Raw genomic sequence first — 144,179 nt, forward strand, 5'->3', positions numbered from 1 at the left:
TCCATCTCCGCAGGTTATTGCATTTTTGTCTTGCGCGTTGTTGCATGCTTGAGTTGTTTGCATGTTTGCTTGCATGCTTGGCACGTTGCATGTTTACACGTTTAGGTTGCATTACATTTGGCATGTTTGCTACCTTAAGCTTTGTGTGCATACTTGAGTCACATTGTGTTTGACATGCATGCATTGTATTGTGTTTGGTTTGGGGTGTCAAACCAAACATGAGGAATGAGGGACGTTCGTACTTGAAGTGACAAAACGTACCTCAATCCGCGGCCGCCGACGCTTTTGATCAAGCATGATAGAGTTTTAGGCATTCATTTGTTTTGTTGCATTCACTCCACATTGATTTGCACACATGGCACCTTTGGCCATCATGCATTGAATTGCGTGATTGGTGGTCCGAGGGTCGAGAGCCATACTCCCTTGAGTTCATAACATGATAGGGAGGGTGGTCGTGCACACATTGTCTTGTAAACGCCTTGCCATGCACTGTCTGTCCTCTGTTGCAGCAAAAACAGCATTCTGCAGGAAAGGATGGCTGGTCGGCCATCTTCAGTGCCGACCGGCTAACTTAATCTGGCCGAGAGCTCCACTTTTGGTCGATGACCATTTTCCCATGGCCGGTGACTTCATGTCTTGGCCGGTGACCTCCCACAGTGCTTAGGGAGTGTTTCAGATGCATCCCAAGGATTTTCACAATTTCAGAGATACAAAACAGTGCAAGCAGAGGCAACATGCGGCATGGCAATGGGTTTCCGAGCGAGGCAATCGAGCATGCATCATTCAATCATTCTGAGGCAAAGCTGCGGCGGCCTCTTAAGTTTCGTACTTAGATTGTTTTGTAATTAATTTGTTAATTAATTAAGAGTTTGTAATAATTAATTAGCTAGGATAGTTGATTTATTATTCAGTTTGTATTATTTATTCGGACCCTCTGTCGAGAGGGCGAATTTATAATAAGTGTGCGTGCGTGTGTGAATGTCTTCCAACCCCACGTCTTTCTTCCTTTTACTTACTTGCTTTTGACAGTTAGTTTTAGGTCATGTTTCAATTAGCATACTTATGATAGCATGTTTGCATACATTCATTCGTATTGCATGCACCGGGCTCGGCGCATCATACTAATTTCATAGTATTTCAATTCCAATGTGAATATATGTGTCAAATGTAGCACCTCATATGCCATATTAGAATAGCCAAGCCTATTTCTAGTTGCATTTTGCTTGTGTTGCATTAGTCATCTTAACATGAACTAGGATCATGCATTGATTAATAACTAGTTTTTGTTTTGGCTCAGAGTACACTGTAAGTGTTTATGCTTTAGCATCTTGCATGAGTGCGAGTGTTGTCATAACAGCATGCTTGCCACGAGACTATTTGCTTATATGATATAACTGCCTGAATGCCTGTGGGTGAAGGTTGGATTGCTGGAATTGGAACAATTCATTGAAATCCGTATTTTAGCCTACTTGCGAGTAGCAAACTTCAAACCATTTTCCAAACAAAATGGATACGTGATGCTTTGTTCTAAATTAGGCGATCTAGTGTATACTTGTTTTGCCGTGCACATCACATAGTAATTCTAGCTAATAACTGGAATAAGAACGCATTTGTTTTCAAAAACAAGATATCATGTTTAGTAGTGGTCGATCTTTGATTAGGCGAGCGGGGGTGCTCATAGCTGACCTTCCCCAATCGTACCCAAGTTCCCGAGCCGAGGCAACTTTAGTGATGACGGACACGTGGCCTTAGGCAACGAGTTAGGGTTTCCTAAATTTCTCCAAAAATAAAATATTTAGGTGGCGACTCTGTATCTGGCAAAGCAGTCCATGTTTGGCACTTCTTTCTTAAAAATCAGTTTTCTAAAATGATTTGCCGGATTTGGACTCTTTGGTGATTTATCGGTCTCGTATTGCACTTTGCGGGATTAGATTCAAAACCGTGACAATTTGAGTCCGAACTATAAAAGCAAAGCCCTCGGGGCGCGTCTACACACGGTAATCAATGCAGAGTCTCAGTGAGCCGTCTTTCTTTTTCACAAACAAAACTGGTGCACCCCACGGCGAAGTACTGGGCCTGATGAACTTCTTGTCTAACAACTCTTGTAGCTAAACCTTTAGTTCTTTCAATTCAGTAGGTGCCATTCTGTAAGGAGCTTTGGAAGCTAGCTGTGTACCTAGAATCACATCAATGGTGAACTCAATGTCCCTGTCAGTCAAATCCCCTGGCAAATCATCTGGAAATTCTCTGACTATAGGAATACTGTCCACATTAACTTTAGCATCAGCAGGTACAGTCAATATACAACATAGATACCCTTTACATCCCTTCTTTATTAGTTTAAAAGCTTTCATAGACGAAATCAGATATGGGGGAGGTACTACTCCAACTCCATTAAACACAAATTCAGGCAATCCAGGTGGACGGAAAACAACTTGTTTTGTTACACAGTCTATGGTAGCATGATATTTTGTTAACCAGTCCATTCCCAATATCACATCGAAATGATCGATGCTCAAAGGCAGTAAATCAATATACAAATGCACATCTCCAATAATAATCTCACATGCAGGATACATATAAGCACATGTCATGGATCCCCCAACAGGTGAAGATACAGCTAACAAATGATTCATGGGTTCCAGTGGTCTATTCAATTTTCACGAAAAAACATACGAGACATATGTATGTGTAGACCTCGAATCAATCAAAATATAAGCATTTTGAGTACAGATTGAGAGTATACCTGACATAATGGTCTCAGTATTCTGCACATCTCCCGGTACAAATGCGAACACTCAGCCTTGCCACATAGGCTCTTTCCCAGTAGCTTTGGGGTTGGGTTTCGGTGGAGCAGTTGATGCTGTTGCGCTTGCTGCAGCTTTACTATTGCCTTGAGAAGTGGAAGGGCAATCTTTGACCATGTGACCCACCTTGCCAAACCTGTAACAAGCACCAGAGATTTTATAACAAACCCCTTTATGTCTCTTACCACATTTTGAACAGGGCGGTATGGAGCCACTCCCTCAATTGGAACTGGTTGTTGACCCTATATTCTGCTTTTTGTTCGATGAATTATTTCGGCCTTTCTTGAACTTAAAGCCTCGTCTTTTACCATGCCATTTAGTTCCTCGTGTTTCAGCCTGTTTCAGTGCCTCGATATTCGACTCGGCTATTATTGCTTGGTCAAGAACATTTACATATTTCAGTAGTTTCAGAACATTGATTCTGTCAAGTATTTCAACATTAAGGCCGCCTTCAAACTTTCTGGCCTTTTTGTAATCAGTGTCCACCATGTATGGTGCATATCTGGCAAGTTCAGTAAACTTTGATTCATACTTTGCTACTGACATGGTACCCTGCTTTAACTGTTCAAATTCAGTTACTTTATGATCCCTGACACACTGAGGAAAATATTTCTCAAAGAAGGCTCCCTTAAACTGAGCCCAAGTCATAACAGTGTCGGTGTCACGGACAAGCATCCACCACCGTCTGGCCTCTTCTTGTAAAGTAAAGGTAGCCAACAATACCTTGTGTGCCTCAGAACACGGAAACACTTCAAGCAATTTCTCCGTTTCTAGCACCCATGCTTCGGCCTTTAGCGGTTTAAGGCCTCCCTGAAAGGATGGTGGTTTCATTTTGTTGAACTTCTGTGTTAGAGTAATTATATCCTCATTAACATTCTGCTCGGGTTGAACTGGAGGAGGTGGGGGCTATTGGTTCTGTTGTAGCCTCAAGGCCTCAGTAAACAGTTCAACTGTTCTTTCCAATCTTGCCATTCTGGCATCAGATGATTCTGTTTCATCGGCATTCCTTACATTGTCCATTTCACTATATGCAATACAGTAATAATAAACATAGGAATTGCGTACTTAAACATATTAGCACATTAGCACATTAGCACACATATTCATGTCATGGCCACACACACTTTTTCAATGCTCATGCAATGCCCTAATCGTTTTTCTAGGACATCCTATAGCTCATTTGGAGACGTGCGTGCGGTATAACTCGTGGTTTGATATCGCTCTAATACCACTTTGTCACGACCCAAACCCACCCCTATGGGTTTAGCACCGTAACCGGCCAGTAATCCGTGATTACCGAAGGCCTGCTAAATAGTAAACACAGTAATACAGAGTACAGGGGCTGGCGGAAGCCAAAATAGTAATAACAGATGTCGAATGAGCTGTGACAGTCTGTATGCAAAAAGACTTTTCTGTAATATAATCACATTCAAAACCAAAACAGTATATACATAACAGGTGCACATAACATCCAGGTTAGGGACCAAGTCCCTTCCATAACTGTACAGTACAAGTCTCAAACATTAATTACATAACAGAGACACGGGGGAAACTGGAACACCCTAAAATAGCCTTAGCTTGGTCAGACTTGGAACCTCGAGGTGAGGCACAATGGTTGACTTGACAAAACAAGAGCTAACCCGACGCTCCTAGCTCCAGTCCGGTGCCTGGACACCTACATCCATATATATATATATATATAAACAGTGAGCTAAAGCCCAATGAATAACAACTGTATAAAGGGGTTAAGAATGAATGTCCTTTCAGTCATTAAACAGTCCTATCAGTCATTTAGAAACCATAGCAGGTATATATGGTACATCCAATAGCAAAACGGTACAGTAGGTCTTAACAGACCAAACAGTTGGTTGATGGCCATCATAACAGTAAACAGTAATGGTTCCAAACATGAGAACCGACAGAGATCTCTGTGACAGTAGCAGTCACAGTACAGTAATAGTAAATTGCTACGAATACCAGGGATACAGTTTACAAATAGGACAAACATTCATTCATTAAACAATAACGTTTCAGTAAATAGAACAGTTGATCTTTCAGAAAATATTCATAATTGAACATATCTTTACAACATTGTTACTCACAGAGTATTGGGCTACAGAGAGGCTAGTGAGCGTCCTCGGATGCCAACCCTACACAGTTACAGAATGAACACATACTAAGTTACACACTTGGGAATCAATGACTTAGTCCCTATCTTCATTCGGTGTGGTTCTATAGCATTATCCTCATTAAGATGCCTTAAACTAGGCCTAGGAATGCCTAGGATGAAATGAGGATGCAAAGATGCACTTTAAAACACTTTCTAAAATTTTCAGAAAATAGGGGTCTCGCTCGAGTGTAGATTTCTACGCTCGAGCGGACATGCAGACAAAGGAGCTCCGCTCGAGCGAGGCTTCCTTCACTCGAGCGGACTGTAAACTCAGGCAAAAGTACTGGATGCATGCAATTCATGCTCGATGGGCGCTCGACCTCCGCTCGAGTGTGAGACACAAGTCCTCGCTCGAGCGTGCATTCCCTCGCTCGAGCGGACTGTAAACATATGAAAAGTACTGGATACACGCATTTCACGCTCGAGCGTTATTTTTTCTGCTTGAGCAGACTGCATGAACTCAGAGTGTACGCTCGAGCGTGGAGTTCCTCGGTCGAGCGTGGATCCAAAATCTGGAATTTCCAGATTTGTCTCCAAGCACAAAACTCAATCTTTAAAGCTTCAAATTCGATCCTTTTGGGCCAATTTTCTGGAAAACACCTTAAAACCCATAATATGACATGTTTCAAAGATCAATTTACAAAACCAAAGCCCAAAGGTAGTTCCAATAAAACACAATTTCAACAATAACTTCAATAACATGATGAACATATGACATGCATGTTTTCATCTGAATTCAAAGCTTCTAATACAAGATCAATGAGTCTAAACTTCCAAAAACATGATGAATTCATGAGCTACAACTAGAGTGTAGACACGCATGTAAGAATTTCCATGAAAACAACCTCAAAACTCACCAATGTGTACATGCATGCATGATTCAAGCTTCAATTCAACAATTTAAAACCAATTCTAGACTTAGATCACTAATGGCTCATGGACCATGCAAGATACAACTAGAATTCAAGTTCAAGAAGATAATTCTCCTACCTTAGGTCTTCAATTCCAAGTATAGAGGCTCAATTATGCAATTCTTCTACAATTCTTCCAATTTCCAAACAAACTCTTGTTGAAACTAAGTTTTTCCCTATCTCCTACTCTCTCCCACGGTTTGGTCTCTCAAAGATGAGCAAATGACATGAAATCAAGCTCTAAACAAAGTTTAACAAAGTGGCCCACTATAGTGGCAATTTGGTAGTTTACTTGAACTAATGTGATTTACATTATTTAATCTAATTTAATCATTCCAAATCAAATTTAAATTAAACCCACCATAAAATCACATAAATTCTAAATAGCATAAAACACCAATCAATTTCGGATTCGGCCGCTGATAAGGCCTACAATTTGCAGTTTAAAACATAAAACATGAACAGATCATTTAGTAATCAAACAGATAGAAATGCACTAAAACAACATACACTCACAATCAGTTCAGAATTTCAGTCTAACTAGTTACTTATCATGTTCAGTCACAGTTTAGCAGTAATCAGTGGCAAGGGTTGTTACACAACTGCTTATTTGGGAAGCATCATAGAGTCGCTTTGTATTCATCATCTAGAAGACAGTCGGAGTTGTTGAGCAGAGTATACTCTGATGTTTGCGCTCCCATAGAAGTGGAATCTTTGGGTGGCAGAAAATATTTCCTAACATTGATTGATGATGCATCACGGAAGGTATGGGTTTATGTCCTAAAGACCAAAGCTGAGGTGTTCCAACATTTTCAGACATTCCATGTCATGGTGGAAAAGGGAGACCGGAAAGAAGTTGAAGTGTCTTCGAACAGACAATAGAGGTGAGTACACGTCAAAAGAGTTTGAAGCCTACTGTGCTACTCATGGCATTCGGCATGAGAAGACTATTCCTGGAACCCCACAACACAATTGTGTAGCTGAAAGAATGAACCAAACGATTGTGGAGAAGGTCAGATGTATGCTCAAAATGGAAGCTGCCAAAGCTATTTTGGAGAGAAGCTATTCGTGTTGCTTGCTGTTTGATCAACAGATCGTCATCCGTTCCACTAAAATTTCAGATTCCAGAAGAAGTATGGTCTAGAAGGGAGATTTCTTACTCTCACTTGAGAGTGTTTGGGTGTAAAGCATTTGCACATGTATCCAAGGAACACAGACAGAAGTTGGATGACAAAGCCACTCCGTGCATCTTTATTGGCTATGGAGATGAAGAATTTGGATACAGACTGTGGGATCCGAAAAACAAGAAGTCATTCGAAGCCGAGATGTGGTGTTTCAAAAAGCCCAGACCTTGGAAGACTTTGGGTAACCAACCAAACCCAAAGTTGATGATGTTTCAGAAATTATTCACAATCCTGCACCATCACAGTATGCCCTCTGATGAATAAGAGCTACCGTAACATGCAACCAATGATGTAGAGTTGCAGGATGGATTTCCAAAAGAAAAAGATCCAGAAGCAGAGGGTGCTGAGCAGGGGGAGCCACAACCCCCTCCACCAGAGTCTGTTGGTCCACAGTTATGAAGATCAATAAGAGAGTGTAAGCCGTCGTCAAAATACCCTGCTTCTGAGTATATTTTGTTTACTGATAAAGGGGAGCTAGAAAGTTTTCAAGAAGCTCAGAATCATATGGAGAAGAGTAGCTGGCAGCAAGCTATGTAAGAAGAGATGCAGTCCTTGTAGAAGAATCAGACTTATGATTTGGTAAAACTTCCCCAAGGTCGAAAAGCAATGCAAAACAAATGGGTGTTCAAGTTGAAGAAAGATGGCAGTGGAAAGCTAGTCAAGTATAAGGCTCGATTGGTTGTCAAAGGTTTTGGGCAAAAGAAAGGTATTGATTTTGATGAAATCTTCTCGCCAGTTGTGAAAATGACATCCATTCAAGTAGTTTTGGGACTAGTGGCTAGTTTGAATTTGGAACTTGAACAGATGGATGTGAAGATGGCATTTCTCCATGTTGATCTGAAGGAAGAAATTTACATGGAGTAGCTAGAAGGTTTTGAAGTCAAAGGGAAAGAAAACTTAGTCTGCAGATTGAAGAAGAGTCTCTACGGCCTCAAACAAGTGCCGAGACAGTGGTACAAAAAGTTTGACTCATTCGTGGTGGGCCATGAGTATAAGAGAACTGCTGCAGACCAGTGTGTATATGTTAGGAAATTTCCCGGTGGAAACTTTATTATACTCATGCTCTATGTTGATGACATGTTGATCGTTGGACAAGATGCCATAACAATCAGATCACTGAAGAAGGAGTTATCACAGTCCTTTGACATGAAGGACCTAGGCCTTGCATAACAAATTTTGGGCATGAAAATTATGCATGACAAGAAAGCTAAGAAGTTGTGGCTATCACAAGAGAAGTACATTGAACGGGTGATTGAGAAATTCAACATGAAAGATGCCATGCCAGTCAGTACTCCGCTGGCTAATTATTTCAAGCTGAGCAAGAGTTCTTGTCCCTCCTCTACAAAAGAAAGAGAAGAGATAGAGGCTGTTACCTACTCATCCGCCGTAGGAAGTTTGATGTATGCAATGGTGTCCACCAGACTAGATATTGATTATGCTGTTGTAGTAGTAAGCAGATTCCTTTCCAATCCAAGGAAAGAACATTGGGAAGCAGTCAAATGGATTCTGAGGTACCTTAAAGGTACGATAAAAATGTGTTTGTGCTTTAAAGATACTAAACTAGTCTTGGAATCTGATTCAGATATGGCAAGCGATCTTGATGGTAGGAAATCTACATCAGGATTTATATTCACTTTCGCAGGGGAAAACTATGTCTTGGCAGTCCAAGCTGTAAAAGTGTGTTGCTTTATCCACAATTGAGGCAGAGTATATTGCCGCAACGGAAGCTGGGAAAGAAATGTTGTGGTTGAAGCGGTTTCTCTAAGAGTTGGGATTAAAGCAAGAAAAGTTCATGGTACATTGTGATAGCCAGAGTGCCATAGACCTGAGCAAGAATTCTATGTACCATTCTCGCAGAAAGCACGTTGATGTTCGGTATCATTGGATACATGAAGTAATGGAAAAGTAGTTATTGGAATTGATCAAGATCCACACAGATAAGAATCCAGCTGACATGCTTACAAAGGTGGTTTCGAGAGACAAACTCAAAATTTGCATAGACATTGCCGGGATGGATTTCAAGTGAGAAGTTAGACATACATGTGGGTATGAAGGGGGAGAATTGTTAAATGATCCAACCCACATGCATGTAGAGGAGAGAGTCAAGGAAGAATGGCGTAGGAAGACTTCCATCTCAAGAGAAGTGAAAGTCTGAGCTGGGAGTCTGAGCTGGGCATCTGCTCTCCCTTCCCTTCACGTTGCTGACACTCACACTCACTATTAAAGAAGGTAAAAAATTGTGTGGGTTTGTTTCCTCTCCCTCTCTCTCTCATCTTTGTGTATAAATAGAGACAGGAGGGAGATGATGTAATATATCATAAATTTGAGTGTATGTGAGCTGTGAGTTGAGTGAGAAGAGTTATTCTCTTCCTCTGTTTTTGTTTTGCTCTGGTTTAGTGAAACTCTCATTTCTGTCTGTGGACATAGGCATTGGACCGAACCACGTAAATATTTGTGTGCGTGATTGTTTGTTGTTTACTTTCTGGGTGTCTATGATCCTAACAATCAAGAGATGAATAGTGAAGTAGCGGTAGATGGTGACAAATTTGGCAATTACACGCCAGAGGTACGATTGGAGAAGGTTGATAAAATCTGTGTGATGGCAAGATCTTCCCCATTTGATAAACTTCTCATGGTGCAGTGCTTGTAAAAGAAAGGCCATGTTGTGACGGTTATTGGTGAAGGCACAATGATGCACCGACATTGAAAGAAGCAGATATTGGTTTTTCTATGGGAATTCTTGGGACGGAGGTGGCTAGAAAGAGCTCAAACATTTTCATTTTAGATGATAATTTCGGTTTTGTAGTGACGGTCTTGATGTAGGGAAGATATGTTTACAATCAATTCTAAACTGCAGAAACGTAGATCCCAAATTTCAGGTAATTACATCATCATCATCATCATCATCATCATTATTATTATTATTTTTGGTATCTCTTTCTCTCTCTCTCGATTCTACAAAGAACTTCATCGGGTCACATGAGGGCTGATTCAGAGAAAACCACATCACATGAGGTGACTCTCTCTCTCTCTCTCTCTCTCTCTCTCTCTCTCTCTCCTACAAAGAACTTCACTGGGTCTGGCCCTGATTGGGGTCTGTCCCAACTAGTTGCCACTATTAAAAAGGAGCCTAGAGAGACACGCCATCGCCAGAAATGACCAGAGCCGGAAACAAGTAAATACTTCAAAACACCATGGATATTTAAGTAATTTACATTCCCCCCCGCATAATCCACTTACAGAAGCTGCTCCCAGCCGCTTCTGATTTTTCAACAAATTTGCTATAAAAAAGCAGTAGACGCTAAAGTTGATTTTCTTAAGTTCAACCAAACACTCTGTAGTAGCTTTTCAGAAGCCAAAATCTTTTCAGTAGCCAAAAGTTATAATCTGTCCAAATTAAGCCAGACCAAACACCCTAAATAAGTGTCCACAACAAACACTTTTAATAACCAATCAAGACTTTGCAAAGCACCTCCATCACAACAATAATTGTACTTTTTTCCCCTCACAGAAAAAATCACATTATTGAGGGAAAATAAATATTGAAATTCATAATAATATGATATCGCCTCAAACTTTTACTCATCAAAATATTTTTATTACAATAGTTATAATAGTGAGTAAGAAGAAAAGTAAAAAGATGGTGAAATAAAATTTTAAAAAAAAATCTATTTCAACATTCTCTCCAAGCAAAATTAGACAAGTTGAAATAAGAATTGTCCTATCTGTTATGAAGTTCAAGAAAAACAATGCATCTCATGCACATATTTTAGTCAAATTACGAGGGAAAAAAAAAATCAAATGATGTCCAAACATTATCGCAGCAACTTAATGATGTAGAAAGTAAGTACACTAAATAAAAAAATTTGATCAATTTTGTCATATGCTAATTACTTATAGATGACATAATAAGTTATGTAATTTGACATTTTCATGAAAGTAACCCTACAAACACATATAAGCATTAATCTATAAATATCGTGAAAACAATTATGAAATTTGTATATCGATCGAAATATTAAGTTATAATATCATTCTATTTCTTTAAAAAAACTATTATTTTCTATATAAATGAAAATATACAAATAACTAATGTTATATTTTTTTTATCATGCAAGATATTCATGGCATAGGATACGAGACTGTAGACACCCCATTTTTGACCGACCTTAAGACTCAGACGTCGCCAGTTGAGCACATGGTGATATTGCATGATGTGCTCGTTCAGAAGTTTCAGAGTCGCGGCCGTGAGCCCTGCCTCCGGATTTCCGAACCCTCTTCTGTGCCTTGCCTCGGTTTGCGAACCAGACTCGGTTTTCTCTATTTCTTTTCCTGAGGGGAGGGAGAGGTCCCGTAGACCATCTCTCAGTGGCCGTGGGCTACATTTGGTGGTCGTAGGCCATTTTGCCCATTTCGGAGCCCGGTTTTCGGTTTCCGGTTTTTCGGGACCGTTGGCCGTGTGCCTCGGTTCGGGATCGCTTAACCATCTCCGTTTGCTCTAAATTTTGGCATACTTCTTATTTACTCCTTTTTTAGGGACACTGGGGTCTGAGAAACCCACTTCGTGGCCAAATGCCACTTTCGGTGCTTAACAGCCCATTTTCGGGACCCCGAACTGCGCGTTTTGGCCCCCGAACATTCGTTTTGCATCGGTTTTTGTTCATTTTTGGCAGGTACCTCTGTTTTATCACCGGGAGGGTCACTGAAGGGTGGGAGGCCAGTAATTGTTGCAGCAACCAGTTATATATCCTCCGACGCCCTCCGACGCCCGTTTTTCACACTTCCGGGCTAATGTTGAACACCTTGGGGCCACTTTCTTGAACTTTGAACCACATATCTGTGATGTACACACTTGGGAGGATCCTAAAAGTTGGTGGCCGGCCAGTAATGTTGCCTGACCCTTTTGAACCCCTCCTTCCGGGCTAATGTTGAACAACCTGGGCCCTTTTTCTTGAACTTTGAACCACATATCTGTGATGTATACACTTGGGAGGATCCTAAAAGGTGGTGGCCGGCCACTATTTCAACTTGACCCTTTTGACCCCTAGTCGGCCGGCTAGGGGAGGTGGCCGGCCGGCCACCTGGAGCTCCAAAAAGGGGCCGGCCATGTTCCTCTCAATATCCACTTTACAGCTGTATAGCTGTTTCCCCCAGAAAATATCCCAATCCGGGGGATATTTTGTGGGGGAAAACTTGCCTAATTTTCCCCCACCTTTGCCCCTCCTTTACTCCCTCTTTTTTGCCCTTATAACCAGCAGGTGATATCACATTTAGGGGTTAGAAAAAATTGCTTCAAGCCTTGATACACTTATCTCACTCCATCTCTCTCATTTTCCTTGAAAATTCCTAAGCTACACCTCATTTTCTTCATCACCACCAAGCTCTACCACCACCACTCCATTCCAGAAGCAAGGGGAGGAATTCCAGCAGCTAAGAGGCAACAAATTTGGTCCAAGAAGCAACAAAAGTATTGATCTTCAAGGGTGAGTCCATTTTCCCTCTTTTCTAGTTCATTTTTGCACCATTCCTCTAGCCATCATGCTTACTGTTTTGAGCTCTGACCAAAACTGAAAAGGTCATTATTTTGAGCTCATTTTCATGTCTCATTAAGGGCTCAACCCTGTTTGAGCCCTCCATCTTGCACTTGCTTCAATACCCTCTTTGTATGTCAATATTTTGCATGCTTTTTCTAACCTACGTGTGATCTATTTTGGAGTTTCTCATGAACTGTAAGTAGGCTTATTTTGAGCCCCTCTTCAACATTGAAGAAGGGCTCATCTTTGTTTGGGACCTCCATGTACCACTTGTCTTTATATCCATCTTTGGTCCCCTATTCTTGTATGACTTGGCAGCCTATCTTGGTTCCATTTTTGGTCATTTTACAGAACTAGAAAAGTTCTTATTTTGGCCCATTATTCATGTTTCATTAAGGGCCTTTCATGGTTTGAGGCATATTTTATACACTTCATGTTATATCTCTCTTTTAATCCCCATTTTTGCATGATTTGTTAGCCTATCTTGCTTCTATTTTTGGCCTTTTTATAGTACTAAAAATAGTCTCTTTTTGGTCCATTATTCATATTCCATTAAGGGTCTTTGGCTGTTTGATGAATATTTTGTAGACTTTGTGTTATAGCCACTTTTGAGCCTCATTTTGCATTGCATTTCTAGCATGTTTGTATACTATTTTGGGGTTTTTACAGTTCTGTAAATATGCATTTTTTGGTCCCTCTTCAATGTTGTAGAATGGAATTTTTCATTTTGGGCTGTGCATATACCACTTGCCTCTTTGGCCACCTTTTGGCCCATTTTCTTGCATAAGAGCTTAGCCATATCTATATTTGTTTTTAGGGTTTTTACAGTTCTGTAAATATGCCTATTTTTGGTCCCTCTTCAATGTTGTAGAAGGGAATTTTTCAGTTTGGGCTTTGCATATACCACTTGTTTCATTGCCCTCTCTTGGCCCCTATTTTTGCATGCCATTGTTGCCCTATCCTTGTTTGCTGTTAGGCCATGATTTGTACTGGAAAAATGCTTATTTTGAGGATGCCTTGCTTCTGTCTTTTCATTCCGTGTACCAATTATGCATGCTTCATATAGCTATAGTTCATTCTATGTGCCTAATTTTGCATTTCGGGAGAGATTCCATGCATCGGGTGTGTTTTTGCCTCATTTCGGGGCTGTTTTCCCCCACATTTCATTGCTGAAAATCCTTTAACATGTTTGCATGTCATTCCCATGCCATTGCATTGCATATGCCATTGTCTCGGTTTGCGTGCCCGTGTGCACGCATTTCGAGGCACTTCATTTTCATCCACCGGCCTCTTATATGAGTGTGGCTGAGGCTCTCTCATGTTAGTATAAGTCCATGTTGCATTTTCCATGCCATTTTAGCCATATTGCATTGCGTATGCCATTGCCTCGGTTTGCGTGCCCGTGTGCACGCATTTCGAGGCACTTCATTTTCATCCACCGTTCTCTTATATGAGTGTGGCTGAGGCTCTCTCATGTTAGTATAAGTCCATGTTGCATTTTTCATGCCATTTTAGCCATATTGCATTGCGTATGCCATTGCCTCGGTTTACGTGCCCGTGTGCACGCATTTCGAGACACTTCATTTTCATCCACCGGCCTCTTATGTGAGTGTGGCTGAGGGTCTCTCATGTTAGTATAAGTCCATGTTGCATTCTATATGCCATTTTAGCCCTATTGCATTGCGTATGCCATTGCCTCGATTTGCGTGCCTGTGTGCACGCATCTCGAGGCATCTCATTTTCACAGCATAGTACATGCTAGGTTGTATCTTAGATCGCATTCATGCATTTCCTCGGTTTGCATGCCCGTGTGCACGCATTTCGAGGCATGTCATTCCATAGCATTGTGTATGTTAGGATTGTATCTTAGTTGCATTTCATGCATGTCATGCATATTGCATCGTGTTCGGAATAGGAGTTAGCCCGGGCACGGGAAACGAGGTGCGTTTCGTACTCCGAGTGACGAAACGTGTCTCAATTCCCTAGTCACCGACACTCCGGATCATCCATGATGGAGTTAGGTCTTGTTGTGTTTTCATGTGCATTCATTCTATATTGAGTTGTGCAATTCGACTCCTCGGCCATCATGCCTCGGTATGCGTGATTGGTGGCACGAGGATCGAGGCATGCATATATTTGTGAAAATACATTGCTATGCCCCTTTCCTGCTCTCTGTTGCAGCAAAATGAAGAATCAGCAACTTTTCGGGACTTGGCACGCGTTTCAAGAATAACTGCTAAACAGAGGCTAATTGGGGCATCCTGGTGGATTTCCGCGCAAGACAACCCGGACATGCATCATCCATCAGAAGCAAGGCAGTCCCTGGCTTGCATGCCAGTTTTATTTATTTTCTTAGTTGATTTGTTAATTAATTAGGAATTTGTACATTATTTGGACTGTATTATTTGGACTGTAATATTCTTTCATTCGGGACTGTATATTTATTTGGACCCTCTGCGCGAGGGCATAACTATAATAAGTGTGCGTGTGTGTGTTGTATGTCTTCCAACCCCACGTCTTTCTCCCTTTTATTTATCCGCTTATGATGGTTAGATTAGGGCATATTTTAATTAGCATACAGTACGACAGCATATTTACATTCATTCATCTGTTTTGCATGCATCGGGCTCGGCGCATCATACTAACTGCATTGTATTTTCAATTCCAAGTTGAATACATGTTAGCTGTAGCATTTCATATGCCATGTTTAGAATAGCCGAGCCTGCTATAGTTGCATTTTTGCATGTGTTGCATTAGGCATTTCTGTATAATTAGGATCATGCATGGATTTCTAATTAGCTTTTGTTTTGGCGTGGAGTACTCGGTAAGCTTTATGCTTCAGCATCCTTGCATGTGTGTGAGTGACTGCCATGAATAGCATGCCTACCATGAGGCTATATGCTTATATGATATAAACTGCCTGAATGCCTGTGGGTGAAGGTTGGGTTACTTAAATTGGAATAAATCATCAAATGTTTTAAGTCTACCTGCGGGTAGCAAACCATTTTCAAAAAGCGAACATGAAATGTTTTGTTCCAATTCAGGCGACCCAGTCTATACTTATATGATGTGTGCATCACATAGTAACCTAGGCTAAATAACCGGAATAAGGACACACAATGTTTTCAAAGATAGATATCATGGTTAGTAGAGGCCGATCTTTGATCGGGCGAGCGGGGGTGCTCACGAAGTGACCTTCCCCAATCGTACCCAAGTTCCCGAGCCGAGGCAACTTTGGTGATGACGGACACGTGGCCTTTTGGCACCGAGTCAGGGTTTCCTAAATTTCCCAAAATAAAATATTTAGGTGGCGACTCTGTATCTGGCAAAGCAGTCCATGTTTGGCATTTCTTTCAAAATCTGTTTTCTCAAAACGATTTGCCGGATTTGGACTCTTTGGTTCAGATTTAGAACCGTGACACAAATCGAGTCCGAGCTGTAGCGAGGCCCCCCCCCCGCGGGCTTGTTACAGTTTCTGGCGACTCTGCTGGGGAATTAGAGAACTTGACTCGAACTCATGATATCTGTTTTTGACTACACTTATGTGTTTCTTTGCATTACATTTGCATTGGTGCGCCTAGGACACCGTGTTTGCCATCTGCTATTCCTGAACGGTTTGCCGGAGGCTTGTCTTGTCAAGGCATGACCATAAGGCTGACCGGTTGTGGGCTCTGCCAGTATGGGAACACAAACCCCGGTTTTACCGGGGCACCCTCTTTGACCATTCGACCTAGTGTATATTCGGATCCATAGTGACCATTCCAAACTAGGACAGGTTGCTTACCCGTTTATAGGTTGTTTGAAACCGCTGCGTGTGTAGTGAAACCCTAGCTCCTGACAAAATAGGACAGGGAAACCCTACCCCAACATAGGGGTGTTTTGGCTCTCACTTATCTGTTATGTGCTTTAGAGTGCGTCTCTACAGGAATGCATGTATCAGTATATGAGTTTAGGCATCAGGCCTGCGGGCATCAGTTCAGTATTGTCAGTATCAGGCCTGCGGACATCAGTTCAGTATTATGGGTATCAGGCCTGCGGGCATCAGCCAGTATTTGAGAAATAGTTATCTGCGGATATCAGATTCAGTTTTGGAGACAGTGATACAGGGATAATAATCAGTATTTGAGGACAGTGTATATTCTGCTTATCAACTGTGTGTTGTTATGCCCGGCTGTGTGTCATGCATTTACTTTACGCTGTTATGCTGTCCGTTTATCTATTTATTTATTTCCTTATCGCTTTATTTATCTTTTGTCTAGGGCAGTTCTAGCACAATTGCTTCAAACCTAGTAGATACCCCTCAAGCACTTTGGACACGAGGTCGTCGACTCAATCGATCTGAGGATCTAATTGACGGACAGCCAGTGTTCCATTCTCTACCTCCTGTTACCAGAAGAAAGCAGAAAAAGCGTAGTGTATCTGAACAGAGATCACCAGAACAGTGGTTTCCCCCATCAGTGGACAGTCGGATTGAGATCCCCATTGAGACAGATCTGCCAATAGTTCAGATAGATCAAAATAGTATGGCAACGCCAACAGGAGTTGAGGAGATGGTGCGCCAAATGCAAGAAACCATGCGGGCCATGCAGCAGGATGCCGTTCGCCGAGATGAACTCGCCAAGCAACAGGCCGAGATTATGACCCAGCTGGCTGAGCTAATTACCCGACTGCAACAGCAGAATTCTGCATCTGCTTCACATCAAGTCCCTCCTCCGGCAGGGGCTCCATTACCTGAGCAGGCACCTACTGTTCAGAACGCCCCACCAAATGCCCAAAATACCCTGCCGAATATCCAAAACTTACAAGAGGACACGAATCTTCCAACGGGGCCAGCTCCGCCCCCGCTTCCACCACAACTGTCCAAGGTCCATACACCCAATCACCCGGACTCTGCCTTCGAGTTCGAAGTTGATCATACAGCTCTGAAATTGAGCAAACTGGAGAAGCTCTTCAAAAAATCCCAAGGGGTCAAGGCTATCCCGGATATCGAGGATGGATATACTGACGTGGCCGTAACATTGCCCGATAGGTTCAAAATGCCTCAAATTGACCGCTTTGACGGGTCCGGGGACCCCATGGTCCATTTCCGACTATTCTCAGACATCTTGCGGCCAATGGGCCTAACGCGACCGCAGAAGCTTTCATTATTCGGCCGAACCCTGTCGGGTGTGGCCGCCCACTGGTACGCAAAGTTAGAGGATGAAGTGAAGAAGAATTGGGATGAAATGGCTGAGGCCTTTGTCACGCAATATTCGTACAACACTCAGATCGAGATTACAACTCGTGATCTTGAAACGACAAGACAAGAGCCCAAGGAAACTTTCTCGGACTTTGTAATCCGATGGAGGGCAAAGGCGTCAATGATGACTCTAAGGCCCACGGATAAGGACCAAATCTGGATGATTGTGCGCAATCTCCACCCAAAGTTGATGCAAAGAATGATTGTAATCCCCTTTCCTACTTTCTCAGATTTACACGAGATGGGGGTGCAAATCGAAGATGCAATGAAACAAGGTCTGTTTGACCATGACAGGGAACAACCGAGGAGGACTTTCAACCGTAACAACAATGCGGGCCCGAGTGGCGCTGCAAATACAAGAGCCTCGGAAGTCAGTATGGTCACCACCACTCCCTCTCCCCCTCCAAGGCCCATGGCTGCCACACCCTTTTCCGGCGCGTCCGCAAGCAACACACAAACCACCAGATTCCAACCTCGAGGCCAAAGAACCTTCACCCCATTATATATGCCCCTGTCCAAAGCTCTAGGGGTATTGATCAGGAAAAAGCATTTGAAACCCCTGGAGCCGAAGCCACTACCGAATCCACTCCCTCCCTCTCATGACCCAGCAAAGTACTGCGCGTATCACCAACAACACGGTCACGACACCGACCGTTGTTTCAGATTGCGTCATGAGATCCAAGACCTTATCGACAAACAGGTGATCGTGCCTCCCGATAAACCCAATATCACAACCAACCCTCTCCCATCACATAACCAAGCTCCCCCTCCCAACAGAATCAATTTTATCCAAACCGGGGTCGCATCTTACGATCCCAGTATCTATATCACCCCATCCCACCTACCCAAGCCGGAGGTGTTCCTCCCCGATTGCACTGACTTCTTGTGCATGGTGGACATCTCCAAAACCCCACCAGAGCCGACGGTGGTGACCGTCGAAGATGGGGCAGGGCAGATTTCAAGAGAGAATGAGATTGTTGAATCTGGGACTGGACAGAGTTTTGCTGGGGGAGCCTATGATCCAAGCGAGTACATCCTATCAACGAGCCGAATTGGGCTAGGTATAGAATTGCCAGAGGCAGGAGAGCTGTGCATGATCCGGGGGGATGGATCTGGTCTAGGGGCAGATGATCTGACAGCTGTAGAGGAGGACTTTGCCAACCTGCAATTTTTCGATGACTAGGAATCGGGGGATTCGGCAATCAACTGGTTCGACTATGAGGAATCGGCAGAGGCCACTGGATGGCTCGAGGATCAACCAGATGAAGTAGGGGAAGCCCAACCAGAACAGAGCCTGGCAGGGGCAGGAGTATCAGCTGTGGCCGGAATGGCCGGAAGTCAAGTTGTATCGCCGGAGAGCGCCGGTGCTAAGAATTCCGCTCGAGACTTGGGCATTATGGATACAGGAGTTGTTGAACAACCAGCTGTACTGATGCAGCTGGAACGAGAAAAGTTTGAGGATGCCGAGAGAATTAGGAAAGCTAAGGGCCCTGAGGGGACTGAAAGTGCTGTGTGCACGAAGATAGAGAATGCTGCGAGCATGTGGACAGGAAGTACTGCGAGTGCAACTAAACCAGAGCCAGACAGGTGTCTGTTGGCTGCCGACGGATTGTGGTGGGAAGATGATGACTTATGTCTTGCCCACACAGATGATGACTGGGGAAATAATCAATCGGATGACACTTGGTACCTCGATGAGGTTGACCATATGACGAGAAGTGGGCAGTACTTCAAACCCCCACACCTGGACCAACCCGAGGCATCCGGGAAGGATAGAGAAGCGGAGAAACAGAAGGAGAAGCAGATTGAAGAGGAAGCTGTGCTGAAACAGTTAAAAAAGATACAAGCAGACATTTCCATCTGGGGACTGCTAATGGCATCACGAGTACATAGGGAAGCTGTCCTGTCTGCTATGGACAAGTCCAAACTCTCCATAGACACCACGTCTGAACAGCTGGTTGGGCTGGTTTTTCCGGGAGGAGGTTCCCCGGCATTAACCTTTTCGGACAAGGAACTACCGCCTGAGGGCACAAATCATAACAAACCTCTCTATATTTCCGTGGAATGTAGAGATAAGTGGATACCAGTGGTACTTGTTGATACCGGGTCCGCGATTAATGTCTGCCCTACCAGAACGGCATATGCAATCGGGTTGAAGCCCGTGGACTTCGTCCCAACTACTAAAGTGATCAGAGCATACGACAATACCAGCAGAGAAGTGATGGGGACTGTTAAAATTCAAACCAAGGTTGGTCCAGGACAACACAGCATTGAATTTCATATCTTGGACGTTCCCGCAACCTTTAACCTACTTTTGGGGCGACCGTGGTTGCACCAGGTCAAAGCAGTCTCTTCCACTCTACATCAGATGCTAAAGTACCCTCACGGGAAAGGGGTAGCGATCGTTTTTGGGAATTCATCAATCCATCTGCCGCCGGAAGTGTCCACACCTGTCTTGGAGATCGAGCACGGCACGGAGGATGTGTTTTTGTCGGGGTTCACTTTGGCCGAGGCTCGAGTGGTGCAGAATGTCATGGCTGTGAATGAGGGTATGTATGTCAGCGCTCAATCTGTCTACCTCATGAACAAGCTACAACATATCCCCGGAATGGGATTAGGAAGAAGCGGCCGGAAGGGCGTCGCGGTATCGGCCGAAGTGCCACACAACCCTCACACCTTTGGATTGGGTTATCTGCCCACCAAAGAGGACTGGGTGAGGAAGGGGAAAGAAATGGCCGGAAGAGCCAGAGCGAAGAAGGCTGGGAAGCCATTTGAGTTAATGCATAGGCCCATCTGGGGTACCCTAAATGGACGCTTCGTCCGGGAGGGGGAAGACTTTCCATTCTGCGGCTTCCCAGAACCATGGCTGAATGCGGAAAGGAAGCGCGTGCCTGGTTTCGAAATCTTCTTCGACTTACAATTACTTGGGGATGACGTTGCCGAAGCGCAGACAGACCCACCAACTGAGGTTGAGCAGTGTAGAGCAGTGGATCCTGAGAGCACAGAGCTTGAAATGGGGGTAGCACTGGCGTGTCTACTTTCAGATCCTCCGATCGACCAAGAGTGCTTGGGGGATAACTCTTCGGTTTCCATGATTGGAGATGAAATAGCTGCGGGCTTTCCAGCGCTGATCTTGGACGCATCTATCGCACCTTCTCTCATCTGGCAATATGAAGAAGGCTTTTTATCTAGCAGCACCGGGTCAGGTAGTGAGCTGGAATCTGATTCCACCGAATCTTGTGCGTCGGAATCAGGTTCCAGCTCGACTGAGTCTGAGTCCGGTATTCCTGGGGGTGATAACCCGGATGCCACAGTCCTGTCTAGGTCGTCATTTTCATTTTCTTTTGAGTCTGTTGTAACAGAGGAATCTGACGGCTTGGAAATATTTAATGAGAATGATGTGGATGTGGTTTTTGAGTATTTTTCTGTGCCTTTGATTTATTGCTTAAATCAGGATTTTCAAAATTTTGATGAAAACAACGAGGGAGAAATTCCTCCGGTTTTGCAACGGTTAATTGATCAAGAGCAGGAAAGATTTGTTAAACCTTTAATGGATGAAATCACTACTGTGAATGTTGGTACTGAGAAGGACCCGCGGCTGGTCCAGATCGGGTCCACGTTGTCTTCGGAGGAACGCGAGCGCTTAGTCGCTTTATTAAAAGATTTCAAAGATGTTTTCACGTGGTCCTACGAAGACATGCCTGGAATCGATCCTGAGATTGTACAGCACCGGATCCCTCTTGATCCCGAGGCCCGCCCTGTCAAACAGAAACTCAGAAGGATCCGCCCGGACTGGGCTCTCAAAATTAAGGAAGAAGTCACCAAGCAAATTGACGCAGGGTTCCTGCTGGTGTCCGAATACCCAACTTGGTTGGCCAACATTGTTCCGGTGCCAAAGAAGGACGGCAGAATTCGGGTCTGTGTAGACTTCAGAGATTTGAACAGGGCCAGTTCGAAGGACGATTTTCCCTTGCCACACACTGATGAATTGGTGGAGTTCACGGCAGGACACGCCTTGCTTTCGTTTATGGATGGTTTCTCAGGCTATAATCAGATAGTAATGGCACCCGAAGACTGGGAGAAGACTGCATTCACTACCCCGTGGGGTACATATTGTTATAGAGTGATGCCATTCGGGTTGAAAAACGCTGGAGCTACTTATCAACGGGTAGCAACTACAATATTGCATGATATGATCCATAAAGAGGTCGACGTGTATGTGGACGACATGATTGTCAAGTCCAAAGAAAAAGAAGGCCACTACACCGCCTTACAAAAATTCTTTCAAAGGATCAGAGAGTTTCGGCTGCGATTGAATCCCCGGAAGTGCACGTTTGGTGTTACAGCAGGGAAGATGCTAGGGTTTCTGATTACACAAAGGGGCATCGAGGTCGACCCTTCCAAAATCAAGGCCATCCTAGAAATGCCACCACCAAGGACTGAAAAGGAGGTGCGAGGCTTTCTAGGTAAAGTGCAATTCATAAGACGGTTTATCTCTAAATTAACCTTGACTTGTGAACCACTTTATGGTCTCCTGAAGAAAGGAAAGAAATTCCAATGGGACGGCCGATGTCAAGCAGCTTTTGAACAGATCAAAGAATATCTACAGAACCCGCCCGTGTTGTCACCACCAGAGCCGGGGAGACCGTTGATATTGTACCTTTCGGTAACTGAGACTACCATGGGCTGCATGCTCGCGCAGGAGTCAGAAGACAAAGTGGAAAGGGCCATCTACTATCTGAGCAAAAAGATGCTGGATCACGAGACCCGCTATACACCGCTGGAGAAGGCTTGTTTGGCCTTGGTATGGGCTACCAGGAAGCTGCGACACTACCTGTTAGCTCACTCTGTAATGTTGGTTTCACGATTGGATCCCATCAAATATCTTTTCGAGAAACCAGCACTTACGGGTAGGCTAGCTCGTTGGCTGTTGTTGCTCTCCGAATTTGATTTGAAGTATGTAACGCGCAAGTCAGTAAAAGGAAGAGCGGTAGCAGAGTTCCTTGCCGACCACCCGGTTGAGGGGGATGAAGCGGTTGAGTACCTATTCCCAGATGAAGCCATTCTGCACGTCGGAGATGAAACTTGGACGATGTACTTTGACGGAGCGTCAAACCAGTATGGGTATGGGATAGGGGTGTTGCTGATAGCGCCTGACGATTCCCGTATCCTTTTAGCATTCAAGCTCCAGTTCAAAGTCTCGAACAATGAGGCAGAGTATGAGGCATGTATTGCTGGCCTGGAAGCAGCCCTAGAACTAGGGGCAAGACGGTTGGACGTCATTGGGGATTCAAACCTAGTTGTATCTCAAGCAAAAGGAGATTAGAAAGTCAAGGAGGAAAGGATGATAATTTACCACCAAACCTTGGATTTGTTAATTCCTCGGTTTGAGAAGCAAAATTTCACCCACCTCGTAAGAGAGAACAACAGGTTCGCAAATTCACTAGCAAGTCTATCTTCTATGATAGACATCCCGCCCGGAGTCCGGATGCGTCCAGTCATTATTGATCAAAAGTTTGCGCCAGCATATGAGTCGATTTCCGCCATAGATGAGGCTCAAGACGGCAACCCCTGGTATTACGACATCTGGAACTTCTTGGAAAAGGAGACGTATCCACTAGGGGCAAATGCCAAGGATAAGAGGGCCATCAGAAGAATGGCTGCTCAATTCATCATCTGCGGGGGTAAGCTGTACAAAAGGGGTCATCTGGGAATGCATAAGTTCTGTGTAGAAGCTGAAGAGTCGAAGCGCCTGATGGAGGCCATCCATGGAGGGGAGTGCGGTGCACACATGAATGGAGTAATGCTGGCCAGAAAGATCCTCAGACAGGGCTACTACTGGTCAACCATGGAGGAGGATTGTATTAGTTTTGTTCGGCGATGCCACAAGTGTCATGCAAACCGCATGAACATCCCGCCGTCAAAGCTGTACAACATGACTTCGCCATGGCCTTTTTCAGTTTGGGGAATTGATGTGATCGGAGCTGTTACCCCGAAGGGGTCAAACGGGCATGAGTTTATCCTAGTGGCGATAGATTATTTCACAAAGTGGGTCGAGGCCCAATCATACGCGGTGTTGAAAGCGTCGCACGTCGCAAAGTTCATCAGAAACAACATCATCTGTCGCTACGGGGTGCCAAACGAGATAATTTCAGATAATGGTTCCCACTTCAAGAAGGAAGTGATAGACTTGTTGGAAAAATACAATGTGGCTTTTCATAAGTCATCTACATACCGACCGCAAACCAACGGAGCGGTCGAGGCCGCCAACAAGAATATCAAACATATACTGCAAAAGATGGTGGGAACCTACCGGGATTGGCTAGACAAGCTGCCATTTGCTCTGTGGGGCTACAGGACTTCAATCAGAACTTCTACTGGAGCGACTCCGTATTCATTGGTCTATGGAATGGAGGCCGTTCTACCCATCGAGATTGAGGTTCCGTCGTTACGGGTATTGGCTGAGTGCCAAATAGCCGAAGCAGATTGGCAGCAGAGCAGATTTGAAGAACTCATGCTCTTTGATGAAAGAAGACTGAAAGCACTATACCACATCCAAGGCTATCAACGCAGAATTGCCCGAGCTTTCAACAAGAAGGTTAAGTCCAGAAATCTGAAGGAAGGGGATTTGGTGCTCAAGGACAACCGAGCTCCCATCTACGACCCAAGGGGCAAGTTCAGACCCAATTGGACCGGTCCCTACATCATCAAAGCTATTTGGTCAGGTGGAGCTGTGGTTCTGATGGACCTAGATGGCCTGGAATTGTCCCAACTGATCAACATGGACAAGTTGAAGAAATATTACCCTTGAGAGGCTCGCTAGGCCGAAAACCCGAAAGGGCGACCTAGGCAAAAGTTAGAGCACAAAAAATTAGAAAATATAAAAACTGAGCTCGCAAGGCTGAAAACCCGCAAAGGGCTGCTTTGGCAAAAGTTAGAGTGCAAACGGAGAGTGAAAATACTCGAGTGAACCTAAGCCTGAACTACGTAAGGCTTGATTCCCATCTTTGGGATACGTAGGCAGCTTCACATTGAAGTTCAGCCGTAAACTTTTCCCCGATCAACTCTGTCCATTTTGATCATCTTAGTCATCTTTGTCCATCAGCATTTATCGCGATCTCCGGTACAGTGCTATTCAGACTAGGGGCAACTTTCCGTTGCCGCGACGGTGCAAAGCTACTCAGACTAGGGGCAACTTTTCGTTGCCATGTAGTGCCGCAGTGTTCTTCAGACTAGGGACAACTTTCCAGTTGCGGGGATCTGGGGTTGTGCATCTCAGTGACAGATCTTCGGCGTGTCCAGTTCTGATCCACATCGAAAATAGTTTTGAAAAGTTCTAATAAAAGTCGACTTTATTCAAATTAATCTTTTTACGACTAAGACCATTTTTGGACCAAAGCGGAAAATTTTCAGTACCACAACCTTCAATTTCATTGATTTCAAAACAGAGTTCTCCTGCTCTTGCATACAATCGAGGTTGCTTTTTTATTACATTCAAAGAAAACTTGAAAATGCTAAATAAGCAATAAATTTGGGGCATAGTTGAGTCAAGTATCTCTGCGTCCCCTCCCAGAGCTGAACGAAGCATCTGATGCCAAGCTAGGCCCAACCTGTGCCTCCTCGTTGAGCCAATCCAAGCACTCATCGGACAAAGTGCAACTGAAAGCGGAAGCAAGGGCCAGGAGCTCTCTAGTCCTCCATGCTGTGGCATATCGGGCAAGCTGTGCTCCCCGGACCGGGAAAGCGGCTGGGTACTCAATCCCCTCCGGTGGGCAGGTCTGATCATGACCGAATTGACGCAGGAACCGGAACGGAAAATAGAATACGCAGTGGGTTAGACCAATCAATTGGATCCCAATCAGCCGGGACATACTATAGCTCATTGCCGGGAGGTTGAGCCAAGGACAACGCCAAGCAATGCCGTCTGCGGACAAATTGCACATCCAATCAAACCACCACCTTTCGTCAAGAGCATTGACTAGGCGCTGCCGAAAGAAGTAGCTTCGAGCTGAATAGGCCGGGCAAGAGTCCACAACCTGCAACTTGTCCATTAACCATACCTGGGGGAGGGATGGAAAATGAGAGAATAAAGAACAGAGAGATGTACGATGAGAGAAAAGTAAGACAAAGGTTTTGTGAGAAAAAAAAAACCGAGCCTGATGGTCGAGTGATGTGAGCAAATATATATGTAAGGTTGGGTGGGAAACATTACCTGCAGCAGCAGTGGACTCCCAGCAAACCTAGTCGCCTCCCGGCGATAGACAGAATCTAAACCCATCAGCGTCTCGGCCAAGGTCATAGCGATGCAGCTCTTTCCCTCTCTCAAGCCTTGGGTGACTTCAATCAGGCGACTGCTAGCTAAGCCGAAGCCCGAGAAAAGCAGAAAGTGAGACAACAAACACAAGCAGAGGGCGTGTTACCGGAAACCCTGCCAATAATGGTTGCTGCGGTCACCGGCGTCGGAAAAACGATGGATCAAGCCGAGGATGTCTAGTTCCCCACTGTAGATCAGAGATCGAGCATCATGCGCCGTAAGCCCACACATCCGCCCTAAAGCCTGGGCATGGCCAAAACGGAGCTGGGGCAAGATCACTTCAGAGCATTCAGACTCCATCAAAACCTGAAAATCTTCGAAAGTGGGACATACCTCTTGGCCGCCGAAGCTAAAAACGTGCATCACTGGGTTCCAGAACCTTGCCGCGGCATGGAGAAAAGGGAGATGTAACGGAGTACGGCTCAGCGTGAATAGTGCATTCAAACCAAAACCCCGGAAGTTCAGCTTTTCCGAGCCATCCAGAGAAGAGATCCAAGATGTGAGATTTTCTGCGAGAAATGCCTCCATCTTTGTGTAAAACTAAGATGAAATGAATGTTCCCGAAGTTGAGGCTTTTATAGAGGGAAAAACACTATTCACGGGGACACGTGTCAAAAACTAGGTGGCTGCAGGAATAAGTGGCCGGCCGGCCACCTTTTCTGGCTGGCTGGCCATTTGCTTTTTACAAAACTGGCCGGCCGGCTCCCTCTCTCCATAAAATTGGCCGGCCGGCTCCCAAAGGTGGCCGGCAATGTTTCAGTGTATCTCCTTGGCCCTGTTTTACCCTTCGAGGGAAAGTTCCAAGCATTTCCATGCAACGGGAGAGTCAAGGGCCTTCATTTCCCTCTGTTTCGGATGCGTTCCGGTGCCCAGATAGTCCGAAGTACACTCTGTTGTTGCTGAGTTTTGTTTATCGAGTTGTTGTTTTGATTATCGAGTTGTTGTTTTGCTTATCGAGTTGTTTGTCGAGTGGACGTGTTTCGTGTTTTCGAGTCATTGCTCTCTGTCTAAACAATCTTTGTTTAAGTCTTGTTTATTTACGTTGTCAACACTGTTGTATTTTGCTTATTGAGTTGTAAACTTCCTAAGGTTCTGTTATATCTTAGTAAGTTCAGTTGCTTAGTTTGTTGCGTCGGTTCACTACCTGACTTGGTGATTACACAATGCACATTCCCATTCAATTTTTGTGCGAAATAAAATGATGCGATACGATGCTAAAAGTTTAAAATATAAACACCTTTTCGAAAGCTGTTTCATTCCATCATGTTTTACAACGAACAAAGGTACAAGTTTTACAAAAATAAAACTACCTAACAATGTGCAAAGTGCTACAAACTACTAGCAAAAAGAAAAATAAAGCAGGAAACAGCAGCATCAATGTCCTCGGGAGCGGGAACGAGAAACACTCCTCATCCTCTTCTGCGGGACAACCTCTGCACCATCATCATCATCCGGGTCGGAGTTGTCATCCTCAGAATCCCCCTCAGCCTCGCCTCTGTTCCCTGAACCAAGACCGGAGCCCCCCTCCTCAGCAGATGTCTCTGACTGGCGGTCGGTAACCTCCTCCTCCTCCTGCTCCTCCTCCTCGGGCTCCGCTTCTACAACGCGTGCCCTACGTCTGCGGGAGGACCCTCCTTGAGCTCCTCGAAAAGGCCTGGATGGCCCAGCTCCTCGGAAAGGCCTGGATGGCCCAGCTCCCTAAGAAGGCCCAGATGGCCCAGCTCCGTAAAAAGGCCCAGATGGCCCAGCTCCCCAAGGAGGCCCAGATGGCCCGGCCCGCGGCGGAGCATATACAGGAGGCATCTGAAAATGAAAAGTTCAATACATCAGTTCAAATATGAAAATCAGATACGAGTACAGTATGTGAGTGGGGTGTGTGTCGGATGTGCTCTACAATACAAAAGAATGCTCAAAACCAGTGTGTCATCAGAAGTGTGATAAATACAAGAAAAATGAACGGTACCTGCACACCCATAACGGATAGGTGTGTCTCTCTCCGAAGGACCATGCCCTCAAGTGCGGCCATCACCCCGAGAATCTCATCCACATACTCAGCCGGAGGCTGCAGATACAAAGGCAAAACTATCAGTAAAGGAATGAATGTCCAAGTACCCGACTGATAAATCAAAGCTATAAATCATACCGGTGGCGAATCAGGATCCCTGACATATCTATGGTCAGGAAGTGGAGGCTCTAGCGGAATCGGGTAAGGAGTCCCAAAACGCCATCCCGTCAACTCGGACGGCATGTCCGGCCATCCAGGATGAGGATAAGTCGGAGGAGTCGGAGGAACCGATCTACCCCCACCTCTCGATGTACCTGCCCTACTAGTAGAAGGGGCGTCTGCAACCCGAGCCCGGGCCTGGCTCGAAGATGACGTACCAGCAGACCTCGCCATCGGAGTGCGAACCCCCGTCAGTGGAGGCATCAAATATGTATGACGATAAGTGCCGTAATCCCCCTCCTCGAGATATAGTAAAGCATCGCTACCCAGCATAGCGCCGACTACCTCCGAGAAAGAGAGCCTGTCAGCAATCTGCATACTGACTGGGGGTACTGCGGGAGGATCCTGAGAAAGATACCCCCATACCTGACGCAGAAAACGTTCCCCCAGAAACCATGCTCTACCAACAGGTCCTTCGAGCAGGAACCTGTACTGGGAGGTGCCCGATCCTCCGGGATACTGAAATCGAAGACCATCGCCCAAGGGTGCCCAAGGCTGCCATGTAATCTGCGGATAACAAGTGAATAAACCAATCAGAAATCAGGAACGTGTAGGGCAAATCAGAGATAAAAATGGGAAGAACTGAGGGTTCTGAAGTACCTCCGATGGGCGCACAGTGTCAAAATACTGTCGCAGATAAATGAGAGTCTCTCGGGGTCTCGGCCGGTGCGGGCCCTCGAACACCAACGAATATGGGGTCATGGGAGGCCCTGCCACCTCCAACTCTGGGGCTAATGCTGGGAAGTATACATAGACCCATAGCTGAGAAAAACAGTGCAGAATGTAAGTACAAAGTGCTGAGAGCAAAATACAGACTGTAAAGTGCGCTGTGTGTGCAATGTACAAGTAATGAAGAGCAGAAATGTAAATCAAGGGGACAGAAAAGTACCTCCCAGGCTCTCCAATAACCGCCAAGTAAGTCTCCCCGCCCGCGGGAGGTTGCGCTCATATTGTAGTAAAGGGTAGCCAGGCCGGCGCCACCCCAGTCATATCGACTGACCTGTGATAGGTCAACTAGAGCGCTCAACAGATATAGCCCGACTGTGTTCCCTCTATCGGCAAACAGGGTAGTCCCGAAGAGGAACATAAGGAAACCACGGGCGTACTGCTCCGTCTCCTCAGGAGTCTCGGGCACCATCTCCGCCCGCTGGAAGTGGGAAGAGAACCAAGTGTATCAGACTCTCCCAGAAACCCTGTCAACAGGCAGGCGAGCCCCCAGCAGATATGTCCAAGCGGCCTCCCACTCGCCCATGTCCTCGTCATAGGGGATGGACCGACCTCCTATGTCCAGGCCGGTCAACACAGCGAAGTCCAGAGGGGTCATAGTCATGTCCCCGGTGGCAGAGAAATGAAAGGAGTTGGTGGTGTCCCACCATCTCTCTACCAGTGCCACCATCAGTGTCCTCCTGGCAGGACAACGTGACAACCCAATAGAGAAAGCCCCGAATCCTGCCAAGTCTACTAAATCCCGGACAGCCTCCGGGAGCTCAACATACCAGTCCCGCGCGGCGGTGGAGCCATACCCCCGTACACTGCGAGAACCAACCTGCATTCAGAATGAATACATATGTCAGTATAAAATGAATGAGCTGTGTGCCAATGAAATGAATGGACTGCGTGTTCAACTTTCAATCAGTGTGGGCTGCGTGTTCACTATCAATCTGGGCTGCGTGTTCAGGAAATTAAAGTGTGGGCTGCGTGTTCACTGTCAATATGGGCTGCGTGTTCAGGAAATTAAAGTGTGGGCTGCGTGTTCACTATCAATCTGGGCTGCGTGTTCAGGAAATTTAAGTTTGGGCTGCGTGTTCAACTTTCAATCAGTGTGGGCTGCGTGTTCACTATCAATCTGGGCTGCGTGTTCAGAAAATCGGAGTTTGGGCTGCGTGTTCAACTTTCAATCAGTGTGGGTTGCGTGTTCACTATCAATCTGGGCTGCGTGTTCAGGAAATTAAAGTGTGGGCTGCGCGTTCACTATCAATCTGGGCTGCGTGTTCAAGAAATTAAAGTGTGGGCTGCGTGTTCACTATCAATCTGGGCTGCGTGTTCAGGAAATTTAAGTTTGGGCTGCGTGTTCAACTTTCAATCAGTGTGGGCTGGGTGTTCACTATCAATCTGGGCTGCGTGTTCAGAAAATCGGAGTTTGGGCTGCGTGTTCAACTTTCAATCAGTGTGGGCTGCGTGTTCACTATCAATCTGGGCTGCGTGTTCAGGAAATTTAAGTTTGGGCTGCGTGTTCAACTTTCAATCAGTGTGGGCTGCGTGTTCACTATCGATCTGGGCTGCGTGTTCAGGAAATTTAAGTTTGGGCTGCGTGTTCAACTTTCAACAAGTGTGGGCTGCGTGTTCACTATCAATCTGGGCTGCGTGTTCAGGAAATTAAAGTGTGGGCTGCGTGTTCACTATCAATCTGGGCTGCGTGTTCAGGAAATTTAAGTTTGGGCTGCGTGTTCAACTTTCAATCAGTGTGGGCTGCGTGTTCACTATCAATCTGGGCTGCGTGTTCAGAAAATCGGAGTTTGGGCTGCGTGTTCAACTTTCAATCAGTGTGGGCTGCATGTTCACTATCAATCTGGGCTGCGTGTTCAGGAAATTTAAGTTTGGGCTGCGTGTTCAACTTTCAATCAGTGTGGGCTACGTGTTCACTATCGATCTGGGCTGCGTGTTCAGGAAATTTAAGTTTGGGCTGCGTGTTCAACTTTCAACTAGTGTGGGCTGCGTGTTCACTATCAATCTGGGCTGCGTGTTCAGGAAATTTAAGTTTGGGCTGCGTGTTCAACTTTCAACTAGTGTGGGCTGCGTGTTCACTATCAATCTGGGCTGCGTGTTCAGGAAATTTAAGTTTGGGCTGCGTGTTCAACTTTCAACTAGTGTGGGCTGCAGGTTCACTATCAATTTGGGCTACGTGTTCAGGAAATTTAAGTTTGGGCTGCGTGTTCAACTCTCAATTAGTGTGGGCTGCGTGTTCACTATCAATCTGGGCTGCGTGTTCAGAAAATCAGAGTTTGGGCTGTGCGTTCTACTCTAAGTCAGTGAGTGCTATATGTTCACCATTTTAATTCGGGCTGTGTGTTCGAAAAATCAGTGTGTGAGCCGTGTGTTCATTTCTTAACTAATGTGTGCCGTGCGTTCGCAATCAATTAATGAGCCGAGTGTTCAGAAATTCAAGTGTTTAAGCTACATATTCAAGATGCAAATAAAGTACTATGTCATAAGCTAAACTGTGTGTTCAAGCATGGCAAAGGCACGAAATGTACGAAAAATGCAGAAAATGAAGTAAATACCTCTCGGGCCTCATGGGAGAGGTGATGCTCTGGCTCTCGGAGAAGTAGATACCCAGGGGCTCGCTCATCAAAATCAGTGAAATGGCGGAAAACGGCACGAGGAAGGACATGTGCTGGCGGAGCGTACCTCCCGGGAATAAAAGGTCGTACCCTCGGGGGCAAAGTCATGGGATCAAAATCGTCCCCGGCACCCGGAAAGCCTCCACCATGAGGAGAATGACCCGCCATTTTCAGAAAATCTGCAAAAGGAGCAAAAATGAGCGAAAATGAGCCAAAATTGGAAAAAGTCAACAAAAGTCAACTCTCGGGAAATGAAAAAGTCAACAAAAGTCAACTCCCGAGAAAATCTTCCAAATATTGAGCCAAACTCACCTCAAGTGGCGGAAATGAGAAAAGAAGCTCCGAAACCAAAATTTAATCAGTTCAAAGTGCTTGAAACTGAATATTTTTGCGGAAACAACTTGCGTGGGGCGTTAGAAAACGCGTATGGAACTCAGATCTGGAGAAGAAAGGGGTGTAAGAGGCAAGAGAAGAAAAGATCTCGGCTGCATTTATAGGCTCGAACTCTTGGGATGAAGGAGCATGAAGAAAGGAGGTGAAAGGACCAAAATGCCCTCGGATTTGGTCATATGGCCGGCCGGCCACCTTTTCTAGCCGGCCACCCATTTCCTTTTTGGAAAACCGGCCGGCTAGCCATTCTCTTTTTGTAAAACCAGTCGGCCACCTCCCATCCCTCATAAAACTGGCCGGCCATGTCCCTTACAGGCTCACCTAGCTCCCTGCAAATTTTGAGGATGATTGGAGTTCCCGAGACCTGAAAAAGTTCAAGAAAAGTACACTTCCGGTCGCAAAATTGCTCCGCCGGAACTTCGGCTTCAAGTTCTGACATGTGTCTCATCATCATTCATCAAAATCAAAGTGTATCCTTTTTGAATGAGTTGTAGCCTTTCCAGGAAGTGGATCGGAGGCCGTGATCGAGTCGCCTTCGCCGAAACACGCATTTCCGTACTCGTTATTTCATGACAAACGGGCACCCTGATTTATGCTCGTTTTGCACTATCATGCACATAACTTGCATTCTCATGAGCATACTTACATTTTTATGCACATTTCTTGATATTGGCATACCTCTATGCTTGAGCATGCGTTGTCACGCATGTTCCACTCTTGCATTGCGATGCATTCACTTACCGGCACTGCGTGTGTCAAACTTCCAGAATCACATTGAATATATGTTGGTAGCATATTGTACTTGTTGCAATTTCTCTCTTTTGCAGGCACGATATTGTATGTATGGTTCATTTGAGGCTGGTGCGACCAGACGAATCGCGCAGGTATCGTAACTGCATGAAATGTAGTTGTTGCTTCTTAACTGCAAGGTATCGTAACTGCATGAGACGTGGCAAGGATTGAATAATTCTCCGCATTCTTAACTGCATGAAATGTAGTTGTTGCTTTGCATTCTTGCTTAAAACTGTTGCATCTATTTGCGAATACTTGCTTCATTACAGCTTGTTGCATTTGCATGATCATTGAGTTATGTTCGGCTTCTTGCATATCGCTTTGTATTTTGCGCCCCCTGCCTGCGGGCATGCCTGCGGGCACCTCTCTGTTTATCTTGTATGTTTGTCTAAGTCTTCGGCCTTGTCAAAAATGGGTCGTCTCTGGGCTTTGACATTCACTCCCGTCACTTATGACTTCCGAGTTCTGTCAAAGAGGGGCAACTGTAGACACCCCATTTTTGACCGACCTTAAGACTCAGACGTCGCCAGTTGAACACTTGGTGATATTGCATGATGTGCTCGTTCAGAAGTTTCAGAGTCGCGGCCGTGAGCCCTGCCTCCGTATTTCCGAACCCTCTTCTGTGCCTTGCCTCGGTTTGCGAACCAGACTCGATTTTCTCTGTTTCTTTTCCTGAGGGGACGGAGAGGTCCCGTAGACCATCTCTCAGTGGCCGTGGGCTACATTTGGTGGCCGTAGGCCATTTTGCCCATTTCGGAGCCCGATTTCCGATTTTTCGGGACCGTTGGCCGTGTGCCTCGGTTCGGGATCGCTTAACCATCTCCGTTTGCTCTAAATTTTGGCATACATCTTATTTACTCCCTTTTGAGGGACACTGGGGTCTGAGAAACCCATTTCGTGGCCGAATGCCACTTTCGGTGCTTAACAGCCCATTTTCGGGACCCCGAACTGCGCGTTTTGGCCCCCGAACATTCGTTTTGCATCGGTTTTTGTTCATTTTTGGCAGGTACCTCTGTTTTATCACCGGGAGGGTCACTGAAGGGTGGGAGGCCAGTAATTGTTGCAGCAACCAGTTATATATCCTCCGACGCCCTCCAACGCCCGTTTTTCACACTTCCGGGCTAATGTTGAACACCTTGGGGCCACTTTCTTGAACTTTGAACCACATATCTGTGATGTACACACTTGGGAGGATCCCAAAAGTTGGTGGCCGGCCAGTAATGTTGCCTGGCCCTTTTGAACCCCTCCTTCCGGGCTAATGTTGAACAACCTGGGCCCTTTTTCTTGAACTTTGAACCACATATCTGTGATGTACACACTTGGGAGGATCCTAAATGATGGTGGCCGGCCACTATTTCAACTTGACCCTTTTGACCCCTAGCCGGCCGGCTAGGGGAGGTGGCCGGCCGGCCACTTGGAGCTCCAAAAAGGGGCCGGCCATGTTCCTCTCAATATCCACTTTACAGCTGTATAGCTGTTTCCCCCAGAAAATATCCCAATCCGGGGGATATTTTGTGGGGGAAAACTTGCCTAATTTTCCCCCACCTTTGCCCCTCCTTTACTCCCTCTTTTTTGCCCTTATAACCAGCAGGTGATATCACATTTAGGGGTTAGAAAAAATTGCTTCAAGCCTTGATACACTTATCTCACTCCATCTCTCTCATTTTCCTTGAAAATTCCTAAGCTACACCTCATTTTCTTCATCACCACCAAGCTCTACCACCACCACTCCATTCCAGAAGCAAGGGGAGGAATTCCAGCAGCTAAGAGGCAACAAATTTGGTCCAAGAAGCAACAAAAGTATTGATCTTCAAGGGTGAGTCCATTTTCCCTCTTTTCTAGTTCATTTTTGCACCATTCCTCTAGCCATCATGCTTACTGTTTTGAGCTCTGACCAAAACTGAAAAGGTCATTATTTTGAGCTCATTTTCATGTCTCATTAAGGGCTCAACCCTGTTTGAGCCCTCCATCTTGCACTTGCTTCAATACCCTCTTTGTATGTCAATATTTTGCATGCTTTTTCTAACCTACGTGTGATCTATTTTGGAGTTTCTCATGAACTGTAAGTAGGCTTATTTTGAGCCCCTCTTCAACATTGAAGAAGGGCTCATCTTTGTTTGGGACCTCCATGTACCACTTGTCTTTATATCCATCTTTGGTCCCCTATTCTTGTATGACTTGGAAGCCTATCTTGGTTCCATTTTTGGTCATTTTACAGAGCTAGAAAAGTTCTTATTTTGGCCCATTCTTCATGTTTCATTAAGGGCATTTCATGGTTTGAGGCATATTTTATACACTTCATGTTATATCTCTCTTTTAATCCCCATTTTTGCATGATTTGTTAGCCTATCTTGCTTCTGTTTTTGGCCTTTTTACAGTCCTAAAAATAGTCTTGTTTTGGTCCATTCTTCATATTCCATTAAGGGTCTTTGGCTGTTTGATGAATATTTTGTAGACTTTGTGTTATAGCCACTTTTGAGCCTCATTTTGCATTGCATTTCTAGCATGTTTGTATACTGTTTTGGGGTTTTTACAGTTCTGTAAATATGCATTTTTTTGGTCCCTCTTCAATATTGTAGAAGGGAATTTTTCATTTTGGGCTGTGCATATACCACTTGCCTCTTTTGCAACCTTTTGGCCCATTTTCTTGCATAAGAGCTTAGCCATATCTATATTTGTTTTTAGGGTTTTTACAGTTCTGTAAATATGCCTATTTTTGGTCCCTCTTCAATGTTGTAGAAGGGAATTTTTCAGTTTGGGCTTTGCATATACCACTTGTTTCATTGCCCTCTCTTGGCCCCTATTTTTGCATGCCATTGTTGCCCTATCCTTGTTTGCTGTTAGGCCATGATTTGTATTGGAAAAATGCTTATTTTGAGGCTGCCTTGCTTCTGTCTTTTCATTCCATGTATCAATTATGCATGCTTCATATAGCTATAGTTCATTCTATGTGCCTAATTTTGCATTTCGGGAGAGATTCCATGCATCGGGTGTGTTTTCGCCTCATTTCGGGGCTGTTTTCCCCCACATTTCATTGCTGAAAATCCATTAACATGTTTGCATGTCATTCCCATGCCATTGCATTGCATATGCCATTGTCTCGGTTTGCGTGCCCGTGTGCACGCATTTCGAGGCACTTCATTTTCATCCACCGGTCTCTTATATGAGTGTGGCTGAGGCTCTCTCATGTTAGTATAAGTCCATGTTGCATTTTCCATGCCATTTTAGCCATATTGCATTGCGTATGCCATTGCCTCGGTTTGCGTGCCCGTGTGCACACATTTCGAGGAACTTCATTTTCATCCACCGGCCTCTTATATGAGTGTGGCTGAGGCTCTCTCATGTTAGTATAAGTCCATGTTGCATTTTCCATGCCATTTTAGCCATATTGCATTGCGTATGCCATTGCCTCGGTTTGCGTGCCCGTGTGCACGCATTTCGAGGCACTTCATTTTCATCCACCGGCCTCTTATATGAGTGTGGCTGAGGCTCTCTCATGTTAGTATAAGTCCATGTTGCATTTTCCATGCCATTTTAGCCATATTGCATTGCGTATGCCATTGCCTCGGTTTGCGTACCCGTGTGCACGCATTTCGAGACACTTCATTTTCATCCACCGGCCTCTTATATGAGTGTGGCTGAGGCTCTCTCATGTTAGTATAAGTCGTTGCATTTTCCATGCCATTTTAGCCATATTGCATTGCGTATGCCATTGCCTCGGTTTGCGTGCCCGTGTGCACGCATTTCGAGGCACTTCATTTTCATCCACCGGCCTCTTATATGAGTGTGGCTGAGGCTCTCTCATGTTAGTATAAGTCCATGTTGCATTTTCCATGCCATTTTAGCCATATTGCATTGCGTATGCCATTGCCTCGGTTTGCGTGCCCGAGTGCACGCATTTCGAGGCACTTCATTTTCATCCACCGGCCTCTTATATGAGTGTGGCTGAGGCTCTCTCATGTTAGTATAAGTCCATGTTGCATTTTCCATGCCATTTTAGCCATATTGCATTGCGTATGCCATTGCCTCGGTTTGCGTGCCCGTGTGCACGCATTTCGAGGCACTTCATTTTCATCCACCGGCCTCTTATATGAGTGTGGCTGAGGCTCTCTCATGTTAGTATAAGTCCATGTTGCATTTTCCATGCCATTTTAGCCATATTGCATTGCGTATGCCATTGCCTCGGTTTGCGTGCCCGAGTGCACGCATTTCGAGGCACTTCATTTTCATCCACCGGCCTCTTATATGAGTGTGGCTGAGGCTCTCTCATGTTAGTATAAGTCCATGTTGCATTTTCCATGCCATTTTAGCCATATTGCATTGAGTATGCCATTGCCTCGGTTTGCGTGCCCGTGTGCACGCATTTCGAGGCACGTCATTTTCATCCATCGGCCTCTTATGTGAGTGTGGCTGAGGGTCTCTCATGTTAGTATAAGTCCATGTTGCATTTTCCATGCCATTTTAGCCATATTGCATTGCGTATGCCATTGCCTCGGTTTGCGTGCCCGTGTGCACGCATTTCGAGGCACTTCATTTTCATCCACCGGCCTCTTATGTGAGTGTGGCTGAGGGTCTCTCATGTTAGTATAAGTCCATGTTGCATTCTATATGCCATTTTAGCCCTATTGCATTGCGTATGCCATTGCCTCGGTTTGCGTGCCTGTGTGCACGCATCTCGAGGCATCTCATTTTCACAGCATAGCGCATGCTAGGTTGTATCTTAGATCGCATTCATGCATTTTCTCGGTTTGCGTGCCCGTGTGCACGCATTTCGAGGCATGTCGTTCCATAGCATTGTGTATGTTAGGATTGTATCTTAGTTGCATTTCATGCATGTCATGCATATTGCATCGTGTTCGGAATAGGAGTTAGCCCGGGCACGGGAAACGAGGTGCGTTTCGTACTCCGAGTGACGAAACGTGTCTCAATTCCCTAGTCACCGACACTCCGGATCATCCATGATGGAGTTAGGTCTTGTTGTGTTTTCATGTGCATTCATTCTATATTGAGTTGTGCAATTCGACTCCTCGGCCATCATGCCTCGGTATGCGTGATTGGTGGCACGAGGATCGAGGCATGCATATATTTGTGAAAATACATTGCTATGCCCCTTTCCTGCTCTCTGTTGCAGCAAAATGAAGAATCAGCAACTTTTTGGGACTTGGCACGCGTTTCAAGAATAACTGCTAAACAGAGGCTAATTGGGGCATCCCGGTGGATTTCCGCGCAAGACAACCCGGACATGCATCATCCATCAGAAGCAAGGCAGTCCCTGGCTTGCATGCCAGTTTTATTTATTTTCTTAGTTGATTTGTTAATTAATTAGGAATTTGTACATTATTTGGACTGTATTATTTGGACTGTAATATTCTTTCATTCGGGACTGTATATTTATTCGGACCCTCTGTGCGATGGAATAACTGTAATAAGTGTGTGTGTGTGTGTTGTATGTCTTCCAACCCCACGTCTTTCTCCCTTTTATTTATCCGCTTATGATGGTTAGATTAGGGCATATTTTAATTAGCATACAGTATGACAGCATGTTAACATTCATTCATCTGTTTTGCATGCATCGGGCTCGGTGCATCATACCAACTGCATTGTATTTTCAATTCCAAGTTGAATACATGTTAGCTGTAGCATTTCATATGCCATGTTTAGAATAGCCGAGCCTGCTATAGTTGCATTTTTGCATGTGTTGCATTAGGCATTTCTGTATAATTAGGATCATGCATGGATTTCTAATTAGCTTTTGTTTTGGCGTGGAGTACTCGGTAAGCTTTATGCTTCAGCATCCTTGCATGCGTGTGAGTGACTGCCATGAATAGCATGCCTACCATGAGGCTATATGCTTATATGATATAAACTGCCTGAATGCCTGTGGGTGAAGGTTGGGTTACTTAAATTGGAATAAATCATCAAATGTTTTAAGCCTACCAGCGGGTAGCAAACCATTTTCAAAAAGCGAACATGAAATGTTTTGTTCTAATTCAGGCGACCCAGTCTATACTTATATGATGTGTGCATCACATAGTAACCTAGGCTAAATAACCGGAATAAGGACACACAATGTTTTCAAAGATAGATATCATGGTTAGTAGAGGCCGATCTTTGATCGGGCGAGCGGGGGTGCTCACGAAGTGACCTTCCCCAATCGTACCCAAGTTCCCGAGCCGAGGCAACTTTGGTGATGACGGACACGTGGCCTTTTGGCACCGAGTCAGGGTTTCTTAAATTTCCCAAAATAAAATATTTAGGTGGCGACTCTGTATCTGGCAAAGCAGTCCATGTTTGACACTTCTTTCAAAATCTGTTTTCTCAAAACGATTTGCCGGATTTGGACTCTTTGGTTCAGATTTAGAACTGTGACACAAATCGAGTCCGAGCTGTAGCGAGGCCCCCCCGCGGGCTTGTTACAAAGACTTAACAACTATTGATGTAAAAAAATATATTACATATTAATGTTAATGCATACTTTCACCAATAGTGTGCAAATAACATGCAATGATGGGTTCAATGAATTTGTATTATGAGATGAACTATCAAACAAAATTATATAGTTATGCAATTAATTTCATACATTTAATTGTATTATATGTATGACTTGTGAAAAATTAAAGTGAAAAGTTGATAGAAAAAGATTTGTATAATACTATATATTTAAAGGATCTGCTTATTATTTATTGTTTAAGATAAGATTGTGATTTCAACAATTTAGTTATAAATTAATATTATGTTTATAAAATTTCTTATTTATCATTTAAATTCTTTAGTCGAGTATGTATTCATTTCTTACTTAATTGTATTTTGGATATAGATCAACTTATCTATACAAGTCTCCATACTTTGTATACATATCATATATCAATTTAAGAGACGTATAATTACAATACTAACCGTTGATGAAAAATCACGTGTCACGTGCAACGCAATATTAAAAAGAAAAAAAAAATCAAAATATGAAGTGTCTAATAAAATTTTGAATTGCATTTTAGGGCTTCCGTATATTTTACCTGTTGAGACTGGACCCTGTCTTCTGCTACTTTTTTTTTATAATTTTATTTGGACCACACCCTGCCTTTTAATTGGGGGTCTTTTACTGAGTCTTCATGTCCACGTTCCAGCAATTTTGGCTGGGTCTATATTATTGGGGTTCGGCGTCCTTTTACTGGGTCTAAGTACAAGACTTCTACACCCAAACATGGATAACAGGCTACTAGACCGCTTTACCATTTTTTTTTAATTCAAAGCAAAACAAACATTATACCCATAAACTTGGGTTAAGTACATTTTTGGTCTTCAATATGTTAACACTTTTATTATTTTGGTTTAAAACATATAAAAAGTATTTTGATTTGATTTTCTAATCAAATTTTAGTAATAAATGTTGTTAAAATCAATGGTCACAATAGGAAAAATACTTTTGGCGACCACCTATTTTGAGTTGGTCGCAAATAATCCACTTTCTGTGACTAAAAGTTTTTTGGTCGTTGATAGGTACTTTTCGCGACCCACAATTTTTTGGTGGCTAATAGCTAATTTTTGCCGACCAAATACAAATTTGGTCGCAGGAGGTCGTCTTTTGGCGACCAAAAAATAAGTTGGTCACGAATGACTTAACTATTGGCGACCAATTACAAATTTGGTCGCGGAAGATCACTTTTTGGCAACCAAAAAATTTGGTTGCGAATGACTTAACTATTGGTGACCAACTACAAATTTGGTCGCGGAAGATCACCTTTTGGGGACCAAAAAATAAGTTGGTCGTAGAAAGTTATGGTGGGATAAATTTAAAAAAATGGGTACTACTTGTAATTACATTCTATTTTTCTGTCTAGGCATTGAAGGTTTTATGAAATAATATATAACCCAATTTTTATGGGTTATATATTTTCTCTGCCAAATGTGAACAACAAGCATGTTATTGGCAGAGTGGATTGGGCGCATGGAGAGTGACTCCTTGGTCAGGAGTTAAACACCCAGGCAGCGCAGAAAAATATTTTTCTTTGGGTGAATGTGCTAACTTTTGGCGACCAATTATAACTTTGGTCACTAAAAGTTACCTTTTGGCTAATATAGATTGGACTTTCCGCGACCAATTATTTGGTCGCCAATGGTCCCTTTTAGTGACCGACTATAACTTTGATGGCAAAAAACTCTCTGTGACAAGGCTTTAGTGACCAACTCGCGACCAACACATTTTGGTCGCGAAAAGATTTTAGCGACCAAATATGGTACTTTTCGCGACCAAAACGTTAGTCGCGGAAAGTGTAATTTCTTGTAGTGGGTAAATGTGTAATTTTAGAGATGAAATTAACACATCACATATTTTTGAGAATTCAAGTCGAATTCCCACATTAACAACATATATGACATGTTTTTTAGTCTAAAATAAAAGTGTAATTTTTTAAGTAAGTTTTCACATTTATTGTTAATTTTATATGCATATGGAATTTGGTTGAGAAATCAAATTGAAATACTTTATTTATTTATTTTGTTTTGTTTTTATTTTTTATTTTATGACACAAATCTCATACTTTGAGAATCAAAATTAACCCAAAAAACTTATTCCTAAACTATTGCAAAAATATTATTAATACCTCCATTTCATTCTTGTCTCAACATTTAAAATTAACACAAACCATTAAGTGCAAAACGAAATTTAAATGACTAAATAAATAAAATTTACAATTTTTTTATTATAAATTAAGGTAAATCATATTGACATTTTTCTGAAATTTAGAGAAATATAGTAAATTCCACAAGTTTGATATAATTATATTAACATCTTTAAGGTTTTAATTTACATAATATTTAATTCATTAGTCATGTGAATAAAAAATGATGTTGTCCTCTTTTTACATTAAATTCTACATTTTGACTTGTTTGTTCTTGTCTCCTTACAGCATCTGCATTAATTTTAGTCTCTCTAGCCTTATGGAGGAAAGATTAATATAATTATGTCAAACTTGTAAAACTTATTATATATATTTTTTTAAATTTAATAAATGATCAATGTAATTTACCCAATGAATTACAAGCACAACAAAACTTCCAAATTGGAAGAAAATCTCCAAACAAATACACAAAGTGATGCTACTCAGGTCCAAAAACTATACCTACTTTTTAAATCCAATAATGTGACAGCCTATTTAAGTATAAGAGGTAACTTTCTCTTCTATATTTTCTCTAATTATTCACCAATCATCTCACTTACATATCATTAGATTTAGAAATTAAATCCAAAAATAAACTTGTATATCATTTTTCATACACAAATAGGATCTACAAGCAAATGGGAAAATTCAAACCCATGTCTAGTGAGGTGCAATAGTTCTTTCCAATAAATCAGCTCTATTTGTTCTGATTATTTTCATTAACAAAATAAAATAAAATACAAAGGGATTTATAACTACCAAATTTTCACTATTTTATTTTGTTAGTTGCCGAAGGACTTGGCCGCTTAAGCGGGGTTCAAAATGAGACTATAAATAGACTCGTAAGACATCCCATACTGCAGCAAATCCAATACATACTGCCCATTGCCTCCAATTCAACCTCTTTGTGCTCGCAAATTTCTTCAAGAATTCCACCATAACCACTTGAAGAACAATGGTTATCCCAATGATTGCCAAAAACAACTTGCTCCTGTGTATTCCCTTGAAAACATTCTTCTTCTCGAGCTTCCTTGCATTGAATTAATTAAAAACTTGGCAAAGCACGAAAGTATGGAAGATCAGTGTGTCGCTGACATTTGTATTCACCCCAAAGATTGATTTGCCTCTGAATTGCAAGGCCAATAGCACGGGTACCTGGCAGAAAGCTTGAGTTAGCAAGTTCCTCCACATAATGTTGGTGATGAGTGGCTTAGTCCGACCTACAGGTGGTTTTTCCATGAGCTCCTTAGAGGGCTTCTCCGTGGCTAGAGCTAATGCACCCAACGTGTCCATGATCAAGTTTACCCACAATAACTGGACCGCTGTAAGTGGGACTTGACCAGATGAAACTACTGCAACAAAGTTGATGACAAGGGCAGGAACGTTCACAGTGAGCTGGAATTGGATGAATTTTTGGATATTGTTGTAAACACATCTTCCCCACTTCAAGACCGTGACTACAGAACCAAAGTTATCATCCAAAATGACAATGTCTGAGCTCTCTTTAGCCACCTCAGTCCCTTGAACTCCCATAGAAAGACCAATATCAGCTTCCCTCAATGCTGGTGCATCATTTGTGCCATCACCAGTAACTGCCACAACATGGCCTTTCTGTTTCAGGCATTGCACCATAAGAAGTTTATCGAATGGGGAAGATCTTGCCATCACACAGATTTTATCAACTTTCTCCAATCGCTCCTCTGGTGTGTAATTGCGAAATTCCTCACCTTCTACCACTGCTCCACTATTTATGTATTGATTAGGCTCAAGTATCCAGCATTCCGTGGCTATAGCTCTAGCAGTGAAAACATTGTCGCCAGTGATCATTTTGATGTTCACTCCAGCATATTGACAAGCTTCCATAGCTTTCTTCACATCAGGTCGACATGGATCCTTTATACCTACCAATCCCAAAAGGGTCAAGTTGTTGTCCTTCAAAATTTTGTTCACTTTTTCACCTTCATTCTCTTCTTCTTGAACTTGTTTTTGAGCAAAAGCGATGCATCGAAGGCTGCTTGCCGCCATACCTTGAATCATTTGATCAAAATTCATCCTTTCAACATCATCCAAGACCTTAATTTTCCCAGAGAAATCATAGTAATGGGAACACATTGCGAGTACCATCTCTGCAGCCCCTTTCCAATGGACGTTGATCGTATTGTCATCCTTCTTCCTTATTGAAACGCCTCTTCTTTTCTTTGTTGAATTGAAGGCTTCAACATGTAGAATTGTACAACTCTACTTCAGCTTCTCCATATCCATGTTTAGTTCCAAGACAACCCAAGAAAGAATTGCCTTTTCGGTGGGGCTGCTAGAGAACTCAAACTCAGATCCTGAAGTGGACTTGTAAACAGAACATGTAGTATTGAAACTGACACCTTGGTGGAACAATTCAAGAACATTGTCTGAAATTGAAGTTGAACCTCTTTCCTTCATAGATTCTTGGCCGAGCCAGAACTTTGTCAACTTCATCTGGTTGAGTGTGAGGGTCCCGGTTTTGTCAGTACATATGACGGTGGCAAAACCCATTTTTCACAAGCAGAGAGCTTTCGTACCATTGCCTGATCAGCCATCATTCTCTTCATCGAATAAGCCAAAGTAAGTGTGACAGCCAATGGCAAGCCTTCAGGAATCGCAACAACAACAATAGTTACTGCAGCAGCTACAATTCCCACAACAGAATTGATAATATCATCTTCTGTCTTGCTTCCGTTGAGCTCTGTATTTCCATTCGTATCTTTTGTATTCCCTGTGAAGTAACGAACCAACAACACTACAAGAACTAGGAAAGCAACAACCAAACCAACCTTACCTATGGTCGAGGTTAGCTTGTTGAGACGGGCTTGTAAAGGCGTCTGCTCACTGGTGTCGCTGCTGATTGTGCTCATCATATCACCCCATGTTATGTTCATGCCAACTGATGTGACAAGCATTCAGCCAAACCCATCAACCACCTTGGTACCAGAAAACAAGAATGGATTTTGAGTAAAATTTACCTCTATATTTTCACTTTCGCCTGTCATGCTTGATTCATCAACTTGTAGCGAGTGACCATCTATGAACAACCCATCAGCTGGAACCTGGTCTCCAATCTTCAAGCAAACAACATCTCCAACAACAATTTCAAAAATTGAAACTTGTTGCCGCCTGCCATTTCTCACAACGTCAATTAGGATATTGTTGCTAACTTTAGATAATTTGAGAAATTGCCTATTCTGCTTGAAATTACTTCCTGCTGAGACTGCTATGACTAGAAAGATAGCAACAAATATGCTTCTTCCATCATGTCACCCTTCTTCCTTCTTTCAGCCCATTTTCTTTTATGCCAAATCCAAGTGAAAAAGCTGCACATACTAAAAGGATTATAATAGTAGGATCTTTCAAAGCCTCCCACATGAAACGATAGAAACCTTTCATGGGAGGCCTTTGATATGTGTTAGTGCCAAAAGCTTCGTGCCTGTGCGAAATTTCTTCATTGCCTCCATTTATTTGATATGTGTTAGTGCCAAAACCTTCGTGCCTGTGCGAAATTTCTTCATTGCCTCCATTTATTCCATGCGCCAAATTGGTTTTGAGGGCAGAAGCTAAACCTTCAACTCCATCATATTTTTCAACAAGCTGGTGTTGGGTATACCTCCTTATTGGAGTGTGGGACCCAATTGGTTTACTAAAAGAGTTTTAATTTGGTTTGGTTTAGGTATAATATATTTTTATATATTATATCTAATTTTGTGGAGACCCAATTTAGTTTGGAAACAACTAAGGTTTTGATAAAAAAAAAAACCCTAGATTCACAATACACATGATTGGTATTGTTCTTCCCAAGGAAAAAAGAGGCGCGGTTGGTTTTGTGTGTTTCGGTATGGTGCGATAGCAGTGGCTGCATATTGATATTTTTCAGTGGGTTTTGTGGTTAAAGCAAAAGCTTGCTGGTTGATTAATCCCTAGTTGCATATTCAAGTGCACTAGTTTTTTGGGTAATCAAGTTGGTGTTTATTCGGCTGTTTTGGTGGAGTTGATTTTGGTTATTATATTGGGTCTTCTTCAACTCTGGTTCTGAAGATTTTGGTTCATCTATTTGGTGAGGTCTTTCCTCTTGTTTATTTGTGATTATTTGGAATTCACCTAAGGGTGGTTTGTGAGACCATTAGTGTCTCGTTTGTAATCGTTTGGAAACTATTTGGTTGATAGTGGAATCAGATTTCGATCCCGTGGACGTACCTCACATTAAGGGAACCACGTAAAATTCTTGTGTTGTTTTTGATTTAATTTTTCCGCATTAGTTTTTATTCCCATTGATTAATTTACTTGTGGGGAATCATATATTTTCCCTAACAACTGGTATCAGAGCTTACGGTTTATTTGGGTTTATTTATTTGTGTAAATCAATGGAGGGAAATGTGCGTCGTATGTCTAGCTTCAATGGAAGCAATTGGGTAACTTGGAAAACTAAAATGGAGGACCTATTATTTTGTAAAGATTTGTATGGACCCATTGAGGGTGATAGTGGCAAACCTAATGATATGAAAGATGATGAATGGAAGAGACTTAATCGAAAAGCCGTTAGTGTTATCCGTTAATGGATTGATGACAGTGTGTTTCATCATGTTGCCACTGAAACTTCAGTACATGATTTATGGAAAAAATTAGAAGGCCTTTATGATAGGAAATCAGCCACAAATAAAGCTTTTCTGTTTCGTAAGTTAGTTAATTTAAAATATAAAGAGGGCAGCCCTATTCCGGAACATCTGAATGAAAAAAAGAGTATTGTTAACCAACTTGTTTCTATGAAAATTGTTTTTGATGATGAGTTGTAGGCTTTGATACTACTTAGTTCTTTGCTCGAAAGTTGGGAAACTTTGGTTGTGACAGCTAGTAATTCGGCACCTGATAGAGTTGTCACAATAGGCCAAGTCACTAGTAGCTTGTTGAATGAAGAAACTTGAAGAAAATCAGCGGGTTCCTCTCATTCGGAAGCATTTGTTGTGAGAGGCCGAAGCAAAACAAGGAGGAGGAGTAAGACTCCTCATGGTCATGATCAAAGCCGTGACAAATCAAAAGATGGTTCTTTTTCAAAAAAAGACATTGAGTGCTATTATTGCCATGAGAAAGGGCACATGAAGTGGGAATGCCAAAAGCTCAAGAACAAGGAGAAAAGGCGTGACAAAAGTGTAGATACGAAGCAAGAAGTCACTACAGCAGTTACTACCGATGATCTCATGGTCGTTTGTGAAGATGATTGTATCAACTTTGTAGGCCAAGAGAGCAATTGGGTGATTGATTTTGGTACTTCTTTTCATGTGACTTCTCGAGTTGATTTCTTCACTACCTACACCGAAGGAGATTATGGTTCTGTTCGAATGGGTAATGAAGGTTTGTCCAAGATTATTGGCATGGGTGATGTTTGCCTGGAAACAAATTTGGGCTGCAAGTTGTTGCTTAAAGATGTGAGGCATGTTCCCGACATTCGCCTCAATTTGATCTCTACTGGGAAGCTAGATGATGAAGGCTTCAACAACAAATTTGGTGATGGAATATGGAAGCTCACAAAGGGTTCTTTAGTGGTAGCTAAGTGCAAGAAGACTCATACACTTTATTCGATGCAAGGAAAAATTTGTAAAGGTGTTGTCAATGCACTTGAAGATGATACTTCTACTGAATTGCGGCACAAGCGGCTTGGCCATATGAGTGAAAAAGGGCTACAAGTTTTGTTCAAGAAAGAGCTTCTACCCGGTTTGAAAAGTACACATCTCAAAACTTGTGTTCATTGTTTGGCGGGTAAACAACATAGAGTTTCTTTTCATAAAAATTTTGCTTCTAGAAAAGAAAATGTTTTAGAGTTGATTCATTCGGATATTTGTGGTCCTTTAAAAGTTAGAACACATAGTGGTGCACTTTATTTTGTTACTTTCATTGATGATTATTCAAGGAAAGTTTGGACTTTTCTACTAAAAACTAAAGATCAAGTTCTAGAAGTATTTAAGCATTTTCAAGCCATGGTTGAAAGAGAAACAGGTCAAAAATTGAAGTGCATTCGATCAGACAATGGTGGTGAATACATTGGGCCATTTGATGAGTATTGTCGCAACCAAGGTATTCGGCACCAAAAGACAGTTAAGAAGACTCCTTAACAAAATGGCATTGCTGAGAGGATGAAACGCACCATTGTGGAAAGAACAAGGTGTTTGCTTTGAATGGTGATGTTCTAGAAAGAGTTTGGACCGGTAAAAATGTATCTTATGAGCACTTGAGAGTATTTGGTTGCCGAGCTTTTGTTCATATTCCAAAGGATGAGAGGTCCAAGCTTGATAGTTAGTCAAGATAATGTATTTTTCTTGGCTATGGGCGTGATGAATTCAGGTATAGATTGTGGGATCCGGTCGACAAGAAAGTCATTTGAAGCCGTGATGTTGTGTTTCTTGAAGACCAAACAATTGAAGACTTTGGCAAAGGTGATCAACCGGAGCCAAAAACTAGCGATCTCATTGACATGGATCCATCTCCTTCATCTTCAGTTGATGATGAAAATGGGGGAGATGTGCAGCCACCTATTGGAGATGTGGAGAATGGTTCTAATCCTAATGAAGTTGAGCCCGAAATTGAGGAAGAGCATCCAACTCAAGAACCACCACTACAACTTGAGTTGAGGAAATCTACAAGGGATCGGCAACCTTCGAGAAAGTATCCTCCCAATGAGTTTGTGTTGATTTCCGATCAAGGGGAGCTTGAGAGATACCAAGAAACAATTGAGCATGCAAAGAAAGATGATTGGAAAAAGGCAATGAAAGAGAAGATGAATTCCTTACTTGAAAATCACACTTATGATTTAGTGAAGTTGCCTAAAGGGAGGAAAATTTTGAAAAATAAGTAGGTTTTCAAATTGAAGAATGATAGCAAGAATCTGAGATACAAAGCACGTCTTGTTGTGAAAGGCTTGGGGCAAAAGAAAGGCATTGACTTTGATGAGATTTTCTCGCCAGTTGTGAAGATGTCTTCTATTCGGGTTGTACTTGGCATGGCTGCAAGTATGAACCTTGAAGTTGAACAACTTGATGTGAAGACCGCATTTCTTCACAGTGATCTTGAAGAAGAAATTTACATGGAGCAACCAGAAGGTTTTGTGGAAAAAGGTAAAGAGAATTTTGTTTGCAAATTGAAGAAAAGTTTGTATGGCCTCAAGCAAGCCCCGTGGTAATGGTACAAAAAATTTGACTTTTTCATGATGAATAATGGTTTTTTTAAAACCACTTCGGATCATTGTGTGTTTGTGAAAAATTTTTCGGATGGCAAATTTATTATTCTTTTGCTTTATGTTGATGACATGTTAATTGTGGGTCAAGATTCTACCATGATAAACAGGTTGAAATTAGAGTTGAGCAAGTCTTTTGCTATGAAAGATTTGGGACCGGCAAAGCAAATTCTTGGTATGAAAATTGTTCGTGATCGCAGAGAGGGACTGATTTGGTTGTCAAAAAAGCTACATTGAGAAGGTTCTTGAGAGATTCAACATGGATAAAGCAAAGTCGGTTGGTTGTCCACTTGCGGGTCACTTCAAACTTAGTTTGAATCAATGTCCTACAAGTGAGAAAGACAAGGAAGAGATGTTGAAAGTTCCTTATGCTTCAGCAGTTGGTCCTTTGATGTACGCCATGGTTTGTACAAGGCCGGATATTGCTCACGCTGTTGGTGTGGTGAGTCGGTTTCTTTCTAATCCGGGTAAAGAACATTAGGCAGCGGTAAAATGGATTCTAAGGTATCTTCGAGGGACTTCGAAGGTGTGTTTGTGTTTTGGGGATGGTAAGCCGATGCTTGATGGGTTCACGGATTCTAACATGGCTGGTGATGTTGATTCTAGGAAATTTACTTTGGGGTATTTGATGACTTTTGCAGGGGGAGCTGTGGCATGGCAATCTAAATTATAAAAATGTGTCGCTCTCTCAACTACCGAAGCTGAATTTATTGCCATTACGGAAGCTTGCAAAGAAGAGTTACAGTTGAAGAAATTTTTGCAAGAGTTGGGTTTGAAGCAAGAAAAGTATGTGATTTATTGTAATAGTCAAAGTGCTATTCATTTGAGCAAAAATTATACTTTTCATTCGAGATCGAAACACATTAATGTGAGATACCATTGGATTCGTGATGTGTTAGATTCGAAATTGTTACAACTCGAAAAGGTTCACACAGATGATAATATTTCAGATATGTTGACAAAGACTTTGTCGAGGGACAAACATTTAAAGTGTCAAACTTTGGCGGGTATGGTTGATTTCTCCACCTAAGTCGGTAGGGGGAGAATTGTTGGGTATACCTCCTTATTGGAGTGTGGGACCCAATTGGTTTACTAAAAAAGTTTTAATTTGGTTTGGTTTAGGTATAATATATTTTTATATATTATATCTAATTTTGTGGAGACCCAATTCAGTTTGGAAACAATTAAGGTTTTGATAAAAAAACCCCTAGATTCACAATACATATGATTGGTATTGTTTTTCCCAAGGAAAAAAGAGGCGCGACTGGTTTTGTGTGTTTCAGTGTGGTGCGATAGCAGTGGCTACATATTGATATTTTTCAGTGGGTTTTGTGGTTAAAGCAAAAGTTTGCTGGTTGATTAAACCCTGGTTGCATATTCAAGTGCACTAGTTTTTTGGGTAATCAAGTTGGTGTTTATTCGGCTGTTTTGGTGGAGTTGATTTGGGTTATTATTTTGGGTTTTTTTCAACTCTGGTTCTGAAGATTTTGGTTCATCTATTTGGTGAGGTCTTTCCTCTTATTTATTTGTGATTATTTGGAATTCACCTAAAGGTGGTTTGTGAAACCATTAGTCTCTCGTTTGTAATCGTTTGAAAACTATTTGGTTGATAGTGGAATCAGATTTCGATCCCGTGGACGTACCTCACATTGAGGGAATTACGTAAAATTCTTGTGTTGCTTTTGATTTAATTTTTCCGTATTAATTTTTATTCCTATAGATTAATTTACTTGTGGAGAGTCATATATTTTCCCTAACAGCTGGGTTAGATTTTTCTTGTTGACAAGTTGGGTGAGGCTTGACTTATCAAAAAATTTAAATATTATGTAAATTAAAATCTCAAGAGAATCTAGTATAATTATATCAAAAATATGAGACTAATTATATTTTTTTTCAAATCTTAAAGGAGGCGAGTGCAATTTATCTTAACATATATTATGTGGCTGAAATATTTTATATTTAAAATAAATCTAAAACACAGTATATTTTTTATTTCTAATTCCGCACATCTAGCACTTACCCAAGGGAAGTAAATGTAGAGTATCATCATAGAAGAATTAAATACAAATTACATATTATTTTTTACAATAAATTCATGTGGATCAGTAGTCAGCCCACAACTCTAGCCTTCAAAAAGAAGACACACGGTTCATCAATTACGTAATGTCGACTTGTCTTAGGGTTAAAGGTTTGATGCAAATCGAAGAACTGCAAGAAACCAGTGAGAAGCTCACTTTTTTTTTTTTTTGTTTATGTTTTTATAGTTTTTGTTTTTGTTTTTGTTTTTCGAAAGCAAAAGAAGAGAGGTCACCCTTTTTTTCGTCAAGTTGTTTGGGCAACAAGTTCTCTGGTTACGAAAGTGCTTAGATGCTCAACCCATGGCATTTTTTTAGGAGATCTGTGGTTAGTGTCTGGTCTTTCATTGGACTTTTTTGGTATAATTTAATATAAGTTAAAAGTTGATATTTAAAAAATAAAAATTAAAAACACATCTTTCAAGATTTGTAGATAATCAGTTTTTTTTCACTTTATTTAAGTTATTAGAAAAAAAATGTTGCATCAAAAGTTTAGTATAAACTCTTAAATTAAAATAAATTATAATCAATTTATTAAAACTATAACAAACAAACAAGGCCAATCAATGTGCTGCGAATCACATGCACCGGTCTCTTTACCTGGTTATTTACACCGATTTATGTGGATTCATCTTACTTGATTACAAGTAAATGACCCAAAAATATCTAAGAAATTATTCAGCATGTTCTTTTTTTCTTTTTCTTTTTTTAAGAAAAAGAAACTAATTTGATAAAAATAAATACCAAAAAGGTATTTTAAAATTTTTAAAAATTATTTCTAAATTCTCCAGAGATAAAATTATATAAAAATGATAAGTATTTTTAATTATTTTTTATTTCTTTCACAAAATTAATTTTTAAATTTTAAAAAATAAAAATAAAATAAGCTTCTAAAAACTAAATCATCCATTATTTATTTATTTATTTTTTTGGTTGACTATATAACAAAAATAGGTATGGACATAGGCCACAATTATATTTGCAGATAAGGTATAATAAAACTTTGATTTTCAAGGAAACTTCAACCTTTCATTTCGGAAAATATATATATACACACACACGCACACACATATATATATAAACGAAGACCAAGCCAATCCAAGGTGTAGTGAAGAGTACTGACCTAACCATTGGGAGTTGGATAGGATAAGTGGAGTTCTCGGTCATTAAGATGGATGACCACCCCATGATCCAAGGGATGGATTTCATGAGGAAGAACAATGTGATGTCAGTCCGGCACACAACAACCATGTTGTTGTTTGCAGGTGATCGACCATGTGAGGTCCTTTTGGTGGCAAGGAGTTAGCTACTCAATAAGACAAGGGGAAGTCAATTGCGACAAGGTGGAAAACACCAGCAGCAATGGAAGACAGAGATCATATTGAGACATGGTGACTTGGTATGCTTCTATGTGATGAGGGCGTCACGAGATCGGATGGGGGAGAGTGTTACATTCTGAGAATTTCTATGACATAGCATTTGAGGTTTATGGCAAGCGCTATAAGGTTTCGAGAATGTGCTAGAGTATGCTAGAAGGCTCTAGAACGTGGTAGAGCCTTCTTTGCCGATCAAAAAAAAATAAAAATAAATAAAGGATTTGGAGTGGCCTAGAAGATTTCAAAACATGATGGGAGAACCTTGAAGGATCCAGAGGAGTCTGGGTGAGTTTGAAACATCCCAAAATGTTGTGGAGAAGCTTACCATGTACTACACTAAGAATTCTAAAATGTAGTAGAAGGGTAGTTGTCCTAGATATTTCTATGAAATGTTCTAGAGAAGAGTTTGTAGCTCTTGGATCAAAAAGATCCTAGCCATCCATTGAGGAGGAGGTGGATGGCTATATAAGGAGAGAAGCCTTATTTGTAAGGATCATTTAAGAGGAAATTTAAGAGAGCTCTAGAGTGAGTACCAAGAGTGAACCCTATACTTTGTGTGCTACTTAGTGACCTATACTTTGTGTGCTAGTTAGTGTGGTTGAGTGGGAAAGGCTGACAAAATCCAAGGTCGTAACGTAAGCCTTTGAATAATAGGTCTGTTATTGATATTTTTTTTTTATTTTTTATCAACCTTTGATGGAGTTTCTTCCTTCACTTTTTGATTTGAAATCATTATACTAACAGTAATTTAATTTTTTTTCAACTGTAAGGAGAACTCACTAACAAATTATCTTGGTTTTGGTCAAATTAACGTCAATTGGGCCAAGATAGGTCATTATGGGATCATGAGTGGCAAACTCATAGTGGCTGTACATTCGCTACCCCTACAGATTATTTGGGTTTTGCCATCCAAATAATGAAAAAAGTTACAAAAGTATTTTGACACTCAAAACATGTTGCAGTTATACAATGTAATATTTTGTGCTAGTCCACACGACAATTTACTAAACTGTCCAAAAATCTAGAAATTTGTAGAAATCATTATATAATGTTTCCCTTTATCTACCTTCCACCTTCTGTTCTAGATTGGGTACCTTTGTAATTACAGTTTTATTGGCTTTCGTTCTAAATTGGGTACCTTTGTAGTTACCATTTTATTGATGGCTCTTGCATAGAGTATCCATGGTATAATGTTTTCCCCTTGTCCATCTCCCCTCTACCCTACTTTTCGCTCTAGATTCCATACTCCTTATTTCGGTTTTTACATAGAATATTATATAATTACAATTTTATTGATATTTTTTTATCTAGAGCATCATATTTCAATAAATATATAATAATTTTTTTTTGGGGGGGGGGGGGGATTTGTTGTACGTATTTTAATATATTGCTAATGGAGAATTCTATTGTGAGATTTTTGGTGAAAAGCCCCTCCCATTAGGCCTTTTTTGTGTGAAGCCCACAGAATAAAATAATAGTTCCAAAAGTCCCTCAAATGAAAAAAATATGATGAAAAGACTGAAATACCCTTCCATATAAATGGGCAAATATCAAACGATGGAACCATTTTTGTCTCCCCTTACTTTGTTTCATCACTTGAAAACCTTGCTCTGAAAACCATCATTTGGAAACCCTAGCTTCCGAAACCCACCTTCCACCACCACCGTAGCATCCAAAATCCTCCTTCCACTACCGCCGTGAGCATTTGAAACCCTTCTTTCACCACTACAGTAGCATTCAAAACCCTCCTTCCACCACTACCGTGAGCATTTGAAACCCTCTTTCCATCACCGTCGTGAGCTATGATGCCATCGACATTGAGCAGCTTTCATCAATGCCTCTTGATTTGTTGTTGTATGTGTTCTGTAACCTTTGCTCATTACATAAATGTGTAATATGTGTATCTGATTTCGATTTTCTAGGAATTTTCCTGAATTTAGGTCAATTTTCTTGATCTTGCAACAAATTTTCAGTTTGATATTGTCAATATATGCTTTTTTTTGGGTTTATTTTCTAGTGTATATTGTTGAGAGCAAAATTTTACTTCTTTACTGTTTCATTACAATGTTTGTGCATTTTTATGCTTTCATCAATGCCTCTTGATTTCTTGCTTATGTGTTCTCTAACCTTTGCTCATTATATAAATGTGTATATCAATTTGTATACGAATGTATGTGCATATATGATGGTGCTACATGCACCAATTAGTAGTTAGTACACTAATTAGTACATATAGCATTATCAGTGTGTATATATGTATCTATTTATGTATGTGAATGTTGTAGTTTCTTCATTTCTCTGATTTCGGTTTGAATTTTGAATTGTTCATGTTAATTTCAGAATTGTGTTGCGTATAATCATAATTGAGACAAGGTTTTCTTAGAATTTTCCTAAATTTAGGTCAATGTTTTTGATCTTTGCAACAAATTTTCAATCTGATATTGTCAATATATGTTTTTGTGGTCTTTATATGTAATTTCTATACATCACTAGAAGTATTTGTATTTCTTCACCGTCATTTCTTGAATATGGCGATGAAGCTTTGTCAATATTATTGGTTCTAGAATTTTTATAGGTGCTTTTTTGTTTATTTCCTAGGGTGTATTGTTCAGAGTAAAATTTTACTTCCAATTAGAGTAAAATTTTACTTTCAATGAAAGTAAAGTTTTACTTCTAAACAGAGTAAAATTTTACTTTCACAGTAAAACTTTATTGTTTCATTACAATGTTTGTGCATTTTTATGCTTCACCTTTGCGCATTGATTTTTTATTTTTATTTTTATTTTTTTATTTTTGCTTTATTCTTCATTTTCTTTAGTGCTTATTGCTTTGTTACTTTGTTGTTTAAAGTAAAATATTACATTGTGAGAGATGGTAATACTACAAATAATGTAAGTGTCCATAAAATTTTCAATGACTAGTGCTCACTTCAATAACTAAAAATAGTTCATTTTATTAACATATATTTAATTTATTTTTGTTTTGTAGGTCATTAACAGCTTTGTAGAAATCCTTCAAATTGAGCAACAAGCAAAGAAGCCAAAAAAGAATAAGTCAGCCTTTTTCGCAAGCCATCGTTAGGTAAGCCATCAATTTGTATTTAGTTTGAATTGATAAACTTTTACTGTGGTTTGGTATAACATTGTACTATATTTTAAAGTTAATTTTTACTATTTGGTTTGCCAAAGATTGACAATTCATACAGTGTGTCACCAACACAACTTGACACATGACACTTTTATATGATTAAATGCAGTCACTAGTGAAATAGGGTTATGGAGATTTGAGAAATCATTTAATTGACGAAGTGCTGGAGCAAAATTTGAGTGTATACAAATTCCTTCACTTTTGCATGAACTCCAATGGGATCAAGAAGGGAGAAAAACCTATCACTAGACGCTACTTGTATTGGACACTGGATATAATGAGTGGAGGCATTACGATTCTTTAAGGCCAAGAGACAGCAAAAAAGATTCTTACCTTAAGGATGTAAAACAGATGGTAAGTGCTTTGCATCATATTAACAGTAAATTTTTATTGTGCTTTATTATTATTGTATTTAATTGTGACCAAACAATTCTGCAATGAGGTTAGATAACATATGTGGAGAACAAGTTGGCAATAAAAGGAAGAGAGGTACACAAAAGTTTGCAAACTTGGTTTCGGTGAAAGATAGTCCACAACAACGCCCAACATCGTAAGTATTTCACGCTACTACTACGTGCTTGAATTGGTAGTTTTTAAATTTGAGTGAACCTAACAAGATCTTAATTTTTATTAACAGTGTTGATTGTGGAATTATTATATGTTATATCATGCATTAAATCATAAGAGATGAGCTTATTGCAAAGTCTATGAAATATGAGGAAATTAACAATTTCCAAGCACCAATAGTGCATCGATTTTTAAATGATTATCCAAAAGCTTGGAATGAGGAACAATTCAACCTCAAAAGAAAAATACCCAAGAGATAAGACCTCGAGGACGATGATGTGGACAACTTTTAGGAACTACTTTTTTGTATTTGTGAATGATGTATGTAATTTTGATTTTTGTAAATGAAAGAACGCTGAAAATGTAATTGTAAGTAAAAGAATGCTAAAAGAGTAATAGATAGTACTTTCTATGTCTATTGTTCTAGTAAATTTTACTGTGGTTTGGTGATTAATACATTAATATAGCAGTATATTGTTTTGATAAGGAATGAACATTGTTATGGATAAAATACAATGATATAGGTTATACTTTTGTGTCTTGATAATATATGTAGTTGTGTTGTTAGATTATTTTTGCACAAAAATTGCACGAAAAGCATCAGGAGAGTTTGTGTATTGTGGTAAATTTTGGTACATGTTGGAAATGTTTTTCAATGGGACACACATATTGTTTGACAGTAAACTTTTACTCTAAAATAAAGTAAAATTTTACTCTAAAACCATAGGCTCAGCACAACCATAGACAACCATTCAACAACATAGTAAAATTTTACTTTCATTTTACAGTAAATTTCTCTAAAAGAAAGTAAAATCTTACTCTGAAAGGTAGTAAAGTTTTACTTTCATGTGAATGAAGGTAATGCTTTACTTTGAAAATTTTGAAGTTTTACTCTGTAATAAAGGAAAAGTTTACTCTGAAACATAGCAAAATTTTACTCTGAAAGCATAGGCTAAGCATAGCCATAGACAACCATTCAACAACATAGCAAAATTTTACTTTTATTTCAAAGTACATTTCTCTAAAAGATAGTAAAATTTTACTCTAAAAGGTAGTAAAGTTTTAATTTCATGTTTACTTTCTTTTAGACTAGAATTTTACTTCAATCCTTCACACCTACTGAACAAACTCCATTATAAGTTTCTTTACATGAAACTTATTCAACCACATTAAAAAAATATATTAAAATGCCAAATTCAACCACAAAGCAAATCAGAAACTTGGATAGATAACCATTTAAGAACATAGTAAAAATGTCTTTTATTGAAATGTCTCTTTACAAGTCTAGTCTAACAAACTAGACTATTATTGCTATGGACTATTTATTGTAGAAGAACTGCATTATTTTCATACTTTTATTACGAAGTAATAATCTCTTTCATGGAAATGTCTCCTTACAAGTTTTCATATTATGACCGTACTTCTCACATCTACCACACTGTACTCATCTTATCTTCTCACCCCTAGATGGAATCCAATTCTTCATTGGCCTACCGGGTGGCTTCTTAAAAATTGGAGGAAAGACAACAAGATCATCCATAGCTACCAGAGGTTTCTCAACAGTGAGTATTGGATAAACGGACTCAGCATAGCAAGCTTTGAACTTGCTAGTGTAATAAAATGGTTCAGCGTGTGTGTACAAATCACCTTCGCTCTTTTGGATAGCGGTCGCCACGTGAGCACAAAGAAAGCCATTCAATTTCCATTGGTAACATGAGCAAGTTCTATTCAAGAGGTCAACAGTAACTGAGGGCCAGGATTGAACCTCAAAAACATGATCACTTGAACGACTAACCAACCAAGTTCTTTCACTTTTAAGAGCCTTTACTAATGTTGAATCCATCTCTGCACAAAGAAAAGTATTTTATTTCTTAGCTTGTTCTCTCATTCTTAACATCAAATCCATGATCTTCAACCTAATTGAATCAATCATCTTCGTAGTGGGCAAATGCTGAGCTTGAAGGATCCATGAATTGAAAGACTCCGCCACATTCGAGTACATTTCACCGTATCTTTGTCCTTTAAAATATGCATTAGTCTACTTGTCATAAGGAAAATTGGATAGAAACCTACAAATGATCTCTTTCCCTCATCTTGTGTCACGTCCCATATTTTATTACTCGGATAACATTACCAATATTTATTAATTAAGTCCATTTACAATAACCTTTCATCCTTGGATGAAATGATGAATAATTAAATATACATATTCCCTCTTGTTATACAACAATGAAATTTACATACAAATAAAAGAAATGCCCTGAGGCTTACAATAAAAAAGAGGATGCTACTCTTTATAAAAAAAATAGCACTCAGTCAAACAACAAATGAAGTAGTACAATCCATCACTACATTACATTTATGAAATGGTAAAACCCATTGTTTGATCTTCAAATCTGAAAAGCATTCTCTGTACACATGAACAGGCAGGGGGTGAGCAACCACTAGCTCACCAAGCAATCTCATATTAAAACATTAGAATATCGGGTACCAAAATACTCATACATATACGTGAAATCATATCATGTCAAAACCATATGATTTATTACATAACCTCTTAAATCCAATTTATTTAATTAACCACAACAAGTTAACTTAAATAAATAAACATGCTTCAATAGCAACAGGACATCCTTTACAATTCATTCAATTATCTCATTATCAATTGAATCAAATAATTAAACAATTCATCAAATCCATTTTATACGGTCTTATGAGATGAATGCATATGTCATGTCATGCTCAAAATATTTTTCTCATCTTTTGAAAATCTTACGCACAATGCCATTTTGAAAAAACACATTAATTCAACAATTTCAATAAAATTCTAAGATGGTAAATACGACTCAGGACTCTAGGCTGGTGTCTGCAAGTAGACTATACAAGTACTACCAATTTGTCATTTTTACCAGTATTAACTGGAAGGCTCGACACCTGTAATCTGTCATTTTTACTAGTATTAACTGGAAGGCTCGACACCTGTAATCTGTCATTTTTACCAGTATTAACTAGAAGGCTCGATACCTGTCATTTACACCACCTTTCAAGACTTACCACCTTATTTACCTCAAAATCATTTCATGAAAACTTGTTTCCTAACATTTCTTTCTCAATGCAAAGTTTTCAAATCAAATTTCAAAACTCATCATTATCAAATGAATTGATATGCCAATGCAATGATTAATAATACAATGCAATATTTCTTTCACTTTCAATATTTCCACACAATATTCCCATTATGATCAAAATTCTCATTTCTCATTTCAATATAATTTCTCAAGATGAATATAAATGCTTTTATTCCAATTCATCCACGGGACAACAAAACTCCCACACTTAGAGTAATCTCAACCATTTAGTCACTTCAAGACTATATTAACATTTTTAACAATAATTTTTAAAACTTCAACAATTCTCATATTCCATGAAAACCATCATTTATATGTAAACAAATAAATAATTTTTCAAACATCATTTATTTTGGCACACAAAATAAATATAACAACATCTTCAAAGATTGTCTACATCTTTCTTAAAAATCCCCAATTTCTAGGTTTTCTCACCAAAACGACTCATCTTCATTTATTGAAAGAAAGTCACCAAAAACATCTCTCTTCAATCCTCATAGTTCAAAACCTCAATTTCTATTTTAAAAGGAACAAGAAAGTAAACCCACTTTCAAAAAAAATCTCTCATCTTCTTGAACCAACAATCAATTTTCAAAACAAATCAAATGGTGATTTCAAAAATCATCTAGATTTTGCAAGAAAACATACATATAAATTTGATGTTCAAAAGCAACATATTAGCATACTCCAACTATTAAAATAAAAAACCAATTTCTCAATTGTCTTGACTCATAGAAAACTTTCAATAAATTTTGTTCCACTTTAACCAAGACAACTAAAATAAATTTCACCAATATCTCATACTTATGAAATATTAACGTTTTCATCCTACTATATTAAAAGTTATGGTATAATCTCAATAACACACTTTTAACCATAAAGGATATAAACTTTTAAATAAACTAATTTAATTCACTAAATTAGTAATTTTCTTATATTCACATTTTTCTAAAAGAAATAATACCAAACATAACTTAACCCAACTCATTTTTCAAGCATAATCATATTTCATGAATATAATACTTTTAGAGTTTTTAATACCAAAACAACTCTATAATATCAACTTAACAATTTACACCATATTCATCAACTTCAATTTATTTTTCTTCTCAAAAATAAATTCCAAAACTGAAAGATTAAAAAAAAAATCAACTTTATATTTCTCAAAATAAATCATCTAATTATAATATGATGTAAATATAATCATACAACTATTAAATTTTATTTTTGAATTTCTTTGCAAAATTAACAACACAAAATGATTTTTCCAAATCAATCTGAAAATGATTTTTCCAAATCAATCTCAAAATGTCAACATTCTTAACATTTCAACATAATTTTTCTTCCAAAAATTACCAAACAAAAATCTGAATATATATATATATATATATATGCAATACCTCTTATAATGATATATTTTCTCAAAATAACCCAACATAGCTTTAATGTAAAAAATATGAAGAAAGTCCCTACCTCATATAATGAAGAAGAGAAGATCTGGAAAGAAAATCTTGTCCGATCATGAATCCGAGACTACCATTGTGAAGATCACGACGAGCTCTCTAAGTTTCATTTGCAGCATTTTTTGCGAAATCTCACTCTAAAGCCTCCCATTTCAAGCTCAAAGATTGAGCAATAATGGTGAACATGGAAAGAGAAAGAGATAGAGACATACACTGTGTGTGTGTGAGAGAGAGAGAGAGAGAGAGATGAGCTCTCTATTCAGCCCAAGAAAAGCAAAAAGGAGGAGGAAGGGAATGGAGTGGTGTGGGGGACAACCCCATGTGGGTTGTCTTCCCGAGAGTGGTTTCTTTTAAAAAAAAATAATTTAATTTTTGTAATAATATCTCAAAATTTTATAATATAAATTATAAAATGATATAATTTTTCTCATCACAAAATATAACATTTTGTACACTATAAAATATAATATTTTGCTCACCACGAAATATACACCCATTTTATACACTATAAAAATATACAAATTTTCACCATATGGTACACACCACAAATTCAACTTAAAATATATATTATAACCATATATAATAAATAATTACAACTCCCAATATGGTCACTACTAATCATGTAATTAAAAAGGACCAAACAGTTAAACATGAGTCATAAACAAACTCCAATTAAATTGAATCCAAGCCATGGGTCTTGAATTAAATTCTCACTCATAATCCAAACATGGCCCAATTATATACCAAAATAAACCCAACAAATCTATCCAAATCATGATCTAAACATTAAAAATTAAATAACAAAATTCTGCTATAAATTAAACTGAACACCAATCAGTCCGTGAATTTTCATAAAATAAATACTCATCATTAAATTCTGAAATTGTTATCAAATGTGCTAGACTCATATGGAAACAACATGTAAAAATTTTATAATTTTTTGAGATCGGGAACTATTTTTTTAAAATACAAAATCGAACTTTTTTCGCACAGAATTTACACACTCAAATTAAAAAATTTGCTCAATTAAATTATGCACTGGCTATTTAAAAAAAAACAAATTTGGGTCATTACATCTTGTAATTTTTTCAAACACTGATTAAAACATCCTACTGTCGGAGCATAAGCATATGAAGTAAACAACAAAAAAAAAAACTATTCTACTCCTGAAAGTGTTGCTGAACCTTGGACCGGAGAACTTATCCCTCAAATTGGCCTTCAAGTGTTGGAGACAAAAACAGTGGTAAGCAGTAGGTAAAACCTTGGGTAAAGCCTCCAAAAGTTCAGCGTTCCGATCAGATATAAAGGTAATTGGTCTTTCATCCAACAATATATTCGACAAATGCATAAAAAACCATTCCCAACTATTTGTAGTCTCTGTATAGACAATTGCCATTGCAAGAGGAAAAAAACCTAAAAAATAACATTTTACAATTAGTAAGTATATTAAACAAAAAGAACAAATACATTAAATTTTTACTCTGAATAAAAGTAACATGTTACTCTAAAAATAAGTAATTTGTTACTTTTCAATAAACTATGACAGTAATATTTACCTTGATCCCCATCCTTCGTTGTAACTGTTAACAAGGTGCCCTTTAGAAAAGGACCATTGATAAACAATAGAGGACGACAATGCCTAAACCCTTGAATGGAAGTATTAAATGGAACAAAAAAACCTCTTAACCGTCCGCTTTAATGGTTATAGTCAAGCTGCAAATAGCTACCAAGATTTGTGCTTATCACAATATCCATATACCATCGAATCTCATCATAAGACATAGAAAAATCCCCAAAAGTAGTAGTCCTATCTTTCTCAACTCCCAACCAAGCATGATTGTACATAATGGTGAACCCATATTGATCTGTAAATTGACACACAACATCAATTGGATGAGTTTGGGGATTCACATAAACTTCATTAACAATTATACTTGTAACCAAATTTAAACTCATCCTTGAGTTTTTAGAAGTACGAACTGCAGCTCCACAATTATGCTCATCATGTAGAGTCCTAATGTAGAAAAAAATTATTAGCACTCTTTAGAGATGCATGTACTCGCCATAAACAACCTTTGGACTCCTGCATTGAATACACAGTAATGGCCACGACACTTCTCATTCTTCACACACACAAACTCAAATCCTTTTTCAATGGCATATTTACATAATGCAGTCCAGAAATCCTTCGCACCTCTAATAAATCTTTGACCTACATGAGTAAATCTATTCACCCATCCAGAAGGCAACAAATTCCTTTTTTCATGTTGACAAAACATAGTGAGTAAATCCATTTCATTATCAGTAACATTGGATCCACTAGCCTCACCCAATTCTCTAACTCCATGTTTCACTTGAAATGCCCATTTCAATAATAGTCACATCAACCCAGTCAACACCAAGGGGGTAAACAAGCAACAACATATTCTAAAAATCAAAATCATCATCAATCATGCATTGCGAATGTTCAGGTAAACAGTACGATAACAGTATGCAATCACTAATGTCAAACTTCTTTAATTTATGACTTAAGAAATCAGTTAAGTCCTTCAACGTGCAGTTTGATACAACCTTAAACACAATGGTGTGATCACCATACTTGCATAACAACATAAGAGGTGGAACCATTTTTCAAATATATAATCAATTGACAGTAAAAATATACTGTCAATCAAAGTAAAATTTTACTGACACAACAAGTTCAAAAACAAATAACAAAAGTACATAATACCAGAGTAAAATTTTACTGTCATTGTATCAAAAAATAAAAATAGAATAGATAACACCAGAGTAAAATTTTACTCTCATTTTATCAAACAAAAACAGAGTACATAGTACCAGAGTAAAATTTTACTCTCATTCTGTCAAACAAAATTAGATCATACACAATAAAAATAAATCAAAAAACAAAAAAACTAATCAACAAATCAACATACCTAATTGAACTCGAACAATAATCAAACACGTGATTGAAGCAAAACCTCTAAAACGCGATTAACACTCACAAATCTCGATGAAACTCACAAAATCTAATACAAATTTGTATAGATTTGAAATGTAATCTCTCGTTTAATTGAGAGTGTTGATCGTTGATGGCGAGATTGTCTATTGTTGGCCAAGGGCGAGATCGTCGGCGCCGAGATCTTCAAATTTTGATGTCGTCTTCATGGATTTCACAGATCGTCTTCATGGATTTTGTAGATTATCTTCACTGACTCGAATATACAAGATCCTTGTATATATGAGCTTCGATTTTCAAATATTTGTAGATTATCTTCTCAATCAATTTTCTTCTTTAGTTATGACATTATTTTGATATATTTAGTTATGGCATTTTTGTGTTTGGTTATGACTTTTTTTTTTTTTTTTTTTTAAGTTATGACTCAGAAAATATGAAATTATAGTATTTTCTTCTATGGTTAAAAGGTACATATGGTACACACCATTTGAGTGCATGTACCATAACCTTTCCCATTGGTTATAATTTAGGATAACCAAACTAATTAAATTATAGACAATCATTTTAACAGAAATCTGATTCAGCCCAAGATAAAGCCCAAGCATGTGTGTTTAAAACGGGCCATTTCTTTTGTACTAGGCCATTATAATAAAACAAATCAAAGTTAGACTATTAGGCCATGTTAAAGGAAATTTGATTCAGCTCAAATAGAAGCCCAAGCTGAAATCTCAAGCCCAAAACAGTTGACCTTTCAATGGGTCATTTCTTTTGGACTGGGCTATTATGAACCAATTAAATCTAATCCTTTTAATTCAAACCAGAATGTATTAACTAGAGTGCTGCTATTAACAATTCATTAATTATTTTGAATTTTTTCATTTCTTTGGATTCTTACTTATAAATTTTAAAACTCTTAAAATTTCTTTTCTCCCCATAAATAATACCAAAATTATTATTGTAAAAACAGTCTACCCATTCAAATGCACACCTTTACATCCCAAAAAGTCTCTCTCCTCAAATCCTAACAAAACCTACGATAGTGGAACCTCCCAAAACCAGTGGAAAAAATTTGTAGTGATTAAGAAAATTTTCCTCTACTTCATTACGATGTTTGTCATCTGTATGATTTTTTTTATTACATCTTTTCACACACAAAACATAATCCACTTTCATGATTCTCTGATTGATTTTCTGTGATTCATCCATGGCTTCACTATACTTGTATGCTCTCTGTGTGAGAAAAACAGAATAGGATTTCACTCTCTGATCGCCTCATGGTCAACCAGTCGATCTACCACCGAAGGGTGGTCCAACATCCTTTGTCTGTCTGCTTCTGCTTCGATTATCTGTTCTCGAGCAAATAAGAAATATTTGGTTACCTGTTCCTAAACAAATAAACAACGTTCGACCTTGTGTTTCCAAATTTTGATCATATGCACAAGAGTTCAGTCTCGAAAAAATGACGAACAATTTTTATTATTTTCGCTATTTTTTTTCAAGAAACTTACCTTTATAAGGCCAATCTCCTTTGAGCTAAGATTACCATCAAAATTATGAACCTCTTTTGATCTTTCATTGTTATACTCTCGTCTCATGGAGTTGTAGCTGCCGAAAAAACTTCTACTCATTGTCATTGTTGAAGGAGTATATGTAATTAAATGGTTGCCACTATTGCTACATGAATATTACCGCCAAAGGGTTTTCAAGGTTTTGAGGGTAGGTAGGTTTTGAAGGTGGGATTTGGAGATAATGGATGGTTGGTGATGGAGGTGGGTGGTCTCATAAATCCTAACTCATGATGTAGTGAGTGTGTAAGCTTAATTGTGAGAAGGAATGTCTCAAAATTTTTGATGTCCTTTTTAGTAATTTCTTTTGAGGTTATTATTATAAAAAAAAAAAAAAGCTAAAAAATGAGCTCATGATGTAGCGGGTGTATGGGCTTAATTTTAGATTTTCATATTCACAAAAACGAGAAATTAAATTTGATAAAAATACTTCGGGAATTTATGGGGCTAAATACTAGAATGGTGTAACGCCCCCAAAATAATACAATAATGATAACTCATATGCGGAATAATTGTGAGAAACAACATACTTTCATATATCAGAGTTCACTATTTAACAATCAGTTAAATACCATGTAGGCTTACATCTTTCCAAGTCATTGCTTGGTTACACAAATTGAATCTCGCTCATTACATCTTAAGCCCTCGGCTTTACAAATAACAAACGTACACACATAAGGCATAAATAAGAAGCTCTTGCTTCTCAAAAGTCCATCCATGCTATTGCCTTGGAGGAAACATCTCACCTGCACCTGAAAATGATATTCCCATATAGGGTGAGCCAACAGCCTAGTAGAGATAATTTAACACAATATATGAGGTTTAGCAAAGGTATAAATACCACGTATATAAACAATACCGATATGAAAGTATCCACAAGGCCTGCATACCCATATGCCACTAAGACCAATCTAAATCCATTTTCCCTCAATTCATTTCTAGTTCAAGTATAGTACTCAATTCATGAGTCAAATTCATTATCCTTCAACAACCAAAATGAGATTACCGCTCAATGGTTTTCCATTTATGCAAAACACCCATAAACACTTCAAACTTGCCATTTTACGGATATTTCGTCCGAAGGAATCGACACCCATTTATATATAAAATTTCGGGTCTTTCACCCAGGACACTCCGACCAACTTGTTTTAAATAGAGTCCATCCCTTTTCTCCTCCCAAACAAATATACATATGCAATGTATTTATAAGCATAATCATATATAGAGTACATCCCCTTTCTTCTCCCAATAAACATACATATAATATGTATTTATAAACATAATCACATATGGAGTACATCCCCTTTCTTCTCCCAATAAGCATACATATACAATGTATTTATAAACATTGTCATATTCAATGACACCAACAATAGATTAGCATTAAATCCCCTAATCCTCATACAATTTCTACAACAATCATGACTATCTTCCACCGATAGCCTAATAAATTTATCTCTAGACATATATTAAATCTCAAGATAAATAATTTATTTAAAACTTCCAAAGGTGTGAGATAATACATATCCAATTTCACCACCTATTTCAATAACCATCCAATTTAACATATTCAATGTTAATTCCAATTATTTCTGCAAAATAATCATTTTATTAGGGAAAAAATCCCCCTTCTTCCAATATTGACCAAACACCCAAAATCAACTATTTTGGTACACCAAGATCTTGTATTCAAACCCCCATACTCATTTATCTCTTATACATCAAGAACCCCTCTTTCCATTTCACACTCAAATCTTAGATTTGTCCAAACCACAACCAAATCTCATCATCTATACACAATAGTAAATAACTAAGCTAAAAACTATATTAGAGTGTAGAAAATCCCTACCTCAAGCTTAGAAGAAGAAAAGAGTTGAAACCTCCAAAATCAACGATGATGAAACTCGATCTCCACTGCACACAACGAAGCCCTCGAGAAGTTACACAACTTTGACAAAGGAACTATGGCCAAAATCCCAATGGATTTGGAGAAATAAAAGAGAGAAGATGTTTTCTAGAGAGAGAGGCTCTAGATCTGGATTTTTGAGACTTCTAGAGAGAGAGAGAAAGCAGAAAAGTGATCTAAAATGTCACTTTCGCGACCTGTTAAAACACGGTCCGCTCGAGTGTAAGACACAAACTCCTGCTTGAGCGTGAAACCCTGCGCTCGAGCGTGAAATATGCTTTCCTAGTATTTTTGCAGACACAGTCCCTATAGCGACCCTGGTTTTGACCTGTCTCTTGTGGTGTTCCGGACTCGGGGTTTGTATGGTTTGGAGGGTGGTTTATGTCTTGTTTCCTTTGTCTTCCCCTTAATGTTGGTCATTGGGTTACAGTTGTGTGTTTGGAACAGGTTGGTTGCTTGCTTTTCCAAAACTTTGTTGCCTAGAAATTTGCCTCTTCGCTCGAGCGAGGCTTCTCGAGCGAGGCTTCTTGCGCTCAAGTGAGCTCTGTGAAAATGTGTCTTCGCTCGATCGAGATTTCCTTCGCTTGAGCGTGCGTCTGCGTCTCTGTAAAACTTGAAGGTTGGTGTTCTTCACTTGAGCGAGCTTTCCTTCGCTTGAGTGTGCTTCTGCGTTGCAGACTTGAAGCTTTGTATTGTTCGCTCGAGCAAGCATTCCTTCACTCGAGCGAGACGACCTTTTGTGTCTGGTCGCTCAAGCGAGAACTCCTTTGCTCGAGCGAGCCTGTTCATATCAGATCATGAATGTGACATTTTAGGTCACTTTCAACAACCCATTCTCTCTCTAAAACCCTCCATAAACAAAGATCTTCATATTCTCTCTCTAAAATACACCTTCTCTCTAGGATTTCATCTAGATCCATTATGTCCTTGGCCCTAGTGTCTTTGAGAATAAGGTAGAGGGCTTCAAGAGCTTCGTTTTGATCCAAGAAGAAATTGGTTTCGTCATCTTTGGAGTTCCGTTGTGTTGCTTGGGTTTTCTACACTTGAGGTAGGGATTTTCTGTACTCTGATTTGGTTTTTAGCTTAGTTATTTGCTATTGTGTATAGATGATGAGATTTGGTTATGGTTTGGACAAATCTAAGATTTGGGTGTGAAATGAAAAGAGGGATTTTTGATGTATGAGAGATAAATGAGTATGGGGTTTGAATATAAGATCTTGGTGTACCAATATAGTTGATTTTGGCTGTTTGGGTTAATATTGGAAAAGGGGAATTTTTGCCCTAATTTGATAAAATGATTATTTTGTATAAATAATTGAAATTAACATTGAATATGTTAAATTGGATGGTTATTGATGTGGGTGGTGAAATTGGATATGTAATATCTCACACCTTTGGAAGTTTTAAATAATTATTTATCTTGAGATTTAATATATGTCTATAGATAAATGCATTGGGCTATCGGTGGAGGATAGTCATGATTGTTGTAGAAATTGTATGAAGATTAGGCGATTTAATGCTAATCTATTGTTGGTTGTCATTGAATATGACCGTACTATAAATACATTGTATATGTATGTTTATTGGGAGGAGATAGGGGATGTACTCCATATATAACTATGTTTATAAATACATTGTATATATATGTTTATTGGGAGGAGATAGCGGATGTATTCCATATGTGATCATGTTTATAAATACATTGTATATGTATGTTTATTAGGAGGAGATAGTGAATGTACTCCATATGTGATCATGTTTATAAATACATTGTATATGTATGTTTATTGGGAGGAGATAGGGGATGTACTCCATATATGATTATGTTTATAAATGCATTGCATACGTATATTTGTTTGGGAGGAGAAAGGGGATGGACTCCATTTAAAGCAAGTTGGCCAGAGTGTCCTAGGTGAAAGACCCAAAAGTATATATATATATATATATAAATGGGTGCTGGTTCCTTCGGACGAAATTTCCGTAAAATGGCAAAGTTTGAAGTGTTTATGTGTGTTTCGCATATTTAGAAAACCATTGAGTTGTAGTCTTATTTTGGTTGTTGAAAGATAATGAATTTAACCTATGAATTGAGTAGTGTATATGAACTGGACATGAAGTGATGGAACATGGAATAAGATTGGTCTTCGTGGCATATGGATATGTAGGCCTTGTGGATGCTTCCATATCGGTATTGTTTATATACGTGGTTTTTATATCTTTGCTAAACTTCATATATTGTGTTAGATTATCTCTACTGGGCTGTTGGCTCACCCTATACAGGAACATCATTTTCAGGTGCAGGTGAGGTGTTACCTCCATGGCAATAGCATGAATGGACTTTTGGGAAGCAAGAGCTTCATGTTTATGCCTGATGTGTGTGTGTGTTTGTTATTTGTAAAGCCAAGGGCTTAAGTTGTAAAGAGTGAGACTTTATTCGTGTAACCAAGTAATGACTTGGAGAGATGTAAGCTTTCATGGTATTTAATTGTTTGTTAAACAGTGAACTCTGATGTATGAATGTATGTTGTTTCTCATATTTATTCCGCATATGAGTTATCTTTATTATATTATTTTGGGGGTGTTACAGTCCCCGCTCGAGTTCTCGAATTCCCGCTCGAGTGTGGAGCAAAATTTTTGTGAAGCCCACTCGAGCATAAGAATGCCCGCTCGAGCGGAAGAGCCAAATTCTGGGCAACAAAGGCTTGGAAAAACAAGCAACCAACCTGTTCCGAACACACAACTACAACCCAATAACCAACATTAAGGGGAAGACAAGAGAAACAAGACATGAACCACCATTTAACCCATACAAACCCGAGTCCGGAACACCATAAGAGACGAGTCAAAACCAGGGTCGCTATAACCTCCCCTCCTTAAAGAATTTTGTCCCCGAAATTACAAATCAGGCTCTAAAACATAATTGAACTACTCACAATCATGTTATTCCCACAAGTTCAACACCATGACTCATTCTCCGATCATCTATTTACACTGACTCGTTTCACAAGTCCCAAATTAAAATGAAATTTTCAATTTTCCCAAAACATTTTACAATGTTTAACCAAAGTCAAAATTTTCAAAAATCGTACATAGCATATACAATGCTTCCAAAAATGATACAACATCATCAATATTTCAAATTCTCAAAACATAAGCAATGTTTATATCAAATCCATATTCTTCCCAACCAACCATAACATATACAATGTTTTCATAAGTTAAAACATATACAATGCTTAGACTTTTCATTAATACAATAAATTCTCAATACATGCTCATGCATCAACAAACAAATCCGGATATTTCTCTCGGACTTCTAATTCACGTTCCCAAGTTGGCTCATCAACTCCGTGATGTTTCCACAATACTTTTACCAAGAGAATTGTCTTGCCTCGCAAGACTTGATCCCGTCTATCCAAGACTTCCACCGGTCTCTCCTCATACAAGGTGTCCCCATCTACCTCTAAGTCAGTCCAATCCAACACGTGCGATAGATCTGGCTCATATTTTCCAAAGCATACAAATATGAAACACGTTATGAACCTCGGAAATTTGTGGCGGTAACGCCAAACGGTAAGTAACCTTCCCAATCTGCTCAAGGATCTCAAAAGGGCTAGTAAACCGAGGGGACAACTTCCCACTCTTTCCAAACCTCATCAAACCTCGTTTAGGTGATATCTTCAGAAAGACATGATCTCCCACCTCAAAAGACAAAGGTCTGCTCCTATGATCGGCGTAACTTTTCTGGCGACTCTAAGCCGTAACTAACCTCTTACGGATAAGTATAACTTTCTTCGTAGTTTCCCAAACCAACTCTAGACCCAACAAAGGTGAATCACCCACCTCGGCCCAACACACTAGAGATCTACACGGTCGACCATACAAGGCCTCAAACGGTGCCATGCCAATACTCGATTGGAAACTATTGTTATAGGCAAATCCCACTAAGGGCAAATGCCTCTCCCATGAATTAAAATCAAGGACATAGCCTCTAAGCATATCCTCAAGGATCTGAGTAGTACGCTCGGTCTACCCATCATTCTGAGGATGATACGCAGTACTAAAAGTCAATCTGGTGCCCAAGGCACTCTGCAAACTCTGCCACAACCGAGCAGTAAAACGGGGATCTCTATCCGAAACAATCATCACACGGACCCCGTGCAACCTCATTATGTCCCTAATATACAAGTCGGCAAGATAATCTACCGAGTGACTTACGCGCATGGGAATAAAATGCACCGACTTAGTCAATCGGTTAACCACCACCCAAATGGCATCATTACCCGGTTGAGTCCTTGGAAGACCCACAACAAAATCCATCGTGATATGTTCCCACTTCCACTCAGCTATAGGCAAGGGTTGCAACAAACCTGCTGGCCTCTGATGCTCGGCCTTCACTTGTTGACAAGTAAGGCACTTTGATACAAACACAGCCACATCCTTTTTCATACCTCTCCACTAAAACTGGCGACTAAGGTCATGATACATCTTTGTGCCTCCCGGATGCACCGCAAGGCGCGAATGATGAAACTCTCGGAGTACTTCCTCTTGGCAAGACTTCGGTACAAACAAGCGATCACGGTACCTCACACTCAGGTCAGGATACACAGTCAAACCTCTTTCTACCTTTCCATTAGAAATCTTCTCAGAACGATTTCACCTCAAGGTCACCCTTCTGTGCTTCCAACACTCAATTCACAAGTGTAGGTTGTGCAACTACTGAAAACAAAGCTGCGAATTCAATAGATTTGCCCTGTTGCAAGTCAAACTCATTAAGAGTACCCATCATTTCCCATTCTCGGATGGCGATAGAAGCTACATTGCTAACTGGCTTTCTACTCAAAGCATCAGCCACAACATTGGCCTTCCTGGGATGATAATGCAACTCAAAATCATAATCCTCTATAAATTCCATCCACCTCCTCTGTCTCAAATTTAAGTCTTTCTGTGTAAACAGATATTTCAAACTCTTGTGATCAGAGAACACTTCAAATTTCTCACCATACAGGTAATGCCCCAAAATCTTCAAGGTAAATATCACTGCTGCTAACTCTAGGTCATGGGTGGGATAATTTCTCTCATGTGTTTTCAACTGCCGTGAGCCATAGGCCACCACTTTACTCTCTTGCATCAATACACAACCTAACCCTTCCCGTGAAGCATCACAATAAACTGAATAACTCAAACCCCTCTCCGGTATAATCAATACTGGAGCAGTGGTGAGTCTAATCTTGAGTTCTTGGAATGACCTTTCACAAGTCTCACTCCACACAAACTTGATTTTCTTTCTAGTCAACTTAGTCAAAGGTGAAGCTAGTCTAGAGAAATCATTCACAAACCGACGATAATACCCAGCCAACCCCAAGAAACTATGAATCTCGAAAGCATTCCTAGGTTGTGCCCAATCTTGCACTGCTTCTACCTTAGATGAATCTATAGTCACCCCTTCCCTTGGCACTACATGCCCTAGGAATTTAACCTCTTCCAACCAAAAGTCACATTTCCCAAACTTAGCATACAGCTTATGGGCTCTAAGTAACTCAAGTACTACTCGTAAATGTTCCTCGTGTTTCTCCTCAGAAGGTGAATAAATCAAAATGTCATCCACAAAGACAACCAAAAAATGATCTAAGATTTTAGGGAATATCCGATTCATTAAATCCATAAACACAACTGGAGCATTAGTTAGCCCAAAAGGCATCACAAGAAACTCATAATGGCCATACCGCGTACGGAATGCCGTCTTCAGGATATCTTTCTCCCTTACCCTCAACTGATGATAACCCAATCTCAAATCTATCTTAGAGAAACAACAAGACCCCTTCAACTGATCAAACAGATCATCTATATGAGGCATTGGGTACGCATTCTTAACAGTAACCCGATTCAACTTTCTGTAATCAATACAAAGCCGTAATGCTCCATCTTTCTTTTTAGCAAAGAGAGCTGACGCTCTACAAGGTGAAGTACTAGGGCAAATAAAACCCTTATCTAACAATTCCTGGAGTTGAATCTTCAACTCACTCAATTCAGCAGGTGCAAATCTATATGGAGCCATAGAAACCGATGTTGTGTCAGACACTAAATCAATAGAGAACTTGATCTCTCGGTGAGATGGTAAACTAACAAGATCCTCGGGAAAAACATCCGAGTATTCACAAACTACCCTTGGCAATTCAACCCGAATTTCATCACACTCACTACTCAAAAGGCTAGCAAGGAGACAACTAAGTTCACTCCGCCCATGCGGGTCATATACCAGTGATAAGACTCAATCCATCCGGTCTACCAAGAAATAAAAGCAATCACCGCTCAAGGTACATACAGTAACCTTCTGATGGTAGCAATCTATAATAGCCCGGTATGACAATAACCAGTCCATACCTAATATGACATCAAAACTATGCATGTCAATCAATATAAATGCAAAAGGTAATCGACGACCAGCAACCTCGATGTCACAACCCCGACATCCTTGTCTCAAGATAATCTCACCACCAATTGGCGACTCTACACAAATAGGAGATGCTAACTGTGGCAACTCCAAACCCAAAACTGATGCAAACGCATACGAAATAAAAGAATGGGAGGCACCCGTATCAATCAACACATTAGCAACTGAATTGCAAAACAAAAAGGTACCTCTCACTACAGAAGGAGCAGGTACTAGATCTGGCCCTACAACTGTATACATACATCCAATAGGCCTCTTCTCAACCTGTTCACCCCTTAGAGCATAAGCCTGATGCACAGACTGAGCCAAAGAGACTCCCTGATTGGCCCTCGAGGCCTGTGCTGACTGTGCTGGCTGGTGACTCTGTGTCTGTCTCGAACCAAACGCACCAGGTGTACCACTCAACTGTGGACAAAACCTCTTCAGGTGCCCCGCCTGCCCGCACTGATAACAAGTGAGCGGCTGGCCTTTTCCCTGACTCTGGCTCTGAAAACGAGCCAAAGATGATGCTGCTCGTTGTCCTCCTCTTCTCAGAGGACAAGCTGGAGACTTGTGGCCCAACTGACCACACTTAAAGCAAGTAAAATCTCCTTGCCCACCTCTCCCAGAACCTGAACTCAGTATTGGAAAAGTGGACCTCGACTGAGTTCCCTGAGACTGTTGAGGATAGAAACCTCTCTGCCTCTTACTGTCTCTCTGACTATCCTGACTCCTTCTGGAGCCCATCATCCTTTCATCTTCTGCCTGCAAAATAGTTTCAAGGTGGGCTGTAGACTGCACAAGGCGCCCATAATCTCTAGTCATGGAATCGGCAACTTTATACATTAGCCCGGTTGTAGACACCCCATTTTCGACCGCCCATAAGACTTGGGCGCTACTGATTGTTTACTTGGTGATGAAAGGTGTGCAGTGCAGAGGTTCGATTTCTTCGGCAAGGAGAGAGTCAAATCACAACCTTACACCCCATTTTTGGACTAAAACTATTTTGACCAAAAATATTTTTAGATCTTAAAACCCTCTCTTTCAAAATAATTTTGAAAGAAGTTCCTACAATGTTTCGAGACTCGCATTTCGTTAACTGTTGCATTTTTCGATAAACCGAGCAAGGACAAAGTGGAAATGAATGAAAGAGAGGTGAAATCTTTGAAAAATCTTTCAAAAAACCTTATCTAGGGGTTTGGAGGTGAAGAAAAGAGGAGAAGAGAGAAGAAAACTAGTTGGAGAAGAAGTTGGGCATAAATCCAGGTAGAATCGAAACTGAGCAGTCTTCACTCAAATGAGCATAACTTTTTTCAAAGTTAGAATTTTGATATGAGGCTGCCACCATTGGAAAGAAGACTTCAAGGGCTTTAATTTAGGCTCAAGAATGACCTACAAAGAAGTCTATATGAAGGAGTTATGTCTGGTTGAAGTCGGGCCCAAAAAGCAGATTTTTCTAGCCAACCAGAGATGGAGAATGCTGGCAATAAATGGGATTTTTTGGCCATGTGCCGGTCATGAATGGCCTATGCCAGCCCCCTACCGTCCAAGAGTGTCCCATGCCGGCCAACAATGATGTAGTGCCGGCCATCAGTGATCCAGTGCCAGCCATTAATGCAAAAAGGCAGTTTTCTGCAGATATTTTACTTCCAGCTGTTCCAGTTGTCCCTTTTGGGATATTTTCGACCTGAAGTTGCATTTTGCTATATATAGAGAGTCTTCTCTATGGTTTTGGAGGGTTAGAGCAATTTATCAAGTTTGGGAGCTTCTCTCTCTAATCTCTCTCTCTCTCTCTCTACAAAAAGTTTGTAAGCAAAACTTGGCTTGTTTGAGAAAAAGTTGCCTCTCTCTCTAGAATCCTCTCTCTCTTCCTATTTTGTGCTTAGAAGTGGGAAACCTTTACATATTTGCATACAACCCCTTAGCCAAACACCTTCACCATTGGAGCTGAGGTTCTTGGAGGTTTTGTTTGAGGTCTTAAGCTTGTTTTGGCTCAGAATTTGGCTGTTTTTACTGTTGTGCTTCAAAGGTAATCACTTTACTCTTTTAAGCTTATTTTTGTACACTAGTTTGGCCACCTTTGCATGTTGTTTTTGGCCTAGTTGTCAACTGTAAAAACCTTTATTTTTAAGTTTTTAAAATGGTGGTTTGAGGTCCTTTTGAAGTTAGGGGTAGTCTACCCTCTTTTGTTGCTTATGTGCTAAGAATTGTGCTACCTTTTAAAGCCTTTCAAACAACCTTTTCTTGGCCTTTTAACCACTGAAATCTAGGGGAATTTTAGTGGTGGAAACTTGGTTTGAGGACCAAAAATAGGAGGGGGGAACCCTCCCTCCGTGCATCTTGTTTGTATGCATAGATGGTCTACTAGTTGAGCATGTTTTTCTACCATCTTATGGCTTGATCTCAGCATGTTTTTGGCCCTATTTTAACATGTTTTAACTCTGTTTGTGGCTGGTTGGAGCACCTCTTGCTTGCATATTACACTTGTAGTGTAATCTTACTCACTAGCCTTGCACGCCTAATGCTTCAGCCTATTATTCTAGCTTATTTTGGCTACATTCTAGCATGTTTTTGCTCATGTTTTAGCATACTTCAACTCTGTTTTGAGTGGTTTGGGTCATATGGGACTTGTTATGCATAGCTATAGTGTAAATGCCCTTGACTAGCTTTGAGTTTCAAGGTCTTTAAGCATGCATTGCTTGAGGTATTTGCATGCCATAGCATCATTTTATATGTGATTTCAGAGCATGTATCATTGTCATACTCTCACAAATTCCACTCTTTCATTGCTTTTGAGAGGTGTGATTTGTGCCTTGTTTGTGAGCCAATACATGAGCATGATTTTCTTGCCTTTTGGACTTCCATCTCAGCATATTTTGGCCTCTGTTTTGACTTGTTTAAGCTCTGTCCAGAGCTGGTTTGGCCATTTGAGTTTGATATTGCATGCCTCTCGTGTAATGCTCTTTACTAGTCTTGATGATTATGGCTTTTGAATATGTCTTGCATGAGTTGTTTGCATGTTAGAGTCTTATTTTTTTTTTTATGCCATATTAGCACTAAAAATCTGTCACCTCTCTCATTTCTCCACTTTTGATTTGTTTTGAGGGTTGGTTAGTCTTAAGTTCTGCTTAAGCTATGGGATTGAGGCATATGCTTAAATTGCTTTAATCCTGTTTTGAGGGTTCCTCATAGTCAAAGGCATGGTCTCTCCCATGTCTTAAGTCATCTTTTGATTGACCTTCCTCTTATTAGAGGACTTTCACAAATGGACAAATCGGTTAATGAATGGCTTGGTAACTTAAAATGTGTAAACAAGAATTGAACTAAGTAAAACATGCCAAGATAAGCATTGTTGTTTGCATTGCATTGTGTTCAATCGGACGTTATATTGAACACAAGGTGGATTGGCCCATTTCATACTCAAAGTGATGAAGATGAGTCAATTCTCTTTGTCTCCATTGCCTTTGATCATCCATGAGAAGGTAGTGGTCCTAGAGTCTTGTTCGTCTTGCATTTATTGAATTTGTGCAAGTTGTATCCTTGGCCATCATGCATTGGAAATGCTTGATTGGTGGCTTTGGATTCAATAATGCAACTCCTTTGATGTTTTGAGATGATGAGGAGGTGCATAGCACATACATGTCCTTGGGAGACCCTCCATTTTCTCTATTTTGTGCTCTGTTGCAGTTTGGTGTCACAGCACACTAGTGGCCGGCACCCTTTTATTTTTAGCCGGCACCCCTTCATTGTTGGCCGGTAGAGGCCCACTCTTGGCCGGCAGCAACTCTTCATGGCTGGTAGGCCACTGGTGTAGTCCCCAGCAGTCCTTTGGTAAGGCTCAGCAAAAGTTCTTGGAGACACCCTGCAAACAAAGCCTCTCAAGAGCAAACCGGAGAGCTTTTCGGGGCGAGAAACCGAATGTGTGCATGCATGTTCAACATCTTCGAACAGAGCTGGGGCAGCTTAGTTTAAAGCTTTACTTGTTAGTTAGCTTGAATTTGTAACTTAATTAATTTTTTTAATTAGTTAAGTGATGTAATAATTAGTAAGTAGTTTACTAGTTATTCGTTTTGGTTTGTAATAATTAGTCTAATTAGCTTAATTAGATTAGTTGATTAGCTTAGCTTTCATTTGGACCCTCCTTCGAGAGGGCGTATTGTTGTAATAAGGGTGCGTGTGTGTGTGCATGTCTTCCAACCCCACCTCTTTCTCCCTTTTATTTAACCGCTTTCGATGGTTAGTTTAGGGACACGTTTTGATTAGCATACCTTATGCTTGCATGTTTGCATTCATTCATTTGTCTTGTATGCACCGGGCTCAGCGCATCATTCAAACTGCATCGTATTTCAATACTTATTTGAATACGTGTATCAATTGTTGCATTCATATGCCATCTTAGATAGCCGAGCCTATTAATGTCATGTTGCATGTGTTGCATTAGGCATTGTTAACATAGTTAGGATCATGCATTGTTTTCTAACTAGCTTTTGTTTTAGCTCGGAGTACATTGTAAGTTTTACGCTTTAGCATACTTGCATGAGTGTGAGTGTTGCCATGTTTTACATGCTTGCCATGAGGCTATTTGCTTAAGTGATTAACTGCATGAATGCCTGTGGATGAATGCTTTATTGCTTGAATTGGGACAATTCATCAAAATGTGAGTTTTAAGCCCACTTTGTGAAGTGGCAAATCATCATGTTTTAAGCCCACTTAAGGGTGGCAAATCCGCGCATTAGCCCACTTGAGGGTGGCACTTTCAAACCATTTTCGAAAACAAACATGAGTTGTTTTGTTCCAATTCTTGTGATTTTAGTCTATACTTGTATGTATGCGCCACATAGTAAAGTTAGCTAATAAATCGGATAAGAACACATAAGGTTTATAAAACAACATATCATGTTAGTAAAGGCCGATCTTTGATCAGGTGAGCGGGGGTGCTCATTTCAGGACCTTCCCCTCTCGTACCCAAGTTCCAAAGCCGAGGCAACTTTGGTGATGATGGACACGTGGCCTTCGGCACGAGTCAGGGTTTCCTAAATTTCCCAAAAATAAAATATTTAGGTGGGGACTCAGTAATTTGGCAAAGCACCGTGACAGGAGTCCGAACTGTAGTAAGACCAATTCGCGCCTCTCCGAAAGAGGAGGTGCGCGAGGAGGTGCGCGAAGAAAGTCGGGTCTACACCGGTCCTGAACCTCTTTTCAAACTCCAAAAAACAGCGCTCCTCAGTCGCCACCAACTCAGGTGCAAACCTCGACAGGCTAGTAAAGGTTGCCTCAAACTCAGCCACTGTCGTGTTCAATTGCAACAATTTAGAGAATTGATCTCTCAACTTCTCCCTAACTGTGGGAGGTAGAAACTTATCTTGGAAAGCCTCAACAAAAGCCTCCCAAGTTCCTCCAATGCGCCCAGGTGCATACTTCCACCACTGACCCGCATCCCCCTTCAATTGGAAAGACGCCAAGGTCACTTTCAACGGATCATCCTCGATGCCAAGCATCTCGAACGTCTTTACTAACTGTTCTAGCCACTCATCTGCCTTTAATGGCTCCTTAGGATCACCCAAAAACTCATCTGGATTCGACCGAAAAAACTCCCTCTTTAAGAAAGATGGCCCTGCTTCCGCTATTTGGGCTTGGACTTGATTCTCAGCTCGGAGAATGTCCATAGATTAACACAATGCTCCGGCCATTTCACGGGCTAAGGCACCTATGGCTTGTTGATTTACCAGCTCGGCTACATTGGCTTGACCAACTCCTTCCTCCTGTGCCGGAATATCATCCGGTAAAGGCACCTCATGCCTCCCAGGCCTACCACGCCTATTACCACCATGTCCATGTCCTGACATCCTAATAAAGGTAACAATAGGAGATTAGCACATTCACAAATGTGACGACGCTAACTCACTTGTGTCCTAATACATTGGACAATAATAAATCATTCCATGTAAGCACATAGTCACAGAAAGACTTACGAATTTTATTCCCAGATAATGACCATCCCGCGGTGTTGTTAGAATTCCAATTAGAAATAGTAGTGATTAAGTGCTCTTCCAATAGGACTTCCAGAAAATCGTAGACTCAATCAACATCTTAAGAATTAAATCCCATACTCACATAATCACATAAGTATTCGAACCTGGTACGCCCGGATACCAAGTTGTAACGCCTCCAAAATAATACAATAATGATAACTCATATGCGGAATAATTATGAGAAACAACATACTTTCATATATCAGAGTTCACTGTTTAACAACCAGTTAAATACCATGTAGGCTTACATCTTTCCAAGTCATTGCTTCGTTACACAAATTGAGTATCGCTCATGACACCTTAAGCCCTCGGCTTTACAAATAACAAATGTACACACATAAGGCATAAATAAGAAGCTCTTGCTTCTCGAAAGTACATCCATGCTATTGCCTTGGAGGAAACATCTCACCTGCACCTGAAAATGATATTCCCATACAGGGTGAGCCAATAGCCCAGTAGAGATAATTTAACACAATATATGAGGTTTAGCAAAGGTATAAATACAACGTATATAAACAATACCGATATGGAAGCATCCACAAGGCCTGCATACCCATATGCCACTAAGACCAATCTTAATCCATTTTCCCTCATTTCATTTCTAGTTCATGTATACTAGTCAATTCCTGAGTCAAATTTATTATCTTTCAACAACCAAAATGAGATTACAACTCAATGGTTTTCCATTTATGCAAAACACCTATAAACACTTCAAACTTGCCATTTTATGAATATTTCGTTCGAAAGAATCGACACCCATTTATATATAAAATTTCGGATCTTTCACCCAGGACACTTCGACCAACTTGCTTTAAATGGAGTCCATCCTCTTTCTCCTCCTAAACAAATATACATATGCAATGTATTTATAAGCATAATCATATATGGAGTACATCCCCTTTCTTCTCCCAATAAACATACATATACAATGTATTTATAAACATAATCACATACGGAGTACATTCGCTTGCTTCTCCCAATAAACATACATATACAATGTATTTATAAACATGGTCATATTCAATGACACCAACAATAGATTAGCATTAAATCGCCTAATCCTCATACAATTTCTACAACAATCATGACTATCCACCACCGATAGCCCAATATATTTATCTCTAGACATATATTAAATCTCAAGGTAAATAATTTGTTTAAAACTTCCAAAGGTGTGAGATAATACATATCCAATTTCACCACCTATTTCAATAACCATCCAATTTAACATATTCAATATTAATTCCAATTATTTGTACAAAATAATCATTTTTATCAAATTAAGGCAAAAATTTCCCTTTTTCCAATATTGACCAAACACCCAAAATCAACTATTTTGGTACACCAAGATTTGTATTCAAACCCCCATACTCATTTATCTCTTATACATCAAGAACCCCTCTTTCCATTTCACACCCAAATCTTAGATTTGTCCAAACCACAACCAAATCTCATCATCTATACACAATAGTAAATAACTAAACTAAAAACCATATTAGAGTGTATAAAATCCCTACCTCAAGCTTAGAAGAAGAAAAGAGTTGAAACCCCCAAAATCAACAATGATGAAACTCGATCTCCACCGCACACAACGAAGCCCTCGAAAAGTTACACAACTTTGACGAAGGAACTATGGCCAAATCCCAATGGATTTGGAGAAATCAAAGAGAGAAGATGATTTCTAGCGAGAGAGGCTCTATATCTGGATTTTTGAGACTTCTAGAGAGAGAGAGAAAACAGAAAAGTGATCTAAAATGTTCCTTTCGCGACTTGTTATAACACGGTCCGCTTGAGCGTGGAAAGCCCCACTCGAGTGTGAAACACGCTCTCCCAGTATTTTTGCAGATAGAGTCCCCGCTCGAGCTCCCGAATTCCCACTCGAGCGTGGAGCAAAACTTTTGTGAAGCCCGCTCGAGCGTAAGAATGCCAGCTCGAGTGGAAGAGCCAAATTCTGGGCAACAAAGGCTTGGAAAAACAAGCAACCAACCTGTTCCAAACACACAACTATAACCCAATAACCAACATTAAGGAGAAGACAAGAGAAACAAGACATGAACCACCATTTAACCCATACAAACCCGAGTCCGAAACACCACAAGAGACGGGTCAAAACCAGGGTCGCTATAAATGGTGACTGATTAAAAAATACGAGAGGTTCCTACTAAAACAGAGTATGGGATGTACAAGCTGTACGCAATCTTACCCTATAGATGCTAATTGGAAGGCCTTACTAGTGGGTCAAGCCTTCCTTATAGGAGTAATATACTCTATTATTTATTTTCTCCAAATGTGACACAGGGAGAATATTGCATACAACTTGACCTCTGATAATAAAATAAAATAAAAAGAAAAGAATATTGAATCTAGTTTTCTTCAAAGAGCCCACGAATGCCAAAGCATTGTGGCTTTCTTGAAAACGATCTAATTAAACCTTCCATATCCTCACATGTAGGATGAATAAAATGCAACAATTTGAAAGTGTACCTTTTGGTATGTCTGAAGAAAAAAACAATACAAGTTTTATTACTTTTCTTATTTATTAAACGAACGCTTACAATACACTAATTGAATATACACTATAACACTCTGAATAATACTATTTATGAAAATTATACTATTATCTATTTTTGAATGCCTTAAGTCAAATTAGTTATCTTATTACATAAAATAGTTAAATTAACGCTTGGAAAAGATTATAGTTAATAAATTTTGGGGACAAACTTTTATTTAGAAAGGGAGAAGTATGACACCCCAAATGTTTAATTACACACTACGTTAATATCAACTAATAATAATAATAATAATAATAATAATAATAATAATAATAATAGTAAAATAAAATATTTAATGTTATGATTTTATGTGATAAAGTATAATTTAATTAGGGATTATATGTTACCAAAGGAGATGTTAATATAATTATTTTAGGATATGGCCTTAGTGAAAATTTGGCCCAGCCCATGTCAGGCCTCGTGGGTCCCGTCAAAATTTGGGCTATCTCTTGAGCCAGAAAATTAGGCCCAAGCTCAGGGGTATTTGGGCAAGCCGGCCCGGGCTTGGGCGGGTCTGAATATTTTTTTTTTATTTTACCAATTTTTTTTTTTTATTTTCCACTAAAAAAGACACTGGGCCTCAGGCCGGGCTTTGAGTGGGCTGATGGGTCAGGTCGGGCTTCAAAATGATGGCCCCTGTAATAACCCTCACGCTATCCTAACCATGCTCATATGCATTCATGTGATTCTGTCTTGTAAACTTGCATTTCAAGTCTTGTCCTTGTTCATTTAAGTGTTTCAGCATGTTTTGTACCTTGCTAGGTGTGAGTTTAGCCAAGGTCGTCTTCCGTCTAGGATTACCTTGGAACCACTTTGTTTGACCTCCACCTTCGCCCTGACATATTAGTCGAGATGTCATTATCTAGGCCGAGGTGTTCATCACCAAGACCGAGGTGTGAATCATCTAGGCCGAGATGTTACCTTTGCACCTAAGTGATCTTGTCCCGGAGAGGTATGACCTAGACCGAGGTGTGGCACATCTAGGCCAAGGTGTGGCACTGCTTAGTCAAGTGTTGTCCTTCCTAGCCGAGATCATTGTTCCCTACTTGCCGATGTGTTGTTCTTAGCCGAGATCATTACTCGCCAGAGCGCCCATGCCGTCTTGCTTGTTGAACACACTTTGTCATAGTTTTATCTTGTCACTCAGCCACCTTTCTGTGTAGCACCAACCAGCCGCGGCCACGTGCCTCTGTAGAGGGTTAAGTCAGCCGGCAGACTTAGAAATGTATCATTTTGCTATATGTCTTTGTTTGTGAGGAGAGAGAAACTCTAGAAGAAGAAGAAGTTTAGAGTGAGAGAGTGGGTTTTCGAGCTTGATTCCTAGAGATCAAACCATTAGATTCGCGTGTTGAGGTTAGATTCTTGATTTACTCTTGTCATTCTTATTGATCATCTAGTTGCATTGCATGATCGAACCCGTTTTGCATGTCATGCATCGATTTAAAGTTGGTTTTAGAAAGAGAAAATGGTGTTCATGTGTTCTTGAAAGAAAGGTCTTGTTTGATCTGAAAGTTTGCATTAAGTTTCATGTTTTTGTGTTTGTTCTCACTAGATCCTTGAATATGGGTACCCAGGTCCATGTTTTTGAACTCATAGCATGAAATCTCAGATTTTGTAATAGCAAATCATGATCTTTGCATTTATCTCCCTCATGTTCATGTTCTTCATGTTCATCATGTTCTTCAAGAAAGAGGAACCCAGATTTTTCCCGACTTCATTCCGCTGAATATGGCCATCGAGGCAACACCTCGGCAAGGAGGTGTGGGACCTCGGCCTAGACCTGGTAGTTGCCCAGCATGCTTTCTCGAGATAAAGAACTGTGTTTGTTTTGATTTGACTTAGTCTTGAGAAACGCCGAGATCATCTGCATGCATGTGAAACTTGTTTGAAAGTGCATTCAACAAACTTTGCCATGTGTTTGTAGGGTTTGGACTTGCCTTGACCCTGACGTTTGAAGAACTAAGTGAGTGATATTTTTAATAAAGCTATGTTATAATGCTTTGATAAAGTCTTGTTTTGCTTCGTTTTGGAAAGTATTTGTAAGCATGAATGGCTATTCCTAATCGAAAAATATTTATATATCTTGTTTTGATGACATTCTTGGAAAGTCCGTACGTGCTAAGGGACTATAAGCATTCGTAGCACAAGGTTTGAAAGTCGGTACGTGCTAAGGGACTATAAGCATTCGTAGCACAAAGTTTGGAAGTCCGTACGTGCTAAGGGACTATAAACATTCGTAGTACAAAGTTTGAAAGTTCGTACGTGCTAAGGGACTATAAGCATTTGTAGCACAAAGTTTGGAAGTCCGTACGTGCTAAGGGACTCTAAGCATTAGTAGCAAAAGTCCTTAGTGTCCGGGGACTATAATGCAACGACACCATTGAATTGAGATATCTCCCTTGTCTTGCCTTGTCTTGTCTTGTTTGCCACTGACGGTTTACCGAGTGGGTTTTGTTTGCCGAGATGTCATCACTTGTATTATAATGATGTTAGTAAGCATCCTTTGAAACTTGACAGATTTGGAAGATGGACTTGGTTCATCCCTTGACTTGTACCAACTATGTCATGTATTGCTTTGATAAAGATCTTGAATACCAGTCATGCAAACCCCTTTATTTCTTATACCATTCACTGAGTATCCAAGCTCACCCTCTCTATATATATGTAGGTGATGAGCAGGAAGGCGGTGACGCCTAGGTGTGACTCGCAAGCTTGTTTTGGGTTTTTGTCATGTCGGCTTAACTCGCATATACATGTCGGCAGTCTTGAAAATTAAGCTTCTCGGCTTATAATGCTTGTAATTTACACATGTCGGCTGAAGAAGCCTTTTGATCAAGATGTAAAATGTATTTTGTACTTTATTGTATTTGTATCCAAGTTGTAATATTATGTAAAGTTGTATGCCATTCCATGTAACTTACGCACTGCTCTTATGGACTACTTGTATTTTTAAATTATTGCTTCCGCACTTGGGAGCCCCATATATATCTATACTATGTTTGTGTGTGAATTTTGAAAGTTGGCCTTCGGTAATCTCAGATTACTGGCCATCGCGACACCAAATTACTAGGGGCTGTTTGGGGTCGTGACAGCCCCGGCCTAGGGTCTTGGGCTGAGCTTGAGTTCAGGCCCAAACGAGCCTAAATGGATCGGGCCGCCCACGAGTTGTGGGCCAATTTTACACTTCTAGGTGAGTTTGTGCTGGGTATAAAGGAAGGAGAAACAAACTAAATAGCAAACGAAAAATATAATAAGCCAGTAGAGGAAGTAAGCTCCGATGAACGGTGAAGTAAAGGAAAAATTAGGAATTAATATTTAGGTGAGTTTTATTATATTTTAAATTATTTTATGTAAATTATATTGTGCACATTATATTAGTTTTTAGGGTATATTATTTGTCAAATGAACCCTATTTTCTTAAAAAGAAAAACTCATGAATATAACTGTTTATTAGATTTTTTTTGAACAATTATTTTATAAGTACCACCACAAAAGTCCCATGTCTTGAGGGACTTAAATAACCATTAATCATTTGAATTGTCATTTTAGTGACCCTCTGACGGTCCTCTGCCTTGGGAGTTTAAACAACCATTGGCCCTCTGATCAGTTACTTTGTGACTCTCTATTTGTCATGGATCCATTAACCTTTTATTATGTTCTATATCGTGGTTGTAATTATTTTGCTATACAATTTCTGCAATTTTGTTTCTGTTATTTAAAATGATTTATTCGAATCAACTATTCTCTGTTTAGCTTAAATAATTATCCATGATGATTTTTATGCCTTTATGCTCACAGTATAATATTTCTTACTTTACCATATGCTTATAGCTATTATGCACTTTTAGGTGATGAGGCTTAGGGAGGGGTGTTAATTCCTTGTTCATAAGCTGGAAGTAGCAGGATCAGTGTGTGGGGTATAGACACAAAGCACTTTGTAATTATAGTCTAACTCTGGTAATGTAAATAAATAAAATCTTCAATGTATATGTTTTAATTAAACAAATATTTGGGTACCTTTTTATTTTACTCTACTGTATTATTAATTTGTTATGATCTCAGTTTTTGACTTGTCACAACATCTACCCTTTGAGTACGGGGTTTAGGTAGTTGTTACCCAAAAGACAACCTAAGAGGGGGGGCGAATTCGATTTTTACAATTAAAAATTAATAATACCTTAATAAAAATTATGACTAGCACAATAAATAAATATAGTTAATGAAATAAAAATAATTAAAAGAAGTGTTTTAACAACTATGTCAGTTAATGATTTTAGCACAGTGAAAATGTGAAATATAGCTACAACAATTTAAATAAAATAAAGAGATAAGGGAGAGAGAGGCAAACAAATTTATAGTGGTTCGGCTTCAACTCGGCCTATGTCCACTCCTTAAGCTTCACTTGAGATTTTCCACTATGCTCTACCTTCATGGGGGTGCTAGCAACCTCTTTACAAATGGAGCAATCCTCCATGGATTTTACACAGACTTTCTAAGTCAAGAACACTAAGTGTACTACACTCTTACAAGGTTGAAAAGAAAGTGTTTTTGCTTTCACAAAAAACTACATGAATTATCTCTCAAAGATAGATATAAAAATGAAACTCTGATTTTTCTGTAAATCTCACACAGGAAAGATGGGCTTAAAGCTATACGTCTCAGTGTATAATTTCTGAAAGAGGATGTAAATAAAATTTGAAGAAAACTCCTCAGAGAATTTTTCAGAGAATAGATGTGAGTGATTATAGATCAAAGAATATTTTCTAGTTTTTTTTGTAACTTGTTTACATTAGAGGCTTTGGTATATATATTGAAAATTATAGTCGTTTATAGCCGTTGTATTCATTTGAATTTATAGCTGTTTATAGCCGTTGTAGTCATTTGAATTTATAGCCATTTATAGCCGTTGTACTCCATCATTATTAATTTGAATATCTTTCACTCCATTATTACAACTTTGCATATATTCCACTTAAACCTTTTGAACTACTGTTGTGCTGGGCTGTTTGAACCTCTGTTTTTGAAATGTTTGAACTCCCGATTTAATCAAATATTAAATACATTCTAACAACATTTAGGATAAAGGTTTAGGTGAGAAATAATGAGACAAAATAAATTTTGATTATAATTTTTTCTTTCAAATAAATCATCAAAGTAATTTTTTATTCTATTTTTCTGTTCCAAATAAATTAAAACATAATTAAATATATAATCAAAATAAATAAGTCTAGCAATCTCCCCCTTTTTGATGATGGCACACAATGATGTTTTGATTTGATTTTGGAGTAAGAAAGGCTCCCCCTCAAGTCATGCTCCCCGAATTCATTTCTAAATACATAGGTTAGCACATGTGTAATAAATAAGCTTTAATTAGAGACATGATATGAGACTAAGATATCAAACTATAAATACATAATCATCAGATTAGTTCTCAAATAAATAATATCATAATACATAACATCATATAATTTCTCCCCCTGTGACATTATCAAAAGGAAATCATGGGGTAGAATCTAGAGGAGGAGGAGAAAAATGATAGGAGAATAAATGTGTGAAGGACTTGAGAGCATTCAACTAATATAAATGTTTCCTTATCAATGTAGCAATACACATATATCATTTTAACAAAAATTCAAGTTTCACAGTCATAAAAAACTTTTTAAGTAGAAATCGACATTCCAAGCTCGTCACGAATAAAATTGAAGCGATCCTCGCTTAGGGGTTTTATGAAAATATCCGCCAATTGCTTGTCGGTGTTTATAAATTCAAGTACAATATCCCATTTTTGAACATGATCTCTTAAAAAATGATATCGAATTTCAATATGTTTTGTTCGTGAGTGTTGAACCGGATTTTTGCTTAAATTGATGGCACTAGTATTATCACATTTAATAAGGATATGATCATAATGCAAATCAAAATCCTCCAATTGTTGTTTCATCCAAAGTATTTGGGCACAACAACTTTCGGAAGCTATATATTCAGCTTCGGCCGTTGATAAAGCAACAGAATTTTGCTTTTTACTAAACTAAGATACTAATGAGTTACCAAGAAAGTGACATGTGCCACTGGTGCTTTTTCTATCAAGTTTGCATCTGGCAAAGTCGACATCCGAGTAACTAATTAAATCAAATGCAACACCTCTAGGATAAAACAGTCCCAAATTTTGAGTGTCAACAAGATATCTAAAAATTCTTTTAACAATACTGAGATGTGATTCCTTAGGATTTGATTAATATCTAGCACACATACAAACACTAAACATAATATCAGGTTTACCTGCAGTTAAATAAAGAAGTGAGCCGATCATACCTCGATATTTTTTTTGATCAATGGACTGACCTTTTTCATCCTTGTCTAGCTTAATGGATGTGCTCATAGATGTTCCAGCTATTTTTGAGTCATACATATCAAACTTTTTGAGTAGTTCTTTTGTGTACTTAGCTTGATTGATCAAAATTCATTCCTTATATTGTTTGATTTGATGCCCAAGGAAATAATTTGCCTCTCCCATCATACTCATCTCAAACTCACCTTGCATACACTTAGCAAATTCCTTACACAAGGTTTCATTAGTAACACCAAATATAATGTCATCCACATATATTTACACAATAAGGAAATCATCATTTTTAGTTTTAACAAAAAGTGCGGTGTCAATCGTTCCTCTAGAAAAATTATTTTCAATCAAAAATTTAAGTAATCGTTCATACCATGCACGAGGTGCTTGTTTCAAACCATATAAAGTTTTTGATAGTTTAAAAACATGATTTGGAAAAGCAAGATTTTCAAAACTTGGGGGTTGTTTAACATAAACTTCCTCATTTATAAAACCATTACGAAAGGCACTTTTTACATCCATTTGACAAAGTTTGAAATCTCTAAAACATGCAAATGCAAGTAACATGTGAATGGCTTCTAATCTAGTAACCGGAGCAAAGGTTTCATCGAAAAGAATACTTTCTTCTTGATTGTATCCTTGTGCAACTAGTCTAGCCTTGTTTCTTATAATTGTGCCGGATTCATCAAGCTTGTTTCGAAAGATCCATTTGGTACCGATAATGGTATGATCTTTAGGTTTTGGCACAAGTTTCCACACTTTGTTTCTCTCAAATTGGTTAAGCTCTTCATGCATAGATATCATCCAATGTTCATCGAATTCGGCTTTTTGAAAGTTTTTAGGCACAATCTGTGAGAGAAAAGCCAAGTTACTACAAATATTTCTAAGTGAAGAGCGAGTTTCAATACCTTTTATAGGGCCACCTAGGATTAAATCCTTAGGGTGATTATGAACAAACTTCCATTCTCTTGGCAAATCATCATTGTTTCCTCCTTCTTCTTGAGGTGGAAGAATAGGTTGTTCAATCTCTTTATTCAACTTACATGGTTGGTTCTCTTCTTTGTAAATACTTGAATTTTCCACATTTGGTTCCAAATCTATATTATCACTAACAATTTGCTTTTGAGTAGAGATGTTAGTTTCATCAAATGTCACATGTGTAGATTCTTCCAGAACAAGAGTTCTTTTATTAAAAACACGAGAAGCTTTGCTAGTTAAGGAATAGCCAAGAAAAATTGCTTCATCACATTTTGAATCAAATTTACCTAAGTTATCCTTACCATTATTATGCACAAAACATTTATAACAAAAAACATGCAAGTGACTAATGTTGGGCTTTCTATCATGCCAAAGTTCATACGGAGTCTTTTTGAGAATAGGTCTAATTAATGCACGATTTAAAATATAGCATGCGTTGTGAACGGCTTCGGCCCAAAAATATTTAGGAAGATTATTTTCGCAAAGCATTGTTCTACTCATCTCTTCTAAAGTTCTATTCTTCTTTTCTTCTACACCATTTTGTTGAGGGGTTCTAGATGCTGAAAAATTATATCCAACACCATGCTCATCACAAAACAATTCTAACTTCTCATTTTCAAGTTCTCTACTATGGTCGGTTCGAATATTAGTAATAACAAAGCCTTTTTCATTTTGAATTCTACAACAGAGTTTTGTGAAAGAAGAAAAGGTTTTATCTTTGTGTGCTAAAAACATAACCCATGTAAATATTGAATAATCATCAATAATAACAAGATAATAACGTTTACCACCTAGACTAGATGTCCTTGAGGGACTAAATAAATCTATATGCAATAGTTGTAAAGATCTAGTTGTGGAAATATGAGATTTTGATTTAAATGATGTTTTAGTTTGTTTTCCTTGTTGACAAGCACTACAAAGATGATCTTTTTCAAATTTAATTTTTGAATCTTTTATCAAAAGTTTAGCAATTAAATCCATATGAGCATGACCAAGTCTTCTATGCCATAACCAACTATTTTCATTATTAACATATAAACATTTAACATCACTAGCATAGAGATCATTAAGATAAAAAACATAAACATTATCATGGTAGTTACCAACGAATAAAGCTTTATCATTTGTACTTTCAATTGTGCAATGTGATTTATCAAAAATAACTCGATTACCTTTATCACATAATTGACTAATACTAAGTAGGTTATGTTTAAGTCCATCAATAAGTAAAACATTTTCAATATAAGGGTTAGGAGAAATACAGATGCTACCAATACCGATGATTTTTTCTTTCTTGTTGTCTCCAAAAGTAACAAATCCTCCATCTTTCGATGATAGTTTAGTAAAGAATGATTTATCTCCGGTCATGTGTCTGGAACATCCACTATCAAGGTACCACTTCCCTTCTTTAGCTTTGGACTTAAAACAAACCTATAAGAGGACAATCAAGTGTTGGTTTTTGGTACCCATAGTTTCTTGGGTCCTTCTTGGTAAGCTTTGTTAGATCCCTTAACAATCCAAATCTTTTTAATTCCCATGTTTATATTATTTTTGAATGGACAAGAAGATATATAATGGTCTTTCTTTCTACAATAATGACAAGTAATATGAGGGTGCGTCATGAGAGGTGCCTTTTCAAAAATTGTATTGATATTATTTTGTTTTAATAGGGTCATATCTAATGCCCGCCTTATCGAAAACACATCTTTGATTTCCAAGAAGCATGTTAAAATTGTCTCGACCTTTTACAAAATTTTCAAGTGTTTTTGTTAAATCATCAACATTGTTTTGTAAAGCAATTTTCTCATTAGAGATGGTGTCAAAATTATTTTTCAAAACAATTTTTTCTTTCTTTAATTCTTCTACATTAATAGATAAAGATGCAACAGATTTCTTCAATACATTATTTTTGGCACAAACTTTTCTAAATTCATTTTGTAGTTCATGGAATGCACTTTCAAGTTCTTCATAAAGAGTAGTTACCTCATCTTGAGTAGAGTCTTCATCTTCAAGAGCCATGAGGCATAAGTTGGCTACTTCATTTTCAATTTCATCACTTGAGCTTTCATCTTCACTTTCTCCCCAAGCTGCTACCATGGCCTTTTTGTTTCTTTTGTAGTCTTTTCTATGATTCTTCAATTTTGGACAATCCATCTTCATATGTCCAGGGTTTTTGCACTTATAGCAAATATAAGCTCTTTCTTGAAAGGTCTTCTTCCTTCATAATTATTTTTCTTGAAGTACTTTTTGAGATTTCTACTAAGCATGGCATAGCTTTCATCCTCACTAGAGTTTTCATGTTCTTCTTCATTTGTTGAGGCTTTAAATGTTTTGTTTTTGTTTTCAACATCATCATGTCCTTTCATGGTGATCTCATGAATCATAAGGGAACCCATAAGCTCATCCAATCCAAGTGTGGAGAGATTTTTGGATTCTATAATGACCATGACCTTTGCTTCCAAATTCTTTGGTAAACACCTAAGAATTTTTCTTACCAACTCACTGTTAGTACAAGTTTTGCAAAGAGATTTCAAAGAGTTTACAATTTCCGTAAATCTAGTAAACATACTTGAAATAGATTCATCAGAGTTCATTTTAAACAATTCATAACTATGAATAAGCATATCAATACGAGATTCCTTCACTTGGTTTGTACCTTCATACATTACCTCAAGTTTGTCCCAAATTTCTTTTGCCGAATCACAACTTGAAATTCTATTATACTCCTTAGAGCCTAATCCACAAACAAGGGTGAGTTTGGCTTTAGCATTGGCTTGCAATAATTTATGATCCCTCTCATCAAATTCATCTTTAGTTTTAGGTACACTAATATTGTCTACTAATTTAGTAGGAATTTTTGGACCTTTGGTGACAATAATCCATATGGCATAATCAGTGGCTTGTAGGTATAAGGTCATCTTATCCTTCCAATGACTATAGTTGTTTCCGTCAAACAATGGTGGCCTATTTGTGGCTTGTCCTTCAGCTAAGGTTGCCATGGATCGAAATTCCTAGATGGTTAAATCTAAAACAAGAGTCTAGGCTCTGATACCAATTGTTACCCAAAAGACAACCTAAGAGAGGGGGGTGAATTAGGTTTTTACAATTAAAAATTAATAATACCCTAATAAAATTATGACTAGCACAATAGATAAATATAGTTAATGAAATAAAAATAATTAAAACCAGTATTCTAACAACTATGTCAGTTAATGATTTTAGCACAGTGAAAATGTGAAATATAGTTACAACAATTTAAATAAAATAAAGAGATAAGGGAGAGAGAGGCAAACAAATTTATAGTGGTTCGGCTTCAACTCGGCCTATGTCCACTCCTCAAGCTTCACTTGAGATTTTCCACTATGCTCTACCTTCACGGGGGTGCTAGCAACCTCTTTACAAATGGAGTAATCCTCCACGGATTTTACACAGACTTTCTAAGTGAAGAACGCTAAGTGTACTACACTCTTACAAGGTTGAAAAGAAGGTGTTTTTGCTTTCACAGAAAGCTACAAGAATTATCTCTCAAAGATAGATATAAAAATGAAGCTCTGGTTTTTCTATAAACCTCACACAGGAAAGATGGGCTTAAAGCTATACGTCTCAGTATATAATTTTTGAAAGAGGATGTAAAGAAAAATTGAAGAACACTCCTCAGAGAATTTTTCAGAGAATAGATGTGAGTGATTATAGATCAAAGAATATTTTCTGGTTTTTTTTGTAGCTTGTTTACATTAGAGGCTTTGGTATATATATTGAAAATTATAGTCGTTTATAACCGTTGTATTCATTTGAATTTATAACCGTTTATAGCCGTTGTAGTGATTTGAATTTATAGCCGTTTATAGCCGTTGTATTCCATCATTACTGATTTGAATACCTTCCATTCCATTATTACAAATTTGAATATCTTCCACTTGAACATTTTGAACTGCTTTTGTGCTGGGCTATTTAAACCTCTGTTTTTGGGCTGTTTGAACTCCCGATTTACTCAAATATTAAACACATTCTAACAACATTTAGGATAAAGGTTTAGGTGAGAAATAATTGGACAAAATAAATTTTGATTATATTTTTCTCTTTCAAATAAATCATCAAAATAAATTTTGATTCTATTTTTCTCTTCCAAACAAATTAAAACATAATTAAATAAATCATCAAAATAAATAAGTCTAGCTGTAGTGACATACACAATGACAATCTCTATGACACAAAAAAAATTAAGGGCGAATTAAAGCCATCGTTCCTCAAGTTTGACACCTATTTCATTGTAGTCACTGTAATTCTAATTGTGACAATTAAATCCCTCAAGTTTTAATTCCAAATCAACTTCATCCCAGAAGGAAATATAAAAATAAACTATTAACCCAAAAGTTGTATTAATTACTATAAGGCCCTATGCCTTTATTAGTATAATTATAAAATCCTTGTAAAATTGTGTGTATGTAGAATTGCATTTAGGTTGATTAAAATTTTCACTACAATATCTGCATAATTGATTATTTTCTTTTATTTTTAATATGGAGCGACTATTGCTAAATCATTATTTTTATTTGGAAGTGTTAATATGGATAAAATTTTACATTGCTCTTTTAAGAATTTTATTAGTAGAGTATTGACTGTGTTCAGTCAAATTCTTTAAATATTGTTCTTATTTTAGAAATATAATATGCTTAAAAACCAACAACTTAAACAAATAGACATGATAATACACAAAATTATTGGGATTATTTACCAATAAATCCTACTTCACAAACTATTATACCAAATAGTCCCACTTTTATTCTATTATACCAAATAGTCCTGTTGGTGGGTTGATTTGGTCCTTTTTGATTTTTTTTTTTTATTAACCATGTGAAGCACACACTGTATCCAACAATCCAAAGCCTCAAAGGCTTCGTCGGAGACTCCTTCCGACTCACCACCAACACCGACAAAACAACGAACACGAACGCGAAGTTCCACAACAGATCCAGAATCACGATCGGCTTCGAGTACGCCCAATCGCTCTGCCTCGCTTCGATCTGCTCCGCCGCCGCCTCTCTTACCCTCAACTCTGGCTCGCGCATCATTCTCCGACTGCCGCGGAGGCTCGGCGGGCGGTGCACGAACCGGCGGCTCAGGAAGATCTGATCGGTCAGCAACGGCGTCGCATCGATTAGCTATTGTGTGTGTGTGTCTGTCCCTCGCAATGTATGTGTGTATCTGTGTGTGTGTGTCTGTCTGTGTGTATCTGTGTGTGTGTGTCTGTCTGTGTGTATCTGTGTGTGTATATGTATGTGTGTGTATGTCTGTGTGTATCTGTGTGTGTGTGTTTGTCTATGTGTATCTGTGTGTGTGTATCTGTGTGTGTATATGTGTGTGTGTGTCTGTCTGCCCCTCACAATGTATGTGTGTATCTGTGTGTGATAGGAGAAAGATGGGACTAAACAGTTTAATAGAATAAAAATGGGACAAATTGGTTCATAAGTTCAAATTTTGGGATTTATTGGTAAATCTCCCAAATTATTGTTAATGTTATATGAGTGTGTACCAACATTTTTATATTAAAATTTTGTTATTAAATCATAATTAGTTGCTCCAACAAATTGGAAATTGCTAACAAGGTCGCAAATTTTTGCAACATTTAATAGATATTGGTACTACTACAGAAACTACTAGAAGGAGAGTTGAAAAAATAATTGAAGAAATCTTTTTTTTATCAAGATCAAAAATATTATTCACCCAAAAAAAGATAAAAAATATCTACTGTGTGATAAAAAGAAAAAGAAAAAAGAAGGTATTTTTATAATATAACAAAACTTAAGAGGCAAGAATATAATAATTAGAACCTTAGGGTCAACACTGAAAAGCAAAAAGGAACAAAGTAGAACAAGATAGGAAATATAAGGATCAAATTAATAAAATTCAAAAGACCAAACTCGCTTGGCACATTATAGTTGATGACTAAAAGTGTGAGTCTAGCATTTATCTTTCAATTTCTACCACCATCTCCATTTTTTGTGTTATGAAAGCATGATTTCAATATTTCAATCCAGATTGACTGGTTTAGACTCTGTACTCAATTTACACACCACTTGCCTTAGCAACAAAAACAAACAGAGATGGCATATGGCTTTTGCTACAATCTATTGTTCCAGGGGCTTCTCTGCTTGCTTGGAAGCCAACAAAAAGAGAAAGGTATCCCCTAGTCTTCCTTCTAACCCATTGTCATCAATGTTTTTGAACCTCCAGACCCCTGTTTCAGTAACATTGATAAGTCAAGCCTTACCCAACTTGTCAACAAGAAAAATCTAACCCAGCTTGTTGAAAAATATGATGGAGTTGAAGGTTTAGCTTCCGCCTTCAAAGCCAATTTGGAGCATGGAATAAATGCAGATGACAAAGAAGATATTTCGAACAGACACGAAGCTTTTGGCACTAACACATATCGAAGACCTCCCACGAAGTGTTTCTATCGTTTTGTGTGGGAGGCTTTGAAAAATCATAGTATTCTGATCCTTTTAAGTCTGTGCAGCTCTTTCACTTGGCTTTGGCATCAAAGAAAATGGGCTGAAAGAAGGGTGGTATGATGGAGGAAGCATATTTGTTGCTGTCTTTCTTGTCATAGCAGTCTCACCAGGAAGTAATTTCAAGCAGAATAGGCAATTTCTCAACTTATCTAAAGTTAGCACCAATATCCCAATTAATGTTGTGAGAAATGGAAGGCGAAAACAAGTTTTGATTTTCGAAATTGTTGTTGGGGATGTTGTTTGCTTGAAGATTGGAGACCAGGTTCCAGCTGATGGGTTGTTTTATACATGGTCACTCGCTACAAGTTGATGAATCAAGCATGACAGGCAAAAGTGAAAATGTAGAGGTAAATTTCACTCAAAATCCGTTCTTGTTTTCTGGTACCAAGGTGGCTGATGGGTTTGGCCGAATGCTTGTCACATCGGTTGGCATGAACACGACATGGGGTGAGATGTTGAGCACAATCAGCCGCGACACCAATGAGCAGACGCCTTTACAAGCCCGTCTCAACAAGCTAACCTCGGCCATAGGTAAGGTTGGTTTGGTTGCTGCTTTCCTAGTTCTTGTAGTGTTATTGGTTCGCTACTTCACAGTGAATACAAAAGATGCGAATGGAAATACAGAGTTCAACGGAAGCAAGACAGAAGTTGATGATATTATCAATTCTATTGTGGGGATTGTAGCTGCTGCAGTAACTATTGTTGTTGTTGCGATTCCTGAAGGCTTGCCATTGGCTGTCACACTTACTTTCGCTTATTCCTTGAAGAGAATGATGGCTGATCAAGCAATGGTACCGAAGCTCTCTGCTTATGAAACAAAGGGTTCAGCCACCGACATATGTACTGTCAAAATGGGCACCCTCACACTCAACCAGATGCAGGGGACAAAGTTCTGGCTCGGCCGAGAATCTATACAGGAAAGGAGTTCAACTTCAATTTCAGACAATATTCTTGAATTGCTCCACCAAGGAGTCTGTTTGAATACCACATGTTCTATTTACAAGTCCACTTCAGGATCCGAGTTCAAGTTCTTCAGCAGCCTACTGAAAAGATTGCTATCTTGGGCTGTCTTGGGAACTAAATATGGATATTAAGAAACTGAAGCAGAGTTTCTCAATTCTCCATGTTGAAGCCTTCAATTCAACAAAGAAAAGAAGCGGCATTTCAATGAGGAAGAAGGATGACAATACGATCAACATGCACTGGAAAGGAGCTGCAGAGATGGTATCACAATGTGTTCCCATTACTATAATTTCCCTGGAAAAATAAAGGTTTTGGATGATGTTGAAAAGAAGAAATTTGATCAAATGATTCAAAATATGTCCGCGACCAGGCTTCGATGCATTGCTTTTGTTCATAAACAAGTGCAAGAAGAAAAGAATGAAGGACAACAGCTTGACCCTTTTGGAACTGGTAGGTATAAAGGATTCATGTTGGCCTGGTGTCCAGTAGGTAGTGAAAGCTTGTCAGTATGCTGGACTGAACATCAAAATGATCACTCGTGACAATGTTTTCACTGCTAGAGCTATAGCCATTAGGGATAAGAGATGAATAGTGAAGCAGTGGTAACGAATTTGGCAATTACATGCTAGAGGTGCGATTGGAGAAAGTTGATAAAATCTGTGTGACGGCAAGATCTTCCCCATTCGATAAACTTCTCATGGTGCAATGCTTGAAACAGAAAAGCCATGTTGTGGCGGTTACTGGTGATGGCACAAATGATGCACCGACATTGAAGGAAGCCGATATTGGACTTTCCATGGGAATTCTTTGGACTGAGGTGCTAGAGAGAGCTTAGACATTTTCATTTTAGATGATAACTTCGGTTTTGTAGCCACGGTCTTGATGTAGGGAAGATATGTTTACAATGAATTCTAACTACAGAAACTTACCCCAAATTTCAGGTAATTACATCATCATTATTATTACTTTTTGGTATCTCTCTCTCTCTCTCTCTCTCTCTCTCTCTCTCTCTCTCTATGTTAATTTGGTGGTATCTCCCAATAGACGTACATGATGCAATTGTGGGGAAGAAGTTCTGGAGGAAGCAAAGTTGCTGGCATTTTTTGGAATCTCCATATCCTACCTCTAAACAGGTCATAAATTTTCTTGTCTTCCTTTATATTCAATTGAAGTAAATTGTCCATGTAGATGCAATACACTTGCCTCAACTTGCTACTTGGATGCTGTATACTTTGCATGAATTGTGTGGGAAAATTAGATGTTTGAATGTACTCTGCATGAATTCTGTTTGTTTACCATGCTTGCAATTGCTTTCTGTATTCTATCTATTTTCTGTGTACATGATCTCAAATTTTAACATGCTGCTATTGACTAATATACTTGCGTGTTTGCCTTGAAGTCCTATTTTGATTATGTTATGTCATTCTTTCTCAGTACATATTGTTTTGGTCAAGAGTCCTCAACCTTATTTCTGTTTCAGCTGTTGTTCAAGGAAGGAATATTGTTCAAAGAAAGAAAAAATTAAATAAATAAAAAATAAAAAATAGTAGTGCACCAAGAGATTCAGAGAATACATTAAGCCTTGATTTCCTTTTTCAATTATATTCCTCTGCTATTTTTGCCCTTTTTTCATAAGAAAGAGAGATCAACCTTTATCACTCATCAATGTTATGTTGCAAAATATAGGTTTATATACTAAATTATTCTTCTTTTTTTCCCCTTTCCGTCCCAAATGCCAAGTTCTAGCTTTTCTAGTCGAACTAATATGGTGAAGAATTCTTTTCCCTTTTTTTTTTTTTTTTTTTTTTTTTGTGTGTGTGTGTGGCTTAATTGATGCATTCTGAATTTGCAAATACTATTTCTAAACATCTATTTGATTGCATTTAAAAACACTTCAAAGATGATTCGGTAGAACATCAAAATTACCAAATCCAATGATCTATTAATGCTAAATGTAAGTTTCGGTGACATTTGCAGACATGTATTCCAACAAGTGGCCTCCTTGAAATTCTTGAGCTGCCGGGAACTCCTCAATAAATATCAGAATCATCAACTAAATGTGTCAAAAATGATGAATGGATTTCTTTCACCAGATCATAGTGAAATTTTGAGATCAAATGGTGTGCAATATAGTCTGTATGTTCTCTCTTTCTTTAAAGCCTCTTCAAATTCGACTTGTTTTCTCTTTTTGATAAAAAAAAAAATAGGGCCATCTTACTACTGTCTTAGTCTTGCAAGTTCCACGAAGAATTTAAATAGAAAACCATTACTGTCACAAAATTGCTCTTCATTTTAAAATAATAATAATAATAATAATAATAAATTGATAGGTAATTAATAATTCAATGGTAGTGAAACTGTGTAAACAAAGCTAAAAAGAAGGAGCATACCCCTTGTACAAAACAATAGTACAACTAACAAAGCTGACCTGTCTCTAGACTAAGCTTTCCTTGAAGAAAAAACGATATCAACTTAAAAAAGCTTTGACAATGTCAAGGAACCAAAATAGATTATGACTTCCAGCTATAGCTTCAGGATCTGATCTTTGCCCTCATATCTTCTTCAACCATCTTGAATATTTTTTGCGGCATCTCTCCTTATTTGAGTGAATACTAAAAGGGTGACCCAGAATTGTGGTTTTAGTAATTGTTTAGTGTCCCCGTGATAAACGAACAAGCTTAAAACCGTTCCATAAACTACTTTGTACGAAATTTACTATAAAAAAAAAAATACAGCTTTTACAATTCCTTATGTAATAAAACAATACTTACAATACGGTATGAACAAACATAATGATAAAATTAGTAATACCTATGACACATCTTAGGCTACAACCTCCAATTACAAGAAAGAAAAAAAAAAACAAAAAGAAAAAGATTATTGAATCTGATTTTCTGCTAAGAGACAATTATTTATTACATTGTTTTAGAGGTCTAATTCCCAAACCAGTATGCCATTTATGAGTACAAACAGTTTTCAAACTGATTTTAGCACCAGATTGCTTCAAATCAGCTCTGGTTTATAAATATGATCTGATCGACCCTTCTATATCCTTAAGCACCTCAACATGTAGGATGGATAAAGAACAATAATTTGAAAGATTACCTTCTGGTATGTCTAAGACAAAAGTACAAGTTTTATTATTTCCTTACATCTTAAACCAACACTTAAAATATAGTAATTGAATATACATAATGATAACAGTAGCAACACCTACGACATATCAAATATTCAGTACCTAACTATTCATATTTACAAGTTTTTTGTATAGCTCCATATGAGGTAGCTGAAAAATAGCTTCTCTGGAACAGGTATGCACTTCACAAGCCAACCAATCGGCCAAGATACTGCAGCAAATCGAATACATACTGCCCATTGCCTCCAATTCAACCTCTCTGTGCTCGCAAATTTCTTCAAGAATTCCACCATAACCACTTGAAGAACAACGGTTATCCCAATGATTGCCAAAAATAACTTGCTCCTGTGTATTCCCTTGAAAACATTCTTCTTCTCGAGCTTCCTTGCATTGAATTCATTGAAAACTTGGCAGAGCACGAAAGTATTGAAGATCAGTGTGTCGTTGACATTTGTATTCACCCCAAAGATTGATTCGCCTCTGAATTGTAAGGTCAATAGCACGGCTACCTGGTAGAATGCTTGAGCTAGCAAGTTCCTCCACATAATGTTGGAGATGAGTGGCTTAGTCCGACCTACAGGTGGTTTTTCCATGAGCTCCTTGGAGGGCTTCTCTGTGGCTAGAGCTAATGCACCCAACGTGTCCATGATCAAGTTTACCCACAATAACTGGACCGCTGTAAGTGGGACTTGACCAGCTGAAACTGCTGCAACAAAGTTGATAACAAGGGCAGTAACATTCACAGTGAGCTGGAATTGGATGAATTTTTGGATGTTGTTGTAAACACATCTTCCCCACTTCAAGATCGTGACTACAGAACCAAAGTTATCGTCTAAAATGACAATGTCTGAGCTCTCTTTAGCCACCTCAGTCCCTTGAATTCCCATAGAAAGACTAATATCAGCTTCCTTCAATGCTGGTGCATCATTTGTGCCATCACCAGTAACTGCCACAACATGGACTTTCTGTTTCAGGCATTGCACCATAAAAAGTTTATCGAATGGGGAAGATCTTGCCATCACACAGATTTTATCAACTTTCTCCAATCACTCCTCTGGCGTGTAATTGCGAAATTCCTCACCTTCTACCACTGCTCCACTATTTATGTCTTGATTAGGCCCAAGTATCCCACATTCAGTGGCTATAGCTCTAGCAGTGAAAACATTGTCACCAGTGATCATTTTGATGTTCACGCCAACATATTGACAAGCTTTCACAGCTTTTTTCACATCAGGTTGACATGGATCCTTTATATATGAAAGATTGGTAAAGAGAGAGAGAGAAAAGAGAGAGACTGAAATGAGAGATTGATATATACAATGTCTGTTATTGTATTTGTGTGTTTACAAGAGAATGAGCTCTCTCTCTTTATAGAGAGGAGAAGGAGACAATGGAGCACCGAAAGCATAAGACAATACATTAAAAACAATATAAAAGTGAAAGTGTGTGGTAGTGGGTGTTTGCCCTTTACAGCTACAAATGCACTATAGTGTGATGTATATTATATGTTAACAGCCCCCCGCAAACTCAAGGAGGGTAGGCATCGACCAAGTTGAGTTCGAAAACAAGATCACGGAAGCGCCCAGGAGGATGAGCCTTGGTGAAAATATCAGCAGGTTGATCGGCAGAAGCAATAGGAAGAAGATGAACAGTACCACGTGTAACATGCTGTCGAATGAAATGACAATCAATCTCAATATGCTTGGTGCGATCATGAAAAACATCATTGTGAGCAATCTGAATGGCACTCTGATTGTCACAATAAAGAGAGGTAGCGCCAGAAGAGGAAACACCCATATCAGTGAGGAGTCAGCGAAGCCAGAGAAGTTCCTGAGTAGTATCAGCAAGAGCTCGGTATTCAGCTTCGGTGCTAGAACGGGCAGTGAGGGATTGTTTCTTGCTACGCCAAGTAAGAAGAGAATCCCTAGGAAGAAGCAGAATCCCGTGGTGGAGCGTCGATCCGTAGGATCCCCAGCCCAATCAGCATCAGAAAAGGCACGCAGTTCAAGAGAGGAGGAAGCAGAGTAGTGAAGGCCATGGAACAGAGTGCCTTTGAGGTATCGAAGGATGTGGAGTAGAGCAGTATAGTGGGGAGTGCGAGGAGCCGACATGTACTGACTAACAATGTGAACAGCATAGGCAATGTCAGGACGAGTCACTGTGAGATAGACAAAACTACCGACGAGCTAGCGATAAAGAGTAGCATCATTGAGGAGAGCCCCATCGAGAGGAGTAAGACGAATCTGAGGATCAACTGGAGTAGATGTAGTTTTGCAATCAGTAAGACCAGCACGAGCCAGAAGATCGGATGCATATTTGGCCTGAGATAAATAAGAACCAGTAGAATCATGAGAGACTTCAAGGCCTAAAAAGTAGTTAAGAGTACCAAGGTCTTTCATCTCAAACTGACGGTGGAGAAAACGTTTGAGGTGGAGAATACCAGCTGCATCATTACCAGTGATAATCATATCATCCACATACAGAAGGAGAAGAGTGGTACCATGAGGAGTAGTCCGTATAAAAAGAGCAGAGTCATAGGAGCTAGAGGTGAACCCGAAGTCATGAATGGTAGAACTGAACTTATCAAACCAAGCGCGGGGTGCTTGCTTGAGGCCATAGAGGGCACGTTGTAGTTTGCAAACCTTATGAGGGGGAAAAGTAGACCCAGGTGGAGGTTGCATGTAGACCTCCTCAAGAAGATTACCATTGAGGAAAGCATTTTTGACATCCATTTGAAAGAGCTCCCAGTGGCGAGCAGCAGCAACAGCCAGTAAACTGCGAACAGAGGTAAGCCGAGCAACAGGGGAGAAGGTTTCCTCATAATCAATCCCATGTTCCTGGTTGAAACCCTTGGCAACAAGACGAGCTTTGTAACGTTCAATAGAGCCATCAGAATGAGTCTTGATTTTGTAAACCCGTTTGCAGCCAATCGCAGTTTTGCCAGGAGGAAGATCAACAAGATCCCAAGTATGAGTTTTGTCCAAGGCTTGAAGTTCATCAGTCATAGCTTGCTGCCAAAGAGGATTAGTACAAGCCTCACGATAGGAGGTAGGTTCATATGTAGAAAAGGTAGCAGACCCAACAATATAATCACGAAAGTGGATAGGAGGTTGAGTTACCCGGTGTGGTCGACCCATAGGAGGATCGGTGGGAGGAAGAACCGGTGGAGAAGAAGGTGGTGCAGGGAGAGGTGGACCTTCAGGGAGAGCAGTCTGGTCAGGAGTAGGAGTGAGCAAGGGCGTCTCAATGAAGGAGGAACCTGTATCAGAATCATCAGAGAAGAGATCTATGGAAGGATTAGTAAACAGTACATTAGTGGAAGGTGCAGGTAAGTGAAAGGAGGATAGGGAGGAAAACATTTGGTGCTCCCAAAAAACAACATGACGGGAGATACGAAGATGTTTAGAGATAGGGTCCCAACAGCGAAAACCTTTATGTTCAATTCCATACCCAAGAAAGCAACAAAGACGAGAACGAGATTCAAGCTTGGTGTGTTCATGAGATTGAAGGAGAACAAAGCAGGTAGAGCCAAAAACCCGAAGATTAGTATAGGGAGGGGGAGTGCCATGCAGACGTTCAAAGGGAGTTTGATTATGGATGACAGGGGTAGGAGCACAATTGATAGTGTAGACAGCAGTGAGGGCAGCTTCCCCCCAAAAGCTTTCAGGGCAGGAAGAAGAGAGAAGGAGAGCACGAGTAGTGTCAAGAATATGCCTATGTTTCCGTTCAGCACGGCCATTTTGCTGGGACGTGCCAGCACAGGAACGATGAGGCAGTGTACCATGACTCTGAAGAAAAGAAAGGAAATTTGAATCCCGATATTCCATAGCATTGTCAGAGCGAAAAAGTTTGATGGATTTGGAAAATTGGGTGTGAATCATTTGGGCAAATCGATAATAAAGGGTTTTGAGTTCAGACCGAGTTTTCATGAGAAAAATCCAAGTAAACTGGGAAAAATCATCAATAAAAACAACAAAATAACGAGATCCCCCCATAGTAGTAGTAGGGGAGGGGCCCCAAATATCCGAATGTATAAGATCAAAAGGTGCACAGGAAACAGAAGTACTTTTATTGAATGATAAAGCAGGTTGTTTGGCAAGTTGACAGGGTATACAATCGAAAGTATCTGGAATTACATGACCCAATTGTCCACTAGAAACCAAAGACTTTAAGCGATTAATAGAAATATGCCCTAAGCGACAATGCCAAAGATGAAAAGGAGATAATGAGGAAGCAGATGCAGGAGCAGCGATCTGAGGGGAGTCAGGAACATGAAGGTGAATGAGCTCATAGAGACGTCCGTGCTTACGGCCGATCCCAATAGTCTGCCCCGTCTAAGGGTCCTACACCAAACAATTAGTAGTAGAAAAGGTGATAGTTAGACCAAGTTCACATAATTGACCAATAGAGATAAGGTTTAAGGTGAGAGCAGGGATATGATAAACTTGAGGTAAATATAAAGAAGATGTGGAAACAGTACCAATATGACGGACAGTCATGAGAAAACCATCAGCGGTTTGAATTGAGGGAATATGAGGAGATGAAGAGATGGAAGAAAATATAGTTGAACTGTAGGTCATATGATTACAACAGGCAGAGTCAAAATACCAAGAAGAGTTACCTGGAATTACAGACAAAGCAGTATGAGGAGGTGTACCAGAAGGGGAGAGAAGGTGTTTGAACATGGCCTCGACATCCGTTGGAGAAAAGAGAGGGGTTGACGGAGCAGGAGACTCAGAAAAACCCTCAGCGGCAGCAGCAACAGTGTGATGAGACTGATTCCCGGAATGAGACTGATTCCCGGAACGATGAAAGCTCTCCCAAGGAGAACCACCGCGAGAAGAGTGGCTGTTGGAGGATGAGCGGGATGGATTGCGAAAACAATCCTGTTGCAGATGACCAAGACTAAGTTTGTTGCAGTATCGGCAGGTTCTGACGGGGCAATTGACCAGGAGATGTGTTGAAGGAAGGCCCCGATTCTGACAGTAGAGGCAGGCAGTGGTCCGCTGGGTGAATGATGGCCGGTACGGAGGAGTGGCAAGAACAGAGTCTACATGATGAGTTTGGAGAGTACCAAGACGAGTTTCCTCTGATAGCAACTCAGAAATAGCTTGTTCCAGAGTGAGCAAAGGATGGCGATGAAGAAGAGAGGCACGTACGGGCTCAAAAGATGAAGTGAGAGCCATGAGAAAGTGCACCAACCTTTGCTGATTTCGATAGGCAGTAAATAAAACAGCATCTTCTTGGTGAGGCCAAGTCGGTTCGGAAAGAGCAAGCTGGTCCCAAACGGTGTACATTTGAGAAAGGAAGTCATTGATGGACTGACTAGATTCTTGGCGCATCCGATTAAGTTGGCTTTGAAGTTGATATTGATGAGCAAGACCAGTAGTCTGGTATCGTTCTTTCAAAAAATCCCAGATGTCTTTTGCAGGAGTAGTGACAGAGTCAAGCTGAAAGCGACCAAACTAAAGACTGATAAAGGAAACAGAAGTATTTCGAAACCAGGTAATGATTTGGTAATTCTTACTGTCCCATTCCTCAAGGCGATCTTCATATGTAGGAGTAGCAGGAGAAACACTGGTTTCAGCAGTGTCTTTCACCGGTTGGGTCATGTCCCCGATGGTAATTCGCCAGAGCTTCTTTCCTTTGAGGAAGGAAGACATGGCTTGGGCCCATAGAACATAGTTGGAACCATTCAAAATAGCGGAAATGGGATGGGAGGCATCATGACGATCCATAATAATAGTTGCGTAGGGTTAAATTGATAGGAATAGACCTGTAGGAGCAAAATTAGGTAAAACAGAGTGTACCAGTGAGTCCGGAAGGTCGAAAATAGCTAGGAAAGGTGGGCTGTGTAGAGATGATGTCAGCAGGATGGAAAATGATGTCAGCGGCGCACGTTAGCAGAGAGGGCGTGCGGCGCATGGTAGCAGAGAGGGCGTGCGGCGTATAGTAGCAGAATGGCGCACGAGGGTGCACAATAGCGGAACGGCGCACGCGCGGCTCACGGTAGACGAGTGGCGCACGTGGGTGCACGGTAGCAGGCGCGGCGCACGAAAGGGCAGAGTGGAAGGCGCGTGAAGGCGCGTGTGAGCGTGGCAACGGAAGCAGAGACGCGCCGAGCAAAAGGGCGGCGCGTGAGAGCGGGTGAGAGCGTTTCTGGTGACGGGCTTGGTGCCGTTGGAATCGTAAGGAGATTCCGAGCTGTTTGGTGTAGTTCCACTGTGTACGGGACTAAGCACCAAAATTGAAGAATGCCAGAATTGTATTACTGTGCTCTGATACCATGAAAGATTGGTAAAGAGAGAGAGAGAAAAGAGAGAGACTGAAATGAGAGATTGATATATACAATGTCTGTTATTGTATTTGTGTGTTTACAAGAGAATGAGCTCTCTCTCTTTATAGAGAGGAGAAGGAGACAATGGAGCACCGAAAGCATAAGACAATACATTAAAAACAATATAAAATTGAAAGTGTGTGGTAGTGGGTGTTTGCCCTTTACAGCTACAAATGCACTATAGTGTGATGTATATTATATGTTAACAATACCTACCAATCCCAAAAGGGTCAAGTTGTTGTCCTTCAAAATTTTGTTCAATTTTTTACCTTCATTCTCTTCTTCTTGAACTTGTTTATGAGCAAAAGTGACGCATCGAAGGCTGCTCGCGGCCACACCTTGAATCATTTGATCAAATTTCTTCCTTTCAACATCATCCAAGACCTTAATTTTTCCAGAGAAATCATGGTAATGGGAACACATTGTGAGTACCATCTCTGCAGCCCCCTTCTAGTGCACATTGATTGTGTTGTCATCTTTCTTCCTCATTGAAACGCCGCTTCTTTTCTTTGTTGAATTGAAGGCTTCAACATGGAGAATTGTACAACTCTACTTCAGTTTCTCCATATCCATGTTTAGTTCCAAGACAGCCCAAGAAAGAATTGCCTTTTGGTGGGGCTGCCAGAGAACTCAAACTCAGATCCTGAAGTCGACTTGAAAACAGAACCTGTGGTATTGAAACTGATACCTTGGTGGAGCAATTCAAGAACATTGTCTAAAATTGAAGTTGAACCTCTTTCCTTCATAGATTCTTGGCCGAGCCAGAACTTTGTCATCTTCATCTGGTTGAGTGTGAGGGTGCCTGTTTTGTCAGTACATATGATGGTGGCAGAACCCATTGTTTCACATGCAGAGAGCTTTCGTATCATTGCCTGATCAGCCATCATTCTCTTCATGGAATAAACCAAAGTAAGTGTGACAGCCAACGGCAAGCCTTCAGGAATCACAACAACAACAATAGTTACTGCAACAGCTACAATCCCCACAACAGAATTGATAATTTCATCAACTTTTGTCTTGCTTCCATTGAACTCTGTATTTCCATTCACATCTTTTGTATTCCCTGTGAAGTAGCGAACCAACAGCACTACAAGAACTACAAAAGCAATGACCAAACCAACCTTACCTATGGCCGAGGTTAGCTTGTTGAGTCAAGCTTGTAAAGGCGTCTGCTAATTGGCGTTGCGGCTGATTGTACTCATCATCTCACCCCATGTTGTGTTCATGCCAACCGATGTGACAAGCATTCGGCCAAACCCATCAGCCACCTTGGTACCGGAAAACAAGAATGGATTTTGAATGAAATTTACCTCTACATTTTCACTTTCGCCTGTCATGCTTGATTCATCAACTTGTAGCGAGTGACCATCTATTAACAACCCATCAGCTGAAACCTGGTCTCCAATCTTCAAGCAAACAACATCTCCAACAACAATTTCAAAAATCGAAACTTGTTGCCGCCTCCCATTTCTCACAACATCAATTAGGATATTGTTGCTAACTTTAGATAATTTGAGAAATTGCCTATTCTGCTTGAAAATACTTCCTGCTGAGACTGCTATGACAAGAAAGACAGCAACAAATATGCTTCCTCCATCATACCACCCTTCTTTCAGCCCATTTTCTTTTATGCCAAAGCCAAGTGAAAGAGCTGCACAGACTTAAAAGGATCATAATACTATGATCTTTCAAAGCCTCCCACACGAAACGATAGAAACATTTCGTGGGAGGTCTTCGATATGTGTTAGCGCCAAAAGCTTCGTGTCTGTCCGAAATATCTTCTTTGTCATCTCCATTTATTCCATGCTCCAAATTGGTTTTGAGGGCAGAAGCTAAATCTTCAACTCCATCATATTTTTCTACAAGCTGGGTTAGATTTTTCTTGTTGACAAGTTGGGTCAGGCTTGACTTATCAATGTTGCTAAAACAGGGGTGTGGAGGTTCAAAAACATCGATGACAATGACTGGGTTAGAAGGAAGAATAGGGGATACCTTTCTCTTTTTGTTGGCTTCCAAGCAAGCAGAGAAGGCCCTAGAACAATAGATTGTAGCAAAAGCCATATGCCATCTCTGTTTGTTTTTGTTGCTAAAACAAGTGGTGTGTAAATTGAGTACAGAGTCTAAACCAGTCAATCTGGATTGAAATATTGAAATCATGCTTTGATAACACAAAAAATGGAGATTTTCGTATCGAAAGAAAAATAATATATAATTAATGGTTGTGTAGGCAATTGTCATTCCCTTGGAGTTATCCAACAATGTTAGGTATCATGAAAACCTTTCACGCATGAAAGTTTTGTGACCCTTGGATTACACTTGGAATAAAGCACCACACACTAATGAAGATAATCCAAGGATCATAAATCTTTCATGATCATTTTCATGAAATAATTTTCATGATCTCTAACTTTTCTCTTATTTATAACCCTTGCATACCGCGTTAGTAGTTAGTTCTTGGGTAGCTCACTTAACTAATACTCGGTGGTGCTGTTGCGCTATGTCGATTGGTGCTGAAAGTCCATAGAGTGAAATAATACTTGATGCAAATAAATTGTTGGGTAAATTACACTTACCTCCCATGAGGTTTGAAAAAATCACGGTTAGCCCTAAAAGTTTTACATAATTACATTAATTTCTCTTTTAGTAAAGTTAAAACGATTAAAACTAATGCAGAGGGTGGTAGAAATTGAAAGATAAATGCTAGAGATCCACACTCTTAGACTTACAAATTCATCCACAATGATGTGGCAAGAGAGTTTAGTCTAATATCATTGGGTGTGTAATAAATCAAAAGTTGACATCTATTATACCACATCATTGTAGGTCAAATTGTGAGAATTTTTTGTGGGCTTCAAACATTTCCAAATTGAAATAAATAAAAATCAATATATATTTTAGTATAAAAGAGATGATAATATTATTCTTTCATCTATACATCTCACGAATTACGATAAATTTTTTTAAGTATTACATAAATTAAAATCTCGAGAGAATCTAGTGTAATTATATCAAAAATATAAGATAGATTATATATATTTTTAAATTTTAAAGGAGGCAAGTGCAATTTATCTTAACATATGGGGGTGTTTGGGAAGAAAAAAAATAGCTTAGTTTAGGCTAAAAATCACAATAAGCTAAAATAGCTAATAAGACAAAATATCACATCAAACCCATAATCATTTCACTTTTTCTCTCACAAACATCACATCCAACCACAAAAAAATCCAATCATCTTTCCAAACACAAAAATTTTAGCCTATTGAAATAGCCAAAAACTAAAATAGCCTACTAAAATAGCCACTTCCCAAACGAGGCCATTATGTGGCTGAAATAATTTATATTTAAAATAAATAAAAAACACACCATATATTTTGTTTCTAATTCTGTACATGTAACACTTACCCAAGGGAAGTAAATGTAGAATATCATCATAGAAAAATTAAATACAAATTGCATAGGTGCTGTTTGGTAACACTTACGTTTTCAGTTTTCTGTTTATATTTACAAAAATTTAAAAAACTCAAATAAAAACTTATTTGGTAAAATTTTTGATTTATAAATCAGTGGTGTCAGTTTATAAATTTGGCCAAAAAATGTAAACACAAAAAATGTGTTTTCATTTTGAGTTTTCAGTTTTTTTTTTTTTTTACCACCCAACACTAGCCACCACCCACCTCTCACTACCACCTGCCACCACCACTCACCACCCACCTCTCACCACCACCCACCACCCGCCACCACTACCCACCAGCCACCCACCAGACACCACCCACCTGCCACCCACTAGCCACCACCACCCACCCCTCGCCACCGCTACCACCACCACCACCCGCCACCCACCTGCCATCCACCCGCCACCACCCACCACTACCATCCGCCGCCCGCCACTACCACCTGCCATCTACTTGCCACCACCACTCACCACCCACCTGCCACCACCATCCACCACCAGCCACCCACCACCACCAGCCACCTGTCACCGACCCGCCACCACTAACCACTACCCACCACCCACCACCACCCACCACTCACTCTCCACCCACCTGCCACTACCACCACCACCACCACCCCTTCGCTACCACCTACTACCCGCCATCGTCACCCACATACCCACTACCACCACCACCACCACCACTACTACCACCATCATCACCCACCACCCACCTGCCACCACCACCCACCACCACCACTACCACCACCTATTCGCTACCATCTACCACCCGTCACCGTCACTCACCCATCCACCACCACCACCACTCGCCATCTACCTGCTACCACCCACCATCCGCCATCCGCCACCCACCTGCCACCACCACCACCACCACCCACTCGCTACCACCTACCACCCACCACCGTCACCCACCCACCCACCCACCCACCAACCACCACCACCACCTGTCATCTGCCATCCACCTGCCACCACCACCCACTCACTACCACCCACCACCCGCCACCGTCACCTACCCACCTACCATTACCACCCACTACCCACCCGCCACCATCCACCACCCACCACCACCCGTCATCCGCCACCCACCTGCCACCACTACCACCCACCACCCGCTACCACCACCACCACCACCACCCACTCGCTACCACCCACCACCCGCCACCGTCACCCACCCACCCGCTACCACCACCCACCACCATCTGCCACCCACCACCACCCACTCGCTACCACCCGCCACCACTAGCTACCCACCACCCACCGTCACCACTTGTCACCACCGTCTTCCGCCGCCACTTGTCATCACTTGCCATTTCTTACTCTTTTTATATTTTTAAATTTTTTTAAACATTTTGTTAATTATCAAATGCGTTTATAGTTTATGTTTTTCTAAAAATAAACAAAAACCAGTTTATAAAATTTTTGTAAATATAAACTGAAAACGTAAACGTTACAAATTTATGTCGATCAGTAGTGGGCCCACAACTCTAGCCTTCAAAAAGAAGACACACGGTTCATCAATTGCGTAATTTCAACTTGTCTTAGGGTTGAAGGTTTGATAAAAATCCAAGAACTGCAAGAAACCAGTGAGAAGCTCACTTTTTTTTTGTTTATGTTTTTAGGGTGATGCTATTAGTTATGAGGATATGTAATTTTACATTATAACTAATATCATATAGATCATAATTATTATCATATTAGCTTATAACTTAGTTATTTTTGGTTATTCATGCATACCATATTATCTTATAAATACCACATAACTAAATTATTTTAATAATTTAATTTTGAATTGATAACCGGTGTACCAAAAAGAGAGCAAAGGAAATCAGGGGAGTCCAGGCGTCCTAACATCACATATCTCATAATCACTAGTCACATATCTCATAATCACTAGTCACATATCTCATAACCACTAATCACATATCTTATAACCAACACATTTTTTTTCATAACCAATATCACGTATCTCATAACCACTAGTCACATATCTCATAACCAACACATTTTTTTCATAATCAACATTACATATCTCATAACCACTAGTCGCATATCTTATAACTAACATCATTTTGCTCATAACTACACCACTTTGTTCATAATCAATATCACATATCTTATAACCATTGATCACATATCTCATAACTATTACCCACATGAATCATAACCACATCTCATAACCAACCCCTTTGAGTCATAACCAACATCACATATCTCATAATCACTAGTTATATATCTCATAACTAACAACCCTTTTGCTCATAACTATACCACTTTGCTCATAACCAATATCTCATATCTCATAACCACTAACACATATAGCATAACCAAACCAAACACACTTTGACACCACTTTACTCATAACCAAAATCACATATCTTGTAATCACTAATCAAATATCTCATAACCATTTCCCACATATCTCATAACCAACATCACATATATCATAACTACTAATCACATATCTCATAATCACACCACTTTGATCATAACCAACATTATATATCTCATAACCACTAATCACATATTTCATAACCAAACATCTTTTGACTTATAACTATGTCACTCTGCTCATAATCAAAATCACATATCTAATAATCACTAATCATATATCCCATAACCTTTGCCTACTTATGTCATAACCACATCTCATAACCAACACCATTTGCCTCATAACCAACATCACATATATCATAACCACTAATGACATATCTCATAACCATTACTCACATATAAAGGAATAAATTTGGCCCACGAGCTCACGGCACACCCCAAGTCCAGAAATTACTCTCTCTCTCTCTCTCTCTCTCTCTCTCTCTCTCTCTCTCTCGTTTGGGCTAAAGAAAGGGTCTAGGGATTTGTTAAAAATAATTAATGAGGGAATTTTGATTTTGACAAAATTTGGATGTTTGTTCCAAATTTTTGGAGAAAATGGGACCGGAATTATATAATAATCATTATAAAAAATAAAATTAAAACATTTATGAATAGAGTCTTATAATGAAATAAATTATTAATTTATAATCTTGTCAATTTATACTTAATTTTTTATTATTTTTAATATAAATCCTTCATCTATTTTTATTAAGTAAATTTAATAAAAAAGACTATTTTACTCATCAACTACAAAATGTATAATCACGCCATTAATTGGCGTAATAAAAATATTTAAAATTTTAGAAACCATAAATATCATAATTAAGTCACAAAGTTTTGTAATATAAAACACAAAATACATAACGCCATCACTAATTGGCGTAACAAAATTGTTTAAAAATATAGAAAATCATAAATGCCGTAACTAATTCCCAAAATTTCATAACATTAACCAAAAATTATGTAACTATCAACTAATTGGTGTATTAAAAACTTCTAAAATTTTAAAAACCACAAATTTCATAACCAACTTACAAAATTTAATAACATCAATTACAAAATACGTAACTGCACCACTAATTGTCATAATAAAAATAATCAAAAATTTTACAAATCACAAATATCATAACCAACCCAAAAAATTTCATAACATCAATCACAAAATGCGTAACAACACAACTAATTGATGTAGCAAAAATATCCAATTTTTTTTTTTTATAAATCACAAATATTTTAATCAAGCAACAAAGTTTCATAGCGATTATCATAAAATGACTAAACAAATAAGTAAAATTCTTAGAATCACCAATTGGGATCTCTCATAAAACAGAGAAAACAAAATGTAATGACAATCATTAAATAATTTAATCAACGACTTAAAGTCATGGAATAGAAAATGAGAGTTAGAGAAAGATTAGCTAGTAGAGTGAGAGGAAAGGAAATGTGAGAAAGAAAGACTAAACGGGCTTATTATCTATGAAAATGACGTCAAAGGTGCTGTCGTTTCAGATAAGGAACATCGGAGATATCTATAATGACAGTAAAGAATGAGAGAGATGCTTGAGGGATGAAGAGGACTGAGATAGTAGAACAGTACAACAAAATGCGTAATATTTATTTTTCAACAGTTCTATAACACATGTACAAATTGATGATAACAAAACCTCTCAAATCATAACTACGACCAAAGGTTTGTGTATGTATGACATATTAATGTGAAAGAGCTAGAGTTTCGAGATAGATGTATTTACTAGATAGAGAAATCTCACCAGAATGACTAGTGTTGAAATAGACAAAGAGAGTAGTGACAAGTTCAAGGATCTATTGCAGAGACACAAGAGTAGAGAGAGGAAGAATCCAGTGAGGAAGAACTATCAACAATGGTCGTTCGATAATTTGAGCGAAATAGAGAAGTCTGAGTAAGAAATTGAGAGAGCTTAGGCACAACTAGGACAAATCAATAGAAAGAAAATAAAGTAGAGAAAAGAACGAAAAAAAAGTTGGGGAAAACAATTTAGGAGAAAAATTATTTAGTAGAATAAAATAAAATCACGTCATAGATAATTTTTTTCAACATATTTTTTATTAAAATTTAGTTAAATGATATATATATATATATATACATATATATATATATATATGTGTGTGTGTGTGTGTGTGTGTGTGTGTGTCTATAAGCGTATATAGATATTTTAAAAGTATATCGTTTGTATATTACTATTTCTATTATATTTAATGAAGATACTATGACTAAAAATAAATCTAAAATAAAGATAGGTGATCAATTGTAATTGTCACTTAGGAGTGACACTTCAAAATTAATTGAGAGAGTTGAGAGTTCAGAGATAATGAGAGTTTAAGAGACATATTTGTTTGTGAGAAATAAAATGAGAGAAAGGTGGTATTTATAGGACTTGAGAAGGAGAGGTTAATTTATATATAGAAAAATAAAAATATTAAAACTGGTTGTTGGTGGAATTAACGGTTATATGATTGTTTCAATTTTTTTTTTTTTTTAAATTTTTGACCGTTGCACTAACAGGGGGGTAAGGAGCTGTTGGGGTTGAGTCAGGCCAGATGGCGAAAAAAATTTCGAGTCGAGCTCACAAGATGGGTCACACTCCATAACACAACAAAGTTGGGTCGGGCTCTAGAACACATAGCCCAGGGTCTTAGGTTGGGCTTAGGCTCAGGCCTGGTTGGGCCTACTTACGGCGCGATTGGACTTGGGGTGTGTCGCGAGCTCGTGAGCCAAATTTACACCCCTATATGTGGGTGGTGGTTATGAGATATGTGATTAGTGTTTATAATATATGTGATGTTAGTTATGAGGCAAATGGTATTGGTTATGAGATGTGGTTATGACATAAGTGGATAAAGGTTATGAGATATATGATTAGTAGTTATTAGATATGTGATTTTGGTTATCAGTAGAGTGGTGTAGTTATAAGTCAAAGGGTGTTTGGTTACGAGATATGTGATTAGTGGTTCTGAGATATGAAATGTTGGTTATGATCAAAGTGGTGTTAAGATATGTGAGTAATGGTTATGAGATATTTGATTAATGATTATAAGATATGTGATTTTGGTTATGAGCAAAGTGGTGTCAAAAGGTGTTTGGTTATGCTATATGTGTTAGTGGTTATGAGATATGAGATATTGGTTATGATCAAAGTTGTGTGGTTATGAGCAAAAATGTTGTTAGTTATGAGATATTTTCTACTAGTGGTTACGAGATATGTGATATTGGTTATGACTTAAAAGGGTTGGTTATGAGATGTGGTTATGATTCATGTGGGTAATAGTTATGAGATATGTGATATTGGTTATGATCAAAGTGGTGTGGTTATGAGCAAAAGTATGTTAGTTATGAGATATGTGACTAGTGGTTATGAGATATGTGATGTTGGTTATGAAAAAAAAAAAAAAGTGCTGGTTATGAGATATGTGATGGAATTGGTTATGAGATATGTGATTATGGTTATGAAATATGTGATATTAGTTATAAACAAAATAGTGTTAGTTATGAGATGTGGTTATGAAATATGTGATATTAGTTATGAATAAAATAGTGTTGGTTATGAGATGTGGTTATAACTAAGTTATGATCAATTTGATTATAGTTATAAAGAAATATGATTTTGACTCATAACTATAAAAAGTGACCTATTTAACAGGTCACTTTTAATGATGTGACTCAATCTTAGCTATTAATTTTTTATGTACCGTGTAATTTTTTTAAAAATATACTATAGACTTTCTTTATTTTTGTTGTTATTGTCTTGGTTGTTTTCGAAAGCAAAAGAAGAGAGGTCACCTTTTTTTTCGTCTAGTTGTTTGGGCAACAAGTTCTCGGGTTACGAAAGTGCTTAGATGCTCCACCCATGGCATTTTTTTACGGGTTCCGAGGTTAGTGACTCCTCTCTCAATGGACTTTTTCGGTATAATTTATTATAAATTAGAAATTAATATTTAAAAAATAAAAATTAAAAACATATTTTTCAGAATTTGTAGATAATCAATTCTTTCTCACTTTATTTAATTATTAGAAAAAAAAATTGCATCAAAAGTTTAGTATATACTCCTAAATTAAAATAAATTATAATCAATTTATTAAAACTATAACAAACAAAAAGGCCAATCAATGTGCTGCGAATCACATGCATGGGTCTCTTTACCTGGTTATTTACACCGATTTATGTGGATTCATCCAACTTGATTACAAGTAAATGACCCAAAAATATCTAAGAAATTATTCAGCATTTTTGTTTTTTTTTTTTGAAGAAAAAGAAACTAATTTGATAAAAATAAGGGAGAGTTAACCATAAATCCTAAATGTTGAACTTGTGTTCCATTTGGTCCCAAATTATTACTTGTGATCCATTTGATCCTTTATGATATGTAAATGGCAGAAGTGCCATCGTTGGGATTTTTTTATGCGTGGTAGCTGTGAGACATAATTTGAATGTGTGGGGCATTTTGGTTGTGGGTTGTGTTAGTCACGTGGCATTGTATGCCGATCACGTGGCACTTTGTGCGTGTGAGTGGTGCCACACAACACAAAGGTACACTATAGCTTTTTATAATTTTTGTAGTTGGGGTGGTGTGTTGCACTTGCTGTAGAACCCATTTTTGGGAATTCCGATTTGAGTGTGACAGGCGTTCTATATTTCTGAGTTAGATGCGAGGGACTAATGGTTTGATTGTGTGGGTTTGTTGATTCGTTGTCACAAGTGCGGTGTTGCGTTAGGAGATAGTGATGTGTTGCACTTGCTGTAGAACCCATTTCTGGGAATACCGACTTGAGTGTGACGGGCGTTCTATATTTCTGAGTTAGATGTGAGGGACTAATGGTTTGATTGTGTGGGTTTGTTGATTCGTTGTCACAAGTGCGGTGCTGCGTTGGGAGATAGTGACAGAAGAGGCTGAAACAATGTGAGGTTTGTGTTTATTGTAACAGTTGGTGCTCATGGACGGGACGATGACGGTGAGAGGTAAGTAATGTCACACATTTCTGGATTGTACTCGTTTTGTAATGTTTTTTTTTGGGGGGGGGGGTTGAAGGGTTACGAAATGTGTATGTATGTTGTAGCACATGTACCATTTTAGATTTGTTGGGGTTGGGGGTTATGTGTGTGTCAAATATTGTGGGGGAAGGGTGGGTTTTTGTTGGTATTTGTTTGTTTGCAAGGTACGTTGAGGGTTTGGATGCAATTTTGTGTGGTGACAGTGTGACAGCATGTGTTGCGAGTAAGGGTTTTTGTCTTCTGTTATTTTGCATGGTTTGTACTGTGTTTGTTGTGGTTGTGTAAGGTGTGTTGATTGTGTTTGACAGTGGTAATGTTATGCTGTATTGGTGTGTCTTGTTTTGAAAGGGGTTTTTTGATGGGCCATCTTGGTTGGTGGGGATGGTGCATTTTTCTTTGTAATTTGTTTGAGATTCGCTGTTAATATGCCACACATACACTTAGGACGCAGTCCACACACACACCCCACCTATGCAGCCCCCCAAAACCCTAACACAATACAACGAACATCCAATTAATAGAATATACGAATTGCCAAATGTACACAACTAATCCCAACAAAAACGGACGTGCGTGAAAGGAAGGGCACAATTGTCTCACTCAATTATGCCAAACAAAGGAAATAGGATCAAATGGGAATATATTTCCTCACTAATAGGACTAATGAGAACACTAAAACAAACCTTGGGACCAACTAGTAAAACTGTTTGTAGGATGGGATTTATCAGTAAATATCCCTAAAAATAAATGTCAAAGAGATATTTTAAAATTTTTAAAAATTATTTCTAACTTCTCAAAAATAAAATTATATAAAAATGATAAGTATTTTAATTTTTTTTTTTATTTCTTTCACAAAATTAATTTTTAATTTTTTTAAAAAAAAAATAAAATAAAATAAGTTTCTAAAAACCAAATCATCCATTATTATTATTATTTTGACTATATAACAAAATAGGTATGGATATAGGCCACAATTATATTTGCTTATAAGGTATTATAAAACTTTGATTTTCAAGGAAACTTTAACTTTTCATTTCGGAAAATACATATACATTTATATATATACACGGAGACCAAGCCAATCCAAGGTGAAGTGAAGAGTACTGTCTTGACCATTGGGAGTTGGTTTGGATAAGTGGAGTTCTTGGTCATGAAGATGGATGACCATCCCATGATTCAAGGGATGGATTTCATGAGGAAGAACAATGTGATGTCAGTCTGGCACACAGCAACCATGTTGTTTGCAGGTGATCGACCATGTGAGGTCCCTTTGGTGGCAAGGAGTTAGCTACTCAAAGACAAGAAGAAGTCGATTGCAACAATGCAGCAAAGTGAGCAGCATGACAAGAGCAACAACAAGGTGGAAAACATCAGCAGCAATGGAGGACAGAGATCGTACTGAGACATGGTGACTTGGTATGCTTCTACATGATAAGGGCGTCACAAGATCGGATGGACGAGAGTGTTACATTCTGAGAATTTATGCGTGTAGACGCGCCCCGCGAGGGACCCCGCTACAGTTCGGACTCGATTTGTGTCGCGGTTCTTAATCTTGAACCAAAGAGTCTGAATCTGGCAAATCGTTTTGAGAAAAAAGATTTTAGGAAAGAAGGGCCAAACATGGACTGCTTTGCCAAATACAGAGTCGCCACCTAAATATTTTAAAATGGGGAAATTTAGGAAACCCTGACTCGGTGCCGAAGGCCACATGTCCGTCATCACCGGAGTTGTCTCGGCTCGGGAGCTAGGGTACGATTGGGGAAGGTCAGCTATGAGCACCCCCTCTCGCCCGATCCGAAGATCGGCCTCTACTAACCGTGATATCCGTTTTTGAAAATGTTATGTGTTCTTATTCCATTTATTAGCCTAGAATTACTATGTTGTGCGCACAGCAAACAAGTATAGACTAGATTGCCTGATTTGGAAACAAACATTGCATATCCGTTTGTTTCGGAAAATGTTTTGGAATTTGCTACTCGTAAGTAGGCTAAAATACGGATTTCAACGAGCTATTCTAACTCAAGCAACCCAACCTTCACCCACAGGCATTTAAACAGTTTATAACACATAAGCATCTAGCCGCATGGCAAACGTACTGTCATGGCAACACTCATACGCATGCGGTATGCTAAAGCATAAATACTTACATCGTACTCCGTGCCAAAATAATGAACTAGTTAGCAAATATGCGTGTCCTAGTTCATGTCAAGTTGACTAATGCAACGCATACAGGATGTAATTAGAGTAGGCTCGGCTAACCTAATCATGGCATGCGAGAATGCGATCAATTTGATGCACGTATTCAATTTTGGAATTGAGGTACAAATGCAGTTAGCATGATGTACCGAGCCTAATGCATGCAATACAAATGCATGAATGCACGCATGCATAGCATAAGGTATGCTGAATTCAAAATGCCCTAATCTACCATCATGAGCAGGTAAATAAAAGGGAAAAAAGACGTGAGGTTGGAAGACATACACACACTCACGCACACTTATTACATAATTGACCTCACTCGGAGGGGCCAAATGAATATTACAGTCCGAGTAATAAACAAATAAATTATTACAGAACTTCTAATTTACTTAATAGGATAAATGCAAAAGGAAGAAAGGTGGCCACAGCCCCCCGCCTCGGGATGCGCGTGTGATGTATGCTCGAAACCCGGCTTGCCTGGAAAACCCGCACCATACCCCTGCCACCTCTGTTTAAACTGCCCTGTCTCTCTGAAAATTGCTAAAGCCCTAGGACAAGTTCCTTGCATGCTGCAGAGTACCACCGGCTAAGGGAAACTCCCACCGGCAGTGCAGAATTTCCATCGGTTGTTTTTGGGTTTATCGGCCATTCATAAATGGCCGGTCGGCACTGAATTATGCCGGTCGGCAGAAGCTTCCTGCAGAAGACAGATTTGACAGCAACAGAGAACAGACAGTATATGGCATGGGATTTCAGGCATATGTGAGCATGGTCATGCTTCCCATCATGCATTGAGCTCAAGGAAACATGGCCCTCGATCCTCGAGCCATCAATGGTGCATGATAGCCCAAGGGATCAAGTTTGCCATTTGATGTAAAGATGCATGCAACACACGAATGAAGACCAAGGCCTTATCATGTTGAAGTCAAAGGCCCCGGTGACTGAAAGTTAAGGCACGTTACATCACTTATGGTATGAACGCCCCTCAACCCTCACACTTGGTTTGACACCCCAAACCAAGTAATGCAATGCATGTTATGCAAACATGGTTCAAAATGCAACATGATATCAATATGCAAGGCATGCCAAGTATCATGCAACTAGTGTGGCAAGCATGCAATGTTAGGCATACAAGATGCAAATGCAATGTAAATGTAGACACTTTAAACAATATAATCATCATGCTACAACACCTAATGAAGCAACCATACATCAAACATGAAACAAGCATGCAATGGTGGCTTAAAATGGTAAAGGGGCAGACCTTCACCCTCCTCAAAACAGTGGCCAAAAATGTCCAAAAGGTGGGCCAATACTCATGCCAACAAGCAAGCCAAAGGTCCTAAGGTTAAGACACAAAAAGGAAGCATTTCACTCCCACTAACATGACCACTTATGGCATGGCTTGGACAAGTCAAAACAGAATTTTAACATGCAAAAAGGGACTCCAAAACTTCCTAATATGGCAGCTAAAGTGGCTCCAAAGAGGTGTGTGCACCAAGGCTCATATCTAGGCATAAAAGGGCACACCCTCAAGGCATGGAAGAGGTCACAAATGCAAGCATACAAACATGGTTTATGGACTGAAATATGGTCCTAAATGATGCCAAATCATGAGGATGATCATAGTTATGCATGCTAGAGGTCAATATGCTCAAGGCTTACAAGCCAAAACACAAAGAGATGACACCAAACAAGGTAAGTATGACTGAAATGAATGGCCAACAGACCTTAAACATGGTAAAATAATGCCAACATCTTCATGGAATCAAGCCAACACATGCAAGAATCATGGCCTAAACACAAGGTACAATTCTAGGCCAAATGGAGAAATGTAAAGCAAGTATATTAAACATGCAAATGGGTACAAATCCGGCCAAAAACAGAGATCACATATGACCCAAAACACCCAAAAATCTTCTGAAATGGGGCCAAAAATGATCAAGCATACATGTTACCCTTTTAAGCCAAAATGCAAGGAAACAAGACAATGAAGGGAGAGGGGTGTCCCTCCCCTATGCAAGACTTCAAACCACCTTCCTCACCACTGAAAATCCACTGGTTTTTAGTGGTGAGAAGACCAAAACACTTAAGCAAACAAAGTCTTACCAAAGAGGCAACAAAAAGGCCAAACAAGGCCTAAGAGGGTGAGTTTGAACTCAAACCATGAAAGACTCTTAATGAAAGTTCTTAAGCATGAAAATACAAGCCTTTTTTATGTTATGCACAAAAACTAAATCAGCAGGTAAGATAGGTAAAAAGCTAGTGCAAGTTTGGGGAAACTAAAGTAAAATGCTCACCCTTGAAGCACTCTTCAAGAACAGCCAAGGCAGCCCCCTTCTTTTGATCAAAAACAGCCCAAAAACTCAAGAATCAACCCTCAAAGTCCTCAATCTCGGAGCAAGGTGTAATAGTGTGTGTATTGGTGCAAAAGTAAGGTAAAATCACACTTTTAGGCCAAGAAACACACACAAAGGAGGAGGGAGAGGGAGATATAGAGATAGGGTGTATCTATATATGGAAGCTCTGGTTTTGCCTTTAAAAATTCTAACCTAGAGCAAAGAGAAGGCTTCTCCTCTTATAGAACTCCCTCTTGCAAAGCTTATACAACAACCTTGGTTAGAGGGCAATCCCTCCATACACGTGTATGGAGGGAAGCAGAGTTGGTGCCAGCTATCACAGCTGGCACAAAATATCTACATAAAGTAGATGAACAGTGGTCGGCTGCCCAAAAATTTCATTTTGACAAAAAAGAGTGCCGACCGGCAACAAAAGGTGCCGACCGGCAGAAAAGATTGCCGATGGAAGCAAAAACCAGCCGGTGGCCTCTAGCCACTGCCGGTGGTGTGTGGGGATGTCTCACAAGGCATTCCCTCCCCCTCCAAGGCAAAACACAAGTGTTTGGTGTGAAACTAGACACTAAACAGTCAAGTTCGGAGATCCTGAGGCAAGGCGCGTAGCGGAGACCTCCGGGAACTCCAAACGAACACAAACAAGGGTAATCACCATGTGTTCAAATGGTGACGTCCAAGTCTTGAGGACGGTCAAAAATGGGGTGTCTACAGTTGTCCCTCTTTGACAGAACTCGAAAGTCATAACAATGACGGGAGTGAATGTCAAAGTCCAGAGACGACCCATTTTTGACAAGGCCGAAGACTCAGACAAGCATGCAAGACAAACAAGATATGCGCCCGAAGGCAGGGGCAAAATGCAAGACAATGCACGAAGCCGAGCATAACTTAAGATCATGCAAAGAAAGCTGTAACGAAGCACACATGCGACAATTTTAAGCTAGCATACACCGAACTACACTACAATGCAGAAGGGATGTAAGAGAATTATGTAATTCTCAATACGTCTCACTCGTAGGATATAATACCTGTGCGGCTCGTCTGGTTGCACCAGCCTCAAATGAACCGTACATACAATATCGTGCCTGCAAAGAAAACAAACTTAACAGGTACAATATCGTTAACAATATGCATAATAGTGTACTCGAAATGCGTGACAACGCAAAGCAAGTGGGGAGCATAACAATGCTGTGAAGGTGCAGCTGTGTAAGTGGAACATGCGGTCTACGCAGGCAATGAATTTGACCGTAAGCATGCGGTCTACACGAGCAATGAAATTGGACATAAGAATGCGGTCCACGCAAGTAGAATATGCGGTCTACGCAAGTAACGGAATTGAACAATCATGCGGTCTACGCAAGTAATGTAATCAACATGCGGTCTACGCAAGCACAACATGCGGTCTACGCAGGCGATGAAATTGAACAATTATGCGGTCTACGCAAGCAAAACATGCGGTCTACGCAGGCGATGAAATTGAACAATTATGCGGTCTACGCAAGCAAAACATGCGGTCTACGCAAGTAATGAAATTGATTAAACATGCGGCCTACGCAAGTAATGAAATTAACATGCGGTCTATGCAAGCAAAACATCCGGTCTACGCAGGTAATGAAATTGATTAAACATGCGGTCTACGCAAGCAAAACATGCGGTCTACGCAGGTAATGAAATTGATTAATCATGCGGTCTACGCAAGCAAAACATGCGGTCTACGCAGGTAATGAAATTGATTAATCATGCGGTCTACGCAAGCAAAACATGCGGTCTACGCAAGTCATGAAATTGATTAATCATGCAGTCTACGCAAGCAAAACATGCAGTCTACGCAAGTCATGAAATTGATTAATCATGCGGTCTACGCAAGCAAAACATGCGGCCTACGCAAGTAATAAAAGTGATTACAAACATGCGGTCTACGCAGGTAATGTGATTAATATGCGGTCTACGCAAGTAAAGAAATTGATTACAGACATGCGGTCTACGCAGGTAATGTAATTAACATGCGGTCTACGCAAGTAATAAAATTGATTACAAGCATGCGGTCTACGCAGGTAATGTAATTAACATGCGGTCTACGCAAGTAAAGTAATTAACATGCGGTCTACACAAGTAATAAAATTGATTACAAACATGCGGTCTACGCAGGTAATGTAATTAACATGCGGTCTACACAAGTAATAAAATTGATTACAAACATGCAGTCTACGCAGGTAATGTAATTAACATGCGGTCTACGCAAGTAATAAAATCGATTACAAACATGCGGTCTACGCAGGTAAAGTAATTAACATGCGGTCTACGCAAGTAAAGAAATTGATTACAAACATGCGGTCTACGCAAGTAAAGAAATTGATTACAATCATGCGGTTTACGCAGGTAATGTAATTAACATGTTTGAGCATATGTGAGTGAGGACATATCATTCATAACGTAGGGATTTAAAACACTGTAACACAGCGTAATTGAAGCGATTTGTGGGAATCCTCAAGATATGAAAAGGATACGGGGAAGAACGTTCTTCGTACGTATCGAGCATCATTCGCAGAAGTTGTGGTCTGAGGTCAACTCGAAGGTCCACGTTTCAAAAGTGCGCGTCCCCATATGGTCTTAAGTAACAAAGGTGCGAAACCGCGTCGTTGACCCGAGCAAAGGCATGGAAGGTGCGTTGACCGCAAAGGGGAATTTTGCCGGTATCCATTCCGACACTTGGCTACCCTGTCATTCTATGTTTTACTTTCCTTTTTACTAGCAGTTTAAGCACATTGCACTGCCTCGGGCAGGTTTTATTCTTTCTCAAAATTACGCATTTTGCAAAGCACGTGACGGGAATGAAACAACCATTTTATTCAAAAGATGTTGTATTCGTAAACTTTCTATGCATCGCATCGCAAGGTATCACACCACAATGTGAACGAAATTAAACTCATTTTGAACATCGAGTATTCGCATCGTAATAATCAGGTAGTGAACCGACTTACAACTCGATAAACAAATGTACAAAGGCATGATAGGACCAAACAAGCGTGAGTACAACTCGATAAATAAATCAAAGACTCAAAGAGTGAAATACAACTCGATAAGCAAATGTTCGGAAACTCGACAAGCAGACAGGCGTGATTCCGCAAGAATCGGTCACCGGGGGAGGGATCAGAGGTGATGGAGTTCCCCAATCCTTAGCATAAACAGCTCAGGGAACCAGGAGGAAGCCCATCGGCCAGGAGGAGAGGCCATCGGCCACGAGGAATGGCCATCGGCCAAAAATTTGTTCGGTCGGCAAAATATGATGGCCGGTCAGCAGAGTTTTTGGCCGGCCGGCTATGAATAAGGGAATCACCAGAATGTTGACACCTGTCCTCCACCCAACCTTATCTCCTACAAAAGACCCTAACTTCGTAGTTTTTCTCAATTCCACACTGATTTGCTCTGATGGAAGAGTTTCTTGCTCAAAATCTCACAGCTTGGATTACTAGCTTGGATGGCTCGGAAAAGTTGAATTTCCGAGGTTTCGGCATAAATGCACTATTCACTCTGGGTCGTACCCCGTTACACCTCCCGTTTCTTCAAGCCGCAGCAAGGTTTTGGAATCCGGTGACGCACGTCTTTAGCTTTGCTGCGCAAGAGATATGTCCTACCTTTGAAGATTTCCGAGCCTTAATGGAGTCCGAGCGCGACGAGGAGCTCCTGCCCCAACTTAATTTTGGCCATGCCCAATCCCTAGGGCGAATGTGTGGACTCAGTATGCGTGACGCTCGGTCTCTGATTGGTGACGGGATGCTGGACATTCCGAGTCTGACCGATCGGTTTTCTGATGCTGGTGATCGCAACAACCATCACTGGCAAGGCTTCCGGCGACACGCCCTCTGTTTGTGCATGCTATCCCATTTTCTATTCGTCTCAGACTCTGGGGGGGCTAGTGTCCGGCTGATTGAGGTTGCCCAAGGCCTAAAGGAGGGCAAGAGCTGTATTGCCATGACTTTAGCCGAGACGTTAATGGGTTTAGACGCCTTTTATTGTCATGAGACGACCAGATTAGCAGGAAGTCCACTACTACTACAGGTAATATTTCCCACCCCATCTCGCATTATGCATTGCTTACATCACTCGGCCCTCAAGCTCAGTCTTTTCTCACAAAACCTTATTCTCACTTTTCTCTTCTCGTACATCTCTCTATTCTTTACTCTCTCATTTTTCATCCCTCGCCAGGTATGGTTGATGGACAAACTGCAGGTTGTGGACTCTTGCCCAGCATATTCAGCTCGCAGCTACTTCTTTCGGCACCGTCTAGTCAATGCCTTGGATGAGGGATGGTGGTTCGCTTGGATGTGCCGCTTGTCCGCAGACCGTATTGCTTGGCGGTGCCCTTGGCTGAGCCTTCCGGCAATGAGTTACAATATGCCCCGGCAGACTGGGATTCAATTGGTTGGCCTCACTCACTGTGTATTCTACTTCCCATTTCGGATTCGACGCCAATTTGGCCACGACCAGACCTGCCCGCCAGAGGGGATAGAGTATCCTGCTGCATTCCCAGCCCGAGGCACACAGCTTGCTTGGCAGGCCACCGCGTGGGGGATGAGAGAACTCTTGGCTCCCGCTCCTACTTTCAGTTGCACTTTGTCTGACGAGTGCGTGGATTGGCTCAACGAAGAAGCACAGATTGGGCCCAGCTTGGCATCAGAGGCTTCGACCAGCTCTGGGAGGGGGCGTAGGAGCGCCTGACTTGACTATGCCCTAGATTTATTGCTTTATTAGTACTTTCAAGTTTTCTTTATGAATGTAATAAAAAGCAACTTCGATTGTATGCAAGAGCAGGAGAACTCTATTTTTGAAATCAATGAAATTGAAAGTTGTGGTATTGAAAATTTTCCGCTTTGGTCGAAAAATGGTCAAGGTTGTAAAAAGATTATTGGAACAAAGTCGGCTTTTATTAAAACTTCTCAAAAATCATTTTTGATGTGGATCAGAACTGGACACGCCTGAGATCTGTCACTGAGATGCACAACCCCAGGTCCCTGCAACTGGAAAGTTGCCCCTAGTCTGAAAAAGCATTGCAGTACTGCACAGCAACGGAAAGTTGCCCCTAGTCTGAAGAGCACTGCGTTGGAGGTCACAACCGAACCCTTGAATGCTGAATAGACAAAGATGGCCAAGACGATCGAATGGACAAAGTTGATTGGGGAAGTGTTATGGCTGAACTTCAGGATGAAGCTGCCTACGTATCCCAAAGATGGGAATCAAGCCTTACGTAGTTCAGGCTTAGGTTCACTCGAGTATTTTCACTCTCCTTTTGCGCTCTAACTTTTGCCAAGGCCGCCCTTTGCGGGTTTTCAGCCTCACGAGCTCAGTTTTTATATTTTCTAATTTTTTGTGCTCTAACTTTTGCCTAGGTCGCCCTTTCGGGTTTTCGGCCTAGCGAGCCTCTCAAGGGTAATATTTCTTCAACTTGTCCATGTTGATCGGTTGGGAGAACTCCAAGCCATCTAAGTCCATCAGAACCACAGCTCCACCTGACCAGATAGCTTTGATGATGTAGGGACCGGTCCAATTGGGACTGAACTTGCCCCTTGGGTCGTGGATGGGAGCTCGGTTGTCCTTGAGCACCAAATCCCCTTCCTTTAGATTTCTGGACTTAACCGTCTTGTTGAAAGCCCGGGCAATTCTGCGCTGATAACTTTGGACGTGGTACAATGCTTTCAGTCTTCTCTCGTCAAAGAGCATGAGTTCCTCAAACCTGCTCTGCTGCCAATCTGCCTGAGCGATCTGACACTCAGCCAATACCTGTAAGGACGGGACATCAATTTCGATAGGTAGAACGGCTTCCATTCCATAAACTAACGAATACGGAGTCGCTCCGGTAGAAGTTCTAATTGAAGTCCTGTAGCCCCACAGAGCAAACGGCAGCTTATCTGGCCAATCCCGGTAGGTTTCCACCATCTTCTGCAGCATGTGTTTGATAATCTTGTTGGCGGCCTCGATCGCTCCGTTGGTTTGCGGCCGGTATGTAGATGACTTATGGAAAGCCACGTTGTATTTCTCCAACAAGTCTATCACTTCCTTCTTGAAGTGGGAACCATTATCCGAAATAATCTCGTTTGGCACCCTGTAGCGACAGATGATGTTGTTTCTGATGAACTTTGCGACGTGTGACGCCTTCAACACCGCATATGATTGGGCCTCGACCCACTTCGTGAAATAATCTATCGCTACCAGGATAAACTCATGCCCATTCGACCCCTTCGGGGTAACAGCTCCGATCACATCAATTCCCCAAACGGAAAATGGCCATGGGGACGTCATGTTGTACAGTTTTGACGGTGGGATGTTCATACGGTTTCCATGGATCTGGCATTTGTGGCATCGCCGAACAAAGCCGATACAATCCTCCTCCATGGTTGACCAGTAGTAACCCTGTCTGAGGATCTTTCTGGCCAGCATTACTCCATTCATGTGTGCACCGCACTCTTCTCCATGGATGGCCTCCATCAGGCGCTTCGACTCCTCAGCTTCTACAGAGAGCTTATGCATTCCCAGATGACCTCTCTTATACAGTTTACCCCCGCAGATGATGAACTGAACAGCCATTCTTCTGATTGCCCTTTTATTCTTGGCATTTGCCCCTAGTGGATACGCCTCCTTTTCCAAGAAGTTCCAAATGTCGTAATACCAGGGGTTGTCGTCCTGAGCCTCATCTATGGCGGAAATTGACTCGTACGCTGGCGCAAACTTCTGATCAATAATGACTGGACGCATCCGGACTCCGGACGGGATGTCTATCATGGAAGATAGAGTTGCTAGTGAATCTGCGAACCTGTTGTTCTCTCTTACTAGGTGGGTGAAATTTAGCTTCTCAAACCGAGGAATTAACAAATCCAAGGTTTGATGGTAAATTATCATCCTTTCCTCTTTGACTTTCCAGTCTCCTTCTGCTTGAGATACAACAAGGTTCGAGTCCCCAATGACGTCCAATCGTCTTGCCCCTAGTTCTAGGGCTGCTTCTAGGCCAGCAATACATGCCTCATACTCTGCTTCATTGTTCGAGACTTTGAAACGGAGCTTGAACGCTAAAGGGATACGGGAATCGTCCGGCGCTATCAGCAACACTCCTATCCCATACCCGTATTGGTTTGACGCTCCGTCAAAGTACATCGTCCAAGTTTCATCTTCGATGTGCAGAATGGCTTCATCTGGGAACAGGCACTCAACCGCTTCATCCCCTTCGACCTGGTGGTCGGCAAGGAACTCCGCTACTGCTCTTCCTTTCACCGACTTGCGTGTTACATACTTCAAATCAAATTCAGAAAGCAATAGCAGCCAACGAGCTAGCCTACCCGTAAGTGCTGGTTTCTCGAAAAGATATTTGATGGGATCCAAACGCGAAACTAACATTACAGAGTGAGCTAACAGGTAGTGCCGCAGCTTCCTGGTAGCCCATACCAAGGCTAAACAAGCCTTCTCCAGCGGTGTATAGCGGGTCTCGTAATCCAGTATCTTCTTGCTTAGATAGTAGATGGCCCTTTCCACTTTGTCTTCTGACTCTTGTGCGAGCATACAGCCCATGGTAGTCTCAGTTACTAAAAGATACAATATCAACGGTCTCCCCGGCTCTAGTGGTGACAACACGGGAGAGTTCTGTAGATATTCTTTGATTTGTTCAAAAGCTGCTTGACATCGGCCGTCCCTTTGGAATTTCTTTCCTTTCTTCAGGAGACCAAAAAGTGGTTCACAAGTCAAGGTTAATTTTGAGATAAACCGTCTTATGAATTGCACTTTACCTAGAAAGCCTCGCACCTCCTTTTCAGCCCTTGGTGGTGGCATTTCTAAGATGGCCTTGATTTTGGAAGGGTCGACCTCGATGCCCCTTTGTGTAATCAGAAACCCTAGCATCTTCCCCGCTGTAACACCAAAAGTACACTTCTGGGGATTCAACCGCAGCCGAAACTCTATGATCCTTTGAAGGAATTTTTGTAAGGCGGTGTAGTGGCCTTCTCTTTCTTTGGACTTGACAATCATGTCGTCCACGTACACCTCGACCTCTTTATGGATCATATCATGCAATATTGTAGTTGCTGCCCGTTGATAAGTAGCTCCAGCGTTTCAAGCCAAATGGCATCACTCTGTAACAATATGTTCCCCACGGGGTAGTGAATGCAGTATTCTCCCGGTCTTCGGCTGCCATTACTATCTGATTATAGCCTGAGAAACCATCCATAAACAAAAGCAAGGCGTGTCCTGCCGTGAAATCCACCAATTCATCAATGTGTGGCAAGGGAAAGTCGTCCTTCGGACTGCCCTGTTCAAATCTCTGAAGTCTACACATACCCGAATTCTGCCATCCTTCTTCGGCACCGGAACAATGTTGGCCAACCAAGTCGGGTATTGGGATACCAGCAGGAAGCCTGCATCGATTTGCTTGGTGACCTCTTCCTTGATCTTAATGGCCCAATCAGGGCGGATCCTTCTGAGCTTCTGCTTGACAGGTCGAGCCTCGGGATCAAGAGGGATCCGGTGCTGTACAATCTCAGGATCGATTCCAGACATGTCTTTGTAGGACCACGCGAAAACATTTTTGAAATCTTTTAATAAAGCGACTAAGCGCTCGCGTTCCTCTGAAGACAACGTGGACCCGATCTGGACTAGCCGCGGGTCCTTCTCAGTACCAACATTCACGGTAGTGATTTCATCCATTAAGGGTTTAACAAATCTTTCCTGCTCTTGATCAATTAACCGTTGCAAAACCGGAGGAATTTCTTCCTCGTCGTTTTCATCGAAATTTTGAAAATCCTGATTTAAGCAATAAATCAAAGGCACAGAAAAATACTTAGAAACCACATTCTCATCGTTCTCATTAAATACTTCCAAGCCATCTGATTCTTCTGTTACAACAGACTCAAAAGAGAAAGAAAATGACGACCTAGACAGGACTGTGGCATCCGGGTTATCACCCCCAGGAATACCGAACTCAGACTCAGTCGAGCTGGAACCTGATTCCGACTCACAGGACTCGGTGGAATCAGATTCCGGCTCACTACCTGACCCGGTGCTGCTGGACAAAAATCCTGCTTCATATTGCCAGACGAGAGAGGGTGCGATGGATGCATCCAAAATAGTTATTGGTAGGCACGCAGCTGTTTCGTTCCCGATCACACATACCGAGGAGCTATCCCCCAAGGGTTTCTGTTCGATCGGAGGATCTGAAAGTAGACACGCCAGTGCTACCCCCATTTCATTTTCGGCGTCCTCAGACTGCACTTCTTTACTTTGTTCAGCCTCAACCGATAGATTTGCCTCCCCTTCGACGTCGTCATTCTCAGGAAGCTGCAGGTCAAAGAAAATCTCGAAACCTGGTACGCGTTTCTTCTCCGCGTTCAGCCATGGCTCTGGGAAGCCACAAAACGGAAAGTCCTCCCCCTCCCGGACGAAGCATCCATTTAGGGTACCCTGAATGGGCCTATGCATCAACTCGAAAGGCTTCCCAGCCTTCTTTGCTCTGGCTCTTCCAGCCATTTCCTTTCCTTTCCTTATCCAGTCCTCTTTGGTGGGTAGATAACCCAATCCAAAGGCATGAGGGTTGTGTGGCACTTCAGCCAATGCTGTGACGCCTTTCCGGCCGCTCTTGCCCAATCCCATCCCGGGGATATGTTGGAGCTTGTTCATGAGATAGACTGCCTGAGCACTGACATATACCCCTTCACTAGCAGCCATAATGTCCTGAACAACCCGAGCCTCAGCCAAGGTAAAACCCGATATGAACACATCTTCCATACCGTGTTCAATTTCTAGAACAGGCGTGGATACTTCTGGCGGCGGATGAATCGATGAGTTTCCGAAGACGATGGCTACTCCCTTCCCATAGGGGTATTTCACCATTTGATGTAGGGTGGAGGAGACTGCCTTTGCCTGATGCAGCCACAGCCGCCCTAAAAGCAGGTTGAAAGTTGCAGGAACCTCCAAGACATGGAAATCTATCCCATGTTGTCCCGGCCCAACCTTTGTTTGAATCTTAACTGTTCCCATCACTTCCCAGCTTGTGTTGTCATACGCCCGAATCACCTGGGCCGTTAGCACAAAATCCGTGACTTTCAAACCGATCGCATAGGCTGTCCTTGCCGGGCAGACGTTGATGGCGGACCTCATGTCAACAAGCACCATGGGTATCCATTTATCTCTGCACTCGATAGAGATGTAGAGTGGCTTGTTATGGTTCGCACCCTCAAGTGGCAGTTCTTTGTCAGAAAAGCTCAATGTCGGGGAACTTCCTCCCGAAAAGACTAAGCCCACCAGCTATTCGGGCGTGGTGTCTATGGAAAGCTTGGCTTTGTCCATGGCTGAAAGGACAGCCTGTCTATGTACTCGAGAATCCATAAGCAGTCCCCAGATGGAGATGTCTTCTTGTATCTTCTTCAATTGTCTCAATACGGCCTCATCTTCGAGTTGCTTTTCCTTTTGCTTCTCTGCCTCTTTATCTTTTCCAGACGCCTCCGGTTGATCTAGGTGTGGAGGCTTGAAGTACTGTCCACTCCTAGTCATGTGATCGACTTCGTCGATATACCAGGTATCATCTGGTTGGTTACCTCCCCAATCCTCGTCCGTGTGGACAAGACATAGATCATCGTCTTCCCACCACATGCCATCTGCAGCTGACAGGCACCTGTCCGGTTCTGGCATAACTGTCCTGATACTCGCAGTACCTTCTATTCCTATGCCCGCAGCATTCTCCATTTCTGTACTTGTGGCAGTCTCAACCCCCACGTGGGCTTTTGCCTTCCTGATCCTCTCAGAATCTTCGAATCTTTCCTGTTCTGATTGTGTCAATGTGGTAGATTGTTCAATGATCCCTGTACTCAAAATGCTCCATTCCCGAGCGAAACTCTCGACACCGGCGCTCTCCGGCGATGTATTCTGTTCTTCGACCTTCCCGGCTGTTACTGACATTCCTGCCTCTGCCGGGCCTTGTTCTGACTGAAACTCTCCTACCACATCTGGCTGATCGTCCAACCATCCCGTGGCCTTGGCCGATTCCTCATAATCGAACCAATTGATGGCTGAGTCTTCTAGATCTTGGTTATCGTAGAACTGGAACTTGGCAAGATGCTCTTCCACAGCTGTCAGACCATCCGTTTCCTGTCCTGGACTGTCCCCATGGATTGCACACAGCTCTCCTCCTGTTGGAAATTCCACATCTGGTCTATTCTGGCCCATCGGTGAAATGTAGTCACTCGGACTATAAGCATTCCCAACATCATTCCCAGACTCCGTAGACTCTGGCTCGATAACCCCCTTCTCCTTTGGAGTTTTCTCTCTCCTGCTCTCGATGGTGACCACCACTGGCTTGGGTTAGGTTATGGAGACGTCCATCATACACAAATCGGTGCAATCAGGAAGGAAAACCTCTGGCTTAGGCAGGTAGAAGGGTGTGATATAGATACTAGGATCGTAGGACGTGACCCCAGTGTGGATGAAATTGATTCTTTTGGGTGGTGGAGCTTGGTTATGTGTGGGGAGAGGATTTGTAGTAACATTGGGTTTCTCAGGGGGTAAAATCACCCCATTATCAATGAGATCTTGAATTTCATGACGCAATCGAAAGCACAGGTCGGTGTCGTGACCGTGCTGCTGGTGGAACGCACAATACTTGGCTGGATTGTGGGTAGCGGGGAGCCTTTCCGGTAAGGGCCGCGGCTCTAGGGGCTTCAGATGCCCTTTTCTGATCAAAACCCCCAAAGCTTTGGACAGGGGCATATAAAGCGGAGCGAAGGTTCTGGTATTTTTGGGAGGGTATTTGGCTGTTTGAGGGTTACTTCCGGACGCACTGGAGAACGGTGTGGCTGCCATAGTTCTCGGGGAAGGGTTGGTGGTGACCATACTTACTTCGGAAGTCCTGGCAGTTGTAGCGCCACTCAGGCCTACATTAGTATTACGATTGAAAGTTCTGCGGGTTGCTCCCGGTCGTTATCAATCAGGCCTTGTTTTAAGGCATCCTCGATCTGCACCCCCATTTCATGCAGATCAGCAAAGGTAGGGAAGGGGATTACAATCATCTTTTGCATTAGCTTCGGCTGAAGATTTCGCACAATCATCCGAATCTGGTCTTTGTCTGTGGGTCTTAAGGTCATCATCGAAGCCTTAGCCCGTCATCTGGTTACGAATTCTGAGAAGCTCTCCTTGGGTTCTTGCCTCGTTGTCTCGAGATCCCGGGTCATGATCTCGATTTGTGTGTTATACGAGTACTGCAGGATGAAGGCCTCAGCCATCTCGTCCCAACTTCTCTTGACGTCATCCTCCAATTTTGCATACCATGCGGCCGCTACACCCGACAGGGTCCGGCCAAATAAAGACAGCTTCTGCAGTCTAGTGAGGCCCATTGGCCTTAGGACGTCTGAAAATAGTCGTAGGTGTACCATGGGATCCTCAGATCCGTCAAAACGATCAATTTGTGGCATCTTAAACCGATCCGACAGCGTCACGGCTGCGTCAGTGTATCCGTCTCCAATGTCCGGAATGGACTTCACACCTTGAGATTTCTTGAACAGCTTTTCAAGCTTGCGCATCTTTAGTGCTACGGGATCTATCTCGGACTCAAAGGGAGAATCCGACTGATTGATAGGAGTGGGTGTCTTGGATTGTTGAGGCAGAATCGGGGGTGGAGCCGGCCCCGTTGGGATGTCTGTATCTTCTTGGACATTCCGAGCGTTTGGCGTCTCTTCGGGTATCGGAACCCTTAGTGGGGGAGGAACTTGCTGTGAAGCTGACGCCCCAGTTTGCTGCTGCAATCTCACAATTAACTCCGCTTGCTCACTCATAACTGTGGCTTGTTGTTTGGCGAATTCTGCCTGTCGGACAGCATCCTGCTGCATCATTTTCATGCTTTCTTGGAGTTGGCGCACCATCTCTTCTAAACTAGCCATGCTGCTTTGTTCTGACTGAATTGTCGGTATGTGTTCCCTTTCTGCGGGTGAAACAGGATCCTGATCCCTACTGTACACAGGTGGGGTAGACAAAGCCCTCTGTACTGACTGTTGAGCTGATGCCCTCTGCCTGGTTGCCTGCCGTTTAGTAACCGGGGGTAGAGAGTGGTACACTGGTTGTCCGTCTACCAGATCCTCAGATCGTTGGAGCCGACGACCTCTGATCCAGAGTGCTTGGGGAATATCTACCGGGTTGGAAGCAATGATGCTAAACTACCTAGCAAAAATATAAATAAAGCAGTAAATAAACTAACAACCGGACAGCATAACGACGTAAAATAAACACACAATATACAGTTGTGTATCCATAATACACAGTTGGTAAGCCGAACACACTGTTCCTCGATACTGATCATTGTTCCCCAAAATCTCTGTTCCTGAAACTGAACCTGATACCCGTAGATAACTGATTCTCATAAACTGATACTGATACCCTCAGGCCTAATACTCAATCTTGCAAACTGATATGCACGTTCCTGTAGAGCAACACTCTAAAAGCACATAGCAAGTAAAGAGAGCGAAAACACCCCTATGTTGGGGTAGGGTTTTCCTGTCCTATTTTGTCAGGAGCTAAGGTTTCACTATGCACGCAGCAGTTTTCAAACAATCTAACATCGGGTAAGCAGCCTGTCCTACCTTGGAATGGTCACTATGGATCCGAATATGCACTAGGTCGAATGGTCGAAAAGGGTGCCCCGGTAAAAATTGGGGTTTGTGTTCCCATGCTGTCAGAGCCCATAGCCGGTCAGCCTTGTGGTCATGCCTTGACAAGACAAGCCTCCGGCAAACCGTTCAGGAATGGCAGATGGCAAACACTGTGTTCCTAGGCGCACCAATACAAATGCAATGCAAAGAGACACATAAGTGTAATCAAAACAGGATATCACGAGTTCGAGTCAAGCTCTCTAACTTCCCCAGCGGAGTCGCCAGAAACTGTAGATGCGCCCTGCGAGGGACCCCGCTACAGTTCGGACTCGATTTGTGTCGCGGTTCTTAATCTTGAACCAAAGAGTCCGAATCTGGCAAATCGTTTTGAGAAAACAGATTTTAGGAAAGAAGGGCCAAACATGGACTGCTTTGCCAGATACAGAGTCGCCACCTAAATATTTTAAAATGGGGAAATTTAGGAAACCCTGACTCGGTGCCGAAGGCCACATGTCCGTCATCACCGGAGTTGTCTCGGCTCGGGAGCTAGGGTACGATTGGGGAAGGTCAGCTATGAGCACCCCCTCTCGCCTGATCCGAAGATCGGCCTCTACTAACCGTGATATCCGTTTTTGAAAATGTTATGTGTTCTTATTCCATTTATTAGCCTAGAATTACTATGTTGTGCGCACAACAAACAAGTATGGACTAGATTGCCTGATTTGGAAACAAACATTGCATATCCGTTTGTTTCGGAAAATGTTTTGGAATTTGCTACTCGTAAGTAGGCTAAAATACGGATTTCAACGAGCTATTCCAACTCAAGCAACCCAACCTTCACCCGCAGGCATTTAAACAGTTTATAACACATAAGCATCTAGCCGCATGGTAAACGTACTGTCATGGCAACACTCACACGCATGCGGTATGCTAAAGCATAAATACTTACATCGTACTCCGTGCCAAAATAATGAACTAGTTAGCAAACATGCGTGTCCTAGTTCATGTCAAGTTGACTAATGCAACGCATACAGGATGTAATTAGAGTAGGCTCGGCTAACCTAATCATGGCATGCGAGAATGCGATCAATTTGATGCACGTATTCAATTTTGGAATTGAGGTACAAATGCAGTTAGCATGATGTACCGAGCCTAATGCATGCAATACAAATGCATGAATGCACGCATGCATAGCATAAGGTATGCTGAATTCAAAATGCCCTAATCTACCATCATGAGCAGGTAAATAAAAGGGAAGAAAGACGTGAGGTTGGAAGACATACACACACTCACGCACACTTATTACATAATTGCCCTCACTCGGAGGGGCCAAATGAATATTATAGTCCGAATAATAAACAAATAAATTATTACAGAACTTCTAATTTACTTAATAGGATAAATGAAAAAGGAAGAAAGGTGGCCACAGCCCCCTGCCTCGGGATACGGGTGTGATGCATGCTCGAAACCCGGCTTGCCTGGAAAACCCGCACCATACCCCTGCCACCTTTGTTTATACTGCCCTGTCTCTCTGAAAATTGCTAAAGCCCTAGGACAAGTTCCTTGCATGCTGCAGAGTACCACCGGCTAAGGGAAACTCCCACCGGCAGTGCAGAATTTCCATCGGCTGTTTTTGGGTTTATCGGCCATTCATAAATGGCCGGTCGACACTGAATTATGCCGGTCGGCAGAAGCTTCCTGCAGAAGACAGATTTGACAGCAACAGAGAACAGACAGTATATGGCATGGGATTTCAGGCATATGTGAGCATGGTCATGCTTCCCATCATGCATTGAGCTCAAGGAAGCATGGCCCTCGATCCTCGAGCCATCAATGGTGCATGATAGCCCAAGGGATCAAGTTTGCCATTTGATGTAAAGATGCATGCAACACACGAATGAAGACCAAGGCCTTATCATGTTGAAGTCAAAGGCCCCAGTGACCGAAAGTTAAGGCACGTTACATCACTTATGGTATGAACGCCCCTCAACCCTCACACTTGGTTTGACACCCCAAACCAAGTAATGCAATGCATGTTATGCAAACATGGCTCAAAATGCAACATGATATCAATATGCAAGGCATGCCAAGTATCATGCAACTAGTGTGGCAAGCATGCAATGTTAGGCATACAAGATGCAAATGCAATGTAAATGTAGACACTTTAAACAATATAATCATCATGCTACAACACCTAATGAAGCAACCATACATCAAACATGAAACAAGCATGCAATGGTGGCTTAAAATGGTAAAGGCGCAGACCTTCACCCTCCTCAAAACAGTGGCCAAAAATGTCCAAAAGGTGGGCCAATACTCATGCCAACAAGCAAGCCAAAGGTCCTAAGGTTAAGACACAAAAGGGAAACATTTCACTCCCACTAACATGACCACTTATGGCATGGCTTGGACAAGTCAAAACAGAATTTTAACATGCAAAAAGGGACTCCAAAACTTCCTAATATGGAAGCTAAAGTGGCTCCAAAGAGGTGTGTGCACCAAGGCTCATATCTAGGCATAAAAGGGCACACCCTCAAGGCATGGAAGAGGTCACAAATGCAAGCATACAAGCATGGTTTATGGACTGAAATATGGTCCTAAATGATGCCAAATCATGAGGATGATCATAGTTATGCATGCTAGAGGTCAATATGCTCAAGGCTTACAAGCCAAAACACAAAGAGATGACACCAAACAAAGTAAGTATGACTGAAATGAATGGCCAACAGACCTTAAACATGGTAAAATAATGCCAACATCTTCATGGAATCAAGCCAACACATGCAAGAATCATGGCCTAAACACAAGGTACAATTCTAGGCCAAATGGAGGAATGTAAAGCAAGTATATTAAACATGCAAATGGGTACAAATCCGGCCAAAAACAGAGATCACATATGACCCAAAACACCCAAAAATCTTCTGAAATGGGGCCAAAAATGATCAAGCATACATGTTACCCTTTTAAGCCAAAATGCAAGGAAACAAGACAATGAAGGGAGAGGGGTGTACCTCCCCTATGCAAGACTTCAAACCACCTTCCTCACCACTGAAAATCCACTGGTTTTCAGTGGTGAGAAGACCAAAACACTTAAGCAAACAAAGTCTTACCAAAGAGGCAACAAAAAGGCCAAATAAGGCCTAAGAGGGTGAGTTTGAACTCAAACCATGAAAGACTCTTAATGAAAGTTCTTAAGCATGAAAATACAATCCTTTTTTATGTTATGCACAAAAACTAAATCAGCTGGTAAGATAGGTAAAAAGCTAGTGCAAGTTTGGGGAAACTAAAGTAAAATGCTCACCCTTGAAGCACTCTTCAAGAACAGCCAAGGCAGCCCCCTTCTTTTGATCAAAAACAGCCCAAAAACTCAAGAATCAACCCTCAAAGTCCTCAATCTCGGAGCAAGGTGTAATAGTGTGTGTATTGGTGCAAAAGTAAGGTAAAATCACACTTTTAGGCCAAGAAACACACACAAAGGAGGAGGGAGAGGGAGATATAGAGATAGGGTGTATCTATATATGGAAACTCTGGTTTTGCCTTTAAAAATTCTAACCTAGAGCAAAGAGAAGGCTTCTCCTCTTATAGAATTCCCTCTTGCAAAGCTTATACAACAACCTTGGTTAGAGGGCAATCCCTCCATACACGTGTATGGAGGGAAGCAGAGTTGGTGCCAGCTATCACAGCTGGCACAAAATATCTACATAAAGTAGATGAATAGTGGTCGGCTGCCCAAAAATTTCATTTTGACAAAAAAGAGTGCCGACTGGCAACAAAAGGTGCCGACCGGCAGAAAAGATTGCCGATGGAAGCAAAAACCAGCCGGTGGCCTCTAGCCACTGCTGGTGGTGTGTGGGGATGTCTCACAAGGCATTCCCTCCCCCTCCAGGGCAAAACACAAGTGTTTGGTGTGAAACTAGACACCAAACAGTCAAGTTCGGAGATCCTGAGGCAAGGCACGTAGCGGAGACCTCTGGGAACTCCAAACGAACACAAACAAGGGTAATCACCATGTGTTCAAATGGTGACGTCCAAGTCTTGAGGACGGTCAAAAATGGGGTGTCTACAGTTGTCCCTCTTTGACAGAACTCGAAAGTCATAACAATGACGGGAGTGAATGTCAAAGTCCAGAGACGACCCATTTTTGACAAGGCCGAAGACTCAGACAAACATGCAAGAGAAACAAGATATGCGCCCGAAGGCAGGGGCAAAATGCAAGACAATGCACGAAGCCGAGCATAACTTAAGATCATGCAAAGAAAGCTGTAACGAAGCACACATGCGACAATTTTAAGCTAGCATACACCGAACTACACTACAATGCAGAAGGGATGTAAGAGAATTATGTAATTCTCAATACGTCTCACTCGTAGGATATAATACCTGTGCGGCTCGTCTGGTTGCACGAGCCTCAAATGAACCGTACATACAATATCGTGCCTGCAAAGAAAACAAACTTAACAGGTACAATATCGTTAACAATATGCATAATTGTGTACTCGAAATGCGTGACAACGCAAAGCAAGTGGGGAGCATAACAATGCTGTGAAGGTGCAGCTGTGTAAGTGGAACATGCGGTCTACGCAGGCAATGAATTTGACCGTAAGCATGCGGTCTACACGAGCAATGAAATTGGACATAAGAATGCGGTCCACGCAAGTAGAATATGCGGTCTACGCAAGTAACGGAATTGAACAATCATGCGGTCTACGCAAGTAATGTAATCAACATGCGGTCTACGCAAGCACAACATGCGGTCTACGCAGGCGATGAAATTGAACAATTATGCGGTCTACGCAAGCAAAACATGCGGTCTACGCAGGCGATGAAATTGAACAATTATGCGGTCTACGCAAGCAAAACATGCGGTCTACGCAAGTAATGAAATTGATTAAACATGCGGCCTACGCAAGTAATGAAATTAACATGCGGTCTATGCAAGCAAAACATGCGGTCTATGCAGGTAATGAAATTGATTAAACATGCGGTCTACGCAAGCAAACATGCGGTCTACGCAGGTAATGAAATTGATTAATCATGCGGTCTACGCAAGCAAAACATGCGGTCTACGCAGGTAATGAAATTGATTAATCATGCGGTCTACGCAAGCAAAACATGCGGTCTACGCAAGTCATGAAATTGATTAATCATGCGGTCTACGCAAGCAAAACATGCGGCCTACGCAAGTAATAAAAGTGATTACAAACATGCGGTCTACACAGGTAATGTGATTAATATGCGGTCTATGCAAGTAAAGAAATTGATTACAGACATGCGGTCTACGCAGGTAATGTAATTAACATGCGGTCTACGCAAGTAATAAAATTGATTACAAACATGCGGTCTACGCAGGTAATGTAATTAACATGCGGTCTACGCAAGTAAAGTAATTAACATGCGGTCTACACAAGTAATAAAATTGATTACAAACATGCGGTCTACGCAGGTAATGTAATTAACATGCGGTCTACGCAAGTAATAAAATTGATTACAAACGTGCGGTCTACGCAGGTAATGTAATTAACATGCGGTCTACGCAAGTAATAAAATTGATTACAAACATGCGGTCTACGCAGGTAAAGTAATTAACATGCGGTCTACGCAAGTAAAGAAATTGATTACAAACATGCGGTCTACGCAAGTAAAGAAATTGATTACAATCATGCGGTCTACGCAGGTAATGTAATTAACATGTTTGAGCATATGTGAGTGAGGACATATCATTCACAACGCAGGGATTTAAAACACTGTAACACAGCGTAATTGAAGCGATTTGTGGGAATCCTCAAGATATGAAAAGGATACGGGGAGGAACGTTCTTCGTACGTATCGAGCATCATTCGCAGAAGTTGTGGCCTGAGGTCAACTCGAAGGTCCACGTTTCAAAAGTGCGCGTCCCCATATGGTCTTAAGTAACAAAGGTGCGAAACCGCGTCGTTGACCCGAGCAAAGGCATGGAAGGTGCGTTGACCGCAAAGGGGAATTATGCCGGTATCCATTCCGACACTTGGCTACCCTGTCATTCTATGTTTTACTTTCCTTTTTACTAGCAGTTTAAGCACATTGCACTGCCTCGGGCAGGTTTTATTCTTTCTCAAAATTACACATTTTGCAAAGCACGTGACGGGAATGAAACAACCATTTTATTCAAAAGATGTTGTATTCGTAAACTTTCTATGCATCGCATCGCAAGGTATCACACCACAATGTGAACGAAATTAAACTCATTTTGAACATCGAGTATTCGCATCGTAATAATCAGGTAGTGAACCGACTTACAACTCGATAAACAAATGTACAAAGGCATGATAGGACCAAACAAGCGTGAGTACAACTCGATAAATAAATCAAAGACTCAAAGAGTGAAATACAACTCGATAAGCAAATGTTCGGAAACTCGACAAGCAGACAGGCGTGATTCCGCAAGAATCGGTCACCGGGGGAGGGATCAGAGGTGATGGAGTTCCCCAATCCTTAGCATAAACAGCTCAGGGAACCAGGAGGAAGCCCATCGGCCAGGAGGAGAGGCCATCGGCCACGAGGAATGGCCATCGGCCAAAAATTTGTTCGGTCGGCAAAATATGATGGCCGGTCAGCAGAGTTTCTGGCCAGCCGGCTATGTATGAGGGAATCACCAGAATGTTGACACCTGTCCTCCACCCAACCTTATCTCCTACAAAAGACCCCAACTTCGTAGTTTTTCTGAATTCCACACTGATTTGCTCTGATGGAAGAGTTTCTTGCTCAAAATCTCACAGCTTGGATTACTAGCTTGGATGGCTCGGAAAAGTTGAATTTCCGGGGTTTCGGCATAAATGCACTATTCACTTTGGGTCGTACCCCGTTACACCTCCCGTTTCTTCAAGCCGCAGCAAGGTTTTGGAATCCGGTGATGCACGTCTTTAGCTTTGCTGGGCAAGAGATATGTCCTACCTTTGAAGATTTCCGAGCCTTAATGGAGTCCGAGCGCGACGAGGAGCTCCTGCCCCAACTTAATTTTGGCCATGCCCAATCCCTAGGGCGAATGTGTGGACTCAGTATGCGTGACGCTCGGTCTCTGATTGGTGACGAGATGCTGGACATTCCGAGTCTGACCGATCGGTTTTCTGATGCTGGTGATCGCAACAACCATCACTGGCAAGGCTTCCGGCGACACGCCCTCTATTTGTGCATGCTATCCCATTTTCTATTCGTCTCAGACTCTGGAGGGGCTATTGTCCGGCTGATTGAGGTTGCCCAAAGCCTGAAGGAGGGCAAGAGCTGTATTGCCATGACTCTAGCCGAGACGTTAATGGGTTTAGACGCCTTTTATTGTCATGAGACGACCAGATTAGTAGGAAGTCCACTACTACTACATGTAATATTTCCCACCCCATCTCGCATTATGCATTGCTTACATCACTTGGCCCTCAAGCTCAGTCTTTTCTCACAAAACCTTATTCTCACTTTTCTCTCCTCGTACATCTCTCTATTCTTTACTCTCTCATTTTTCATCCCTCCCCAGGTATGGTTGATGGACAAACTGCAGGTTGTGGACTCTTGCCCAGCATATTCAGCTCGCAGCTACTTCTTCCGGCACCGTCTAGTCAATGCCTTGGATGAGGGATGGTGGTTCGCTTGGATGTGCCGCTTGTCCGCAGACCGTATTGCTTGGCGGTGCCCTTGGCTGAGCCTTCCGGCAATGAGTTACAATATGCCCCGGCAGACTGGGATTCAATTGGTTGGCCTCACTCACTGTGTATTCTACTTCCCATTTCGGATTCGACGCCAATTTGGCCACGACCAGACCTGCCCGCCAGAGGGGATAGAGTATCCTGCTGCATTCCCAGCCCGAGGCACACAGCTTGCTTGGCAGGCCACCGCGTGGGGGATGAGAGAACTCTTGGCTCCCGGCCGCTCATACTTTCAGTTGCACTTTGTCTGACGAGTGCGTGGATTGGCTCAACGAAGAAGCACAGATTGGGCCCAGCTTGGCATCAAAGGCTTCGACCAGCTCTGGGAGGGGGCGTAGGAGCGCCTGACTTGACTATGGCCTAGATTTATTGCTTTGTTAGTACTTTCAAGTTTTCTTTATGAATGTAATAAAAAGCAACTTCGATTGTATGCAAGAGCAGGAGAACTCTATTTTTGAAATCAATGAAATTGAAAGTTGTGGTATTGAAAATTTTCCGTTTTGGTCGAAAAATGGTCAAGGTTGTAAAAAGATTATTGGAACAAAGTCGGCTTTTATTAAAACTTCTCAAAAATCATTTTTGATGTGGATCAGAACTGGACACGCCTGAGATCTGTCACTGAGATGCACAACCCCAGGTCCCTGCAACTGGAAAGTTGCCCCTAGTCTGAAAAAGCATTGCAGTACTGCACAGCAACGGAAAGTTGCCCCTAGTTTGAAGAGCACTGCGTTGGAGGTCACAACCGAACCCTTGAATGCTGAATAGACAAAGATGGCCAAGACGATCAAATGGACAAAGTTGATCGGGGAAGTGTTATGGCTGAACTTCAGGATGAAGCTGCCTACGTATCCCAAAGATGGGAATCAAGCCTTACGTAGTTCAGGCTTAGGTTCACTCGAGTATTTTTACTCTCCTTTTGTGCTCTAACTTTTGCGAAGGCCGCCCTTTGCGGGTTTTCAGCCTCACGAGCTCAGTTTTTATATTTTCTAATTTTTTGTGCTCTAACTTTTGCCTAGGTCGCCCTTTCGGGTTTTCGGCCTAGCGAGCCTCTCAAGGGTAATATTTCTTCAACTTGTCCATGTTGATCGGTTGGGAGAACTCCAAGCCATCTAAGTCCATCAGAACCATAGCTCCACCTGACCAGATAGCTTTGATGATGTAGGGACCGGTCCAATTGGGTCTGAACTTGCCCCTTGGGTCGTGGATGGGAGCTCGGT

At 40.4% G+C, this 144,179-nt stretch overlaps 2 pseudogenes; both read right to left on the bottom strand.

The window, feature by feature from the left end:
* Window positions 1-42,391: 42,391 nt before the first annotated feature.
* On the bottom strand, window positions 42,392-94,402 carry LOC114264688 (putative calcium-transporting ATPase 13, plasma membrane-type; annotated as a pseudogene).
* A 5,403-nt stretch (window positions 94,403-99,805) lies between these two features.
* Window positions 99,806-108,488, bottom strand: LOC114259793 (putative calcium-transporting ATPase 13, plasma membrane-type; annotated as a pseudogene).
* Between the last annotated feature and the right edge of the window lie 35,691 nt (window positions 108,489-144,179).

This window comes from Camellia sinensis, chromosome 7 (genome assembly GCF_055761805.1).
Source record: "Camellia sinensis isolate YWXY chromosome 7, ASM5576180v1, whole genome shotgun sequence".
Lineage (NCBI taxonomy): Eukaryota > Viridiplantae > Streptophyta > Magnoliopsida > Ericales > Theaceae > Camellia > Camellia sinensis.